At 34.9% G+C, this 114,890-nt stretch overlaps 1 protein-coding gene across 5 annotated transcripts; it reads right to left on the bottom strand.

The window, feature by feature from the left end:
* Positions 1-3,352: 3,352 nt before the first annotated feature.
* Rnf111 (ring finger protein 111) lies at positions 3,353-67,477 on the bottom strand. 5 transcript variants are annotated; one of them, XM_076850866.1, is made up of 14 exons: positions 67,121-67,477; positions 39,935-40,833; positions 36,704-36,830; positions 34,873-35,036; positions 33,008-33,202; positions 27,394-27,713; positions 22,688-22,946; positions 16,586-16,934; positions 14,542-14,667; positions 13,044-13,170; positions 9,071-9,163; positions 8,109-8,204; positions 6,763-6,890; positions 3,353-5,014 (listed from the first exon to the last, which is right to left on the bottom strand). In XM_076850866.1, exons 2-14 carry the CDS (start codon positions 40,812-40,814, stop codon positions 4,897-4,899), a joined length of 2,982 nt encoding a protein of 993 aa, XP_076706981.1. In that variant the 5' UTR covers positions 40,815-40,833; positions 67,121-67,477; the 3' UTR covers positions 3,353-4,896. The 5 variants fall into 5 exon arrangements, 4 of the variants coding, with proteins under 4 accessions (XP_076706981.1, XP_076706983.1, XP_076706982.1 ...); XM_076850868.1 differs by having other exon boundaries at positions 6,763-6,866; XM_076850867.1 differs by lacking the exon at positions 67,121-67,477 and adding an exon at positions 66,786-66,889.
* Between the last annotated feature and the right edge of the window lie 47,413 nt (positions 67,478-114,890).

Here is a 114,890-nt window from a genome sequence, read left to right as displayed (position 1 = left end):
TAGTATTTGAAATGTACAATCGTTTGTAAACTCTTGAATTCTCAATAATGCCATCCTAGTATATTTTGCATGGGAAAATTGAGCACATTCCATTTCCAGACATTTAGGCATTTGGTTATCTCCCAAGGGCACAAGAAACCATGTTTATCTGGTATGGAACTATAATTCATATGTAATTCAGAGCCTTGGGAAGCACTGAGGCCAGTCTGATAGAATTTTTGCCTACAGAAAACCAGTTGTCTGAAGCAGAGTCTTGACACAGGGGATTAAAAAAAGTTACTATTTTAAAAATACATACCCAAATCCTTGGCTGAGCCTTCCATCAAATGGTAAAACCTAGTTTTACTTCCTCAAGTATACACTGTAGTTAGTGACTTTCGCTTCTAATAGAATGGTGCAGAAGTGACCCAGAGTATAACTTCTGAGTCTGGTCATAAAAAGGCTTCCTCCTGGCAATCTTTCTGGAAACATTCACTGTAGGAAAACCAGCCATCCTGTCATGAAAACATTCAAGTAGCCCTAAGGAGGCCCACATAACAAGTAAATAAGGTCTCTTAGCCAAAAACCTGCAAGGGACAGAGGCCGACTGAACAACTTTGTGAGCAAGCCATCTTAAAAACAGCTTTACCAGACCAGTGCAATCCTTCAGACAGCTGCAGCTCCAACTATCACCTTAATTATAACTTCATGAGAGACTCTGAGCTATAGTTTAGTTCCTGTAGCTTGTTCCTGAGTGTCTGTTCCTGAATGCCTGATCCACAGAAACCGATGGTTCAATGTTTAAGCTGCTGGCCTTTGGGTCATCCCTGAACTGGCAGGCTAGAAATGTAAGTACCATGAGTTATGCTTTTTCAAGCCATGGCAGAAACCAAGTTCTTACTTTCTGAATCAGTAATAATCTCTAGAATTGTATACTCCCAAGAGTTCCCACCTCCCTGACTCCATATCAAGTATTACTACCTAAAGCAAAACTGATATAGCAGAGCCCACAATGAAAATCATTTAGTTAATCTAATCCATTCTCTGGTGATGACAGAGGATTCCAGCAATGTGTCTGGGCTAAACAAAACTGCTCCTGGAAGCCCACAGCTTCCATGTGCTCTTAGTGATGACTATCACCTAAGAGGGAGCTTACAAGCAGCTAAAATACAACATAAGCAGCTCAGTAATATGTATTTTTTTTAAACCTTAATAGACTGGGCACAGTGGCAAATGCCTGTAGTCCCAGCTACCTGAGAGGCTAAGGAAAAAAGATCACAAGTTTGAGGCCAGCTTGGGCAACTAAGTGAGAACCTGTCTCAAAAGAAAAAATAAAAAGGACTGGGAATGGATTTGTCGCTGTGGTAAAGCATCCCTCAGAGTTCAATCCCCAAACTAATGGTACCAGGTCCCCACATAACAGAGAATAGTGGAGTGAAAAACTAGAAAAGAACAGGAAATTCTAGATGTTAACTTCTCCATTTCAAAAATAATTTTAGGGAAGAGAGAGTAAATGGTTGCATATCCTATGCCAATTCTGATGCATTGGCAGTAGCTACCTAAATTACAGGAATGAACAATATTGATGGGCAACTGCATATCCTCTTACTGTGATTATGAGAGGAAGAGGAAGAAAAAGCACATAGCTGGAAATCTTTCATCCTAATAGAAAAGAAAGAGGATTATTTCTTCTTATTTGGTAATCAGACAGTTATACTCAATACAAGAAAAATGTTAGCACCAAAAATTTGTCTATTGTTCATCACTTTGCAAATGTTACCATCTGTTATCAAAGATGAAAGTATTTGTGTGATGAGGTGAGATAAAGCAAGTATAGGAAGAACTTACATGTATATATACTATGAGCAAACCCCTTCACACTCGTTATCTCATTTAATCCTAAGAGCAATTCTAAAAAGTAGTTCTTATTTCTATTTTGTGGATAAGAAACTTTAGGCTCAGAAAGCTTACATTGTTCAAAGCTGCACAATTCAAAACCCAAATCTGACTAACTCCAAAATCTATGTTTATTTCGACTGTTTATTCCAAAAAAAAATCATGTGGCTTATAAATTTATAAAGAATATAGGAGAGAGGAAAGATGGTTCTCAGTATGCCCAATGCCAAAATATAATAACATTTATTTTTCTTACTAAACAATGATTATTTTGAATCTAAATCTTAACTGAAGAAAATGCCTAAAACCTGAGAAAATACTTCAACCTTGAAATATCCAATATTAACATGAAATTTTCAATAAATGAAAATATACTGCATTCCCAGAACTTTTGGAAGTTAGAAATTTGATTGTGTTTTCTATAGATTTAAACTTTCCCAATCATGAACATTAATAATGAAATGTCCATGAGAATTTAAATAATTTCAGTGTTAGAAGTACTTACAAATAACATTAATTATAAAAACAAAACTAGTTTTCTCTGTCAGCTGTTATGGTTGGAATGCTAAAGGGCACTGGTAGCTAAGATAAAGTCATCAGAGTAAAAATAAAGTTTCAAATATTAGTTTATCACTTGCAATATTAACAATAATAAGAATAAGGATTTGCTGACAAAAGAATTTTAGTTTTAAAACAGTTGGACAGCTATCATTGAAATGTTTGTTTTGACAAGATGCAGCAAAATATGGAAGACACCAAAACAAAGTACAAAAGTAAAAAATGTTCATAATCATTTTCTTTCTTATTTATTTCACTAATCATGTTTTTCTATAATTAGCAGCAGTAGCTGAATGATCTCCTGTGTTAACAATTCAGGTTTATGCCACAATTACTTGCATTAAATAAATTAAGTATATATATGCTTTATCAGGATTTAAAAGATCAGTGACTATTATAAAATGGGTCAAACAGGCAGTTGTGCATCTAGATCTCAAGTAATATTTAAAAATAGAGAAATGTATTTCTGGCTTGTCTTGTGTTTGGGGGAATATTGAGAGGATTCCAAGGTATAAAATTCTTCCCATCTTTCTTATATGTCTTCAATCCCTTGGTACAGACCCAGCATTTGCCAGTGGATCACAGGCTACTTGAAGGATGACAGGAACAATGACAGGCAACTTGCTCCTTTCTTCAATAAGACATCAAACCTGCATCACTCTGTCTCTCACTCTTTCCTTTCTATAAATGTATCTTAATCATCAAGTATACTATAAAAGATAACATTTTTATTCCTATTTCCTAACAATAATCATCTGCTGAATCATATTGATACTGACAATTACTACTATGTAACATTTACTAATATAAAAGGCCATAATTGAATACAAACACCAAATTACACAAATATCAATGAGTGAGACCACTATTTTTGAATTCAAAGACATATATTGTTTAAAAACTAATTAGGAAACACAAAGACAATAGAAATATAAGTTATTTATTAATCAATCCACTTACAAAGCAGGTGGCTTAATGCAAGCTTATTGACATCTTCACATATGATCCATGGGAACATGTCTTCCACATACAGACAGTGATATTACTGACTGGATGCATTTGCAATCTGGGGCATATTAAGCATATTTAAACAAATAAAATTAGGCTATCCTGTATATGAAAAGTATCTCGATAATATGCATCTTGAAGTGGATTAAAATTCCTCCAAAGGAGAAATGTTAGTATGTTAACTTAACTTTATACTCTATATTATGCAGTAAATCTTAACTATAGAAATTAAAAATTTTAAATCAGTGATCGACTCTTGGTAATGTATGAAGTGGGAGTCTATAACCATAGCAACAGTAGGTTGACAGTATAATTTGTGCCTCACAGTATTTGCAGATTTATTGTTTTCAAGTTTAGAGAGAAATAAAACAAGAGACATGTAGATTCAGCTCACTTTATTTACCTTTAAACTAATAAAAATCCCTTAAAAGTGATCCTGGGACCTTTAGAAGTTCTATGAATGCATAGATACCTGCCATTGACTGAAATTCTAAATCTTGACTGAAATGTGTTTACAAAATTAATGTAAGCAGATATCTTAACTATTCGTGCTTAGTAGAAGACTGAACAAAATTCTACATGTCTTTTTCAATTTCCCTAAAATTTTGTTAAATCTGCAATTATGTACAATCCAGCTAATTGAAATTAATATTTAGTGTTCATCAAAGCTGTTTCACAGCAGCAAAAAATCAATCAGGGAAATAAAGTTCTAAACAATGTAGAAAAAGATAAATATAATCAGAACAGCAGTCTAAATGTATGATATCAATATTCAACTCTATCTGCACTGTGCTGGAAGGAAAAGATACACCAAGAAAATTTATATTGATCACTCTGGTGATGCGAATACCACCTGCATCTGATTCGAATATGGGTTGTATTCTGTTCCCCAGTATTAAGGATGGTATTTAATTCAGAACTCCATGTTGTAAATATACAGCAGCCATTTTGTCCTAATTAAGGAATGTCTTAATACACAATATTATCATTTTCTAGAGGATCTTTATACATTAAACTAAAGCACATGATTGATTAAATTAAAGGTTAGTAATGGATAAAAAAAAAGTCATAATTTTCAAGGCTTGGTACTACGTAAAAAACAAAAAGACCACAAAATTCTACTTACTAAAGCAGCTAATCTTGCCTGCAAGTTTAGGGTCACAAGCCCATAATATGTGCAAAGAAATGCAATACAAGGAACCATGCAAAAATACAGTAAAATGATACAGGAAAAATGTCAAATCTAGGAAAAAAAAAAAAAAGCTTTTATAAATACATCAAAATCAACTGTATACATAAATTGTAGGTCTAGCATTAGTTGTACCATATAGCAGAGCCAGCACTCTAAGTTCAATGCTTCCAAATCTGCGCAGGTAAGTCATGCCATCTTTGGTTGACTGCAGTACCAGGAAGGATGGGAATGAGAAGGAGGGCAAGAGTTTTTGAAACATGGTGTCAACTTTCACTTGGCAGCTGGGCCTCAATGTCCACTCGGCAAATTGGGCACTTCTTATTGGTAATCAACCATTGGTCAACACATACTTGGTGGAAAAGGTGCATACATGGAAGACGTCTAACATTGGCAAAAAAGAGAAAGCAAAAATTAATTTAATGATGACTATATGTGACATTTATTTTTTAAAAAATTATAAGTGCAATAATTCAGCATTTTGAAATTAGTGGGTCTCAAAACAAAAAAGGGCATAACCAGGCCTCCTTCTCTTTTGGAAAAACAAACAAACAAACACCCTAAGGAGTTACATGTAAATTAAATTAGTACTCTGTCAATATAATGCATAAGTGACCAAAAATAAGTATCACAGCTAAGGAAACAAATTATATAAGATCATAAAAACCATAAAACAAAACAAAAATTACATTGGCAATTATTACAGTTTTGGTTTTTTGTATGAGTGACCAACGTACTATATTATCTCATTTAACGGCCTTTCAAAAACATTAGATCTTATGCTATAAATATACAGTAGCTATTTTGTCCTCATTAAAGAATGTCTTAATATAAAATTATTTTCTGCCTAGAGGATCTTTATACCCCTTACTTAAATACATATTTGATTCACTGGAGTCAATAATATTGTTTTTATGGAATAACTTTATATCTACTTAATACTAAACTACTGTTTCATAGGTAGGTTAAAAAAAAAAGTTCACTTTTGGACATCATACCAAATTATTAATTACAAATTGGGAAAGAAAGCTTCCAGATGACATAGGACAACATTAAATCTAAGTGTAAGAATGGGATAAAGGTTACTAATTCAAATGTCCATTTCTACTTCTATTATCATTCATACCTTCAAATTTCCTTACATTTTGTAAAAATAGTAGGTTAAAAAGAGGTGCTCCATGGCTGGGCAAGGTGGTGTACACCTGTGAACCCAACAGCTTGGGAGGCTAAAGACAGGAGAAGCGCAAGTTCAAAGCTAGCCTCAGCGACACCAAGGTGCTAAGCAACTCAGTGAGACCCTGTCTCTAAATAAAATACAAAGTAGGGCTGGGGATGTGGCTCAGTGGTTGAGTGCCCCTGAGTTCAATCATGGTACCAAAAAAAAAAAAAAAAAAAAACAGGTGCTCCAATTGCTTCTTGAACAGTTACCAATACTATAAGCAATTAACTTTCATATCTATACACCTTCATTGGAAATAGTGTACAAAAAACCTTATTGTGTGATACAGTAGACAATAGTTCATTGTTTTTTTCTCTCAGTTGAAGAGGTATGATAAACAGACTTTATAAAAACTAGGGCAACAATACGATATATGATTCGGTTATACATGTTAAAGAACCTATTTTGTATGACATTATATTACAGGTAGATAAAACAGAATAAGAATAAAACAATTACTTCAGAGATTATACAATGAAGATATATATAAGTAATACTGGGTTAGCAAAAGTTGAGAAGGGTGTAATCCTTTGAGTTAAGAAGAAATTCTAGGGGGAAAAATCAATTTTTAAAAGATTATAAAGCAAGCAGCATAGAACTAATGTTAGCCCCTCTTTAAACTATAGAGAAAATATTACTAAGTCTCAAAACCTTCTCATTTCTTCAAGATTTTCAGAAAACAATTCTGACCATAAAATTTCTCCAGCCAAACTTTGGTGCATCCCTAAAATATATTTCCCACCCCCCACCCTTTTGTTGGTAATATAAAGCCTTTAATTTCTTTGATTCACTATAAGAAATCAGTCAGAAGTTAATAACAGAGTATGCCAGGAGTAACCTAAATTTAATTTTTTTTAAAATAAAATCCCTTGTACATTTTGATGTGGATTCTAGATAATTAATATCTAGTTACCTCACATCTTCACCTTCCTCTAAAATAGACAAACAGATAGTACACTTTTCCTCTGTGTCTTCCTCAGTCCCTTCTTCCCCATCTTGTTTGCAGTGCAGTTTCCTCTGTGAGAACCAATCAGTTGTTACCTTATTAGCAGAGATGACATTATTGAACAACTGAGTAAAGTCTGCATTTATTTAAAAACAAAACAAAACAATACCACATATTCACACACAACTTATTTCCCAGGTAAAATTGTCATAAATTAACAGATGCATTAAGTGACTATCAATTATTCTTTTAAGACCTTCTACATATAATCAGCATCAAAAGCAAAATCAAATTAACAGAAAATCGTTAAGTCTGAAATCTAACATTTTTAATCCACAATGAGAATGATACACCTCGTAAAATCTATTTCAATCCTACCATGAGCAGAGGTAAAGAAATTTTCATTTACTAACAAATGTTTCAAATAACATCCATATAAATTAAAGTTAATTATACAATTTAGCTTAGATGGCTGAAAGGACTTAAATTGAAGAGTAATACTTCATTGACACTCTTGGAAAACATGAAAAGGGAAAAAAAAACAGTAATTTTCACAATTTATTATTACTTTATAACATAAAGCATTGTTTGTTGTTTATTGTAAGAAACTTATTTGATATTTCTTCTCTGTAATTTACAGCTATAATACTACAAACAAAGGTTGGAGGGCAGAGTATAAGAAATACAGATAATTAAATGTCCATCAAAATGAATGACTAATTTAAAACATTAATATACCATATGATGAAATTTTATGTTAGTAAAAAGAATATGGGTTGGGGCTGAGGTTGTGGCTCAGTGGTAGAACACCTGTCTTGCATGTATGAGGCCCTGAGTTTGATCCTCAGCACCACATAAAAATATAAATAAATAAAATAAAGGTACTGTGTCCATCTACAACTAAAAAAAATTAAAAAAAAAAAAAAAGAAGAAGAATATGGTGGATCTGTGAGTGCTAACATTCAATGAATGGCAACATGCAAACCATGCCTATCATACCTCTTGGTTCTTTTTAAAAATGGAGGAAAAATACATACATATGTGTATTACTATGAAATGCACAAAAATATCTAGGAGAATATCTATGAAATCTTTACTTATGATTTCATTTCTGGGAAGAAAGACTAAGGTACACAAGGTAAGAAACTGCAGAGTGTATGTTTTCAGTTTACATTTTTTTTAACCATATGTATGTAATCGTTTTAATAATCAATAATGTAGCTATTTGACTCTACAAATTCAAAGAAGGTCTATAATACTAAATTTTATGTGATTCAATAACATTCTAGAAGTCTCACAGAATAAATCCTTACCTTTTTGTATTTATGTGGATATGTACACCTTTCAATTGTCCCCTGGGATGCTCCACGATTGACATTTCCTAATCTTTCTTCCAAATGAATCAGTTCCTAAAAATGAAGAAAACTAGTATTAAAAGCCAGGATGATTATTCTTTGAATAATATGTATTATCAATCTTACAAAAGTAATAAACTTCCATATTTATAAATCTATAATACAAATACGATTAAAAAATGACAAGACAAATAATTTATATATAAAATAGCTTTATATAATTCTTTTCTCATTCAACTGAGGTGTGTATACACACACATACACACACACACACACACATACCTCATATGTATATATATTATATCCTTGTATATAAGGATATATATTAGGACACCAATATTACCAGCTGCTACTATAAGTCTATGTATGTATACATGTAGAAAATGAAATCACTCTATTAAATTAAGAAAACATATAAATTGGTAATTCTAAATTATACCACTTTCAACCTTCCAAACTGAAACACCACAAACTTTTAAACAATATTTAAATGATTTGTTCTTCCTGAAAGTTCAAGTGAGAAGAAATTTAGCTACAAAGTAAATTACTTAGGTTTCTTTTTCTCGGCAACGTTTTTCTAAAAATTAAGCTCATTCAAAAGCATTAAGCACTTCCGTTTAATAGTACAGCTCTTTATTCTGATATTTATTATGAATTTAATGGATTTTTAAAAAGTCTTTCATATTAACTATTTTCATCAACTCTTTTTCTAAATACTTGGGAAACTTCTGAAACTAAGATTAACTTTGCTTATATATAGTTCTGCAACCCCAGAAGTAATATCAAAAAAATCAGACATTGTACTGCTGACTCCTGACCACTGCAGCAGTCCTATACAACTACGATTATTAACTGTGTATGTATGCTTTCTCTGCACTAAAGGTACTATATAAAATATCTTCATCTATTTTACTGCATACCTCAAAATTTCCCCTGAAAGGACCTCTGAATGAAGTTCCATCCAATCCTGATGAAATGTAACGGATATGAGGATAGCCTGCCATGTCAGGAACCTATTTAAATACAAGGGATAGGCTAAATCAATTAAGAATAGACTCGTGTTTCACTGTTAATACTGAATAATTCAAGACAAGTTCTGCATTTAACTCATAAAATTCAGCTTTAATAAGTATACATAACACCAGCTAAGCATTCTGTAATAAGGTTAGGATCCTCTAAAAATACAATCTCATAAAATAACTTATAGTCAGAAGAAATATAAGAAACATAGCTGTTTCAAGAGATTAACAAGTTTCTTCTACTTGATTACACTAAAAACTCTATATTAGAGCTGGGTGTGGTGGTTCAAGCCCACCTTCCCAGCTACTCAGAAGGCTGAGGCAGGGGGATTACTTGATCCCAGAAGTTCAAGCCAGCCAGGGCAACTCGGCAAGACACCGTCTCAAAATAAAGAAAAAAAAGTACTCTATGTAGAAAATATTCAAACTTAAGCTTAATGCTCTTAGTAGCATAAAATGGAATAAAATTTTCATAAGATCTTCCAACTTCAGAAAGCTTTGTTAAACAGTATTAAAAATACACAGAAATACTGGGCATGACTGACACGACCGTAAACCCCAGACACTCAGGAGGCCAAAGTAGGAGTATCGAAATTTCAAGGCCAGCCTTAGCAACTTACCAACTAGGCTCTAAGCAACTTAAGCAAGAGCCTGTCTCAAAGTAAAAAATAAAAAGCGTGGGGATGTAGCTCAATGGTTAAGTACCCCTAGGTTCAATCCCCCCATGCTCCCTCCCCCAAATGTATAATAGATATACAGAATATTCCCACAAAATTTAACTCCAAGATAAATTTTATTTCCCTCACTTCCTCTAAGTTCCTGACCAAAGGAATCATATCCCCTTCTCTCCACCTTTTTGTCTTGATTCTGTCCACGAAAGTATTAATTTTCTGTTAGAATCATTTGTAGATTTCATTATTTGTGAATTGGCCTTATGACCCCAAATCAACACTTGAGCTTCAGAGTCATTTGTAGACATGCTCTACCTTCCTATTGCAGTTCAATTACAAACAAGTATCTTTCTTGTAGTCTATTTAGTATCATGCTTTTCATATTTTTGTTCTTTTTGTTCATGATTTCATTGTTTAATGGCACCCAAGCATAGTGTTTCAGTGCTATCTATAGTGTTCCAAAACAAGGACCCTGTGATATGACTTATGGAGAAAACATGTATTAAGTAAGTTTTGCTCAGACATTATTAGTTTTAGTGTTATTGGCTAAGCAATTCAATGTTAATGAACCGACAATATTAAATAAATTGTCTTTAAACAAAAACACACATAAAACAAGGTTATACACAGATCAGCTGTCAACTGATCAGGCATGGTGGCACATGCCTATAATCCCTGTCACTAAGAAGATCACAAATATGAGGTCAGTCTCAGCAACTTCGCAAGATCCTGTCTCAAAATAAAAATAAAAAGAGCTAGAGATGTAGCTCAGTAGTCAGTACCCCCAGTTTCAATCTCTAGTACCAAAAAAAAAAAAAGGCTAACTATATTAGGAAAGGGAGATTATGGGATACACCACTACACTTCCATCTTCATGAACAAACCTCCAACATGGCTTCCATTCTCCCCAACCTGGATTATGCTTAACTAACTATTCCTCACTTCTCTCTTTGAAAGAACAAGCACCCTCTCTAATGAATTTGTTTCTCCAAACTTAAATTTTCTCCTTAATACTGGAATTATTATCAATCCTATTTCTCATTTTCCCTTCACAGGCAAGATATAAATCAAGTAGTCAATATTCACGGTCTTCAAATTTCCACCATTCTTAACAGTAATATATGAAATGCCCCAAGAGTTGGGAGTGTGTCTCAGTGGTAGAGCACTTGCCTAGCATGCAAGAGGCCCTGGGTTCAATCCCATATAGTAAGGAGAAAGAAAAGAAAGAAAGGGGGGCGGGGGGATGCCTCATCTCCATTTCTGACCATTATTTAAACCACTCTGACAAAAGCCACCAGTAAATACTCTAATAACAAATGTATTCAACACTTTCCAAACTTCTTTTAATAATGAGACACTAATGGTATATCTCATTATATATAAGACACTATTATTTTTTCCTTCTGTAATCTCTGGAAGAACAATACTTCTCTCTACTTCTGATTTAAACAGGTTTAGGTTTTGTTGATAAGTTGTGTGCTAAAAAAAGTTTAGCAAATATTTATTGAGTTTGCTCTTTGTAATACATACTAGTTATAGATGTGGTACAGAAAAGAGAGTGATTTTATCTTGGTGAAGGAATAGATTCTGTAGAGGTTTCAGAGAAGCTTATTGTACCTGAGACTGCTAACCAGGCTATGGACTTTGGCATGGTACTGTTGAAGAGGTTGCATCATGTAAAGAGTTATCAAACAGTATAAGCCCTAGGAACTCCAAGTAAATTGGTGTTTTTTGGGATCTCAGGGGTGAGGATCAGAAACCCTAAAAAATTAAACTGTAGGCTTCGGGGCTGAGGCCTTGGTTGCATCCCCAGTGCTAGAAAAGAAAAGAATAAAGAGAAACTAGAACTTAGGAATTGTTGAAGGGGGAGAGTCTTGTTAATCAAGTTTATGCTTTAGAGTGATTTAAGTAGATGGTAGTTAGAAAAACCACACCTCATGAGTTAAATGAAAAGTAGATTTTACAGGCAGGGAGAAGGAAACTAATGTGGACTTTTTGTAGAAGAGGTAAATGTTGATAAATGCGTGAACAAAAGCAATGGCAGTTATCATAAAAATAATAGGCCACATTTGAATGATTCTTAGGCTGATTACCAAATTTCTTTTTAAAAAATATTTATTTATTTATTTTTAGTTTTAGGTGAACACAATATCTTTATTTTGTTTCTATGTGGTTCTGAGAATCAAACCCAGTGCCTCACACATGCTAGGCGAGCACGCTACCACTTGAACCACATCCCCAACCCCTGATTACCAGATTTCTAGCTTGAGTAAAAAGGTATATAGTAATGTGCACTGTATTGGAAAAGAGTAGATGGTTTGGAGTAGTAGTTCAGTGAAATAGGTCTTGGACATATTGAATCTGAGATAACTGTTAAGGCTGAATGTCCAATGGAAAATTAAGTTTATGGTCTGGACCTCTACAAGTATCTGGGTTAAGGACATGTTTGTGATCTGGCAAATCTAGTGGTAGATTTTGAGGGAAAAGGTATAGTAAATGACAAAAGAGTGGAATGGAGAATACAATATGGATATTTAAATGAAAATATTATACTACAAATGATACTGAGAATTGGCTCAAAATGTTGAAAAAGTTAGAATAATGTCAGAAATTAATATTGACCATATATTATGGCATAATAGTGTCTTATATATAATGAGATATACCATTAGTGTCTCATTATTAAAAGAAGTTTGGAAAGTGTTGAATACATTTGTTATTAGAGTATTTACTGGTGGCTTTTGTCAGAGTGGTTTAAATAATGGTCAGAAATGGAGATGAGGCATCCCCCCCGCCCCCCTTTCTTTCTTTTCTTTCTCCTTACTATATGGGATAAACTAAAGCACACATCCTAGTGACAGTAGATCATGATTTTACTGATAGATAAAAGCAAACCCATTTTTTAGAATTTTTTATTTTTTGTGGTGCTGGGGATTGAACCCAGGGCCTTGTGCATGCAAGGGAAGCACTCTACCAACTGAACTACATTCCCAGCCCCAAAACCAATTTTTAAAAGTGTCATTTGTATATTAAGAGTACAACGCACATTATAAACACAAATTTTAGCATATCTAATAACTTTTTATAGCACATTTTCATCTAGAATTATTCTCAAATTCTACTAAATAACAATATATTAAAAAATTTTAAAAAATATTTAGTTTAGAAGGACATGTCAGAATTTTGAAAAATTTCCATTTTACCATTAAAGGAAGAGCTCCTAATTGTAAGTGATGAAGTCGAGGAGGTGCATGGTAATGGGCCAAATGAGGATGCAATGCACCAGGTGTATAAGTAGCTGCAGTCACTCCAGCTTCAATTCCCAATTCCCTGACAAAGGACACAAACAGTTAGTCTTTTTCTAATCAACAGAAATGAGTGGATACATTTATATTATAAAAATAATCTAAAGTTTCTTAACTAATAAAGGCCAGAAAAAGATAATTTAGCCCCAAAGATATTATCAATAATTTCAAATTCGTTACAGAAATGAAAGTTCAAAAACTCAATTTTGTGACCACCATGAGAAGCAAAGCATCTGTACTTGGTTTGACATCTTACAAAGTAAGATGGCTCCTGGGGTCCCTTCCAATCCAAAAACCTGATTCTGCTGAAGGAGCATACAAAACAGTTTACTTTTTTGGTTTATCTGAATGCTACAGATGCTCCTGGGGCTTTTGTTTGTTGGATTATCATCTCTGGGTTGTTGGCATCAAAGATAATTAGAATAGCAAACTCTTCTATACCTTATAAAACAAGAGTAAACAAATTTCAGAAAGGGTGAAAATTAACATATTCTAAATCTTCATTATTTAGTCTAATTTATGTTCTGCTTCTAAAAGTTTTTGTTATTAATCATGATCTCAATGACTGCCTATACTAAATGGATTCAGAAGAAAAATTTACTGCAAATCTACTTCCATTTCTTTAGGAAAGACCTTAAGCCTAGGGAAATGCAGGTTGGATTCTCCCTTGACAGAAGCTGGGGATATTAGAGCAAATCTGAGTACAAAGGTAAGGAATAAAGAAATTGGGGAAAGTAGGATGTAATTATGTAGTTAACCTTGGTGATAGGCACTCATGAAAAAACAAAGAAAGCTCTACTCCTTTCATTTACATGTGAGATCCAAAATAGTCAAACTATACAAAGAGAAAGCCAGAGGCTGCGGATGGAGAGAGGAAGGTAGATGGAGAAAATGGGTTTGTACCTTGGTCAACAGGTACAAACTCAGGACTAAGTGCTGGCATTCTATTGCGTAGCATGGCAACTACAGTTAAAAATAACATACTGTATATTTCAAAATTGCTAAAAGAGAGGGTCTGAAATGTTCTCACCACAAAAAATGGCATTTGAGGTAATGGATGGGCTAATTAATTAACCTGATCTGATCATTCTGCAATGCATACATTATTAAAACATTACACAGTCCATAAACATACACAATTATTTTGTCTATTAAGAATTAAATAAAACATTAAGCAAACAAAAAAACTTTACTCCTGCTTGTGGTAGTTCTTTGTCCCAGACCTCAAGCTCTTATTCTTTCCTCTTTAGGACTCCACTCACATAGGGGCAGTGCCTCACAACTAAACTTAAATCCTGTTTTCCCACACTAACATGGCATCCCTCTACAAAACATCTTTTCCCATAGCTTTACCACAAGCTGCCGGGCATATCTTTGAAATAAACAAGATACTAACCAGGCAGATCTCTCTGGAGCCTGACGAGGATGTGAGGACATAGTCTGAGGCACATGAATATGATGCCCATGACCATAATTTGGGTGCATCCTGTGTGGATGGGGTGGGGGGCGTTCATGTGCCCGCCTGGAAACACAGAACACAAAAAGACCACTGGAAATAATTGAATAATTGGTTACTTCTTAATATAGAAAAAAATTCTACTATTCATATTTGAACATTTACAGATCAGTCATAAAATTTATAGCAATAAATTATAAACATGATATAAAATTATTTAATAAGTCAAGAAACCATAATCACCTCCACAAATTCTACCTACTCATTTATTCCCATACCTCCAAATATTCCAGGAAAAGGGCAATTTTATTATCTTGTATAACCTTTTCCCAAATATTCCAGGAAAAGGGCAATTTTATTATCTTGTATAACCTATTTTACAGCATGTATTTTAACTGAGAGAACAATAGGAATTGAATGGAAACAAAATTTTTAAAAATTATCCCAGCAAATGTGGCATGCACAAACTATTTTATAATAAGCATAAAGCAAGAAAAAAGAAACTTATATTTTGTTTCACTTCTATTATAAAACATTCAACCACTTTAATGGATAAAATCTTAAGAAACAAGTTATTAACACATTGTATTTAAGAAACACATTTTCTAAAACATTTTCTAAAACACATTGAAATTTAGATCTCACTATATTATTCTGCATCTCAGTTACTGTATTTTCACTTCCTATCAAATTGACAAATACAAATGAACATAAATTCTTAAACAAAGGACACTCATTTAAAAAAAAAAGAGTTCATTCTCAGGATTCATTTTTATAGTGTATTGCAAAAACAATCTCTAACATACTTGCAAATTTTCAATGTTTACTCTTAATGCATTCAAATAATTCTCTAGGTCCTGGAGGATATAACTGTTAAGTGAGCAATTTTCTACATCAAGGGTTATATTACAATAACAGCAATACTGCTACTGTAATATAAATTCTGGATAACTGAACCAAAGGAATTACTGAACCAAAGGAAGAATTCACATGAATGCTAACCCACTAGTTAGATTAAGAGCTTTATAAATATTTTTTATATAAAGGAACGAACAAATGGTACTTTTTTTTTTTTTTTTTTTGGTTCTACAGGCCATATGGTCTCTGCTGCAACTACTCAACTAGGCCTTCATTGTGTGAAGGCTGCCATAGACAATATGTAAATGAACAAATGTAGCTATTTTTCAATAAAATCTTATTTATGAAAACAGGCAAGGGAGAAATAAATCAATAGTTTGCTGTCCTGAAATTAGAAACTCAGATTCAGAATTCTCAAAAGAAAAGCAGTTCATTGTACTCTTTTCATTAATTCTCAAAGTCTTAACTTTATATAAAAGATTTATAAATATAATTTCTATAAGAAATTTATAAAGATTTATAAAGAAGACTTTTCAATATAGATTTTTTAAATATTTTATTTTTTCTTCTCTTCCACATATAATAAGTCAAATTAAAATTTTGATATCTTTAGATCTTGTTCCTATGGATCAATTTTAACATCAGCCTTTACCATGATATATTACAGAAACAGACAAATTAGAGATTGGCCTGCTTAAAGAATGACAAGTCATACACTGAAAGTGGTCTGATTTCATTCAGCAAGACTGATATATAAAGTCATTTTGTCAATAAATAAAATTTGGGATAAAGCAGAGGAAGATTACTATTGGTAAAAAAATTAATTCCTGGGCTGGAGATGCAGCTCAGTGATATTGCACTTTGCAAGGTCCTGGGTTCAATCTCCAGAAACTAAAAAAAAAAAGACCAAAAAGAATTAATTTCCTAATGAAATGAGGATTTAACATAATTATATCATTTCTAAAGATTTCATAGTTTAGGAAGGAATGTAACTCAGTGATAGTTACTTGCCTAACAGATGCAAGACCCTGGTTTTGATTCTCAGCACCATGGGGGAAATTTTTCATAGTTTTAAAGACCAATGGAGGAAAAGCAAACATGATTTTTTTAAAAACATAGAACATACGTTGGATGCTGCATCATTCTCCTCCTTTGAACTTCCATCCTCTGCATCACTTCATGAGGATGCAATCTCTGTGCTGGAGGTGCTGTGGCTGGAATATGGTGTGAAATTGGTTGGTGTGTAGGAGGAAGATGCTGAGGGATCGGCGCAGCTGTACTGGCTAAATGAGTTGGGGGTGGGGGTGCCACAGGATGAGATGTTGCATGAGAAGATATTTGAGAATGGAAAGCATGTACAGGATGAGGAATAACATAATCCACTTGAGGTGGAGGCTGTGTCTGAGGAGGAGGGTTTCCATGAGAATGAGGGCAAGCAGAAGCTTGATGGTGAAGTGGTCTCGTCAAAGAAGCATCTGCAAGAAAAACATTCAGGTATGTTACAAAGGCACTATGCAGAAGAACATACATTGCTATTTTTGAACACATTAACACATAGCTAATTTTTCTGAATATTTTTATCAGAGGCCAAGTCTATTATTCATGCAACAGACTTTTATCTTCTTTTTTTTTTTTTTTTTTTTGTTAAAGAGAGAGAGAGAGAGAATTTTTAAATATTTATTTCTTAGTTTTCGGCGGACATATCTTTGTTTGTATGTGGTGCTGAGAATCGAACCCGGGCCGCACGCTTGCCAGGCGAGCATGCTACCACTTGAGCCACATCCCCAGCCCAGACTTTTATCTTCTTCATGAATACTTTATCGGTCACTTAAGTCTATTCACAAAATAGACTGTTTTCATCTTTGAATAATCTTGGATATCTTCTCATGTCAATACATACATAGATTTTTTCTTTCTTTTCTAGTAGTACTGGATATGAAACCCAATGCCCCGTACATGCTGAGCAAGTTGCTCTACCACTGAGCTACCTCCCCAGGTCTTTTACTTGGGTAGTGTCCCCATAAATTTGTGAGGCTCTCTTCAAACTTTCACTCTTCCTGCCTCAGCCTCCTGAGCAATTATGATTATAGGCATGCACCACTGTGCTTGGCCATATAATTTTACTTTCATTCACAGCTCTGATACACTAATCACAGAATATATATCAAAACTTTCTGAAGAAATCCCATTGATGAAAACTGGAAGGACCAGAATACTGCAGTAGGCCTCTATGTGTGTCATTCATCTTGTGCTCACTCTTTCATATACAGGCACATAAACATACAAATGCGCTCACAGACCATTTTTATAGCATAAAATACTGTAAGCAGTGATGGGTCTGAGAAAATATCAAGTTCAGATGCCTGCTGACAAAATATGACTCCTAAGGTCACGTAATTAGTATATTCATCAACCACAGGAATGTATTACTATCTCTGCACTATCATTAAATTTTTAAATAAATGTGAATCTGAAAAAATCTTTTATGGACCACTTACATTTCTTCTTCTCAACTTTATCTATACATATATTCTTAGTCTTTGGTGTTATTTACCCTTTCTTAGTCCATTTATTAGTATTCTCTGTATGTATGAAAGCTTTGTCAGAAAGAGTGCAAACATTTTTTACAAACTACCTTTTACTTTTTTTGCCACACACAAATTTTTTGGTTTTCCATAGTCAAATTGTGGGATTGGGAAATAGCTTAGTGATAGATCCACTTGCTTAACATGTACAAGTCCTGGGTTTGATTCCCAGAACCGAGAGAGAGAGAGAGAGAGAGAGAGAGAAAGAGAGAGAGAGAGACAGAGACATACACACACACACAGAGGGAGGGAGGGAGGGAGGGAAGGAGGAAACCATAAAACCCACAAATAAAAACAAATTTTAACAACTGTTATTTTATAAAAATACATGAGTTATTGGTTATAGGGTGATGCAGAGAAGAACCTAAAAACTCTTGGGTATATCTATAAAAAGAATTCTTTAATTGCTACTCCTATATTTCCCTTCCCATGCCACTCCATGTCATTTTTCCTGAGCTCTATATAAGATGGAGGAGGCATATTTGCCAGGGAACTGCTATGGAAGTTACATCTTAAATACAATGGTTCCTAAGGATGTTGGGGAAAAGCTAAATTCATGCATTGTGGCTGGGACTACAAATTAATACAACCACTTTAGAAACTAGTATGTACCCACACCATATGACCCAGCTATCCCACTCCTCATTATTTCTCCAAAAGAATTAAAATCAGCATATGATAGGGATACATGCATACCAATGTTTAAAGCAGTACAATTCCCAACAACCAATTTATGGAAGCAGCCTAGGAATCCCTCAATAAATGAACAGATTAAGAAAATGTGATATATATACACAATGGAGTTTTACTTGGCCATAAGAATGAAATGTCACTTGCTGGTAAATAAATGGAACTAAAGAACATCATGCTGAGTGACATAAGCCAGACTCAGAAAGTTAAGAGCAGAATGTTCTTTCTCTTTCATATGGAGAAGCTAGAGAGAAATAAAGAATTTAAAAATGGGGGTAGGGAGGCACAAGAAAGTTTCATGAAAAATAGAAGGAAGTACAGTGGAGTCCATAAAGGAAATTGATAGGGGAGGAGAGGAATGGGAAAGGGGAGAAACATATGAATGAAACTGACCAAACTATGTGATGTGCATATATAAATATATCACAATAATTCCACTTTTATGTATAACTATATTGCACTGATTAAAAACCTTTTTTAAAAAATAGATAGTTCCTCTCATGTCTTCATTTCAAATCTTTATATTTTCAGAGACTATTAAAAGATTTCTGAGAAATAGTCATCTCTTTTAACTTAAGAGATCTCCAACTATGTGACATGTTAAAAAAAAAATGTTTGTTGGATCTCACTGGGAAACATTCTTGATAGTCTGAAACAGAGGGATGGCAATTTTCTAATTTTATACAAAAGGGTTTTCTTAAATTTTTAATGCTTCTATTTCACTCAGCAGAGGCAAAAGTTAGGTAACCATAACTCAACCATATTTTCAAAGGAAGCCTTGTTAGCATGTATTTATAAAAGAAAACTTTCATTAATTTCAATCCAATTTGTAAGGCTAGTTTTTGAACCAATTTTCTAAAAATTATGTTTTCAAATCAATGCTTTTCTCTTCAGGAAGGCACAATGCTCAATAACTATAAGTCACTGTTTTATTAAATTCACAGCATTTTTTCCAACTTAACTTCAAATGAATTTTTCTATCTCTATAATCATAATAAACAAGACACAATATTCATAAATATTGCACAAACTTAATGTTTTGATTCAGATTGAATAGATTTATTTAACTCCAGTGAACATTTTAATTCACTTTTCATTTAAACAAAACAGACTGCTAACCAGTAGAGAATTGACATATTCTGTATTCTCACTGACCACTTTTCTTCCCTTTCAATTTTGTGAAGGCTCTTGCTAGTTTTTAAAAAACTGAATAGGGGCTGGGGATGTGGTTCAAGCGGTAGCGCACTCGCCTGGCATGCGTGCGGCCTGGGTTCAATCCTCAGCACCACATACAAACAAAGATGTTGTCTCTGCCGAAAACTAAAAAATAAATATTAAAAAATTCTCTCTCTCTCTCTCTTTAAAAAATAAAAATAAAAACTGAATAAAATATACAATTGTCAATTACACATAAATTTTTTTAAATGGTCTTGATATTGTTCATAAAAGTTCATCATGTCCCTTGCAGATGCATTATTATGATCTGTTCCAACATAATAGTCACTAAATTCTTACAACTTTACAGCACACACTAATCACTTAATGATGAATGATAAGTAGTCTTATTAATATATCTTCTCAGTTCACCTTAATAAGATTCAAAACTTTAAAAGATACCATATTTCAAGGACAGTAGCTTTATCACTTCATCAAGATCATACATTTTTCAAAAGCAAGAAAACATTTTCTTATGACTCTAGTACTACTGGCATGAATGTAAATGTACTTCTGAAATAGAGAACTTTTCACTTGGGTCAAAGCTTCACAAGTCATAGCCAAACAGAATGATTTCTGTTTTATCAATGTGAAGAAACAGAGGAGCTGCAAGGTCAGCTCAGATTTATTTAATTTTAAAGCTAGTTCTCTAAAACGTCACTGTCTACTCCAGTTTAATTTAAATGAACTATATGTTGTTTCACACAAGAATTAAAGCATATTGGAAAGGTTTAGGAAAGGAAATATGGGGAGAGGAATATATGTGTATATGTAAAAATAAACTTAGGAAAAGAACTCTAGAGGGTTATCAGTCAACTGTCCCTAACAAAAGGGAATACAATTCAAATTTCTACCTTCACCCTCATTCACAGATCCCCAATGAGGACTATAAACTGGTATGACCCCTTGAAGAGAAATTTAACAGTACTTATTTGAAAGTGTATTTCTTTGACTCATCAATCTCATTCCTAGAAGTTAATCCTATAGATGAACAACTACAAACAATTTAAATATCCATTAACAGAGGACTGATTTAATACATGGTGAAATATTATGAGGGTATTTAAAAAAAAAAAACAATAAGGGAAAGGAGATGAAAAAAGAACGAATACCAGTGAGCTCAATTATTATTTTGGGGATGGGGTACGGGGGATTGAACTGAGGAGCACTTAACACTGAGTCACACCCCTAGCCATTTTTATTTTTTTACTTTGAGACTAGGTCTCACTAAGTTGCTTAGGGCCTAGTTGCTAAGCTGCTGAGGCTGGCCTCAAATTTGTGATCCTCCTATCTCAGCCTCCCAAGTTGCTGGAATTATAAACATGTGCCACCCATGCTCAGCTAAGCCTGACTTTTAGGTGCTAATATGGAATATATCCAAGACATATTGTTAAATTTAAAAATAAAAAAAGCAGAATAATATGCTTGATATGGTTCTGTGAGGTTTTTGTTAGAAGAGACATGTATACTCATATTTACAAAGAAAAATTTCTGGAATTTTTGTAAGCTATAAAGGTTGCTACCTCTAAAAAACAAAAATTCGTGAGGTAGAGAGAAAGGTCATTTGTCATTTTACAACATTCTGCAATATTTGAACTTTTTAGGATGTATACAAGTTACTTTAAAAGTTAAAAAAAAAGCTTAAGTCTGAAATATTTATTTTTTATGGAGACATTTAAAAGGGAATGTATTTATATATTGCTTCAGTGTTATCATTTTTTAGAGGGAGAAAAACGAAATCACACATATACATTCTTAATAAAAGAGGATCCATCCAATTAAAGATGAATAATTATTACAAAACAGCACCTGTATTATCACACCAGTGTTCATACACAGAATTTGCCCATTGGTCAATGCTTTGCACTATTTCTAAACCTATTTTCCAACTTACACTTTATATTTTAAGAAGACGTAAATAAATATATCAACAGCTTCACTGTACAAATTCTGGGCTGATTCCAGCTGTGTCTACAGATCTTTAAAGTTATTGGAATGGAAGAAGAAATTCAAGAATATACATAATTGAAAAATTATTGCTGGCAATACAATTAGAACAAAAGACAAATTTTCTTGTCTACTTCTTGGTTCATTTATCAAAGTATTTATTAAGCTTACATTTGACTATTTAGCTTATAACAAAATATTAAATAGCCTAAGGTTATTTATAATTTCTTAAGATATCTAATAGACTTCAATTTCTATAGAAAAGCTGTGCCCAGTTCTGTTTTAATTGCCTACACCAAACAACCCTTTCTCAGGGGCAGGGGCTGGGACTGTAGCTCAGTGGCTGAGTGCTTGCCTAGTATGTGTGAGGCACTGGGTTCAAACAGGAAAATAAACAAATAAAATAAAGGCATATTGTCCATCTACAACTACATTTTTCTTTTTTTCCCAAAAAACCCTTTCCCAAATGGCAAAGCACTCTGTCAAGGAATTCTCTCATATGCCTTAGTTAACCATTGAGAATTTTTTTTTGTACTTTATAGTGCCTAGAAATACTACTAACTTTCACATTTCTTCGGTTGCTCCTATAGAATAAATCTAAGGTTGTCATTCAATGTACCTCCAGTTTCAGAATTATTAAAATGGGAAAAATAACACCCCACTCTTAAGTCAAATAAATATTTAAAATTATAAATTAGGATTTATGAAAGATAAAAGGTTATTTCACAGAGGAGTGTACAATGCTTCCTTTATATGCCTCTAGGTTCTTTGCCCACTAAATTTATACTTACAAGGAGGTGGCATATAATGTCGACATGATGAGAGAGAGGGTTGTGGAGGGGGCTGGGGCTGGGGCTGTGCAACCATGCTTGATCCATAACCATCTATTGATAATGGCTGACTTGGGGCAGCAGCAGCAGCCTGATGGCCAAAGATTGCAGCTCGGGAAGAAGAAACAGGGCAGCAGGGGTCAAATGCAGATGCTCCGTGAAAACCACCACTTCCATGACTTCTGATACCACTGTTGCTCAGGTCTACTGGCAATGCCTGCTATATAAAGAGGAACTACATTTTATCTTTCTAAAGTTTTGTTAAAACATTATTTCATGTTATATTATAAAAGTACTCCTAAAACAACCTAGAAAAATGAAATCTTTGAATTTATTTGAAAATGGTAATTCTAAGTTTAAGGACCAAGAAAAATACAGCACAACTCAGACTGTGCAAATAGTGGGTTTATACCCAAAATCTAAAATCAAGTTTTAAACATCAAGCATAAAATTACCACAAGGTGAACAAAAGTTTAGTATATTATTTTAAAATCTATTTCTCTTACATTATCCACATCTTAGGAAAAGAGAAACTTTAAAAATCTTATTTATATATTCTCCTTTACCTTCACATTCTGACCAGTAATTTAGAAAACATATCCTTTCATTAAAAACATTAAGGTACTAGATTAAAAACTCATATGTCCCAAGTTTATAAACTGTCTGAAAGCAAGCTTATTCAACTGAAACTATTAATAGTACAAACAAATCTACATTACCCCAAAGAAACAAAGGGCATAAGATTACCCAGGCTAAATCATGAATTAGCTTTGCCTCACCTGACAAACAATTATAAATTAGCTAGGTGTGATGGTGCACACCTGTAATCCCAGCTACTTGGGAGGCTGAGGCAGGAGGATCACAGGTTCAAAACCAGCCAGGGCAATTTAGCACTCCTCTCAAAATAAAAGGGCTGGGGATGTAGCTCAGTGGTAGAGTACCCCTGGGTTTCATCCCCAATACCACAAAAAATAACAATTAATTAATTAATTAATTAATGAAATTAAAATTAAACCAATGCTTCTTTTATCAGGAGTATAATTTTGTGGGAAAGTCTTGATTACTAAATTGGAAAATTAAACTAGAGTACAGAACCCATCTTCATTAATCACTATAAGTTTTTTCCCCAAAAAGCACTTGGAAATACACAAATAATTGTAGTCTATAACAATCTAAGTTATACTTCAAAATAAAAAGTAGAAGCATCTATAGATTCCCAACAAGTACAAATGAATGTTTCAGAAAATGGAAATGCTTATTATCTTGATTTGATCATTTCACACAGTATACATTTATCAAAATTATTGTAGTACATGCCATAAATATGTACAAATATGTATGCATTAAAATTTTTAATCCCGGGCTGGGGATGTGGCTCAAGCGGTAACGCGCTCCCCTGGCATGCATGCGACCCAGGTTCGATCCTCAGCACCACATACAAACAAAGATGTTGTGTCTGCCAAGAACTAAAAAATAAATATTAAAATTAAAAAAAAAAATTTAATCCCAATTATTACACTTTTAACCTCAGTCTAAAGAAGATTATAAAAAAAAATTGTTTCTTTGTATTTTTAAATATATGTCTACTCTTAGGTTTAGTATTGCTGTGGTTTTCAAAATGTGAGCAAAAGAAATAAAGATTCAGGACCGGATTTGTGGCTCAGTGGTAGAGTGCTCATCTTGCATGTGTGAGGCACTGGGTTCCATCCTCAGCACTACATAAAAATAAATAAATAAAATAAAGGTATTATGTCCATCTAGAACTAAAGACAATATTAAAATATTAAAATGAATAAATAAAGATTCAATGTTACATATGAATTATATATGAACTGTTCAATACTGGAAGCTGAGGTACTAGAGATAAAAGCTAGGGTAATGATCTGTCAGAGGCCGAGGTCACCCAACAGTCCTCAGAGGAATGATAAAGGTCTTTTCACTTTAAAAGGGCTCCAGAATCACGGACAACAAAAACAAAAATGCTAAAAGGGAAGGGGGGGTGAAAGCGCAAGCAGAAGCTGTATGAAGGAGAAAAGGAAAAGACTTTCTCCTCCATATTATGTGCACACAGTTTATTAAGTAAATGTCTGTCTCACTATATTTACCAATGAGTTGGCAAATGCAATTTATGTCCTCAATTCAGGTAAATAGGGTTTAAGAATAATATTGTGTGAGTGAATTTGTTTATGACTTACATCTTTTACCTACTGCCCTACTACTTAGATTAAAATTGGCAAATGAAATGGAATATTATCATCCTAAGAAAGTGAAGAATATTTTGTCACCAAGAGATTGTCTTAATCTCTATTCAAACATTAAGATAATCCCTCAAAAATAAAGTAGGGTGAAGGTCGTCCTCCAAGGGAACTTACGGTAAAGTTAAAAGTAAAGACTAAAAGAAGGGGGCTGGGGATGTGGCTCAAGCAGTAGCGCACTCGCCTAAAGATATTGTGTCCACCTAAAACTAAAAAAATAAATATTTAAAAAAAAAGACTAAAAGAAGGAAAAAAACAATAGTGAGAATCCTCTTCTTCACAATTCTTATGGTTCAGAGATGGGAAATATTACTTTACACTAATTATAAAGGATGTATCATACCAATTATTGCTCAAAAGAGAAAGCCATATGTAAGAGAGTAGTATATTCTCTATTAGTCACAGCCTAAATTTTCGTTGCCTGACCATAATCTGGCACTCAGTCATAAGACATCTACACAATCACAAATCCTCAGATTGCTTGTTAGCTTCTTCTATTTCTTAACTAAGCTTCAACTGGATACTATATGAAGTTATATCTCATGAGGACATGGCTAATTTCAGAAGCTTTCCTACATATATTTTGAGCTTTCAAACTGGTTATCTTCAAAATCTCACTCTGTTTACCATAATAACCATTATATCCACTGAATAACTGGGATCCTGCTAATTCTTCTCAAGCTTTATTTGCAGTCCATCTAACCTCTATTTAGAGATGGCCAGATAGGTTACATCTATTAAACAGAACTGAAAGAGATTCTACCCATAATAATTATCTCATGCTGAAAGAAAACATTCTGTATGCAACTGATCTCTCAAACCAACTCTATTATTTATTAATTGAATAACAGAAAATTCTGTGAGTGACAGACTCATCTTTTAAAAGTTCTTTAACAAATGCAGGAGAAACTAGTATACCCATGTTTGAATAATTTTTCTGCAATTCTTATAAAACCTTCTTTGAACCCAAATTTTCTAGTAAAAGTAAGCTTTACTTTTCAACAGACCCCTTCATTCAGTTCACTGAAGTTTTTCCTGATGCTACCAGTCACATATTCAAGAATAGAATAGTCCAGATTATTAGTTAATACTTAAACTGTAACCACAACCAAAAACATCTAACATAGGGGTTGGGGATGTGGCTCAACTGGTAACACGCTTGCCTGGCATGCGCGGGGTGCTGGGTTCGATCCTCAGCACCACATAAAATAAAAATGGAGATGTTAATAAATATTGAAAAATTCTCTCTCTCTCTCCTCTCTCTCCTGCTCTCTCTTTAAAAAAAAAAAATCTAACATCTCAATCATATTTTCTGCTAAACACTTCCAAATTTCCTCCTCATAACTGAAGGTAGCTTCATTTAAGGGAACAACCTCTTTCTTAATTATTTTTAATTGGTCAGAACCAAAACAGACAGCCATCAAAATTTAATGAATCAGGTATGGTAAGAAAGGTCAGTATACAGAAAAGCAATTGCTCTGAATTTTCTTTTTGACTTTTTTCCTACCATATTACATGTCGAAGTTACAACTATTCCCTAAAATTACATCTTTTGTTTTTTCACAGCATATAATACCCACAATTTATAAAACAATTATACAGAAATAACCCAGCAAAAGCTAAAGTAGCAATATAATACCTGGCTTCATTTACTCATGTGACCATCAATACTAATTTAATATAATTTGACATTTTAAGCACTCAACTAATAATATCAACCAATTGACTTAATTATAATTTTTTGCTGGGGACATAGTTTAGTTCTCTAAAACTAAGAACCTCATCTGCTTCTGAGAAACTTTGCTACATGTTTGCACCTGAGAAAGTTGTTTATTTCTAGTTGCTTGGAAGTTATAGTGAGCTCTAGAATAGGAGGTACAAAAAAAAACAAAAAAAAAAACTTAAGACTTTTCCAATTTCTCATTAATTAGGGACATTATATCACAACACTTTATTTGAAATAAAATGCCAAAGATGTTTTACCTATACTCTAAAAATATCAAAAAACATTTCAGGCAGGCTGGGGTTGTAGGTGAGTGGTACAGTGCTTGCCTAGGACATGTGAGGCACTGGGTTCAATTTTCAGCACCACATATAAATAAATAAATACAAATAAAGGTGCATTAGCAACTAAAAAAAAATATTTTTAAAACATTTCACAATTTAAAAGTGATTTTTACATTATCACTTCTAATTTTCCATTTTCTTATTCCCCTCAATTATGTTCAACGATTTAGATCACATTAAAAAAAATTAAACTTTAAAGTATTTCACAGACCACTAAATTAGGCCATTTCTGCATGCAAAAGTTATCATTAGGGGATTTTTCTACCTCCTGTTGAAGGCATCATGCTATATAAAAGAGAAGAAAGGAGGGAGAGGAAAGAAAGATTAATTCATCAGATTCCATACCTGGTCATGGTAGCTGGTACCAGAACTACTATTTGCTCCACAGGGTGCTTGTACTTGTGGAGGTCTTTCCACAGGGCAAGTAGGATCACTAAAAGAAGGAGAAACTGGGACAGCAGGATGGGGAGTGTGGTGGTGGTGGTGATGATGCTGAAAATGATGACCATGCTGCTGAAAACAACTTGTGTGCGGATGTCCTAATGCATGGTGATTCTGTGATGACCCTCCACATGGTGAATGCTGAGGACAGCAGGAAGGTAACCTTGGCATTGCAGGAGGGCCAGTTTCTGTTACAGCACTAGATGTAGTTCTCCTCGAGTCATCTTGAAACAGAAAATGCAAAGAATAATTGAATCACTAAATATCACTGTGTAAAAATAAGTACTATGTATACATAATTAACAAATATTTGGTAAATTAAATCTTTATAAATAAGAATGCTATTGTGCCACATTCTTAATATATACTTAATATAATTTTGAGCAATGGGATTCACTGGGATTTTCCTAAATGTCTATAAATTCTTGAGAAGATTCATATTTACAATTTACCATGATGTATAAATCTGGCAATAGATCATTTTTTTCTAGGTCATAGTGAATTATTAGTTACCAATAAAACTGCATTGTAAAAATTCCAAAATATCATGTGAATTCTTCCATTAAATGCTACAAAGCAAAGAATCTTCTGAATCCCAGGAATACCTAAAACTACATCATTCTCACATAATACATATTGCTATGTACTTAAAATGTCTCCAGACAGTAAACCAGAACCCAAAATCTGGCTGAGTCTTATTAAATGCCAACATTCTTTCCTTTCCTTTTGGCCTATAAAGTTAGAACCAATAGAAGACTAACAGTATAAAAAAAATGATATTAGTGTGTGTCTTATAATAATCTAGAAAACTAGTGTCAAATGGTGGAGGTAATTGCATGGAGTCAAGTGGACTTGGGTACTAATTCTGAGGCTAAACATGTATTTAAGGGGTAAAATGATTAACAGTATGGCTTCAAAATGAAGCTCTGCCCCCTAGGATTCAACTTTGGCAAGGAGAAAAAGACTTGCTCTTTGGCCTGTAAGGAGCTCATTATCAAACATGGAAAAAATTTAAAATATAAATCAACCAGTTGTAAAGATGTACTGGGTTCTAGCATAGCACAGAGGAATGTTGCAAAAAATATCATTCACTAGAATGTAAGCTCAAATAAGACAAAATTTATGCTTTATTCCCAATGCTTAGAGCAATGCCTGATAACATAATATGTAAATATTTGTTATACAAATGAAAATAAACCTACACATGCATAATTCAAAAAGTACATGCAGAGGTCAGAAAATGAGCAGTTTTGAGCCAGATGAGTCTGAGATGAGTGCACTATGGTCCAAGGTGATATTCAAGAGGTAGTTAGATATGAAAATTTAAAACACAGTGACAAATGGAGGATCATCATATCAGCATGTTGGTGATAGTTTGTAAAAACCCCTGCAGTTATGAGATGGGCCAATGAAAAAAAGGGATGAGAACACAACTGAGAAGAAAATGAATATGAAACAGAGATTATTACCAGAATTTAAAGACCATGTTTGTTCATTCAGAAAGGAGTCAGAAGCACAAAGCAAAGAGTTTTGGTAAAGAAAATCCACTTTAAATGTACGCAGACATAATACAAGTATACCTTTACATGCAATAAAAAGGGAACCAGTGAAGATGCTAAAGACACAGAGAATATAATTGTTAAAGCAATGACAAGAGAAGGGCTAAGAGAGCACAGCTAAAAGAAGGATCAAGAAAGGAGTTAGTAGACCAGGAGTTAGGAAAGAATAGGTCTAGATATACAAAAGTTATTATGGAGGAAATGGAAGTTGCATAATTCATGTTTGATAACCTTCATTTTTTATTTCTTTCTTCCTGGAGGATGAAAGCCTTCAGAAAAAGAAGAGAGTTTTGGAAAAGCCACTGAGGGGAAGGAAAGGGAACTGATCAAGAAATATTTACCACTGAAAGTCCCAAGACTAGATACTATAAATTGATAGAGGCACCTCTCTGCTTGAATGCTTTTATGGGAATCATTTAGGACTTTGGATATGGCAAAACTAAATGGCATAAGTGATTCAAAGTTGAAAATATGTAAAAAGTAGGAGAGGGCAAGTTTTAGGAGAAAATAGTTAAACTGATGCATATGGTTGGAAAAAAACGAAGAAAGCTGTATTGAGTATATTTAATGTAGTCTGACAACCTATATTGACTTGTACCAGGTTTATGCAGCCTACCAATCTGGCTTGGGACAATGCTGACCTGATGTAAAAATACAACATGAATAAGTCTATCTCAAAGAGTCATCAGCATGGAGCAATATCAAGAAAGGGTCATTCCAGGGCTGTAGTTCTGGCTCAGTGGCAGAGCACTTGCCTAGCATGTGTGAGGCAATGGGTTCAATTCTCAGCACCACATATAAACAAACATCAACAACTTAAAAAAAAAGTCCAATTAAAAAAAATTATTTTTTAAAAAAAGTCATTTATTTAGAACTTAGGTAGAGAAATTATTACCTAAAAAATTAAATGTGAGTTGTAAGTAAACAGAGATCTTGAAACAAATTAAGACATATGTAAATGAAAGCTTTGGGACTATTTTGAAATAAAGGTGGGTCTATGTGACATAAAAAGTAGATAAGAATAAAGTTACATAAAACTACCAGGAGTCAGAATGAATGAGAAAAGTTCAAATCCTTGTCTCGGAGATTATTGTCCTTCATCAAGGTATTCAAATTTCTAGATTTCTTCATTTGTAAAATGAGAAGAGTTATGCCAATACCAAGAAATTTTAAAGGATTAAATGATAACATGTAAAATAACATCAAAGTACTGAGGGAAAGAATATATACTCAATAAAAGAAATAAAAGCCCATTTTCATTTCTGCCTCCATTTTTCTTTTCAGAGAAGAGTATTTAAAAGATATCCCTAGGAAATCTAAATTCTGCTATTAGTTTTTCAGAGAAAGGAGTACTTCCTAATCCAGCCACAAGTTATTTTCCAACTTGCTGAATGCAAGTTATAAGAATAGCATAAAATTAAATGAGATACTATTAAAAGAAGAGAAATCATATAAATCATAAGGTAGTTTCATCAACAATGGTGATTCAGTCAATCTGAATTGCTACAGGGTCTATGTTGACCCTCTTTTTTTTAATATATACATGTAAATGGACACAATAACTTTATTTTGTTTATTTAGATTTTTTAAGTGGCGCTGGGGATCAAACTCAATGCCTCATGCATGCTAGGCAAGCGCTCTACCACTGAGCCACAACCCCAGCCCTATGTTGTCTCTCTTAATAAGCAGCTAACAAGTTCCTATCTCTATACTATTGTCCAAAAGAGAGAGTTACCTTGAGGTTCAGGTAAACAGCTGATAAAGAGGGTAGAAATATAACTCTAAGTGAAAATCAAGAAATAACTTGCAATAGACATAAAATTATATAACTCTTCAGGGGTAGTATAGCTCTCCTTATACTTAGCATGTAAAAGGCCCTGGGTTCAAAACCCAGCAGCAAAACAAAACAAAGGAATAAATCTTTGTGACCTTGGATTAGACAATCATTTCTCTTTTTTTATTTGTATTTAATTTTGTTTATTGCATTTACAGCTGTATCAAGTTTTTTGTTGTTGTTGTCTTTTTTTTTTAAGTTAAGGTATGGGGCTGGGGTTGTAGCTCAGTGGTAGAGCATTGGCCTAGCATGTGTGAGACACTGCATTCGATTCTCAGCACCAAATATAAATAAATAAAATAAAGGCCCATCAACAACTAAAAAAATATTAAAAAAAAAAAAAAAAAAAGTTAAGGTATGGGGGCTATGGTTGTGGCTCAGTGGTGGAGCACGTGCCTAGCATGTGTGAGGCCCTGAGTTCAATTCTTAGCACCTCTTATAAATAAAAATAAAGGTCCATTGACAACTAAAAAAGATATTTAAAAATAAAAAGAAAACTTTCTAAAAATAAATAAATAAATAAAGTTAAGGTAAGCATACATATGGATATATACACACACAGTAGGCACAAATATTAAGCACACAAATATTTAGATCAAAATATGAAATTTTTTTAGTACCTGGGAAGTTTCTCATATTCTCCTCTCAAGCCATATTTCTGTCTAAATAACCCGCACTCCAGTCTTTATTGCCATAGTTTTTTCTGTTGTTGTTTTTAACAAAGAACTCTTTTTTACACTGGTTGTGTATTCATACATGAACACAGGAAAGCTATGTCCAATTCATTCTACTTAGATAACAGATTCTTAGATACAATGCCAAAACAACAAGAGAGAGAAAATGGGCATCATCAAAATATTAAAACTTCCACCCTCATTTTCAATTATTTTGAGTGTACATCTTGGAGTGAAACTGATGAGTCATATGTTATCTCTATTTGTTTCTGGGGGTTGAACCAGGGGTGCTCTATATTCTTGAGCTATATCTGCAATTCATCTACCTATCTATGGAGAGAGGGTCTCAGTTGCCTGAGCTGACCTCCAACCTGTGATCTTCCTGCTTCAGCCTTCTTTATAGTTGGAATTACAAGCAAGTAGCATTACAAACATGAACCATTGCACCAGGCTATGTTGTTTTTTTTTTTGTTTACTTTTTGTTTTGTTTTGCTGTGTTTTGTTACCAGGGATTGAACCCAGGCGTTCTTAACTACTAGAGTCATCACCAGTCTGTTTTTTTTTATTTTGAGACAGGGTCTCGCTGATTTGCTGACACTGGTTTTACAGGCGTGCACCACCATGTCTGTCTGCTATGTTAAACTTTTTGAGGAACTGCCCAAGTGTTTTCTTCAGCAGCTATGCCATTTGTATTCTTTAAATGCATTTTGCAAGGGTTCCAATTTCTCTGCATCATACCAGCTCTGGTTATTCTAGTTTTTACATTACAGTCACCCTAGTAGGTGTTAAGTGATATCTCACTATAGTTTTGATTTGTATTTCACTAATAACTAGCGATGCTAAACACTTTTACATGTGATTCTTTGGAAAAAATATCTACTCAAGTCTTTTGCCCATTTTTAAACTAGATAGTTTTTGTTTAATTTTCACAGTTCTTTACATATTCTCGATATTAGAATCCTTATTCAGATATGATTTGCAAGTATTTTTCTTGCATTCAATACAATGTTTTTCACAAACTTGATAGTCCTTTGATGGATCAAAATTTTTAAATTCTGATGAAGTTCAATTTACCTAGTTTTCTTTGGTTGCTCATTCATGTGTTTGGGTGTCAGTCATTTACTTTTCCCTAAGCTCATTTAGTTATGCTATAATACTTTGGACACATACAGTACACAAATTCAAATATGAAATCATAGTTTAATTCTAATAAATACTATTTTGCTCACATAAGAAAGTTTATTAAAATATAAGAATATGCTAAAGATGTAGCTCAGTGATAAAGTGCTCCTAGGTTCAAATCCCAGTACTAAAAGAAAAGGATATATAACATGTACTTGCTAATATAGCTGAAAACTTAAATTTAAAACAATGTTTTCCCTAACAAAAATAAAACAACAAAAATCCTCCCCCACCATGCCATCACACGCTTTTTTTTTTTTTTTACATACCTACTATAGAAGTACCAGTTGCACTATTGCTTGTAAGAGTAGTTGAAGTCTCTGATACTGTGGAAGGCTGACTACTGGTGACAGCTGAAGTAGTATCAGAGGCCTGCTCAGAGGTAGATGGATTTGAATTGTTAATGGAAGCACTAGTAGTTTGTGACTCCATTCTTGCAGAAGTGGTTGGTACTACAGTAGGTTCTATAAAATAAAATTTTTTGTCTACTTAACATTTTGCAACAGATTAGTAATGGTTATATTTTAATCCATGCTAACATCTTTCTGTTAATTACTAAAGTAAAACAGATTAAAAACATAAACTCTCTTGGAATATATTTTTAAAAAAACATTTTATGTAGAAAAAGCTTTCATAAAGAAAACATTCATAGGGGCTGGGGTGGAGGCTCAGTGATAGACTAGCATTTGCAAGGCCCTGGGTTTGATTCTCAGCACCGCATAAAAATAAGTAAAATAAAAGTCTATTGACAACTAAAAAATATTTTAAAAAATTCATAAAGCTAAACCACAAGATCAAACTGAGTAAAATATTATTGCATTTAAAAACTGTAACACACATGCATTCAGATTATTGAAAAGGTTTTTAGATAACTACTAAGTTCTCTCATCTGTCACAAACAAGAAAAGAGTAAATGAAAAACAAAGAGTTCTTCTGCCATGCCTGTACACTTGATCATAGGCTGTCAAAACACAAATTGCACTTCCCCTGGCACAGTAAATTCTAAGGTCAGACAGTTTGGACAGCAATTCTGATTTCACCACCATAGTATGACTGTAGATAATTTATTTTTACTAGTCTCCACTTCCTCATCTGTAAAACTAGAAAAGTAATAGAATTTTCTTCCTTTTAAAAATGTTAGGATGACCTGAGATCACACATATAATACCCTTCATATAATGCTTTAACATACATAATCCCTTAATAAACATTAGCTATGGGTTTTAATATCTATTTTAATCTTATTTTCCATGCCTGTTTATATATTTTCAAGTTTTTATAAATGTAAAAAAAAAAACACAGATAAAAGGTAAATTAAAATCTTTACTAATATTAATATTCATGAAGACTTTTTAATAAAACTTAAAATATAAATGAGTTAAATTTCAAACATAAATATAAAATGGTTGCTTATTTCATTTTGAGCCAGGCACAGTGGCATGAACTTATAATCCTAGCATCTTGAAAGGCCAAGGCAGGAGGATCGCAAGTTCAAAGCCAGTCTTAGTAACTTAGTGAGGCCCTGAGCAACTTAGCAAGACCCTGTCTGAAAATAAAAAATTAAAAAGGGCTGGGGATGGGCCAGGGTTGTGGCTCAATGATAGAGTGCTTGCCTAGCATGTGTGAGGCAGTGGGTTCAATCCCTGGCACCACATTTAAAAAAAAAAAAAGTATTTAAAAAGAAGTGGGGGGCTGGAGATGTGGCTCAAGCGGTAGTGCGCTCGCCTGGCATGCATGCGGCCCGGGTTCGATCCTCAGCACCACATACAAACAAAGATGTTGTGTCCTCCAAAAACTAAAATATAAATATTAAAAAAAAAAAAAAGAAGAAGTGGGGGTGTTGCTGGGTGTGTCTCAGTGATAAAGCCAAAAAATTAAGATATTTCATTTTGCCAGGCATGGTGGTAATCCCATCAATTTGGGAGGCTAAGGCAGGAGGATCATAAATTCAAGGCCAGCTTCAGCAACTCAGCAAGACCTGCCTAAGCAGTAACTTAGAAAAACTCAAAAATAAAAGTAAAGAGCTGGGGACATAGCTGAAGAGGAAAGCCCCTGAGTTCAGTGCCCAATATTCCCACTCAAAAACAATTCATAATTCTTCATAATTAATTCTACAGTTACTATTCCAACTTACCATCTTCATCAACAGTAAGGTCCACAACTTCTGCAGCATTCTGCCTCAAGGGCTGTATAACAGTAGAAATCCTACTGCGGTTCCGTGGCTCCTGTGGTCGACCTGTATGAGAACTTGAACCTTGGCTCCAATGAGATCTGGAGTGTCCAAGGGTTGAACGAGACCTTAAATGACATCAATATTAAATAAATAAATAATTAATTAATTTAGTCACCCCAGAAATCACTTCTTTTGAAAAAACAAGTTCTTAATGCAAGAATTCTCAAAAGTAATAATGGAAATAGAACAAAAAATTATGACTAGGATAATGCCTGGCACTCTAATAAACTTTGCTGAATGAATACATCACCAATCGACCAAAAAAAATGCTATGTTAGAGCCAGGCACACACCTGTAATCACAGCTACTCAGGAGGCTGAGGCAGCCTCAGCAGTTTAGGCAGACCCTGTCTCAAAATTAAAAAATAATAATAATAACAACAAGGGCTAGGGATGAAGCATTGTAATTCAATCCTCAATACCAGGGTAGGGAAAAAAAGAAAAAGAAATACTATGTTGGACCAATAGTATAATATACAGGATTCTGTTTCAAGAACATTGCTCTCTTCAACTATTATTATAGATTATTCACCTTGATTATAATTAACTATTTACATTTTATGGTTAACTCAAAATTACTTACCATAAATAAAGAAATTTAATTTTAAAAAAATGCACACTTATGTCCACAATATCTTGTTTAGCCCAGGCTGGGTTTGTAAAACACAATTTTGGTAACCCTAAACGAAGCTGAGCTTCTGGTATTGTCCTAAGAGAATACAACCAACACCAGAGAGATATCCTGGGGTTAGCATAAGTAAAGACACTGTGTGGCTAGTTTATAGTTTGATGGCCATAAGAGCATCACTTGTCTGAGCTGCTTTATCCTTATAAAGCATCCGATCACAAACCCTAAACCTTTTTTGTTTTTCACCTTTTAATTATATGGTACAGTATTCTTCTTAATTACTTATAGGTACACTTATATTTTAAAGAATTGACTATGATTCTAGACTGAATGTATACATGTATAGTATGTACATGATGCAATTCTAAGGCCCAGAAGAAAAAATAAATTGCTTTTAGAAAGATGGGGCCAATAGAACACAAGTGCTTATGCAGTTTGTTTTTTGTCTCCTGCCCAAATTGAATGTAAAACTGATACAAGCATTTGATCAGCATGTATGGAAAAGTTGAACCAACTCCATTAACACACAATGTCATCAAGAGTGGTGAGTTTGCATACTCAGGAAACAACCCCAAACTTCAAACTGAGATGAAAAATGCCCTTAAAAATTATACAGCCCAGGAGTTAAAAATTTGAGTTCAAATTTTAAAATGAATCAATCCCCAATACTACAAAAGTTAAAAAAAAAAAAATTAGTCCATCTCCAATATTTGTGTATTATTCACACTTAAATTTCAAAGGAATTCACTACTTCTCTTTATCATAAAATAAATCAAATTTTATAAAGCATTAAGTAAAATTATTGGTTACCTACAGCAATGACTCTTAGGCTCTCTCTGCTTACTTTAAAAAATTCTGAGCACCAAATTCTAGCTCTGTTGGTCTAGGACAAGGTATAGGCAACAATATATCTTTATTTTATAATCTTCCCAGGTGAGTCAAACACATCCTGGTTTGAAAACGACTGATCTAGTATAAGCATGCTTAAATTAGGTCTCTAAGAAAAAAATTATCTGTAGCACAAGTTTAAATAGTAAGTTTAATAATCAAGTTTAAGTAATTATTTTGATAACTTCAAATATACAACTAGGAATTAAAATCTCACCTATAGCTTTCTCCAACTGTTACAATCTCCACTTCACTGTCAGTTGAGGTAACATTAATTTCTTCATTGGCAGTGACCTGGGGAGTGAAGGAAGCTTCTATCACCACAACATCTTCATCAATACTTCCTGAAAACAAACAAACAAACAAAATATTTAAAGAACATCCATTTGTTAACTAATTACAAGGCAGAAATTTTCATTTTTACCTGAAGACTATGAAATTCATGATGAAAGGAGAACTGTATAGTAATTTATTTTGGATAGATACTCAAAAGAAGAGACAATTTCTGCTATGACTTCAGAAATTTTAAGCATGACTACAAATGCAAGGAGCAGAAACAAAAGCAACTGGCTGCAAAAAGATAATTTTGATAGTTAACTAGCACCTACATGTTGAGTGGTTATAGTACTGTACTTAATATATGTAAAGAATATGAGCTCTGAATTGGAATTAGGTCTGAATTACAAATATTGCTTACTGTGTGCCTGAGCAAGTCTTTAGAATCATTGAAGAAGCTTCAGTTTCTTAATAGGGCTTAACATTCAGGATATTGTACATGACACAGAGTTTGTGCTTGCAAATCAGAAATATATACTTTAAAGTGGGTGAATTTGTTTTCTACTCTTAATATTCTTATTGTGGGAACATTCTTAACAAGACATTTGTATTATCAGGTAACAGAGGATGTTTTTTAAAAAAATCATCAGGTGATAATCCTTTCAGATTTATGAAAAATCCAGTAAGAAAAAACACAACTTTTATTTTTTAACAATTTTAACCATTTTTAAGTTTAGCAACATTAAGTATATTTGAAATGTTATGAAACATCTCTAGTACCTTTTCATCATGCCAATCTGAAGCTATACCCATTATGCCCACCCATCCCCCCATAGCACCATCATCATTCTACTTTTTCTAAGAATATGACTACATTAGATGCCACATAATAGAATTACATAGTATGTGTCATTTTGTGAACAGCTTTTAATGGTTGCATAGTCCCCTTTGTATGGATAATTCCACATGCTGAAAGACCTACAATATTCACTTATCCTTGCATATCTTTCCACGTTTTCTGAGGGAAATGAGAAACTGCCAACACGGATTATTTCTGGATAATAAAGACTGGACCCTTTGAAAAGGAGATAAGTTTTACATATTATTTTCTCAGTACTTTAAAATTCCACACCATGTGAATGCTATTATTAAATCTTTATTTAAAAAAAAAAAAAAGCTGATTCAAAACAAAATACTTGTCTAGAAATCAGAAAACATCAAGGGTACCTTCATTTAAACTTTTTAGATTTATGTTTCCAGAAACAAAGATTTAAGGGTAATGTCTAAAAAATAATGTAGTTGAGCCTGGCACAGTGGTGCACGCCTAGAAACCCAGCAGCTTGGAAGGCTGAGGCAGGAGCATCACAAGTTTAAGCCCAGCCTCAGTAACTTAGTAAGGCTCTCAGCAACTTAGTGAGACTCTTAAAATAAAAATAAAAAAAAGGGTTTGGTGGTGGTGGTGGGGCGGGAGGGGGGGTGGTGCTAAGGATATAGCTCAATTGGTAGAGTGCTTGCTTAGCAAGCACAAGGCTCTGGGTTCAATCCCCAGCACAACCAAAAAAAGGGGTGGGGGGGGTCCTGGATGTAGCTCAGTAGTTAAGTGCCTCCGAGTTCAATTCCCAAAAACCAAAACATAAATAAAAATAATGTAATTGAAATACATTAATTCTACCAAGAAACATGATTTTTAAAGTATTTTTAATACTTGTTTAATAAGTATTAAACAAGATTTTAAAATGCATTACATTTGCACTAAACTTGAATACTTAAGAATATAAAAACCCTTTCCTTCCCAGAAACAGACCTTCATTTACTATATTCTCACTCCTCTACAAATATCAGCTCCTTAGAAACTTCTATTCCAATTATCAACCACTCTGCTTCACTAATTTCAAGAAATTGGGCTCTAACGCTCCCTCCCCTAACACTAAAGTCTTCAGATCCTGACCATATGAAAAAATGAGACAACTAAGTCCTTTTTTTCACCTCCCTCTTTCTCAAGAGACCTCAAGAAGCAATTGCTATACATTTCTCCCAGTTACAAGTGATCTCAATGAAGTCCTCATAAAACAAATATTCAAATAGTTTTTATAAAAAAAAATGAACTAAATATGGCCAAATAAGAACAAGGTTACGGATTTTAGGGTTCTGGAAAAAAATAGAAAAACAAAAATGAAAAAGGAAGATACTCATAAGGAAGGAGAGAGAGACAAGAGAAGGAAAATGGCACATATGGATAGTAGACTAATAGGCTTTGACCCTGACAAACAGAACATCAGGCAAAAACTGGGACAGCTTTGCAGTCTTAGAAAACGTATTCCTAGTCCTTTGAAAAGCTCTCCCTATGACCCAATTCCCTTATTCCCTAAATTCAAAAGAAATTAATCTAGTTCCCTCAGTGAAGACTTAGCTCTTTAATATTCATTCCAATACAACTCTTTAAAATTACAAGTACAGAAATGATGCATTCTATTGGGATGATCTATATACATGAAAAATACTTATACTTCAGAATTATCTGCGCATTCTTAGTGCACTTAAATATAATATCTATTCTGTATGCAAGAATGCATGAAAGCACATATGCAAGTGCTATTCCTCCATCATCTGCTTTGCTGAGCACTGTCATAATCAAAAGTTTATAAGTCCTAATATTTAAATAAGCTACCAAAAACTTCAAAGTATTTTTCGGCTTGACATGACAAAGTGACAATGGATAATAAAAACAATGTACTTAAAAGAACTATTAAGCAGTGACTAAAGTTGTTGCATGATTAAATGAGAAAAAAAATCCATCATACAGTATCTGGAAAAATATTCACACAAGTTAAACATACTAAAGTACTACAGGGAAAAAATATTAGTACCATAAATCAACAACTCACCTAAAATATAATCTAATTCTATCCAAAATGGTATACGTAATTAATCTAAAAAGAAAAAAGCAACCAATTCTGATTTTACTTTTGTCATAGAAATATTTTTGATTTTTTTATTGGAATTAGATAATATTATAGTTGGTAATTTATGTGGTTTTAAAAATAAGTCAATAGAACTTTATATTCTCTTTAAAGATGATAAAAGCTGTAAGTCATAACCCTAAGTCATAAAACCAAGAAAATAAGTATAAATACAATGCAATACTTTTCATGTTTTACCAAAAGATTCTTACCTGAGGGAGCAGCTGGATTGTTTTGGTGGTTTTCACTAGCAGAAACAAACAAATCCTCCTCTCCTTCAGTTGAAGAGCTGGAAGAGGATTCACTGCTGAGGTCATTTTCACTGGAACTACTAGAACTGGGTAGTAATGCGTATTTTCTTCGGGCTAACACTTCTCGTTTTTTCCTCTGCATTAATATCCTCTCTTTTTGTTTCTGTGTCCTCTGTGAGGAATTATTTTTTACAAATCTCTTTCTGCATGGAAGTCTCCTTAATGAACTGCTATGAAAACAAGGTCTTTTCATTAACAATCCCGACACAGATTCTGTCTCAGTTCGAGGCCACTTTTGGGAACGTGCACTATGACTTCTACTTTTAGCACTCAAAATGGTCTGGGAATGTCTTACAGAGACTTCTTTATCCTCATCCGAAGTCACAGTATCAGAGTCTCCAAAATGCAGACTAGATGAAGGAGAAGAAAGACAATCACTGAAGGAGGAATCATTATCTTCATCACTTGGTGTTTCTAGGTGTTGCCTCAATCCTAATATTCCCTGATTCTCTTTCACACAATTCTGCATATATGAAGGGCCAGCCTGCTGGCTTTTGCGTTTTTTTCTCACAACAACACTTTTTTCTTGTTCTTGCTGGTTACCATTCCTGTCCTTCTCTTGTTTTTGCGAATCATCACACAAGTGAGAGAATTCATTCCCCACTTTACTATTAATCATCTCAACTTCTGCAGGAAAACTTTTGGCTGCCCCAATGGGCTCTGGATGTAGAAGGACCCCTTTCAGACTCTCCTGTGTCTTTGGTGCATCAGAAGGAATCTCACTCTTCATATCCACTTTTAAGGTATAAAGCTTGTTATATTCAGGAGTCCATTGAGACATGGGAAACTTTAAGGTAGGCCTAGAAGAAACAATAAGATATTTTAAAGACTTTTAACAGGTTTTATCACACTACTTATTTGAAGAGTTCTTGAATTCCATTAAGAACATCCCTTATAATACGGCAGAATTGTCTTTTCCTTATCGGATTCAGTAGGGCCATCACAAGTCATTTTACTGTTCCTATAAAACATTTTTCTGTGATACTTCTGCTTGTGGCCCCAATTTTTAGAAATGCAGAAGCTATCACAGAACACTGGCCTACTTGGAAAAGCTGTATTAACAAAAAACTAATCTTACTGTATGATTTGGTTATAATCAAATACTTTATTCAAAACTTATATAATAAAAGTAGAAAAAAAGGATTAGAATTCAAAACAGGACCATATGATTCAGCAATTCCACTACTGGGTATAAATCCAAAGGAAACAAAATTGGTTTGTCAAAGAGACATCTGTACTATTATGTTTACTGCAGCACTATTCATGATAACCAAGAAACAGAAACAACTTAGGTGTCCATCAACTAATGCATACTTAAAGAAAATGTATTATATTTGCACCATGGAATATTATCCAGCCATAAAAAATGAAATTCCATCACTTGTGACAACACAGATGAAACAGGAGATCATTATGATAAGTGGAATAAACCAGACAGAAAGACAAGTTCTTCATGATCTCACTCATATGTGGAATCCAAAAAAAGATTCTCTCACAGAAGTTGAGAGAAGAATATTGGTCACCAGAAGCTGGGGAAGGAAGAATAGGGAGAGATTAATCATCAATGGGTATAGTTATAGTTAGATAGGAATAAGGAGTTCTGGTTGTGCTAATGCACAAGGTAACTGTAGACAATGATAACGTAATGTATATTTCAAAAAGCTAGAGAAGATTTTGAAGACTTACACCATAAAAAAATGATGAATGTTTGAGGAGATACGTTTAACCTTATTTAATCATTATGTAATGTATACATGTATCAGAACATCACAATTTTTAAAAATTAAATTTTAAAAAAGCATAAAAAAGAATTCAGAAGACTGATTATGCCAAATGTGGTGGCGCACAACTATAATCCCAGGAGCTTGAGAGGCTGGAGGCAGGAGGGTTGAGAGTTTCAAAGCCAGCCTCAGCAACTTAGCAAGGCCCTAAGCAACTAAGTGAGACCCTGTCTCTAAATAAAATATAAAAAAGGGTTGGGGATGTGGCTCAGTGGTTAAGCTCCCTGGATTCAATCCCCAGTACCAAAAAAAAAAAAAAAAAATATATATATATATATATATATATATATATATATATAAAATACACACACACACCCTATATATATAAAGGGTTGGGGGTGTGGCTCAGTGGTTAAGCCCCCTGGATTCAATCCCCAGTACCAAAAAAAAAAAAAAAGACTGCTTACACAACATGTTTTTCTCTTGGTATGACTTTTTAAGGGGTGATTTTAAAAGTATTATATTTTTTAAAAGTATTAATTTTTGTACATCTGAATGTAACATTAGATGGATTGCTATAAATAATAAACTAATATTAATAACAGTTATCTTTTCTATAGTTCTTCTCTTCATGCTACTTTATTCTCTAATAAGAATCTTAATTCTGATAGACCATAGGGCACAACTATTGCATTTCAATTTTAGATAAGGACTAGAGCCTTATGTTGCTGAAGATCATTTAGTTAAGCAAATTACAGGAGGCAGACTGTAAGATAAGAATCATCAACACACTCAAAGGCAAGAAAACCCAAATCTCAATGACAAGGCACATGGCTACAATAAAAAAACATATTTATGTGGTAGAAAAAATGTAAAGGAACTGCAATCCTCATAAATTGCTGATGAGAATGGAAAATGGTGCAGACACTTTGGAAACCAGTTAGGCAGTACCTCAGAAGACTAAACTAACAGTTGGGGATGTAGTTCAGTGGTAGTACATTAGCTTAGCATGCACAAGGACCTGACTTCAATTTCCAGCACCAAAGGGGAGAAAAAAGATTAAAGAATTATCACAGGCCCCAGCAAATCTACTCCTAGACCTACAAACAAGAGAAATGAGAAGATACAGTACAAAATCATAACTGCCAAAAAGTGGCAACAACATGAATTCCATCAAATGATGAATGAACAAATCCATACAAAGAATTATAATTTAGTTTGCTGTGGGTGTACCTCTGTGGTTAAGTAGCCTTGGGTTCAATCCCTAGTACCAAAAAAGGGGGCAGAGGGGCTGGGGTTGTGGCTCAGTGGTAGAGTGCTCCCCTAGCATGCATGAGGCACTAGATTCGAACCTCAGCACCACATAAAAATAAAAAATAAATATATTGTGTCCATCTAAAACTAAAAAATATTTTTAAAAAGAATTATAATTTAGTAATCTAAAGAAATAAAATAATGATCCAAGTTACAACATGGATGAACATTTATACAGTTCATTTTAATGGGAGAACATTGTTAACTAATCATAAAAGACTATGCTGGATAAGATTCCTTTTATATGAAATGTCCAGAATAGGCAAATCTATAGAGCTATATAGAGAGCTATAAAGTAGATTAATGGTTGCTTAAAACTGAGGATGAAGGGAGATAGGGTGGGATAACCAAAAACTATAAGGATTCTTCTTGATGAACTGACAATGTACTAAAATTGTGGTAGTGACTATTCAATTCATGAATATACTGAAATAGAGTAATCTCAATAAGCTGTTGTCAAAAAGTCAAGAGGAATCCTTTCATATTCCATAATTATGGACCCCATCAGGAACAAAAGAGTCATGATCTTTTGGAAAGATCTAGGATTCATCCAGAAGTTCAGGTCTCCCAGGAGTTTTACTAGGTTAGATCTCTGAGGTGACAGTCTTTATTTGCTAAAGAAAAAAAATGGCCATTTTAGACTCTTCATCATTAATTACTGAGTCACTCTCGAGGTCTTGGAGTGGAGACCCTCAGAGGCAATGAAAATTTGCAAAAAAGGACAGATCACGGATCCATAAATGAATTTGCAAAGAGTTGATTCACAACATAATTTACTAAGCTCAATTTCCTTTCTATCACTTTATGCACAAAACAATGAACTCTTTGTGATTAATTCTGCTCTGGTCTTTGGTCAGTTTTGGTCTTTCCAACAAGGCAGGGTTGAGGGGTAGTTAAAAGGAGGGGTGGTTTGGTGTATGATGTGCTGTATGTCTGTAAACCAGTAATTTTTCTCTGAGTTACCAAGTCACTCAGTCATTAACAGCAAAATTAACATTCCCATTAACTAAGAGGTTCTCACTAAGGTCATACAAATTTATGCTCTATTTTGAACTGAGAAAATGTAAGTTAGTTCATGAAAATAAATACCAGTAATGCATTTGTAAACTCAAAAGCCATCAAAAATAACAAAGGAGCAATAGAAGATGTCCTGAGCTATTTGTTATTTAATAAAATCATAGCCTAGAGTCTTTAATTTCTATAAAAAATTACTGGCTGATTTAAGTTACGAATAAGGAGACAAATATTATGAAATATAGCAAATCGAATATTAGTTCTAATAATAAAACCATAAAATACCTGTTCCTCTTTTGTGTTGATTTGATCCCATCCACATATTATTTACTCCTGAATAACTAATTATTCCCTAGTAAATTTTGTTCTAAAAATACATGAAAGCTAAAAATTGCTAATTTTCAAGACTGAAAATTAGTTAGGATTTGCCAAATTTACAAATAAACTTATGTGGGCAAAAGGAAGGGATCCATTAAGAATACTCCTACAATTCTGAGGAATTCTACTTATAACTTGGCATACGCTATTACTAGTATGACCTTTCACCACCAACGATAAATGTAAAATTTTGTCACCCCCACTCCCTTTTATGGGGGAAGGGGAGACCTAAACTCCTAGGCTCAAATAATCCTAAATAAGTTTGGGATGACAGGTACATGCCACTTCACTCAGCTAAATACTTGTTTCAAGTTTAAATAAAAATTTGATTATTTATTTTACTTGACTATAAAAATAAGATTTTAAAAAAGGGATGGTTGATTTGACAATTTTTCCATAAAATTTTCAGAAATCACCAGAAAATTAACTAGCAATATGTTTAACCTTTATCTTTTTTCATATAATTAGGTGAAAACATTTTTAACCTAAGTATATTAAATCAATTGCCTGATGCCAATACTCCCTCTGCTACTACTTGAACGCTTTAAAACTACCAGCATTCATATCTAGATGAAGGAGACAAGATGCTTTGTTATACATTCTAAATAGTCAAAATTTCCTTATCAAGGATGGCATTTCCAGACTGGGGTTGTGGCTCAGTGGTAGGGTGCTTGCCTATCAAGCATGAGGCACTGGGTTCGATTCTCAGTACCACATACCAATAAGTAAAATAAAGGTCCATCAACAACTAAACAATATTTAAAAATAAAAGAATGGCATTTCCCCTTAAAAGTCATCACTAAGGACTCTTACCTACATTAGCAAAAATTAAATCAGACCTAAATCTAATTGTTCTCTATTTTGAAGAGGGAGAGAACCTTGCTAAGCTTATTAGCAAATAATTAACTTGCAGTCTAATACCAGGTTAAAAAAAGAAAAAAAAGGAAGTGATATTCAGAAACCTGTTTATTTATAGGTTACATCAAAAATTAAAACATAAAAACAGATCAATGATCTTGGCAACCTACCCTGAACAGACAATAAAATTCAGAAAACATACTGTTAGCTAGAATCAAGACTCATTTGGCCTGGCCACTTGAAGGCTGAGGTGAGGAGGATGGCAACTTAGCAAGATCCTGTCTCAAAAGAAAAAATTATAAAGGGGATGGCCAGGCGTGGTGGCACACTCTTGTTAATTCCAGTGGCTCAGGAGGCTAAAGTAGGAGGATTGCAAGTTCAAAGCCTTCCTTAGCAATTTAGTGAGAACGTGTCCCAAAATTTTAAAAAATTATATAAATACTAATAGGGCTGGGGGCATGGCTCAGTGATTAAAGCACCTCTGGGTTCAATCCCTGGTGCCCCAAAAATAAATAATAAATTTTTAAAAAAATTTTAAATAAAAAAAATAAAAAGAGGTTGGGGATGTAACTCTGTAGTAAAGTTCCCTGGGTTTTTTGGTACTGTGGAGTACCAAAAAATAAAGAAAAAAACATGCAGATCGTATTGGCCACAAAAGTCAAACTGAAATAAACAATTATAGATATTTTACTTATAATAATTTTTTTAAAGTTTAGATAAAATAGTTTCACAACACAGAAACAAACAGAACAAAGAGACTTCCAAGATAAATCACAAAACACACAAAAAAATTGCACTTGAAGCAAAAGTTCTAGCAGGGGTACTACAGTGCATACAAAGAACTATAAGAGACACTCATCACTTACCAACATTCTAATGCAAAAAACCCAAAAGAGCTCCACAGGACTAAACTTCAAAGAACAGCCTAAGGAGAGAAACAAATGCAGACTGCAAGGCACCAAAGGGAAGATACTGCAAGGATATAGGAGAGATGGCTACTGGGAAGGCCCTGAGAAGAAATCCATAGTTTGAAAGATACCTATAATTAAGAGTCAGGAAGAGGACAACAGTACAAGTAGGTGACAGATGAAGCAGAGAAGGCAAATAATTCTAGAATTTTTTTAAAATCTTAAACTGGAAAATTAAATCATTAATGAATAAATCATGTGATAATATAATATGAAAAAGGATCCAAAGTAGCTAAAACTGGAGGCATTAAAAAAAAGTTAAAAGGCTACTACTATATAAAGTGAGGAAATAAAATGATAGGCAATAAGAAACCAATTAGAAGAGAAAGCATAAAATCCAAAGATAATGAATACATCAACAGGATTTTGGTAACCTTTGGATAGCAAATATATGTTATCATCTTAGTTCAAATTATTATAATCTTTTGCCTGTACTACTGCAACAGACACCTATGTTAGTTTTCTTATTTCTTAATAATCCCTTTTTATATACTTGAGCTTACCCTAAAAATACAAATCAGATCATATCACATCTCTATTCAAAATCCTCCAGTGGTTTCCAAATGCTCCAAAAATAAAATCCCAACTCTTTGGCATACCTTATAGGATCCTTTCTGATGTCATGTCCCTATCTATATCTCTTACCATGAGACTACAGTCAAACTGACTTTCTGTTTTTTTACCATGGTTCAGAGGTCTGTTTTTTTACCATGGTTCAGAGGAAGATCTCAGGACCTCTGAACTTTGTGTTTACCATGACTACAACGATCTTCCCAAAGATTTCTGAAAGGCCACCTAGCTTCTCAAGATGCAGGTCTTGGCTTAAGTGTCATCTTTTAGAGAGGTCTTTCCTGACTCCTCAATGGCAGCTACAAGAATGTGCCTTATAGACTTCCAACCAAAGGGAGCTTAACTGATCAAGGGCTCCAAAGGGAGCTTAACTGATCAAGGTTCTGAAATCCATCACTGCCTTTACCCAAGGTCACACTTCCCCACTGGCTGTTCTGTCTAAAACTGACACAAGGATACTAAATTAGGCCTGTCCCTTGGAAACACAGGACTCCTTTGATGTAATACTGGCTCTAAAACTCTTGATGACCTTGCTGAAACTTACTTATTTGACTTCACCAACTCCACTTACCTCTTTTCCTTCACTCAGGATTGGACTTACAATATGATCTGAAAGCCTCTCAAGTCTTCTCTGGCTCCCTTCTCATTTTCTCTCCCAGACATTTCCCCTAATAAAATCCTTACACATTGAACATGAGAGAACACTATGAAGTGAAAAAGCACCTCAAGAAATGATAGAAAATATTTGCACATCATTTATCTGATAAAGGATTAATATCCAGGATATATAAAGAACTTCTAGAAATCAACAAGACAACCTGATCAAAAAATGGCAAAGGACTTAATTATCATTTCTCCAAAGATGATGCATAAATAACTAAAAAGTACAAGAAAAGATGCTCAATGGCATCACTTATCATTAAGAAATGCAAATAAAAAATATAATACGTTACTTCACACCCATTAGGATAGCCATTATCAAAAAATAAAACAAGTCAGGCATGATGGCACACACCTGTAACCACAGCAGCTCAGGAAGCTGAGGCAGGAAGATCACAAGTTCAAAGCCAGCCCTAGCAACTTAGAGAGGCCCCAAGCAACTCAGTGAGGCCATGTCTCAAAATAAAATACAAAAAAGGGTAGGGATATGGTTCAGCAGTTAAATGCTCCTGTATTCAATCCCCAGTAACCACTGCCTTACCCCCAAAGAAAATGTTGAAAAGATCATGGAGAAACTAGAAACTTTGTTCACTGCTGATGGGACTGTACAATGGTACATATGTGAAAGAACTAGCACATAATCCAGTGATTTCAATTTTGGACCTATATCTAAAATGAATGAAAGCAGGTCCATAGCAGATATTTGTACATTCATGACCACAGCAGAATTATTCACAATAGCCAAAAGGTGGAAGCAATCAAAATGTCCATCAACAGATAATGGACAAACAAACAAAATATGATATATACCTACAATGGAATACAATTCAGCCTTAAAGGGAAGTCCTGATACATGCTACAATATGGGTGAAATCTTGAAGGCATTATGTTAAGTGAAATAAAACAAACATACAAAAATAAATATTGTGTTTCCACCTACATGAAGTACTCAAGAGTGATCAAATTCATATACACAAAGTAGAATGGTGGCTGCAATGGGCTGGGGAAGAAAAGAATGGGAGTTAGTGTTTAATGAGAACAATTTCAGTAGAGGATAATGAAAAACTTCCAGAGATAAATGGTGGTGATGGCTGCACAACGATGCAAATGAACTTAAATGCCAAATTGTGCACTTAAAAATAGTTAAAATAAACCAGCTGCAGTGGTACATGCCAGTACTCCCCACTACTTAGGAAACTGAAACAGGAGTAAGCCCAAGAATTCAAGACCAGTTTGGGCAATACAGCAAAAACCTATCTCTTAAAAGAAAAAAATAAAAGGGCAGGGGTAGGGGGCTGTAGCTGTAGCTCAGTATCAGAGCGCATGCCTTGCACATGTGAGGCACTGTGTTCGATCCTCAGCACCATATAACATAAAATATACTGTCCATCTACAACTACAAAAAAAAATTTTTTAAAGGTTAAAATGATAAACTTTATGCTACACATGCTGTACTACGAAAAAAAAAAAGAAAAGAAAAGGAAAAGAAATCCTTGCACATTTAATCCCATTTGCATCTCGGAGGACTTGGACACACACTCCTGTTTAATCAGCTTCTCTTCCTAGACGCTCTCTGTCACAACCTGTTTTCTGTAAAATACTTGCCACTAACTGAAATAATTTTGTTGGCCTTTTTATTATAAGAGCCCCCTCACTAAAATGCAAGTCCCAAAAATGCAGAAACCTCATCTATCCTGTTCAGTGCCTGATCTCTAGCAACTAAAATAGCTGTCTTGCACATGGGTACTTAATATGTTTTCTTAAATTGTATAATGGGTAGAAGGAAAGGAGTAATAATGATACATTTTTGGCTGGAGTAACTAAGACTATAAAGAAAAAGAGAATATGCAGACTAAAAACAATAGTAATGGCAAAATTACATAATAAATCTAAGATTTCTTGAACATTTGCCATTGCCAACTTTTCAATTTCAGGAGCTCTGGCATCACAAAAGACATTTATCTTATGATTGGGGGTCAATCATGCCTTTAAAATAGAGAAAGCATGAAAAGACAAGAAGGGAAACAGATTTTTCTCTATAAAAGCATTAAGTTACTTTTTAAAAAATAATTTTTAGTTGTTGATGAACCTTTATTTATTCATATGTGGCGCTAAGAATCGAACCCAGTGCCTCACAAAATGCTAGGCAAGCGTGCTACCACTGAGCTACAACCCCTGCCCCAAGCTACATTTTTAATTACTATTTTCAGTTGTAGATGGACACACTATTTTTCTTTTTTTAAATGTGGTGCTGAGGATCAAGCCCAGTGCTTCACACATGCTAGGCAAGCACTCAACCACTGAGCTACAACCCCAGCCTCTACAAGCTACTTCTTTGATGCATAATAAATACCGAGCAGGAAAATAACTGCATCCTTCAGAAACCCTATAAAGATCTCTTTTCACATCCTTTAAATCTCAAAGGTTCAAAGTTACAAAGTTCTCTTCAAACCAGAAAACTAGCTGGATTCAGCTCACAGACATGGTTTGTCTGTCCTGCACAATTCAGAAGGGAAAACTGCTGATTGAATGGTGAAACATTGTAGGCATTCTCATTAAAATAAGAAAGGGGAAAAAAATGGTCTTCATGGTATATAATATTGTTCTTAAAATGCAAGTCAAGTCATTCAAACAAATGAATGGACATAAATATTAAAAAGCAGATAATTTTTTTCATTATTTACCAATGAGATCAACAGGAACACCACTGAAAATAGGCCAGTTAGGTTTGTTAATACTCCAAAATCAGTGACTTGACTTTATAAAAATAAAGAAGCTAATTACAAAATACAAAATAACAAACCACTCACAACAGACGTGAAAAGATTCAACAGCTACTATCAAATTCAATAAGAGAAATGCAGGACCTACATGAAAACAATTATAATGAGACTGATTATGCAAATTTATTGTTTGTTTTTTTGTTTTTTTAATTATTACTTTTTTTTTTTTTAGTTGTCAATGAACCCTTATTTTTTTTACACGTGGTGCCAAGAATCAAACCCAGTACCTCACACATGCTAGGCAAGTGCTCTACCAATAAGCTACAACCCCAGTTACTATTTTTTATTTTGAGACAGAGTCTCACCAAGTTGCTTGGGGCCTCTCTAAATTGCTAAGTCTGGCTTTAAACTCATGATCCTCCTACCTTGCCTCCTGAGCCACTGAGATTACAGTGCCACTGTACCCAACAAATTTCTTCAATTTTTAAAAAACAGAATTGGTCAGCAAGCTATTTATCCTCATCTTCCAAGATTCTGTCATCCATAACTCACCAGAATACTATATCTGTTTGTAGTTCAGTGTTAAATAGCTCAGAATTTCTTCTTTTCTCAGATCCGAAGTAAATCTAGATACCCTCTTAGTACAGAGGAAGAAGAACAGGAAGTTTCCTTATTGAATGGTTCTATGATGACATGATAAAGTATTTCCTACTATTTGCTAGAATCACTCTGGTTACTCCTTTGGTTGCATCTAAGTCTCTGGATTAAGAATGGTTTTATATGTAGTGTGAAGAGTATAAAACTCTTGAATGAATTTTAAATGTCCCCCAATGATTTATGTGTTGAAACACTTGGTCCCCAGCTAATGGTGCTATTAGGAGGTGGTGGAACCTTTAGAAGGAGGTGGAACCTTTAGGAGGTGAGGCCTAGTGAAAAGAAGAAAGATCACTGGAGGTGCAACTCAGAATGGGACATTGGGACCCCAGACCCTTTCCCCCCCACCCCTGTTTCCTGGCCCCCATGAAGTGAGCAACCTCCTCCTACACACATTCCTGCCACCATGGTACTGCCTTGCTGCTGGGAGCCACAGCCAATTAATATGATGCATGGCATTTTTGATTGAAAGGTGATGCCAGCTAGCCATTGAGATGATATGATTATGTTAAAAATTACATTCATATGGATACCGGACTCCTGCTGCGGGACTCCTGGAGAGTTCCCATTGGTTGGGAAAGTGCAGTAGGAGGGAATTCCGGGGAGGCGCTTGCGCTAGAGTGCCGGGAAGGAACCAGCAGAACGCCGCGTGGGTGGATCGGGAAGCTTCCCGGGCACGGGCGTGCTATTGGCGGTTTTTTCAAATAAAGTTTGTTCCTGTTTGAGTGGCTCGTGATCTTGTGCCCAGCCAGACAGCGGCACCTTGCCACAGGCCCAAAAGCAACTGGGTCAACCCCAGACTGAAACCTCTGAAATTGTGAGTCAAAATAAACCTTTCCTCCTTTATATTGATTTATCTCAAGTTTTGATACAGCAATGGAAAGCTGACAACAACACAGGAACCTAGATCCAAAGATGCTCTTTCTATTCCTTAAGCTAAACAGATATCCACAGAAACACTAACCTGTTGAGAGGAACTGGACAAAGACTATTCACACAAGGGGATTCAGAGTCATCCTTCAATTCATGTTGCTCTAGACATTATTTCTCATGTTATTAAGAGGAATGAAGATACAGAACAATGAAGTTTAGGACAGTCAGATTCAGAAAGTCAAATGTAAATCCCTTTATGAGAGAGGTCTGCCTAGGATACATGTCTCTTCTGAAAAGGTAAAAATGAACTGAGGTTCACAGATAGCACCATGATGGCACTTAGATAGACTTACACATGGGTTGACTTTTCTCCACTAAGGCTTAGTTTGAATAAAGCAAGTCTTCGTTCCTTCTGAATATAAATTTGACCTGAAAAGACTTAAAGAGTAGAGAAGTAACTGATGATCAAAACCACCAAGGAGAAAATTTCAAGACTAAGTAATATTTAAAATATTTTCAAAATATTCCAGGAAGTTAGAGAATATAAAGCCTTATAATAACCAAAAGCTAAAGCAATTCTCAGAACTATGGGAAAACATTATGGAAAACAAAACATATGATGGATACTCAGTGACAATGAAGACTAATTTCCATCTTTAAGTGAGATGACTGGTAAATAACAAAGGAAAGTGAAATTCACTTTGATACAAGAAAAATCTGAGTTCAAAGTCTTGACCCTGCCCCTGACTAGCTATATAATCTTTATCATACTACTTAAACTCTCTAAAATTGTTTACAGTCTATATACTGGGATAATAATAGTACCTATCCTATAAAATTATCATAAGGGTTATATAAGAGTACCTAGCAGAGTATGAGGCATAATGGTTGTTATTATTTTCTAAAGAAGTATGTATACATACAAGACAACATAAGGCTATACACCTTTTCTTATAACCTAAAAAGTAAATGAAATCATCGAGGACAAGAAAGGCATAAAATCAAGTGTCCCTTCAAAACTTTGAAGTAGAGAAATAAAGGACTAATTTTTTTAATATGAAATTTATGAAAGCCAAGAATTCTATATACTCCCCTCTATTATGAATGAATGAGGTTTGGGGAGCTAGAAGTTTCAGCTTTCTAAATTCTAATACCAGACATTCTGCTTTTGAAAAAAAATAAATCTCTAGGGGCTGGGGTTGCAGCTCAGTGGTAGAGGGCTCACCTGGCATGTGTGAGGCACTAGGTTAGGAAGGAAGGAAAGAAAGAAAGAAGGAAGGAAAGGAATGTGTCCATCTACAACCAAAAAAAAAAAAATGTTGATTTAAAAAAAAAAAAAGAAATCTCTGTCACACTATTGATTTCTATTTCCTCTATGAACTCAATGATTTTCTCATTTGTTTTAAGTTTTCTAAAATCCCTAAGTATTAGTCATCAAAAAATACACATATAACACCTCTTTAAGTCTCCTTATCAACACAAACTGGGTGGAGTTCAATATGCTATGAAGTGTCTACTGCTCTAGTCATGACTGTTGTAAGGCCAGTAGACAGAGGGCATTTGATTGCTGGCAAGTTTGAATACAGTTGTCAAACTTGAGGGCTGATTGTTTTTCATTATTAAAGTAGCCTATGGTTTCTGAATTTACCTTTGTTTATAGATTTTAATGCTTGGAAATTAATAATTTATCATCAAACTATTTCACAAAATCTGTCATCAGTAAAAGTATAATAATCAAGACAGATACAATGGTTCATGCCTGTGATGCCAGCTATTTAGGAAGCTGAAGTAGAAGGAATGCAAATTTGAGCCAGCTTGGCAATTCAGCAAGACCTTGTCTCAAAATAAGAAATAAAAAGGTCTGAGGAGGACTTGGGGATATGGCTCAGTGGTAGAGCACCCTGCCCCATCCCCACCTTCTCCCCACCCTCCCCACCCACCCATTCTCCACCCCCCCACCCACTCCCCACTCCCCCCCACCCACTCCCCACTCCCCCACACCAACTCCCCCCACACACACCCCCAGTTCAATCCCCAGTATGGGGAGGAGGGGAGTATAATTTACTGTTGAGTTAACTGAAAAGAATCAATGAGAATTCAAAAAATAAAAATGTGCAAGAAAAACAAACCTCCATATTCTTTCATTCTTTACACTTAAAATAATCAATCTGCCAACATTCAAAGCTTCAAACTTACAAATTACTCTTAGAGATTTCTGTTATTTAAATTTCTAGCTCCAAAATCTTTCTTCAGATTAGAATTCACTCAGAGAAGAGTTCTTTCTTTTTCAAAGTAGTAACCAACTTAAAGATGATCATTATTTTTATAATATATAGAAAGATACCTACAAGCCTATAACAGCGAACAATTTTTAAGAGGTAATGTGGAGGGCTGGGGATATGGCTCAAGTGGTAGCGCACTCGCCTACCATGCGTGAGGCACTGGGTTCAATTCTCAGCACCACATAAAAATAAAATAAAGATATTGTGTCCACCTAAAACTAAAAAATAAATATTTAAAAAAATAGGTAATGTGGAATTAAACCATATAGCTAATAAAATCTGTAGACTTCACAGCAGCACACTTAATCTGGATCTACTTTTTGATAATAATATAAATAGTTTCAGCCGGGCGCAATGACACACACTTGTAATCTTAGTGCCTCAAGAAGCTGAGACAGGAGGATCTCAAGTTCAAAGCCAGTCTCAGCAACTTAGTGAGGCCCTAAGCAACTCAGAAAGACTCTGTCTCTAAATAAAATGCAAAAAAAGGGCTGGGGATGTGGCTCAGCAGTTAAGCACCCCTAAAATCAATCACTGGTACAAAAAAAAAAGAAAGAAAGAAAGAAAGAAAGTTTGGTCTTTTTCTTATGAATAAGTATTGTCACATATGCTAAAAAAATGTTAAGGAAGGAAGAACTCAAAATTTAACACAGAAAAAGTATAATTATTGTGATATACACAAGACTCTAAGGTGCAATCTCACTAAAGCAGCAAGAAATAGAATATACAGTTTAAAATAGGTGGGAACCAAAGTATAGTGGGCTAAAAAAAAATCAAGATGAAAAATTTGACTGCATGTATGTTTAATTATTCAAATGACTAAAAAGTAACTATAGGCCAGGCATGGTAGTGCACGCCTGTAATCCCTGAGGCTCAGGAAGCTGAGACAGGAGGATCACAAGTTCAAAGTGAGCCTCAGCAATGGTGATGCGCTAAGCATATCAGTGAGACCCTGTCTCTAAATAAAATTCAAAACAGTACTAGGGATGTGGCCAAGTGCTTCTGGGTTCAATCTCTGGTACCAAAAAATAATACCAAAAAATAGGGCTGGGGGTGTGGCTCATGGTCGAGTGGTCCTGAGTTCAATCCCCAATACCAAAAACAAAAAAAGTAACTTAGCTGGGCACAGTGACACATACCCAGCAACTCTGGAGAAGCAGGAGGATCACAAGTTAGAGACCTGCCTTGGCAATTTAATGAGAGCTTCATCAACTTAGCAAGAACCTATCTCAAAAAAAAATATATATATATATAAAGAACTGGGGACATAGTTTAATGTTAAAGCACCCCTGCAAGCAATCTGCAGTACAAAAACTATATCCTTGATCTGTAAGCAGAAGGAAGTAAGACATAGGATCCTATCCTTCAATAAGCACACAATATAGTATCAAACAGAATTTAAGGAAATAAATAATTAACCAAGCAAAACAAATGATCAAACTACAGGTGCTATAAAATAAAATCACTCTCTGTAGGAACACAAAGGATGTAGCAATTTGTGCCTCTGGAAATTAGTTCATAGAGAAAGTGATATCCAAGTCAAACCATGAAAAATGTATGAGTGATGGAAGAAATATTCATTTCAAACAATGCTTAGTCAAGGCAAGAAATGGCAGCATCTAAAATACTATAATGTTTGAGACCTGGGTTTTCCTTGCCCACACCCCCACCACTGGGGAAGAATAAGATAGGGTCAAATTATTAAAGAATTAGGAACTACATGTTTCTGCTTCACATAGTTTAAGGAGATTTAACTGAGGAGCTAAAAGGAGTAGACTATAGGGAGAAAAAAAGATCTGCAAGATTGGGGAAAAGAGCAGTTTAAAGAGTTTCATCAGATTAATATGCCAATTGTGACTTATATCCCTCAATTTTTATTAAAAGTGTACAAGAAAACTTCAATAATACAAGAAAACTGTACATAAATTCACAAGAAGAGTAAAAATACATCAAATTTAATATGCAAAATATTTGCAAATACATGATGGATAATATCTCTATAAAAGGCTAATATGCAGTGAGATCTTTAAACTGATAAGGAAGAAAACAGGTGGACTGTTTTTTTAAAAAAAAAAAAAAAAATCAAGTTGGGTTTCTAAGTGCATGCCAATCCTAAAATCTAAGGCTATCAAAGACTTAGCTACAAATTGTTAAATGGCAATTATGAAGCTCAGAAAATCCTGTGAGTTCTTATTTTAATAAGGACAAACTGGTGTTCTGACCAAAACCTTTTGTTAAAACTTAGGTTGCTATTTCAAATAAGGTTTTGCAAAAGAGAATTCAGCAATAAATTTCCTAAAACAAGGCCCTCACTTTCTAAAATGTTTCAGAAAGTTACAAAGTAGAAACACATTTAAAGTTCTAATTTCCATTAAGTAGAACCAAACTCCAACTAAAAAAATTGGAAAGTAACTCCCAGCTCCCCTGACAATCTATTAAGAAAAAAAAAAGAGAGAAAAAGAAAAACATAACCAGGTATGGTGGCACACATCTGTAATCCTGGCTACTCCAGAGGTTGAGGCAGGAAGATTAAAGTTCCAAGTCAGCCATGGAAATTTACCAGGACCCTGTAGCAAAATAAAATTTTAAAAGGGCTGGAAGTACAGCTCAGTGGTAGAGCACTTGCCTAGCATGTGGGGGAGGCCCTGAGTTTAATTTCAGGTATAACACACACACCAAAAACCAAGCAGTACAGGAGAAGTAAAGCTGGGAATAACAGCAGTTATGACAAAATGCTACTACTATTGTATTATTACTAATAATGACAACAATGATGAAGAGGAATATGTGCTATAAAAAATGTGCTATAAAATCTGCAGCTCCTGTTAACAGAAGTTATCATATATACCTCCCTTTCCATATCATTTTCCTTGGTATCCTTTCTTTTTTCTTTTTTGAGAGAATTTTTTAATATTTGTTTTTTAGTTTTCGGCGGACACAACATCTTTGTTTGTATGTGGTGCTGAGGATCGAACCCGGGCCGCACGCATGCCAGGCGAGTGCACTACCCCTTGAGCCACATCCTCAGTCCCTCTAACAGTCTTTTAATGCTAAAAAGTACTTTTAAGAAGCTACTTCCTATGACTTAAATAACAGAAGATAGCCAAATGAATGGATAAAAAAAAAATGTGGCATATATACACAATGGAATATTACTCAGCAATAAAAGAGAATAAAATCATAGGATTTGAAGGTAAATGGATGGAGTTAGAGAAGATAATGCTAAGTGAAGTTAGCCAATCCCAAAAAAACAAATGCTGAATGCTGAATGTTTTTTTTGGTATGAGGAGGCTGATTCATGGTGGGATAGGAATGGGGAGCATGGAAGGAATAGACAAACTCCAGGACAGGGCAGAGGGGTTGGAGGGGAAGGGAGGGGGAATGAGGTAATTAATGATGGTGGAATGTGATGATCATTACTATCCAAAGTACATGTATGAAGACATGAATTGGGTGTGAATATACTATGTATACAACCAGAGATATGAAAAAAATGTGCTCTATATACATAATAAGAAATATAATATATTCTGCTGTCATATATAAATTTTAAAAATTTTATATAAAAAAAAACAGAAGATAGCCAACAAGCAGATACTACCAAGTACTATAAGTGTGTGATACTAAAATCCCTCCATCATTCATCCAAATACTCAGATTCAACTTTCCAGATATTCTGCATAAGAACAGAGAAGTTAACTTTTTTTTTAGTGCACCTAGGCCAGATTCTGATTTGTAATACCATTTTCCAATAAAAGGAACAAGAGCTCCTTGGAGAAATGACTGATTCTAGGGCTGGGCAGGGAAAATCCAAAATGAGCCTGAAGCATCTCTAAGTGCCAGAAAGTAAAAAAACACAAAAAACAAAAGGATGGTGCATGTCAAAGGGATGCTGGAGCCAAACTGAAGGAGCTCCCAATGGCCAAAACTGAAACAATTTAACAAAAAAAATAAATAATGTAGTATTGAATTCTAGCCCAAAGTAAAAAATAAAATATCCATGAGTCCATACTGATATAAATAAATCTGCTTACAGAAGAATTTCAACTATTTATGTTGATACTTGTCCTTCCAGAAGTTGGCACCACAACCACTTATTCACTAACCTCAACTCAAGTGGGCAAGAAGACACAGTAACTTTACAGAGGAGAAACCTGGCAAATACCACCTTGGCCAAAAACTGTAGTTAATATTATCAATGATAAGCCGTGTTGACACTGTGTTCCCCTGATATGATATGATATGAAGGGTACTTCATTTCTGAGGTATTTTTCTAAATGTGGTCAAATGGATGGGTTGCAATCCATAACCCCAGTCAAACCATAAGAAAAACATTAGACAAATCAATTTGAGGGGCCGTCTATAAAATCAGACAAGCATTCCTCAAAACTGTTAGTTATGAAAAGACAGAATTGTGAAACCGTTAAGAGACTACCTTCAAATAACATCTGGAATTTAATTAGTAGTGATATACCAATGTTAGTTTCTCAGTAGTGACAGACATGCAATGGGTAAGAGGTTATGAATAAGGGAAACCAGGTGAGGAATTCTGGTACTATCTTTGTGATATAAATACACATCAATTGCAAAGTAAAATTTTTACAAAGGGGAACAAAGAGCACTACAGTATTTACAAAGTTCCCCCAATCACTCTGAAAGGTAAGAGCCAAATGAACAACTATGGAGTTTATCCTGCTCTCCGATCTTATGCCCATTCCCCCTCACTACTGCCAATATTTCCAAAAGTCTTATTACACGGAAGGAAAGTGGAAATCTAAAGCCAGGGCTACCATGGGAAAAGATATCTGCTTACATCAAGAAATTATATATAATTCAGGGAAGTGCTATAGGAAAATTACTGAATTGTGTCACCTTTCTAATTACCACTGACAATTTTGCAAATCAACACATTTCTGGGGTTAAAATGTTTAGCGAACATGAATAAAAAGCCAGTATGTACAAAAAGTATACATATACCCTAATGTACATATGTATATGTGTTTTATCTATATTTTTGTGACATGAAGAGGAAAATAAAGCTTACTATAAAACAAGAACACCTAAGTAGTACTTCAAAGTACTAAAGGCAATATAGGGTCTTAATCATTAAGAACTATACTTACCTAAGTGGGAATTAAGACAAAACACTAGAAGTAAGCCACTTCTTATACCAGCAAAGACTCTTTGGTCCTAACTTTGACAACCTCAATTTGGTTTTGAACCATAAGAAATCAACCTCAGCTGGAACAAATACTAAATCTAAGTACTGATATGTTATGGACTAATTTGTGTCCCTCAGAATTCATATGTTGAAGTCCTAACCCCTAATACTTCAAAATGTGACTGTATTTGGATATAAAACCTTTCAAGAAGTAACCAATGCTAAATGTGGTCAAATGGATGGGTTGAACCCACTGAGACATGCACAAGGCCCTAGGTTCAAATGGGAGGTTCACTGTATTCTCAAATGATACAATGCTGAAAAAGGGGGCTGCATATAAGCTGAATGACAAAATGAGAACCTGAAAATATTCATAAAGGCTTAGAATAATCAATAACATTATTTTTAAATAAAAATGTTAATATAAAGCCCTACAACTAAGTTCTGCCCCCCCCCAACTCTGTGTCACAGATAGAAAAAAGTGCTTATAAGAAGAAATTTAGAAATACTAGCGAAACACCAGGGATACCTCCACACTGACAAGACTGAGTGAAGACAAGAAGATAGCCCATTTGTAACCGGTGAGAAAGGCTCAGGAGAAACTAAACTACTGACTGATACCTTGATCTTGGACTTATAGCCTTCAGAACTTATTTAGTCTGTGCTATTTTGTTACAGAACCCCAAACAAATTAATACTCTGTCCAATAAACACTTTCTGAATGCCTTAAATATTCTAGAATGTACCAGGTAATATAAACACAAAGATGAATAAGCTATAGACCTGTCTTAACTTTTTTTTTTTTTTTTTTTTTTGTGGGGCTGGGGATTGAACCGAGGGCATTATGCATGTGAGGCAAGCACTCTACCAAGTGAGCTATATCGCCAGCCCTATCTTAACTTCTTAAATAGTCTAGCAATTAGGGAAACATATCAGTAAGTAATTAAAATACACTAGATATTAAGTATTATGATATATATACTATAACAAAACAAACAGGAGTAGAACCTAATTGTATAATTTATTATACTAACCACCAGTCAAGCCAAAGTTCTAGAGACGGTTTTACTTACTGGAAGAAGAAAAAGTAAGGAAAGATCTATTACAGGTCTAACATAGATTGGGGGCGGGGGGGGGGGTAGTGGAAGAAAGAGAAATGGGCTCAGAAGTAGTCCAGGGCCTATAAAGAATTGTATGCCATGTTTTTATTTCATGTTATCCTTACTAAAAAACTATCCTCACCAGAAGCAGAGGAGAATGCCTGTAATCTCAGTAGCTCTGGAGGCTGAGGCAGAAGGATCAAGAGTCCAAAGCCAGCCTCAGCAACAAGGAGGCACTAAGCACCTCAGTGAGAACCTGTCTCTAAATAAAACACAAAAAAGAGTTGGGAATGGGGTGCAGTGGTTGAGTGCCCCTGAGTTCAATTCCTGGTACCCCAAAACAAAACAAAACACTATTCTCTCCAGGGAACTGAGGACTGCATAAGTTAAACAACTTGCCTGTGGCCTGACAACAAAAGACTGGATTTATAATTTACTAGCTTTGATGTATCTATCTCTCCCTATCTCTCTCTCTGTCTCTTAAAATTGAATGCATGGTTTCAAGAGTTTTGCTCATAATTCAGCCCCTATAACTTTATTTTTATACAAGATTATTATATTACTCAACCCGAATTTCTAGTATTTATCACAGACATTTCCAGAAACTTGGGACTCCACAGCAGGAGAATGTTAAAGGTCTAATAGAATGTAACTGCTACAAGATAAAGTACTAACTAAATACTATGTGAAGACAGAAGGGATAACTATTGATTCCAGAGGTGAAAACAAAGTTTAACAGATGAGTCCTTAAGTGAACAATAAAAATAAAATCATATCAGAGGAATGGCAAGAAGATGGGTTATAAAAATAAAATAGTGAATTCAAGCAATACTAAGGTATTCTGTATTAAAGAACATAGGTGTTCAAGTAGACTCTGGTCTTGCAAAATAAATCTATTCACCAAATATGTAAAAACTGTATTTGTTCACTTATTTAAATATGATTTTACCACCAAGAACTGGGAAGAGAGACCAGTTTCAAAACCTGACGAGAGGTTCATAAAGGTTAGTTGCCATGTATAATTCAAAACTATAATAATAAAACTTTTCACACCATTTCATTAAAAATCTATTGTTCTGTCTTATACTTTATATAAATCTTTCACCTATCCATAGTTTTGTAATATTATGCACTAGTCATTCAAAAATACTGAATTATGCACATCTTCTAAGAACACATTTTATTTAACAACAAAACACACAAACATATTTGTTATTATCACCTCGAATCTTATCAGAAAGTTCCAAGAAATTGCCAAGCTCATAGTGGTAGGTAAGTTTTCCAAAATGTAATATTTGCTTCAAAAAATAAATTTTGTCTAGGCAATAAATTGTGTCTGTTGTATTCCTTGAAGTGACAGGCTCACTTCATTTACTTTTGAGAAAATGAGCACATACCCAAGTTTACATAACTATAAATTTACCATTCTTTCAAATAAAAATGTTCCATGAAAAAAGTGACTATTTCGCTGTTAGAAAGGCAACTCCATCACACAAGTTCTTTTCCTCAAGACAAATATCATACTTTGAAATGCAGAAGTGTTTTATAGCATCCTTTCCATTTTGCCAAAGAAATATTAAAAAAGACTTGTGAACAAGGTTCAAGATTAACAAAATTAATATTCCTGCTTATAAAGATCATCTTTAATGAAACTGGCATTTTTAAGGCAAACATATAGTTTATGTTTATAACTGAAGAGTATAATAAAGAGTGCACTTTTGCCAGTATCTTGATTCATACCACAGCTGCTTTTGCACCATCAGTGCAAATGTCAACTAATGTTGACAACAGTTACACAGTAAATAAGAACTGAGTAGTATTATGAAATACTTTCAACCTGGAAAACTTCCTAAAACATTCCAAGATCTCCTCAAGAGTCCACAGACTATAATTTTAGAACTGCTGATCTGAATACACATACAAAATATTAAGAGAAAATATATCTCTAGGATAAAGAACTGGATAGTAGAAAGATAAAAATGGCAAGGAGCTTCATTTTTCCCTGTACATTCTTTCCATTTTGAAAATTTGGTACCTTCTTTTCTTTAAAAAAAATTTCTGGGGCTGGGGATGTGGCTCAAGTGGTAGCGCGCCCGCCTGGCATGCGTGCGGTCCGGGTTCGATCCTCAGCACCACGTACAAACAAAGATGTTGTGTCCGCCAAGTACTAAAAAATAAATATTAAAAAAAAATTCTCTCTCTCTCCCTCTCTCTCTCACTCTTTCTAAAAAAAAAAAAATATATATATATATATATATAAATTTCTTTAAAAAATTAGAAATGTAAACTGATATCAAAAGTAAATAGACAACAAAGCAAGATCCCAAGTGGGGGAAAAAAAAAAAAAGGAGGTGGAGGAGGAAGCATACTACTAAGAAATATGAAGGTAGCGGGGGTTAAGGGTGGAGAGCTCACTGGTAGAGTGCATCCCTAGCATGTGAGGCCCTTCTGTTCAATTCCCAGCACTTCTGCCTCCCAAATAGAAATACAGTATGAGGTGCTAGGGATCAAACCCAGGGCCTAGGGCTAAAGGCAAGTGCTGTACCACTGAGCTATATTCCCCGCCCCTAGAAAAATAGTTTTTAAAAGGCATGTTTCTACTCATGGAGAACTAGGGAATTAAAAGAATAATAGCATGGGGGGAACGATGTTTTTCATTTTAAGCCTTTTTTTTAAAATATCTTTTAATTGTTGATGTACCTTTATTATTTATTTATTTATATGTGGTGCTGAGGATCAAACTCAGTGCCTCACACATGACAGGCAAGTGCTCTGCCACTGAGCTACAGCCCCAGCCCCCATTTTAAGCCTTTTGATATGGACTTTTAAAACAATTTATAAATAGCAATTAATTCACTAATAAATTCAAAATATTACTTGGAATAAGCTGAAGGCAGTGGTGTATGCCTGTAATCCCAGCAACTCAGGAGTCTGACAGGAAGATCCAAGTTCAAGGCCAGCCTCAGCAACTTAGCAATGTCCTAAGCAACTCAGTGAGACCCTGTCTCTAAATAAAACATAAAAAAGGGCCGAGGATGTGGCCCAGTGGTAAAGCACAACTGGGTTAAATCCCCAGTTAAAAAAAAATATTGTCATTATTTGTTTCATCTAGCTCATCCCTAGTTTTTTTGCACAAAAGTATTTATTTTTAAACGAATACCAGACATTTACCATTTTTTTCCTTCATGCCTCCATTTCCATCTCTTAAAAAAAAAATGGGCATTTTTCTTACAAAATATGATGTCATTAACAGCCTTATCAAAAATACACAATAACACCTTGATATCATCTAATACCATTCACATATAGACTGCGCCAAGTGTTTCAAAAATGACTTTTTACAATTGGTTTGAGTCTGGATTTAAATAAGGCCAATTTATATCAGTTTGCTACACATAAAATAATTTTAATCTATTTATATCAATTACAAAAAGTCTAAAAGACAAACCAAGCAATTAATTTACACTTGAAAATTCTCCAGAATAATCCAATCTAATGTATCTGCTGTTTCTGTCATCTACAGCCCTCTTCCTCTAGACTGTTACTACAGCTGATTCTTTCCTGTCAAAAATCAAAATTATTACCCCTGAAAAATGGCCACCTTCACTACTCAATTCATAGTAGAACCTCACCTTCCATTCATTATTTATTTTGTGATCTTACTTTCTTCTTGGCACTTACCACCACCTGAAAAATTCTGTGTATTTTGTTTCTGCCCAAAAGAATGTCTACTCCATGAAAGCAGAGTGCCTTTCTACTGAAGACCAATGACAGTGCCTAGAATATAAGATAGTGAATAAATACTGAGACTTAAAAGCATAGTGTCTCAATTTAAAATGCAAATTCAGCAAAGCATTTGATTTTAAACATTTGTAGCTCTCTTCATCTAATGGTATAAATTGAGTACCTGTAGCAACCTGGGCAAGCTGTTACCAAAAATCTATGGGATTTAAGAAAGAACAGAGGTGTCAGACACTCTAATGTAATTCTAGACTTTAAAACAATAATTACAGGTTTCTGAAAGAAAAATTATTCACAATGATCTAAAAACAATTACTACTTAGAACAACAAACATAGCTTCATCATAGGTTTTATACATATGTAAAATACATACAGGCTGTCTCTCCCTCTAGAGATAGCCCACATTCTCCCTTGAAAGCATATTTCTTGCTTTACCCCAAAGGCCTTTCTCTCTTGAGATCTCCTCCATTCTCCCTTGAATATGTATCAACTTTCCTAAATCAACCTCTATGATTGGGAGGGGTTAGATGGGGAGATAGATATTATTTCTTTCCGGTAATTTGATCATGATTAAATAACCCAAACACCTAAAATACAAGCCATTAAATTTGGGATCTAGAATAAACCAGAATTACCTGTCCTATACTTTTCAACAACTGAGAAAGCTATGAAGACCAAGAAAGCTTTAACAATAAACTCAAAAGATCCAATGTATGGCAAGTAAACCTAAATCTAAACTCTAGATCTCAAAAATGAATAAAAAAATTCTGATTTCTGTCTCTAGTTCTATACTTTTTTTATTTTTTAGCTGTAGATGGGCACAATATCTTATTTTATTTATTATTTTTATGTGGTGCTGAGGATTGAACCCAGTGTTTCACACATACGAGGCAAGCACTCTACCACTGAGCTACCACCCCAGCCCTAGTTCTATACTTTCATAAGACAATGTCACTCCCAAAGTTAATGTCAATTTATAGCATATTTTAATTACTATCACTTTTTGTGCTGTCATTTTTCTACCTATTGAAGTCCTAGCATAAGGTTGGGGGGGGGGTCAAAAGAGGGGCACATATAAATATTTAAGTAAATCATGATACCAAAATCCGTCTAACAAAAATAAAAGGAATGTCTAGAAATCTAAAGGATTTATAATTTCCTGAGTTTTTTTACTTCAGTTTTTATTTGAAAATAAAAATAACTTCTTAGGAGTATCCAAAATGACTATTTCTTTGCTTTATACACTTAATCTGCTGTTTTCTTACTTTAAAGATCAATACATCTGTGTTTCAGTTATGTGTAGAAATAGAGTACCAAAGTGAAATTAACATTTTTCACTGAATTGAGATTATTTTTACTCTACCTTTCTTCAAACCAACTCTAAGCCAGGGTACAGTGGTGCACAACTGTAGTCGGGAAGTCTGAAGTAGAAGGATGGGTTGCACCCAGGAGTTCGAGACTAGCCTGGGCAATACAGCAAGACCCCCAAAGCAAAAAAAAAAAAAAAAAGAAAGAAAGAAAGAAAAGAAAAGAAAGAAGAAGAAGAAAAAGAAAATCAACTCTATTTCTAGTGAAACAACTAGAAACAAACAGGGACCAACACACAGCAACCAAAAGGGAAAGAGACAGAAAGATCCACACACATAAGCTAGTACTGCTGATAATCAAGGAGACTCTTCATAATTGTTTCTAAAATATTGTTCAGACCAATTCATGAACACCCTGGCTAATTCCTGACTAATACTGTAAATCATAAGTGTCAAACAAATGACCAATAGATGATAAACTCATTTGTTCAAGGTTAAATGGCAAGACTGATCAAAGTAAAATAATTCAAAACTTAAATAAATTTAAATTATTTTCAGAATAAAAGGGCTTCCTTCTCATTTCTTTTGCCTCACAGATGTAACCAAAAATTATTGTTTAACAGTTATTCAACTGACATGAACATTTTTACTAAAAAATACAAGGTAACAAACTATCAAACGGAGATCTTCACACACACAAAAAAAAGTAAGTAAAACCAGTATTACGGAAAGAATTTCTATATAATCTCAAAATCACATTCAAGCTTTTGCAAGCAATAACACACACACACACGTACACACACACACAATGGGAAAGGAAAAGGAACCTTAGCTTATCTTTTTCTCAGTCTGTTCTTTTTTGGTTGTAGAAATCCTTAGAGAAAAATAAAACCAAATGAAATAAAGTTTGGATTATCAGGTTCAACATCTGTAAGAACTCCTACAAGGAAGTCTATGTCCGCTTGCACATTACTACTCAGAGTACTAAATTCATACTGCATATAAATCAAGAAACAGGAAAGCTTACAACAATACAATGGAGTCACCCCCACACCACAAACATGAACAAATTAAATGAATACCTTACACTTCCTGGTATTTTTTTAAACGCTAAAACTTACACTTGCGTTAAGAAATATCTGTAAGGCGCTACTATAACCTATTTAAGAACTATGGGGGCAAACCTTTACAGCTGCAGTACAGAACAAACATTCCCACTACCGCACTGCTACTGACTGATAAATTATTTTAAACAATACTAGAAATATTTTTCTTTTTTTAATGACCAACAAACCAACTCCACACAAAATCTAACGCGTCTATCTCTCTGCTGTTCGGCTGACTACGTTTCCTTGATCATAGAAGAAGGCAACTCCCTAACCGTCAGGACTGACCTAGCGCCCTCCAAGTCCCCGGGTCCGGGTTACCTTCATCACTCCATTGTCAAATCGAACTCCCACGCCTCAGTCCTCAGCCCCCATCCCGAGACTAGGGAGAGGCGAACGGGGAAAGAAATCCCGTTGCCCCCAACCCAGCACTGTAGGCTGTGGGTGTGTCGGGAGGCAAAAGCTTTACCCAAACACAATTAAATCTTCTGCTGAGACGGGACCCTGAGTCACTACGGAGACAGCACGCAGCGGCCGGTCGCCGACCCCAGTCTTCCGCGGCCGCAGCCCTTCCTCTTTCTCCCCTCCGGGCCGGCCCCTCCCCCGTTGCGCGCACGCGCGGCCTCAGCCGCTCCCCTCCCCCCTGTTTCCCTCACCTTAATCATTAGCCACCCTCTTCCCAGGGTCCGGGAAGCACAGATCCAGGAAGGAAGACAGGAAAGGTAAGGAGGGGAAGAGGATGCGTCGAGAGCCAGCGATCTGCGCCTCAGAACTCAGCCTGAGAGGCCCTTGTAGTCAAGCGCAGCGTCTGTCACCGCCACCAGAACTGTACGTGCGGCACCGTCTGGACTCGGCCCAGGCTAACCCAGCTTGGGTTCCGAGTGCTTAATGTGATCCCACAGGAACTCTCTCTCCGAAACTACGGTTTCTATGCTGCGCACACAGAACACCTCACCACCATCACCGTCGCCGATGCCGCTCTCCTACCCTGCTGCCGCCGCCGCCGCCGCCTAACCAATCCCTCTCCTATAGGGCGAGCGCGACACTTGGGGGCCTTTACGACAGTTCGGAAAGCAACAGCGCACCAGCCTTCACGCCTCCATTAACAGCTGTTTCTTTCTGCGCTTGCTCAGATTGTTTCTGACGGCCACGCCCCCTTTCCCCGGCCCTGCCCCTTTGTAGTCGTTTTATCAATCTGTTGAAACCCACCGATGTTACAAAGCTCATTATTTTATTTTCTTAAACGATTATGCGTTCAGTATTTCAGCATAATTTTGACTGTATCTTGGTTAAGTTTTTCCTAACTAAAAATTACAACTACAAAATTAACTAACGTACACTTACAACAAAAACATGGTTTAATGTCTTTCACAATGAATGAAACCCAAATCATCATTACGCGCTAATGACATGAAGATCACATCTCAGTGTTGTGAATTTGCTTCCGAAATTGGGTTAAAGGTGTTAATAAATATCCTGGGAACTCTGGCTGTACAGTCGTAGGAGGCTTCTTAATTATATTATGAAAATCAGTTAAATAGCAAACGTTTCGTTATGTCCACCAGGACGTTGTAGGGACAGTACATATATTCTGACATAAGTCATTCTTCCCTTCAAAAACTCAGTGATATCTCTTAGCAGCTGTCTGATTGATTAAACTTTCATAAATCTCCAATAAATCGGGATAACATTATTTGCCTCAAAATGTTCTTATCTCATGTAACAATTTATATAATGCTCCAAACATTGCTTACCAATTTCACATTCCATAAACATTAATTCTCTCCTTTTGCATCAGCTTATCTTCCTCAGTACTCTTCTGTTCACTTATGTTCTCCATATTATTCAATGAAGAAAATATTTTAAATATATAAACAAGGGGAAACTGGAAGCACATTGGACCAGGATTTTCCTCAGTCCTCTTGTGGTCTCACTCTAAATATCATATTTCACCTGTATCATCTATTTTCATGATTTTAACTGCTAGAGCCTAATGACCTCTCAAGCCTTATTTCCAATTCTAGCCTTTTTTCATAAAGTTCTTGACTTGTGTCCTCAATAAGATAAAGACACTACCCACAAACTAAGAAGTGCCTTAAGTGAAAAGTATATTCAATTACAAAAGGTACACTACAAGAATTGTGAAATTTTTAATGCCATTTAATATTGATTACATCTTGAAATAATATTTGGAATGTATTGAGTTAAATTAGTTTTCTCAAGATGGGATTATTCCTCCCCACTCCCCAGGGAACGTTTAATAACATTTGGCCATATTTTTGATTGTCACAACTAAAGAATGATGGGGTAGCTACGAACATCAATTTGATAAAGGCCAGATATGCTGCAAAACATTCTACCCTTACATGATAAGCCTCCACAACAAAGAATTCCCTGGCCCAAAATGCTAATAGTAGAGTTGAAAGCCTGGATTAAATAAAAAAATATATTGTCAAAATTAATTTCACTTGTTTTTTTAAAACAATATGGCTACTAGAAGATTAATCATATTTGTAGCTCACCTTATATATCTATTGAGCTTAGCCATTTCTAATACTTCCTACCCATAAGTATATGGACCTGAATAAATATAGATTTATTGCATTTACATCCTATCCTATCTTAAACTTATTCTTTCCTGTCTCAGTCAATAGCACCAGGTTATCCAAACTAGAAATCCAAAAGTCATCTATGACTTTTCTTTCCTGCTTCCTACCTCTAATCAATCAATAAAACCCTTCCAATTTTGCCTCTGAAATACATCAAATCCCTCTATTCCTCCATATATTCTTCATCCATCCGGGCCTTTTAGTATCTTTAATGTTTATTTGTTCAGTAAACATTTATCAAGCACTTACTGTGTTAGACATTATGTGAGACCCAGAAAGTACTAAATATAGTATAGCCACCCTACTTCCAGTATTTTTACAAAATCCAGAAAGTAAATCCATTATTTACACTATAATGTGGAAGGGTTAAGATGATGTGGTAGTTCTTTCTCAGAGAACACAAAGATGGGACACTATAGACAAATCTACAGGAAGTGATGTTTGAACTAAATTTTCCATAATGAGAGAGGGCAGTTAAATAAAATCAAAAGAAAAATAATATTCTAGGCAGAAAGATCAATATATGCTAAGATATGATCTTCTGTATCTGAAAAAGCATGAGTGAAATTATCTATGAAAATCTACTGAATGTGTCATATGTGAAAAAATCAAGAAATGAGGGAAGAAAATCAGATATAAATGGATCAAGTAAGGCTTTCTTTGGCTTAGGGTAAGAAGTTAACTTTTTTTACTTAAAACTATGAAAAGTCATTAAAGAAATGAATCAGCAATAACAATCAAATATGACTATTACAGATGCCATTATATAAGCAGAATAGGAGGTGGGTCAGAGCCGGGCAAGAATAGTGGAGGGAGACCAAATGAATGATAGATAAAAATTATAAGGATTGTAGAAAGGAGAATGAGAAGAAACAGAAAGATACAAAAAAATAGGAATACTGGATGACTAATTGTATATACGGAGAAGGAGAAAGAATGTCAGAGGCTTCCAGATTTATGATGACAGGTAAATAGTGGAGAGGTGATGCCATTCAAGAAAAAGACTGTATGGCAAAACTCAACTTGTGGGATTCATGGGACTTTAGGTTGGAGATGGGACCTGTCTTTTTTGGACAAGTATAATTTGATTTTCCCAAAGTGGAGATTCCAGCAGGTTATTGGATATATGGGTCTGGAGGTCAAGAGGGAGCACTGGATTAAAGCTAGAGATTTAGACTCCTTTACCTTACATGTGATAATTGAAGCAATAATTTTTATGAGGTCACCCAAAGTATAGTAAAAGGAGACAGTTACCCAGAGAAGTCTTATATTTTATAGGTTTAGAATAAAAATAAGTTCCAGGAGGAGATGGATGATTGGCCAGAACAAGAGGAAAAAAAATAACAACAACAAAGATACAGAAAATAAGTCAAAGGGGGAAAGAGTTTCAACAGTGAATTGGGTAACCAAACACTCATGAAATAACTGTTAATTTATCAATAAGGATATGTGTAAACAAGAGCACATTCATTGTCTTAAATATTTTAAAACAGGGTTTCTCAACTAGGGGTGATTTTGATTCCCAGGGATTGTTTGACAAACTGGAGATATTTTTAGTTATCACAACCAAGGAAATGCTGCTGATATCTAAAGGAATGTGCTAAATATTCCACAATGCATATAACAGTGCCCCACAACAAAGAATCAGCTGGACCAAAATCTCAGTAATATCTCAGTTGAGAAGTCCTAGAATGAAATAAACAGTGTAGTCAGTCAAGGACTAGTACCATTCTGTGCAATTAGTAGTAAACGAAAAGGGGGGAAATACCTACGAGAACTTTGAGTCAAGAAGAGTGACACTTAAATCCTCTTGTCATGTTAAAGTGAAAGAATGAGTAGAAGAAGAGAGGTAAATATAGGGATGCTCACTGTAGAAAAATTCCTGTAAGAGAAGAGGAAATGTGCTTCAAAGATCATATGGAAGAATTTGCCTTGGGTAGTAGAAGAGCTAGTGAATATGAAGGAAGAAGTGATTGTACAAACAGAATTAGATTTGTTAGCTTCAGGTATGGTATCAGTGGGGAAAAAATCAAGAGTTTACTCCCTTAAAGATCTTGATTTCCTCTGAAACATGAGATAGGACCATCTACCTAGAGAGAAGTTTTGTTAATAACTCAGCAGAGAATGTTAAAAAATTACAGTAGTTATTGACATAATGGCAGGCAAAACAATAAATATAAGGCAGTAGGATCCAGAGCAGAAAAGGGGTGGATTGAGATTGCAAGGGGGTGGGAGATAGCAATCACATATAATTGTTTCCTGATTGCTGTGCTTCTTTTGGTCACACCACCATTAATTCAAACTTAAACCACTGTGAGGGTGTGGCAGAAACTGAGACACCAAATTGTTTATCATTCAATGACCCTCCATCACCTTCAGGTTAAAGTCCTAAATCCTGAGCTTAGCAAATAAAGTATTTCAAAATCCAGAATATTTCAGGGTCATTTCATACCACCTCTTCCCACTGCCCCTGCCCTGCTTAGACTTCAGTGGACTTCTCAAACTCTTACTTGTCTAATTTTTTAAAAGTATTATTCCAATACAATCCTTGGATTTGCCCTTGGAAGCTAACAAACCAAATTCTGTTTGTACAATCCCTTCTTACCTATTTCAGAAGAAGGGATATTTCTTCTATTCAAAGCTAATTTTTTCATCTGAACTTTCAAACTCAATGCTCACTCAGGTAAGCCTACTTTTATTTCCATTATCTTTTACCTTTCTTTTTCTTTTTTTTTTTCTTAAAGAGAGAGAGAGAGAATTTTTTAAAATATTTATCGTTTAGTTTTCGGCAGACACAACATGTTTGTTTGCATGTGGTGCTGAGGATCAAACCCAGGACGCATGCATGCCAAGCGAACGCGCTACCGCTTGAGCCACATCCCCAGCTCCTTACCTTTCTTTTTCTATTGGATATTTGCCTTCAACATACCAAGAGGATTCAAGTTTCACCCTCTCCTGCTAGATATGTGTCTCTTTTTTTTCCATTGCTCTGTCTTTGCACCTACTGTCCCTTTTGTCTCAAAATACCTTCCCCTTTCCTTCACATTCCACCCATGTATCATCTGCTTAAAAAGGTTTTTTTTGTTGTTGTTGTTGTTGTTTTTGTTTTTGGTACTAATGATTTGAACCCAAGCTCCCCTCCCCCAGGCAAGGAAAGTGCTCCAAGCTACAGCCTCAGCCCTGCTTAATAAACTTACCCATTCCTCTAAGTCTTCCCAGAGGCATTTCCTGTCTCTTTCCCCCACTTCCTGAAATAATTACTTCCATTTCTGTACACTTCTCTTCAATATATGTGTACACTTCTACTATAAGTATTATACTTATTTACATACACACCTGTCTCTTCCAAAGCATTAAAATCAAAGAAAATATCTTTATCTATTTGGTAGAAAAATAGCATTCAATAAATGTTTATTGAACCGTACTGAAGGAGATTGGGGTTCCATTCTCAATTTTGCCACTAAGAAACCACAAATTCGCCAGCCATGGTGGCTGTAATCCCAGCAGGTCAGGAGGTTAAGGCAGGAGAACTACAAGTTCAAAGCCAGCCTCAGCAACTTCGAAGTACAAAGCAACTTAATGAGGCCTTGTCTCTAAATAAAATACAAAATAGGGCTGGGGATGTGGCTCAGTGGTCAAGTGCCCTTGATTTCAATCCCTGGTACCCTCCCCCCACTCCCCCCAAAAAAAGAAACCACAATTTTTTTTTTTTTTTTTTTGGTACCTAGATATTTAGGACCTTGATTTTGCTGAGGCTGGCTTTGAATTTGTGATCCCCCTGCCTCAGCCTCCTGAACCACTGGGATTATAGGCAGTGCCACCACACCCATCAACAAATTCTTAATCTTAATACAATCACTTGAAATCTCTGAAAATTAACTTTAGTTACTTGTGGAAAGATCAGGATTATTCAAATATACTCAAGGCAAATTCTGCTTTCCTGAAACTGCAGTAAAATAATGATTACTAAATTGGCCTGCATACATGGGCCAGCAGTGTCTAACTATCTGCCAAGCAGGGATCTGAGAAGTTATATCTAAAAATGAAATACTGAACTGAATTAATGAATCATCTAAAATAAATAGGAAAAAAAGAAAACTTCTAAAAATTATCAAAGTCAGAAGGAAAGACTGGGATGCACACAATCCATTGCATATTTCACAACTGCATAAACTTTGCAATAGAGAGTAATTAATTGTGCAGTCAGCTTTGTGAAAAAAGGAAGCAAATTGAAGAAAACCAAGCAAAGTTTGAAGATTTGATGTAATGAGAGAGGGAAATATTCATTGAAAGTATTTACTAAACTATTTCCTCTGCTTTGGAAAGAATTAAAAGGATTCTCAGAGATGTACTAGTGAGAATAATTAGTAATTCACATTTTGCTTTCTTATTGATGTGCAAAGATTCACTGAAAATTGAAACTGAAATAATTCAATCAATTCCATAACTGTTCATTTGGTTAAAGTAGCTCAGCTCCTTGTTAAAATTTTGTTTATATATAAATGTGATTTCAGTTTACATTACTGTAAACAGAGATGATGTTTAGCTTATGAACTATGTATAGTACCGTATAATCTTTATTGTACAAAGAGGGAGAGACAGAGGGAAAAGGTAGTCATAGCCTTTATTTCTTTTAAACTGTTTCAAAGTCAGTGGAATCATAGATTTGAAAAATGTGAGGAGCTATTTGGTATGAGGATAATTTCAATATACAATTTTGATGAATATTTATCAAACTGTAAGATTCTCTAATTTATCTGGAATGCAACCTTCAAAATATATTTAAATTATCAATGTGCTATCTATGGGGCTCAGTTCCTGAATAACTGAGGTAACCAATTATGGTCTAATGAGGGGCACAGAATTCCTGGAATTTTGCAGATGACCATTTGAAATCTTAGGTATCCTAAAATGTTTCTGGTTATTAGGTCAAGTTATGGGCATGTTTGAGGCCATCTAATTCTATGAAAGTATATTTTAAAAATAAAACTAGGGGGCTGGGGTTGTGGTTCAGTGGCAGAGCGCTTGCCTTGCACGCATGAGGCACTGGGTTCGATCCTCAGCACCACATAAAACTAACAAATAAAAATAAAGGTATTATATGTCCATCTACAAGTTGTTTATTTAAAATAATAATAATAAAACTATAAAGATGAAAGAGAAAGCCATCATCAACCATTGGCGATATATGGCTAGAATCACAATTGAGGAGTACCAACTGAGAAATCACTGTCAGAAAATAACTTATTGTTAATCACAAGTATTTTTATAGTCTAAGTTAATCACAGACTTACCACTGAAATTTTACATTATTGCTTTAATTCTTCTGGAATGATTTCACAATACTATTTTTGAAATTCATAATTTCTGAAGTGTTCAACTTTGTTAGCAACAAGGAAAAAATCCACAAGTTTCTGATTGTTAAAAAGTTAAACTGGATAGCCTCTCCAAAGTCCTTTATAGTTCTAAAATTTTGTTTTGCTTGAGAATTAATTAAGTTACGTGGAAATTGGAAGTATTCTAATATCAAGTGTGATTTATATACTGCTTGACTTTTTGCAAATTCAAAATAGGAAGTAAATATGCTTCTGTGTATTTGCTTTTCATTATTTATAGGTCATGCAGAATTTTCCAGAAACATTAAGAGTTTCACTCAGCTGCCTTAGTATTAATTTAATTGCATAAAGTGTATCTTGTCTGTGATTTGGGGTTACAGGATTGCAGAGACTGTGCTTTGTTTAAAAATTATTAGTAGCTTTAAAAGACTAATATATTTGGAAAGTATTCAGAAATAACCACATAGAAGAAGAAAGAAGAGAATGAAATCAAACTGCCCCATGTACTAAAAGCAGATTTTTTACTTGACAACTTGGATCTGAATGCCATTAGTACTCTGGGATCCTGATAAGAGTTAAAATATTTTTAACTTTTGATAAGAGCATTAAGTCACTATTATGCTAATGTTTTAGAAATTTGGAAAGATAATTTGGAGATTGTAATTAGTTTTTAATCAATTTAAATTATTTGAGATTTTAGTTGATTTTTTTTTTTTTTTTTTTTTTTTTGTACTGGGGGCTGAACCTAGGGTGCTTTCACACTGAGCTACATCCCTAGCCCTTTTTATTTTTTTCTTTTGATACTGGGGATTGAATTGAGGGGCACTCAACCACTGAGCCACATCCCCAGCCCTATTTTGTATTTTATTTAGAGACAGGGTTCTCACTGAATTGCTTAGTGTCTTACTTTTGCTGAGGCTGGCTTTGAACTCTTGATCCTCCTGTCTCAGCCTCCCAAACCACTGGGATTACAGGCGTGCACCACCATGCCCGGCCCCAGCCCTTTTTAAATTTTATTTTGAGAATGGGTCTTACTAAATTGCTGAGGTTGATCTTGAACTTTCTATCTTTCTGCCTCAGTCTCCCAAAATGCTGGGATTATAGGTGTGTACCACCTCATTTGGCTTTCTTGACTTTTAATCAATTGATTAAAGTTAATGACCAAACTCTGAAAACTTATTTATATGAATCATACAGATAATAAAAGCTTTCCACTCTGAACCCTTCAAATGCTAATTTAGGATTGGGTTAAATTAGGAAAGAGTGCCACCTACTGAATCAAAATTTCTTAAACATCTCAACATTAAATTGATTTTGCAGAATATGTAAAAAGAGCTAAGATTTAGGGATTTTTTTCTTTAAAAAATGTACATTTAAGAGGATTTTCATACAGAAAATATTTTTACTAAATTTCCCCCTTCATTAAAAGATGAGGCTGACCACATGTGTTTATCATTACCAACATCACCTTGAAGATAATAAAGGGATTAAAAAGGTACAAACCCAAAACAACAAGAAAATGGGAGGTCATATTTGCAAGCAATTTATTCCATCAAATGTCTGAAAAATAGAAATCAGAGAACATGTGACTATTTAGCTGAGTGACAAAGAGCTATACCATAATCTATTGTCAGATTAGGCTGCATCAACAAGCAAGTGACTCGGCCTTTCAGAATCAAGAGAGGATAGGAACTCAGGCCAAAGGCAAGGGAGGCAAAAAAGTGAAATAAAAAGAGAGCAATTGTAAGTCTCTCTGGGACAGACCTCTCCACCTTCCTCTCTGCCTCTCTTTAGGCATCTAGAAGGTCTTTCAAGTCCTAGGATAAAAACAGGGGCAGGGAGTTTGTTCTGCAAAGAAACAGATTGAACTAGTTGAGAACTAGAGTAGCTGGTGTGACAAGCTGCAATGAATATTTCCCATTCTAACACTAATAGGCCCCACCTGCCCATACCTGCCTGGCAGGGGCAGCGCCCTTTTACTCAATTTAATGCTCAGTTTTTATATTACAGCGTTTGTAAATATTTATTGACAACCAAGAAATGCCAAATATTTGAGGAAAACCTGTAACATATGAAGGACCAAGATAAACATTTTTAAATTATTATAAAGAATGAAGATATCATCAAATAGGGGGAAAATATTTTTAACCTCATATATTCAGAAACTAAAAATGATACTGCATTCTTATATCAGGGAAATTATATTATAAAAAAGCAAGAAAGAGTGCTTAAAAATTTAAATTGTGTTTTATGAAATTAAAATTCAATAGAAAGGCTGAAAAAAATAAATCAAAATATAGTTAGCAAACTCTTGTCCAAGAAAAGGAATATGAAAATAAAGGAATATGAAAGATCTTATCTCAAATAAATGAGTTAGAAACATTTAACACATATACCTATACTCTCACCACTTATATTTTTGTCAAATATTGTGATTCTATAACATTTTTTAGACAGTCTCTGTATTTAATATTTAGTAGTCAACGGACGTTTATTTATTTGTATGCAGTGTTGAGAATCGAACCTAGTGCCTCATACATGCTAGGCAAACACTCTACCACTGAGCTACAACCCAGGCCTATAACATTTAAATTTCACAAAACATTATTACGTTGCACACCCTGCTATTTTCACAGACAATGTGATTTAGATTTGTTCTCATCATAATTATCACTTTCTTTGGTCTTCGTGACTTTCTGCACCTCTTATCTTTCTTGCAAGATTATTAATTTTTTAACATGAAAACAACTTTCAGAATATCATTTGGTGGTTACCTACTGTTGGAAATATCTCACTTTGATTTTTCTTGAAACTTAAGGATTGGCTCTCACTACTGAAGTATTTCTAGAGTGGTAGTATTTCCCTGTACTCCTTGAAGGTGTAAGTCACAGTCTGTTGAAGCCTCTGCCATCACTGAGAAGCCCATTTTAAGTTTAACTGTAGCTTCTTCAAAGTTAACCTTTTTTCTGGTTATCTTAGACTTTGCTCTTTGTCTTGATCTACTAAAGCTTTACTTTGATGTATTTATTTTATTTTTATTCTGCATGGGCTTTATAGCAGAATAAATACATTATTCTTTTTTAATATTTATTTTTTAGTTGTAGTTGGATGCAATACCTTTATTTGTTTTTATGTGGTGCTGAGGATCGAACCCAGGGCCTCATGCTTGCTAGGCGAGCGGGCTACCACTGAGCCACAATGCCAGCCCATAAATATATCATTCTTGAATCAATGGACTATCAGACATTATATCTTCAAAATATTATCTCAGATCCATTCTTTTTTCCATAACATTTCAATTAAACATGTTAGACCTTCTTATTGTATCTAGTATATCTCTTACCCTTATATACTATATAACGTTTTGGGGGGGTGGGAATTGAACCTGGGGCCTCATACATGCTAGCCAAGCACCCTGAGCTACCACTCTACCTAGTCTTTATATTATCTATTATTAAATAATTCTAAATTATCTATTATTAAACTATTCATTCTGGATAGTTTTTCCTGAATTTTATATTATTTTAGCCACCCAATTTTCTCTCAGTTGTGACTAATCTATTGATCCCATTTTTTTAAATCCAATGTTTTATCACTTTTGAACTTTCTTTTTTTCCCTCAAATCTACGGTGTTTTTTAATTTTTATAGTTCACAGTCCTCTGCTGCAATTTGCAAGCTTGATTCTGTCCCTTGAACACAGGTATCACAATTGTTTTATACAGTTTGTGTCTGACAATTCCAATTTCTTTTGAGTCTTTTATATGTTTTTGCTGCTAATTCTGACTCACGGGCTTCTTGTCTCCTTGTGAGCCTCTTTATCTTTGAGTTCAGGACATAGTGCTTGAAATTTCTTTATAGACATCATTCAAGAGCTGTCATGATGTTTACTTCCTCCAGAGAAGACTGATTTGTATCTGCTAGTGTAACAGTGATTCACTGATGCTTTGACTATACCCCTTGTACCTTTGAAACTTACATGGTTTTTTTTTTTTTCCCTTTTTCCCAATCTTCTTTTCCCTAAACTTCTCCTTCCTGATCTTTTCTCTAAACTTCTCCTTTCTGATCTCCTCCCTAATCTCGATTTCTCTAAATCACCTTTATAAAAGCCCCCTGTTTCTACAGACAGGCAGAATCACAACCTTTGGGACAGGAGTCCCTGTGTTTCTTCTTTGCTAGCAAAGCAATAAACCTTCTTTTTCCTTTTTCTCAAGATCTTGTCTTTGTTACTGGATTGGCGTTGAGGACGAGGGCAGGGCTTTTGGTTATACCAGGTGCTCAAATTGGTTAGCAGAGCAGGAGTGGACTCTAATTTTCTGCACCATCACCTGGTGTGAGAGAAGACTGCAATCCATATCCTTTCAGATGATAGAACTTCAAGGCATGTCCAAAGTTGGGAGGTAGGTGGCCATCCTTGGGGGCTAATCCTCATATTCCAAAATCCTAGTTCCTTCAGCCCAGCAAGACTTCTAAAAGTGCAGTTTAGTTTATCATTTGTCTCCCCAGGATTGGTACATGTTTCCTTTTTTTTTAATATTTGTTTTTTAGTTGTAGTTGGACACAATACCTTTATTTCACTTATTTATTTTTATGTGGTGCTGAGGATCGAACCCAGGGACTCGCACATGTGAAGCGAGCACTCTACCGCTGAGCCACAACCCCAGCCTGGTACATGTTTCTTAATGGCTCATCTCTGGGGCCCAGTCCTATACCATATATTGTCTTGACATTCTGCCTAAATTACAAGCTGTTTCATGATTTTTTGACTTATAGATAATTTTATCTATACAATATATACAATCTTCAATAAAAATGTAGCCATGAATTATTTAGTCCATCATGATTTAATTCTAGATGTCCTACCTTCAAGGTTTAGACTTAGGGTCCCCCTTTTAGTCCTCACTCCTTTAGTTGTCTCTCCCTAAATCATTTTATATGCTACTTCACAAATATGTTGATATCTCAAAGTTTTATATTTTTGCACAAATCTTTCTTTGCACCAGACATATATGTTCAATTGCCTAGTCTACATTTCCATTTAATGACTCATAAGAACCCTAAGCCCAAGGTGTACAGAATAATATTTTTACTTATGTGTCAATGATTTTACAGGTATTATTCATTCAATTACTATGATCATTAAGATCAATGTTATCTCCAAAGTTTTAGTTTGTATTTCTCTGATCCCTAATATATTTTGTCAAATATTGTGATTCTATAATATTTAAATCCTACAATTCATTATTATTATATTGCATACCTCCCTATTTTTACAGTCAATCTGATTTAGATTTGTTACCATAATAATCACTTTCTTTGGTCTTCATGACTTTCTGCACCTTCAAACTTTCTTGCAAGATGATTTCATTTTTACATAATGAACAATCTGTTGTTCATAATGCTACCTATCATGTTACATATCATTTGGTAGTGACCTGCTGTTGGCAATATCTCTCTTTGATTTTCCTTGAAAATGTATAGGTTTGCATAGCATCTCCAGAGCTCACACAATGCTGTATATATTTCTTTTTCCATCAGCTGGAATGGGAAAACATCAGAACATGTGAGTGCACAGAGTCAAGACCTTGAAGGAGTTCAGGATGAACATAATTAAAATGTTCTGCAAATTAAAGGATGATATAAGAGAGCAAATTTAGGTAGTAAAAGATCATTTCGATAAAGAGCTACGCAAATACAGGAAGCAAAGGATTACTTCAATAAGGAGATAGAGATTCTAAACAACAACAACAACAAAAAAACCCACGAAATCCTGAAATGAAAGAAACAATAAACAAAATGAAAAATTCAATAGAAAACATCACCAACAGATTAAATCACTTGGAAGACAGAACCTTAGACAATAAAGATAAAATATACAATCTTGAAAATAAAGTTGATCACACAGTGAAGATGGTAAGAAACCAGTAGCAGAACATTCAAGAATTATGGTTTAGGGCTGGGTTGTGTGGCTCAGCAGTAGAGCACTCATCATCTCACACGTATTAGACCCTAGGTTCAATCCTCAATACCACATAAAAATAAATAAGTGAAATAAAGATATTGTGTCCAACTACAACTAAAAAATAAATATTTTTTTAAAAAAGAATTATGGCTTAACATGAAAAGATTGAATTTAAGAATTATTGGGATAGAGGAAGGCAAAGAGTTATAAACCAAATTAATGAACAATCTATTCAATGAAATAATATCAGAAAATTTACCAAACATGAAGAATAAATTGTAAAATCAAATAAAAAAGGCTTACAGGACACCAAATGTACAAAACCACAACAGATCTATACCAAGGCACATTATAATGAAAATGCCTAGCATACAAAATAAGGACAGAATTTTAAAAGCCACCAAGGGAAAGGAATCAGATTATATACAAAGGGAAACCAATTATGATCTCTGTAGATTTCTCAACCTAGACCCCCAAAGCTCTGAAATAAAATGGATGCCAACCAAGAATCTTATATCCAGCAAAATTAAGCTTTAGATTTGATAACAAAAACCTTCCATGATAAACAAAAGTTAAAAGAATTTACAACTAGAAAGCCTGAACTATAGAACATCCTCAGCAAAATATTCCATGGGGAGGAAACCAAAAACAACAATGAAAATTAGCAAAGGAAGATATTACACTAAAGAAAAAAACAATCAAAGGAGAAACCAAGACAATTTAAAAACCAAAAATAAATGAAAATGACTGGGAATACAATAATGTCTCAATAATAACCCTAAATGTTAATGGCCTAAACTCATCAATCAAAAGACACAGATTGGCAGATTGGATTAAAAAAAAAAATAAGACCCAACAATATGCTGCCTTCAAGAGACTCATAGGAAATGACATCCATAGACTGAAGGTGAAAGATTGGGAAAAAAACATACCACTCATATGGACTGCGTAAGCAAGCAGGGGTTTCCATCCTCTTATCAAATAAAGTAGACTTCAAGTCAAAGTTAATCAAAAGGAATAAAGAAGGATATTTCATACTGCTTAAAGGAACCACACATCAACAAGACATAACAATTATAAATATATATGCCCCAAACAAAGGGGCATCTACATTCATCAAACTATTCTCAATTTCAAGAGTCAAACTGACGACAACAATAATACTAGGTAACTTTAACACACCTCTTTCACCACTGGATAATCTTTTAAACAAAAGCTAAATAAAGAAACTATAGAATTCAATAATACAATCAATAACTTAGACTTAACTGTATACATAAAATATTTCGTCCTTCAACAAACAAATACCCTTTCTTCTCAGAAGCACATGGATCCTTCTCTAAAACAGACCATATATATTCCATAAAGCAACTCTTAGCAAACACAAAAAAAGTAGAGATACTACCCTGCATTCTATCAGATCATAATGAAATGAAATTAAAAATCAATGATAAAATTAAAAATAGAAGCTACTCCAACACCTGGAGACTAAATAATATGCTATTAAATGAACAATGGGTTGCAAAAGACACCAAAGAGGATATTAAAAAATTCTTACAGATAAATAAGAATAATGATACAACATATCAAAACCTCTGGGCACTATGAAGACTGTACAAGAGGAAAGTTCATGGAGTTTATTCCTTCAAAGAAGAAAAAGTCAAATAAATGACCTAAAGCCCTAGAAAAAGGACAAATCAACAACAAAAGTAAAAGATAGGAAATAATTAAAATCAGAGTTGAAATCAGTGAAATTGAAACAAAAGAAACAATTGGAAAAATTGACAAAATGAAAAGTTGGTTCTTGAAAAATAAATAAAATTGATAAACCCTTATCCATGACAACAAAGAGAAGGAGAGAGAAAACTCCAATTACTAAAACCCATGATGAGAAAGAAAATATCATGACAGACACTACAGAAAAACAGAAGATAATTAGAAATTATTTTGAAAATCTGTACTCCAATAAAATAGAAAATATCAAAGGCATTGCCAAATCTCTAGAGTCATATGATTTACCCAGACTGAATCAGAACAGTACACACAAGTTAAACAGATCAATTTTAATAATGAAATAGAAGACATCGTCAAAAGCCTACCAAACAAGAAAAGCTCAGGACCAGATGGATTTACAGCTGAATTCTACAAGACCTTCAAAGAAGAAAATCAACACTCCTCAATTATTCCTTGAAATAAATAAAGAGGAAACACTTCCAAACTCATTCTATGAGGCCAATATCACCTGGTTCCCAAACCAGACAAAGACACATCAAAGAAAAAAAACTTCAGACCAATATCTCTAATGAACATAGATGCAAAACTTCTCAATAAAATTCTGGCAAATCAAATACAAAAAAAAACATATTAAAAATATAATACACCATGATCAAGTGGGGTTTAATCCCAGGGATGCAAGGTTGGTTAACATACAGAAATCAATAAATGTAATTCATCACATCAATAGACTTAAAGGTAAGAATCATATGATCATCTCAATAGATTCAGGAAAAAAGCATCTATGTCAATAGATGCCAAAAAAAAAAAAAAAATACAGCACCCCTTCACGTTTAAAACACTAGAAAAACTAGGTATAGCCAGGCATGGAAGTGCTTGCCTCTAATCCCAGTGGCTCAGGAAGCTGAGACAGGAGGACCATGAGTTCAAAGCCAGACTCAGCAATGGCAAGGCACTAAGCAACTCAGTGAGACCCTGTCTCTAAATAAAATACAAAATAGGGCTGGGATGTGGCTCAGTGGTTGAGTATTCCTGAGTTCAAATCCCAGTACCCCTGCCAAAAAAAATTAGGGATAATAGAAACATATCTCAACATTATAAAAGCTATATATATTAAGACCAAGGTCAATATCATTCTAAATGGGAGAAAAGTTGAAAGCATTCCCTCCTCTAAAAACTGGAACACAACAGGGATGCCCTCTTTCACCACTCTTATTTAACACAGTCTTTGAAAATCTGGCCAGAGCAATTAGACAGATAAAAGAAATTAAAGGGATATGGATAGGAAAAGAAGAACTCAAACTATCACTATTTGCCAACAACATGAATCTATACTTAGAGGATCTGAAAAATTCTATCAGAAAACTTCTAGAACTAATAAATGAATTCAGCAAGGTAGCAGGATATAAAACCAATACCCATAAATCAAATGCATTTCTGTATATCAGTAATAAATCCTCTGATAGAAAAACTAGGAAAACAACCCCATTTACAATAGCCTCAAAAAAAAAAATAAAGTACTTGGGAATCAACAAAAGAATCAACAAAAGAATCAACAAAAGAGGTGAAAGACCTCTTCAATGAAAACTACAGAACATTAAAAAAAGAAATTAAAGAAGACCTTAGAAGATGGAAAGATCCACCTTGTTCTTGGATAGGCAGAATTAATATTGTCAAGATAACCATTTAAATTCAATTTAAATGCAATTCCAATCAAAATCCCAACGATATTCCTTATTGAAATAGAAATAGCAATCATGAAATTCATCTGAAAACATTAGAGACTCAGCCAAAGCAATCCTTAGCAAGAAGAGTGAAGCAGGTGGCATCACAATACCAGACCTTAAACTATACTGCAGAACAACAGTAACAAAAATAGCATGGTATTGGCAGCAACATAGACTGGTAGACCAATGGTACAGAATAGAGGACACAGAGACAAACCCACATAAATACAGTTATCTCATACTAGACAAAGGTGCCAAAAACATACATTGGAGAAAAGATAGCCTCTTCAACAAATGGTGCTGGGAAAACTAGAAATCCATATGCAGCAAAATGAAATTAATCCCCTATCTCTCATCATGCACAAAACTCAACTCAAAGTGGATCAAGGACTAGGAATTAGACCAGAAACCCTGCACCTAATTGAAGAAAAAGTAGGCCTAAATCTTCATCATGTCAGACTAGGCCCCAACTTCCTTAACAAGACTCCTATAGTGAAAGAAATAAAATCAAGAATGAATAAATGGGATGGATTCAAACTGAAAAGCTTCTTCTCAGAAAAAAAAATCACTAAGGTGAATAGAGAGCCTACAGAAGGGAGCAAATTTTTACCACTTGCACATCAGATAGAGCACTAATCTCCAGGATATATAAGGTACTCAAAAAACTAAACACCAAAACAACAAATAACCCAGTCAATAAATGGGCTAAGGTACTGAATAGACATTTCTCAGAAGAAATAAAATTGATTGACAAATAAGTAAAAACCTGTTCAACATCTTTAGCAATTAGAGAAATCAAATCAAAACTACTCTTAAGATTTCATCTCACTCCAGTCAGAGTGGCAATTATTAAGAATATAAGCAACAATAAGTGTTGGCGAGGATGTGAGGAAAAAGGCACATTCTTACATTGCTGGTGGGACTGCAAACTGTTGCAAACAATTTGGAAAGAAATATGGGATTCTTTAGAAAACTTGGATGAAACCACCATTTGACCCAGGTATCCCACTCCTAGGTTTATACCCAAAGGACTTAAAAACAGCACACTACAGTGACACAGCCACATCAATGTTTATAGCTAAACTGTAGAACCAACCTAGATGCCCTTCAATACATGAATGGATAAAGAAACTGTGGTATATATATATACAGTGGAATATTACTCTGCATTAAAAGAAAATAAAATCATGGCATTTGCAGGTAAATGGATGGAGCTGGAGAATATCATGCTAAGTAAAGTAAACCAATCCCAAAAAACCAAAGGTGGGATGTTTTCTCTCATAAGTGGATGCTGATCCATAATGGGGGTGGGGTGGGGGAGCATCAGAGGAATGGAGAAACTTTAGATAAGCAAAGGGGAGAGAGGAGAGTGGAGGGGACATGGGGGCAGGAAAGATGGTGGAATGAGATGAACATCATAACCCTAGGTACATGTATAAAGACACAAATGGTGTGACTCTACTTTATGTTCAACCAGAGAAATGAAAAATTGTACTATGAACTGAAATGCATTCTGCTGTCTTGTATAACAAATTAGAAAAAATTTTTAAAAAGCTGGTATGAAGTTCAGTGGTAAAGCACACTAGATTCAGTAAAAAATAAATAAATAAATTTTCTCTTTAAAAAAATGCAAGCCAAGTAGTAGAAGGCATTGTATCTTTAAAGTACTGAAAGAAAAAATGCAATTTAAGAATTTCATACCCAGAAAAATCTCTCCCACAGAATTAAGGAAAAATAAAAACTTTTGCAGATATGTGAAAGATGAGAAAAGTCATCATCTTGTAAGACAGTGCTCTAAGAGACATTCATGTCATCCTTTAGGTGGAAGATAAATGATACCAGACAGAATCTTGAATATACATAAAGAAATGAAGAGCATGACATATGATAAATAGAAGGGCAAATATAAAATATTTAAAATTTTTCTTTAAAAAGATATTTGCTGTCTAAAGTACTAGTAGTGATGGGTGAAATGGCACATGCCTGTAGTCCCAGCTCCTTGGAAGGATAAGGCAGGAAGGTTGCTTGAGCCCAGGAGTTTGAGGCCAACCTATGAAACACAGGGAGACAGTAGCAACTTAGTGAGAAAATAAATAAATAAGGTTGGGAATATAGCTCAATGGTGGAGTGAGTGCTTAGCATGTACAGGTCCTATGTTGAATCCCTAGCACCAAAAAAACAAAAATCATATTACCAACATATCATATAGTTTATTATATATTCAAGTTAAACATATGGCAAAGGATAGGAATTAAAAAGAAGTTTGCTGGGCACAGTGTGCATGCCTATAATCCCAGCAACTTGGGAGGCTGAGGCAGGAGGACCACAAGTTCAAAACCAGCCTCTACAAAGTGAGGCACTAAGCAACTCAGTGAGACCCTGTCCCTAAATAAAATACAAAATAGAACTGGGGATGTGGCTCGATGGTTGAGTGTCCCTGAGTTCTATCCCCCATACCCCCCTGCAACAAAAAGTAAAAGTTTGCTTAATAGTTCTTATTCTGTTTATGTAGTGTTTTAATATTATTTGAAGGTAGACTGTGATTTTAAATATTCATACTGTAAACCCTACATCAACCAGTAAAAATACAAAAATAAAAGCAATAGCTGACAAGACAATAAAGGAGGTAAAATGGAATACTAAAAATCAAAAGACTTCAGGGAAAGAAGAACAAAGGACAGATAGGACAGATAGAAGACTATATGGGATAAAAAGAAAATGAAATAGGTGCTGGCACTGTAGCTCAATGGTAGAATATATGCCTTGCATGTAAGAGATCCTGAGCTCAATCTCCAGCACCAAACATAGATAAGCAAAATATGGTAGACTTAAGCCCAATCATATAGTACATTTGTTTTAAATGTCTATGTTCTAAATACTCTTTTTAAAAGAGATTGTCGGAATGGATAGAAAAGCAAGGCCCAATTATAGGCTGCATACAAAAAAAAATTCTATTCTAAACTTAAAGATGGTTAGGATAAAAGTGAAAGGATGAAAGCAGATATACTATACTTATACTAATGGAAAGAAACTTGAAATGGTTATATGTGATAATTAGAATTCAGAGAAGCAAATTATACTATTGAAGAAGAAATTCATTTCATAATGAGAAAGGGGACAAATTCAAAGACAATAGCAATTCTAGATGTGTATTCATTTCATAAGAGATTTAAAATGTTAATATAAAAGGAATTTAAATAAGAAATACATATATGATTAGTGTTAGAGGATTTTAACACTCTGCTATTTATAATTAACAGAACAAATATATTTTAAAAATCAGCAAGGATATGGAAACCCTGAAAAGTCAGTATTAATCAACTTGATCTATGTCCAATAACAACATAATACTATTTTCATCAATAAGGAATGTGGGACATTTACCAAATTATCCTGCATTCTGAGGCATAAAATGAATCTTAATAAATTTAGAATGATTGAATTCATATGAAGTATGAATTAAATTAGATAACTTAAAGATAATTGGAAAACCTTGCCCAAATAACTGGAAATTAAACGGCACTTATAAATAACTAATGGATCAAGGAAGATCAAAGAAATTTTAAATATTTTTAACGGAATTAACATAAAACCACATCTATTTAAAATTTGTGGGATGCTATTAAAGCATGTTCTCAGGAAAACTTATAGCATCAAATATTTATATTGGAAAAGAAGAAAGCTTTAACATCAGTGACCTAAGCTTCCACATTAAAAAATTACTAGAGCAAATTAAACCGAAAGCAAACAGAAGAAAGGAAACAATAAAACAAGGCATGTAGGCTGAATTAACAAAGCAAATGAAAAGGAGAAAGAAGAAAGCAAAACCCTTTATCAGTGACAACATTGCCCTAAAGAATTACCTGTTGGGAAGATTATGTGAAGTTGATCTGGATGATGATGTGTATTTTTAGAAACACATATTAGTATATTAATATGAACAACCAGAAAAAGAAAATTGGAGGCAGAGAGAGGAGGTGGCAAAAAAAAGTAATCAGCATGACTTATTACAGAAGTTTTGGAGAAAGTTGGTGAAGCACTTCTTAACTGATTAACTTGTTTTGAAGGGGTTCAATTGATATGGAGCAATAGCTCCCACAGAAGTCAGTACTGTATAATGTAAACTTTGTGTATACATTGTGTGATGTGTACTTTGTACAAACTGGGTGTAATTATGTACTTTGTATAATGTATATTCATAACATGAGCTCTTCCTTGGAAAACAAAAATAAAATTTTCATGTTTCAGATTAAAAAAAAAAAAAGTAGAAATGAATGACCCAGAAAACAAATACAACAGATGAACAGGGAGACCAAAGCTAACTGCACAAGAAGGTTGACAGCACAGATGAACCACCAGCCAGACTGTGTAAGGATGTTTAAAAAAGGACAAGACATGGACTGCCAGTGTTAGGAAAGACACAGAGGACAGCAATTTCCATAAAATAAATTCAGTTTTTTTTTTAAAAAAAATTGTGGCCCATATCATTTCCTGGTGAATTTTATAAAATATTTAAGGAAGAATGAACACAAATTCCACACTAACTCTTCTAGGAAATAGAATGAATGTATCTCAATTCCTGTGGACAACATATCCTAAAACCAAAGTCAGACAAAAATATAAAGCGGAAAAAAGATCTAGAGCAATACCACTCATGAGAATACAGGCAAGGGGCTGTGTTTGTGGCTCAGTTGGTAGAGCGCTTGCCTAGAATCTGTGAGACACTGGGTTTGATTCTTAGCACCACATAAAAAATAAATAAGTAAAATAAAGGTATTAAAAAAAAGAAGAAGAAAGAAAGAAAATACAGGCAAGATAGGCATGGTGATGCACGCCTGTAATCCCAGAGACTGAGCAGGAAGATCACAAGTTCAAAGCCAGCTTCAGCAATTTAGTGAGACTCTAAGCAACTTAGCAAGACTCTGCCTCAAAATAAAAAATAAAAGGGGCCAGGGACGTAGCACAATAGTTAAATGCCCTTGGATGCAATCACCAGTACTTAAATAAACAAACAAATATTAATAGTTACGGGCAAAACTCCTTAACAAATTTGTTAAGAGACCCTGTCTCTTAACAAATCCAGTGACATACAAGATATGGATAATACATGGTGACCAAGTTGGTTTTATCAAAAAACATGGTTGGTTTGAAGAACCAAAAATCAGTCATGTAAATCACCCTATTATCACTTAAGAAAAGTTTTGTAATTATTTCAATAGCTTCAGAAACAAGTCATTTGACAAAATTCAATAGCCACTCATGATAACTCACCACAAACCACAAATGGATTAAAAAGTCCTAGATCTAAAACTAAAAAGTCATCTACAAATAATCTACAGCTAACATGATACACTGATAGTGAAAATCAAAAGCCTTTTCCACTAAGACTACGAACAAAGAAAGTCAGTCACAGCTTCTGAGTCTTCCTCTAGCTTCTGCTATTAGAATCATGTTTCCCTCCTTAATAAAATTATGTTTATAACCCCTGTGAGAGCATTTATCACATTTTGTTCAATTACTCTATGTACCCCTTTCTTTCTCACTTTAATGTGACATTCTAAAGGATAAGTCCTTTGTTCACTCATCTTCATGTGTTGTTTATTGAATAACTTAAATTAAGAGTTGGAAAGTTGCATAGGCCTGTAATTCCAGCCACTCAGAAGGCTGGGACAGGAGGATCACAAACTTGAGGCCAGCCTGGGTAACTTAGCAAGACCCTGTGTTGAGAGCCACAGCCCAAGGGGCCCCAGCAAACTTTCAGCTGATTGGCTCACTGAGGCCCCAGCAAACTTCCAGCTGCCAGTTGATTGGCTCCTCTGCAGTGATGCTCATTGGGCTGTTTCCCCACCCTTTCAGACCACAGAGTTGCTCATTGGGGGATTCTTTTGGCTCCGCCCACACGACCCAGCCAATCGGCCTCAAGAGCAGGAGGACTGGGGGTTGAGAGGCTCGCCGGAAACCAGTAGTAGCAGTTGGGCTCTGAGGGAATTCCTGAAGAGCTCGTGTGGTGCGGCATGTGCGTTCTAAAAATAAAGTTCGTTCCAGCTTGATAAGTGTCTTGTGAATTGTGCCCAGCCAGACTGTGGCATTTGGTGGCCCGTACGGGGAACGAACCCGCGACCTTGGCGTTACATACAGACCTAGGTTAATGTTTTGCTGATCAGTTCTATTTACAAGGCCTTTACTATTATGTTATGTGTTGTATGTATTATATTATGTGTGCACACTTGTGTTTTGTGTTGTATGTTTAATGTGCATATGTCCATATATCATTTATGACGAGCGCTCATGAAAAAATGGATCCAAATATTTTTATTTACATGACTTAAATGGTTTAATCAGCAGTTGAGGATTGTTTTAATATGTGAACAAAAAAGGAGGTTAACAGATCTGTTTGTTTACTTTCACCTTTCCTTTTCATTATATTTAATAATTCTGTTCAGGATAATGTAAATTGTTCAGAAAATTGTTTTCTTTTAGTGCCTGCTGGAATGTTACATAACTTTTTCTTTAGCCATCATTGCCAGAATTCCTATCTTCATCCCAGTGCCAGTGAAGACAAAGATAAAACCAAACTACAGCTTCTGCAATAGCTATCACTGAACTGCTTGCAGAACTTGTCTGGACTATGTATCGCTTATCTGTTGGCGACTTGTGGTAGTGCCGGGGTAGTTTTGCTGATGGTGTCACCGGTGGTACAATTTTTCCAAAAGGAGCCGTCAATTGGCTTGGTGTATCCTCCTCCCTTCTGCTTTTGATGGTCATTCAGCTAAAATTTGGAGGCCAACAGAGGTGAGGCAATGAACCTCACCCCCCCACTGGTACAAAGGCCTATCCACAGGTGTGGCTCTATGCTGGACCAGTAGTCAATGACAGGTAAGATCCAATTGCAATGGTACCAACCTAACACAGGAGGCTGACGCCTTGAGGTCAGCTCATCTGATGACGGGTAAGAACCATATGTAGTATTGGACAACCTAAGGCAGGCACAGTCCCTAAGCCATATGCTTGTTGTTTAATTAAACAAGAGGGGGAGATGTTGAGAGCGACAGCCGAAGGGGCCCTAGCAAACTTCCAGCTGACTGGCTCACAGCGGCCCCTGCAAACTTCCAGCTGCCAGCTGATTGGCTCCTCTGCGGTGATGCCCATTGGGCTGTTTCCTCACCCTTTCAGACCACGGAGCTACTCATTGGGGGACTCATGTGAGCTAGCCAATCGGCTTCAAGAGCAGGAGGAGTGGGGGTTGAGAGACTCAACGGTGGCAATTGGGCTCTGAGGGAATTCCTGAAGAGCTCGCGTGGTGCGGCGTGTGTGTTCTAAAAATAAAGTTCATTCCTGCTTGATAAGTGGCTCATGAATTGTACCCAGCCAGACTGCGGCACCCTGTATCAAAATTTTAAAAAGGGATGTGGATGTAGCTTAGTGCTAAGGCATCCTAGCTAGGTTCAATCTTCCAGTACTGGGGAAAAAAAAGTTTTAATTATGTTAACAATCATCTAGTTCAATCATTCTACTTTCCACTAGAGGAAAACTATCCCCAAAGAAGTCTAGTAATTTGTCCAATGTATCACAGTAAGTTAACCATGTCTTTTCATTAGCAAGGTACTATCTTACTGTCATTTCTTCCTCTCCATTCCCCTACCCCACAGTACTGGGGATTGAAACCAGGACCTTGTTCATGCTGGTTAGGTGTTCTACTACTCAGTCACATCTCCAGCTCTAACAAGAAACTATCTCTGTGAACTAATCATTAAGTAAATTAGACTTCATTCCCATTATAAGTGAGAATAGCTGAGAAAGGTTAAAATATTTGCCTTGGGCCAATATTAAAATACTAGGCATATTAATACAATATTAAAATATAAGGAATAGAAAAAGACCAAAAGTTTCACATTAAAAACATTTTTATCTTTGGAGCAAGACTATTTCCCAAAAATTCACTTTTGGTTTGTGCAACAAAAACCCAAGTTTTTACAATGAGAAAATGAGCAGTCTGAAGCCAGTACAATGGTGCAAGCTTGTAATTTCAGCGGCTCAGGAGGCTAAGACAGAAGGATAAGGAGTTCAAAGCCAGCCTTAGCAATTTAGTGAGGCCCTAAACAACTCAGTGAGACCCTGTCTCTGAATGAAATACAAAAAAGGGCTGGGAATGTAGCTAAGTACCCCTGAGTTCAATCCCCGGTACAAAAAAAGAAAAAAAGAAAAAAAAAAAGCAATGCAATCTGAAGATCTGAAACTGTTTTTTTTTGCTTTGTTTTTGGTATTGGGGATTGAATCTAGGGACGCTTTACAACTAAGCCACTTCACCAGTCCTTTTTATTTTGTGTTTTGAGACAGGGTCTCACTAAGTTGCTGAGGCTGGCCTCAAATTTGTGATCCTCCTGCCTCAGTCTCCAGTCGCTAGATTGCAGGTGTGTACCACCATGCCCAGCTTATTCCTGTATCTTAAAATGTCAAATACTCACCAATTCCTTGCCACAAGTACCACTTTAAATGAATCACCTTTTATAATATTTGTTTATTTATGCAAATACTCCCAGCCCTGTTCTCTAAGCAAAAGGACAGCTTACTTGAGCACATGTAATCACTGGGGCAGAACTCTACATTTTAAAAGGGAAAAGATTTTAGAATGAAAAAAGGGAAAATAGGCTAAAATAGCAAAAACTTAGCCAGAGGTAATTATAATACAGTAATACATACCACAGAACTGCGGATAATTTCTAGATGGGAGTGACCATTTTAGTTTTGGATTCCTTTTAGCCAAAGCCAACAGTGAAATGCAGTCAGTTACAAGATTCATGTCAACGAGATAATATGTCTCAGAAGGACCATAAACTTTCCTTACATTGATATCTGAAAAAATATCAACATTAAAGGGACACTGTGTAATAGCAATCAACCTTTATAACATATCTCTATGATAATTATTTTGGTGGGTTTCACCAAAAGAAGGAACTAGGGAGACCTATACCATGGTAAGATCTGTCTATAATTCCTTAAGAAAGAAGATTAGTCCAACTAAATTTAAATCTATAAAAAAGAGAATGAATCTGGTAATAAATCCCTTTATAATTTTTTCCTATAAAAACCTTCTGGAAAGTATAAGACTATCTACTTTCTTACCTAGTCAAAACAGGAGTGTTGAAAGAAGAGTTCTTCTATAGGTATATCCTCCTGTATACCATTCCCTTCTGTGCTGCTGGTACAACTTGTCTCAATTCCAAAGGCTAGGTAAGACAAAGGCCACGGAGTTTAGAACACTTGACACCCAGTCATAATGAGACCATTTGTTCCATACCATAAACAAACACTACAATTCCAACAGTACTGTTTGAAAAAACTTGTGTGGAAAAGATTTCAATAGATATGTCTGGAGTAGCACAGGATAAGGATTTTTAGAGAATCAGCCTTAAGAAATGGGAAATATAATAAGCTGAGTGATGGGTTCACTAGGGTTTATTGTACTCTCTTTCTGCTTTTGTGCGTGTTTAAAATTTAAAATTTTCCATAATAAGAAACTAAGAAAAGAAAATACAATTAGGTTAAAGATCCTCAAAGAGACAAAGAAGTAATTATGAAAAGTAACTAGAAACTATAAAACAAGAGCAGACTGATATGAAAGGCACAAATTAGGAATTTCAGAAATAAAAAAATAGTAATAGAAATTTAAAGAAAACCCCAAAACAACCATCCAATTGAAAACAGCAAAAGAGGGGCTGGGGATGTGGCTCAAGTGGTAGCGCGCTCGCCTGGCATGTGTGCAGCCTGGGTTCGATCCTCAGCACCACATACAAACAAAGATGTTGTGTCCGCCAAAAAAAAAAACACTAAAAATAAATAAATAAATATTAAAAATTCTCTCTCTCTCTCTTTCTAGCTCGCTCTCTCTCTCTTCTAAAAAAAAAAAAGAAAGAAAGAAAGAAAACAGCAAAAGATTGGAATAGACATTTTGCCAAAGAAGATAAATGAATGGCTGGAATAAGCACATGGAAAGATGTTCAACATTATTAGTCATTAAGGATAAAACCACAGTGAGATATGATTTCACATCCATTGGTATGACTATAATGAAAAAGAAAGAAAATAACAAGTGTGGGAAAGGAGGTGGAGAAATAGAACTCTCATTCTTTCTAATGGGCATATCAAACGGTGCAGCTATTTTGGAAAACTATGCTAGTTTCTTAAACAATAATATAAATTTACAATATCATCAAGATGATTTTTGTAAATGTATGACTATTTACAAAAATATAAATATTTTTGTAAATATCTACCCAAGATATCTACCAAAGAAAATGAAAACATATCCAATGAAGATATGTACATGAATGTTACCAGCAACATTATTAATGACACCTAAAAAATGGAACCAATACAAAGATCCATCAAGTAGTGAAAGGATAAACACATGTGGTGTATCTGTACAATGAAATACTTTCATAACAACTTATACGGGCTATAAAATAGATGAACATCAAAGAAGCCAGGTATATAACAAACAAATATTATATAACAAACATTTAATTCCATTTATATGAAGTATACAGAGATGGCAAATGTATAGAAACAAAGTACATTAATGGTCACTTGGAGATAGAGGGAAAACAAAAGTAGACTACAGAAGGGCACAAGGGATCATTTTGGTGTGATAGAAATGTTCTGAAACTGGATTGTGATGACAACTGTACAACTTCACAAATTTAGCTGGGTACAGTGGAATGTGCCTGTAGACCCAGCTTCTGGGTAGGCTGAAGCAAGAAGATCACTTAAGCCCAGGACTTCTGTACCAGCATAGGCAACATAGTGAGACCTGTCTCAAACAAACCAGAAAATGTAAGCTTCATACATTTACAAAAATCATTAAATTGTACATTTTAAATGATATGTAAGGTTGTTTTGTTGTGTGTGTGTGTGTGTGTGTGTGTGTGTGTTGCTGAGGATTGAATCCAGGGCCTTGTGCATGCAAGGCAAGCACTCTACCAAACGAGCTATATCCCCAGTCCTAATAATATATAAGTTATACTCAGTGATACTATTTTTAAAAGAGGGTCTGGGAGTGTAGCTAAGTGGTAGAGTGCACAAGGCTCTGAGTTCAATTCCAAAGTACCACAAACACACACACACACACACACACACACACACACAAAATAAATAAATAAATAAACAAGATGGGTAAAATTAAGACTGGACAAAGTTGAGATAATTAGTCAATGAATAATACCAAGGAAGATAATGCCAAGGAATTCATTCAATACACATCTCAAAAATAGATTAAAATATGAGAAAAGGCAGAAAAAGTGATGTTCAATTAATAGGAGTTGCATGACTCCTCAAACACAGATAATAGAGGTTCCAGTAGAGAATACAAGAAATAGAAAAACAACATTCAAGGAGAAAACAGCTGAATAGTTTCAAGAATAGAAAGAACGTATGAATTTTCAAATTTAAAGGATATTTTCACAGAATAATGAAAAACCTACACTTTTATAAGCAAAACTGAAGAACATCAAAAACATACCATAAAAAGAAATTGTTAACTCCAAGAAATTATCTATAAAAGGTACATATATCTTTAAGATTATAAAAATCACCCGGCGTGGTGGCACGTGCCTGTAATCCCAGTGGCTTGGGAGGCTGAGGCAGAAAGATCCTGAGTTTAAAGCCAGCCTCAGCAATGGCAAGGTACTAAGCAACTCAGTGGAACCCTGTCTCTAAATAAAATTCAAAATAGGGCTGGGGGTGTGACTCAGTTGTCAGAGTGCCCCTGAGTTCATTTCCCAGTACCTCCCCACAAAAAAAGATTATAAAAAATCATTAGACTCATAGAATAACTTGCTTTAAATTGCTGAAAGAAAATAACAAGAAAATCTATATGTGGTCATGCTCTCATTTAAGATGAGAATCCCCACAAAATACAAAAAATAGATTATTCTCTTCTGACTCTCACTCACCTCACCCTTACTACAGCATATTAGTTAGAACAGCAACCATTAAAAGGAGTGGAATTCAAAATACATGAGAGAACAAAGAGTTTCACATGTTGATTGTTAAATATAAAAAAACATTCAAAGTTAAACTAACACCCTGGACAAAAATAACGAGAAGGTAGGCAGAAGTGTTCAATGAATGTTCAATGGATGACTGCTGCATGCAAAGGATAGAAACACCAAAGAGCTTTATATTTTGGAAAAATTTATAATTAAGCAATATAGTTGCCAGCCTCCAACGGTACCTCCTACTATCCTCACCTCCAGGAATTCATATGATTCAACCATGTCTGACCAGTGTTTCCAGTGAAAAATAACTGAACTGACAGAGTTTTGACTTCTGAGACTAGTTCAATAAAGATGAAGCAATTTCCATCCTGGTTGCCCTATTAAATCAGTGGCTCTGGGGCAGTGGCTCTCAGGGATGGTTTTGTCCCCATCTCCAATATGAGGACCATTTGCAGTATCTGAAGACAATTTTGATTGTCACAACTGGTAGTGCTACTGGTATCTGGTAGGTAGAGGTCAAGGATGCCGTTAAATATCCTAAATTGCATGGAACAGTATGCCCCTATTCCACAGAGAATTATGTAATACAAAAGGTACCAGTAGTACTGAGGTTGAGAAACCTTGCTATAGGGGAAGCTAGATGTCATGTGATGAGACCTCTTCAATAGTCCCATGAAAGTTTAAGGTGGTGAGGAGCTCAGTCTCCTGCTTCAATGACAACTTCCCATCTATGTGCATTCTCTCTCTCTTTTAAAAAAATTTTTTTAATTGTCAATGGACCTTTATTTTTTATTTATTTATATGTGGTGCTGAGACTTGAACTCAGTGCCTCACACATGCTAGGCAAGCACTCTGCCACTGAGCCACAACCCCAGCCCCTATGTGCATTCTTGAGAGTGAATTCTTCCAGCCCCAGTGAAGCCTCAAATGAATGTTGTCAAACCTCATGAAAGACCCATAGCCATTACCAGCCCACTATGTCACTCCTGAACTTACCACCCACAGAAATTGTGAGATAATAAATTCTTATTGTTGTCTTAGGCCTCTATGTTTTGGGGTATTTTTTTTAGACAATAGATAACTGATACAAACAGGTAAGTCAAATATTTAAGATAGGACTAAAAGAACAGAAATAAAGCTTATAGTTTCCATATTAGTACAGGAAAAACAAAGGGAAACTATAAAAAAAACTTTAGTAATCTAATATAAAACAGAGAAAGAGGAAAAAAAGAGTGCCAGAATCACGAAATATACACATATAAATCAAAAGTGTTAATGCATTGAACTTACCCATTAAGTAATAATTAAAATATCAAATTAAAAATATCCAACAACTCACCCCTACTTATAGGAGAAAATTCTAAAGCAAAATAACATAGAAATATTTAAAATATATTGATGGAATAATAAGTAACAGGAAATACATATTATAGAAAGCTAACAGTAAATAATACCAGACAAAATAGAATTTAAGGCAAAAATAGAAATAAGAGAGAGGCTACAGCCACATGTCTATAATCTATGTGACTCAGGAGGCTGAAGTAGGAAGATTACAAGTTTTAGGTCATCTTTATCCCTATCCGAAAATTTAAAAAAATAAAAAGGGCTGGGGATGTAGCTCTGTGGTTAAGATCCTCTAGGTTCAATCTCCAGAAGTGAAAAAAGTAAATTTTGTCTCTACTGGTATCAATTTGGCTAAATTTCCTAAAAATCCGTTTAAGTTTATTTCTCTTCATATTTCTTGATGAATTTTCTTTAAGAATGTTGACATTATGTTATTTTGTACATAAAATGTTCAAAAAATGGAGTTTGAGGGCTGGGGTTGTAGCTCAGTGGTAGCACACTTGCCTAGCACATGTGAGGCACTGGATTTGAACCTCAGCACCACATAATAAATAAATAAAATAAAGGTACTGTGTCCACCTATAATTAAAAATAATTTTTAAAATGGAGTTTGATTATGATTTGTTCCTTTTTTGACAACTATAAATGCTCTTATTTTTGTCTATTTTATTTCTTATTAAATTTCATTGGGTATTAAGTTCACAGACCCTGTGAACTACTTAAGTTTGTTCATTTACATTTGCCTTAAATACTTTTGTTCTTTCTTTCAGTTAACTATTATAACAAGCTCAGTATCCCTCCCAAACTTAGTGGCTTAAAATAAAACTTAGTTATTCCTCATCTTTTTGTGCATTGCCTGGACTCAGCCAGGTGGGGCTGACCTTCGGGGTCTCTTATGTGGTTATAATCAGAGATAAGTTAAGGTGAGAGTCATCTAAAGACTTGAATGGGCTGGATCTTCCAATCCACATGTATGGTGGCAGAATTGAATGGTTAAATATACGTAGGTGTAGATGAACCTTTAAAAAATTATTCTAAGAAGCCAAATACAAAAGATCACATACCCTTTGAGTCTATTTATAGGAAATAGAATAGAATAGGTAAGTTCAATGTTAAGAAATGTGAAGTGTCCCCCAAAAAACTCATGTCAACAATGAAGTAATGTTCAGAAGTAAATGATTAATCGCCCAATGGATTGATTATTTAAATGGAATACTGGGTGGTAACTATAGGCAGGTGAGGCATGGCTGAAGGAAGCGGGTCACTGAGGGCACCTTTGGGGATTATATATGTTGTCCCTGGCTCCTCGTGCTATGTCTTTGCTTCCTGGCTGCCCTGCACTGAGCAGCTTTCTTCCATTATACCATTCTGCCATGATGTTCTTCCTCACCTCATACTCAAAGCAATGGAATAGTCTGATCATGAACTAAACCTCTGAAACCTTGAGCCCAAAATAAATTTTCCTTCTCTTAAGTTGTTCCTGTCAGGTATTTTGATTACAGTGACAAAAAACTGACTAACATTCATAGAGACAGAAAGACATGTTAGGGGCTAGAGATGGAAGGACATGGGGAATGAGAATTACTGAGTAATGGTTATAGAGTTTCTTTTTTGGGACACGGGAAATTTCTTTTGACTAGAAAGAAGTGATGATTGTACAACTTTGAGAATGTACTAAGTGTCACTAAATTGCACAATTTAAAAATTATTAGTGGCTAATGCATTTTAATTATACTTCAGTTTTTAAAAATCGGGGGGGGGGGCGGGTAACCAAGAATCTTTCTTTCTATGTAAACAATCTATGTGTTTAGTTTGGATTTTTCCATGACATGGCATTCTCAGGGTAGTCAGACTTCTTACCTGGTGACTGTCTTTTCTTAGAGCAAGTGTTCCAAGAAAAGAGGTAAAAATTTACAGTCCTCTTAAAACCTAGGCTGAGAATAGACACATTATCATTTCTGTCATAGTCTCTTCATCAAATAGTAACAGCCAGCTCAGATTTAAGAAAGTGGAGAAATAAATGCCATATCTTTTTTTAATATTTATTTTTTGGTGTAGATGGACACAACACAATGCCTTTATTTTTATGTGGTGCTGAGGATCGAACCCAGGTCCCGCCTGTGCTAGGCGAGCGCTCTACCACTGAGCCACAATCCAAGCCCGATGCCATATCATAATGGGAGAGAGTGAGGTGTGTCTATAAAAAGAAAAGAAATTGATGATGGTCATGTTTGAGACACACTCTCTTCCTTTTATTTGCAATATTTCTAGTAATTCATTTTAAGTATGCCCTTATAAACAGATTAAAGAAGGGTTTTGAACTTGTGTTCTAATTTCAGAGATTTTTTTTCAGTTGTCAATAAAAATTTATTTTATTTATTTATTTATATGTGGTGCTGAAACTCAAACCCAGTGCGCCTCACACATGCTAGGCAAGTGCTCTACCACTGAGCCACAACCTCAGCCCCATAAAGGGACTTTCTTATTCTAAGAAAAAATATACTTATATACTTTTCTCAGGATGTTGAAAAGAAGACACCAATATCCACTGCCATTGGATATATAACTCAAAATAGAGTACTTGCCTAGAATGCAACACCCCTGGGTTCAATCTTCAGGGGGAAAAATGGTTATTCTGTCAAAAATAAGATACTATTTCCATTGCCATTAATTCTATCCAACATTATGCTGATGGTCTAGTCAGTAAAATAAGGCAAGCAAAAGAAATAAAGGTAAGACAGGAAGATCATGAGTTCAAAGCCAGACTCAGCAAAAGCAAGGCACTAAACAACTCAAGAGACCCTGTCTCTAAATAAAATACAAAATAGGGCTGGGAGGCTCAGTGGTTGTCTAAGTTCAATCCCCATACCAAAAAGAAAAAGATAATAATAAATAAAGGGTATAAAGATTGAAAGAGAACAAAAATGGATTTTACTAATAGATGACATGATTATAAAAGTAGAAAATTCAAAATTAATCTAAATTAAGAATTAATAATTAATAGCCAAATACAGTCCTGCATATCCGTAATCCCAGCAACTCTGGAGGCTAAAGCAGGAGAATGGCAAGTTAAAGGCCAGGCTCAGCAATTTAGCAAGACCCTGTCTAAAAATAAAAAGTAAAAAATAAAGGGCTGAGGATGTAGCTCAAAGGTAAAGCGCCCCACATTCAATCCCCAGTACTGGAAAAATAATTAATTTATTTAGCAAAGCTGCTGAATAAGAGATTAACAAACAAAAATCCAATATATTTCTAGAAACTATCAACAATTTGTTATTAATACTTTAAAATAATACCATATACAACAGCATTTAAAAATGTCATAGCAGGGACCAACACAGTGGCACATACCTGAAATCCTAGTGACTCTGGATGTATAGATCAAAGACACTCAAAATCCCAGCAAGTTGTTAGGGATGAACAGAGGGGATAAGAAATGCCAAGAATTTAGATTAGCTGAGGCCTATACTAGCAAATAACAAGACTTAGTATCAAATTATAGAAATTAAGATAGTGTGATATTGATAGAAAGACAAAAAAGAGTGGTAGAATAGAACATACTCCAGAAATACACCCACATTGCTATGGTTTGAATGTTTGTTGTTCTCCAAAATTCACATTCACACTTAATCCCAGATGTAACAATATTAGGAAATGGGGCTTTTAGGGGTTGATTGGCCCATGAAGGAAGAGCTCTCCTGGATGGGATGAGTGCCTTATGAAAGGGGCTGGAGGGAACTAGCAAGATCCTTTTGTTGCCTTCTATCCTTTACTCCATGTGAAGACAGTGTTTGTTTCCTCTGAAGGGCATAGCAACCAGGAGCTGTCTTTTTTTTTTTTTTTTTCTTAAACAGAGAAAAGTTTATTTTTTTTTTTAAATCATCATCATCATTATTATTATTATTTTGGTACCAGGAATTGAACCCAGGGGTGCTTAATCAGTGAGCTGCATCCCCAATCCACTTTATTTTCTTTTTTTTTTTTTTACAGAATGCCTTTATTTTAATTTTTAAATTTTTATTCTAATTTGTTACATATGACAGCAGAATGCATTATAATTCATATTATACATGTAGAGCACAGTTTTTCAAATCTCTGATTGTATACAAAGTGTATTCACACCATTCGAGTCTTCATACATGTACTTAAGGTAATGATGTCCATCTCATTCCACCATCGTTTTTATACCCCTTGCCCCCTTCCTTCCCCTCCCTCCCCTTTGCCCTATCTAGACTATCTAGAGTTCGTCTAATCTTCCTGTGCTCCCCTCCCAACCCAACTATGAATCAGCCTCCTTATATCAGAGAAAACATTTGGCATTTGGTTTTTTAGGATAGGCGAACTTCACTTAGCATTATATTCTTCAGCTCCATCCCTTTACCTGCAAATGCCATGATTTTATTCTCTGTATATCAGTAACAAATATTCTGACAGGGAAACTAGGAAAACTACCCCATTTACTATAGCCTCAAAAAAAAAAAAAAAAAAACACTTGGGACTCACTAACAAAAGAGTTGAAAGACCTCTACAACAAAAACTACAGAACAATTTTTTAAAAAATCTTAGAAGGTGGAAAGATCTCCCTTATTCTTGAATAGGCAGAATTAATATTGTCAAGATGACCATACTAACAAAAGTATCATACAAACTTAATGCAATTTCAATCAAAATCCCAATGACATTCCTCATAGAAATAGAAAAGGCAATCATGAAATTCCTCTTGAAAAACAAGAGACCCCAAATAGCCAAAGCTATCCTTATTAAGAAGAGTGAAGCTGGTGGCATTACTATACCAGACCTTAAACTATATTACAGAGCAATAGTAACAACAATAGCATAGTATTGGCACCAAAACAGACTGGTAGACCAATGGTACAGAATAGAGGACACAGAGACTAACCCACATAAGTACAGTTATCTTATATTAGACAAAGGCACCAAAAACATACATTGGAGAAAAGATAGTCTCTTCAACAAATGGTGCTGGGAAAACTAGAAATCCATATGCAACAAAATTAAATTAAGCCCCTATCTCTCACCATACACAAAACTCAACTCAAAGTGGATCAAGGACCTAGGAATTAAACCAGAGACCCTGCATCTAATAAAAGAAAAAGTAGGCCTAAATCTCCATCATTTCAGATTAGGCCCCTACTTCCTTAATAAGACTCCTATAGTGCAATAATTAATATCAAGAATGAATAAATAGGATGGATTCAAACTAAAAAGTTTCTTCTCAGCAAAAGAAACTATCAGTGAGATGAATAGAGAACCTACAGCTTGGGAGCAAATCTTTACCATGTGCACTTCAGATAGAGCACTAATCTCTGGGGTGTATAAAGAACTCAAAAAGCTAAACACCAAAAAACCAAATAACCCAATCAATAAATGGGCCAACAAACTGAATAGACACTTCTCAGAAGTGATATACAACCAATCAACAAATATATGGAAAAATGTTCCAACATCTCTAGCTATTAGAGAAATGCAAATCAAAACTACTCTATGATTTCATCTCATTCCAGTCACAATGGCAGGTTTTAAGAATACAAACAACAGCGTGCTGGGGATGTGGCTCAAGTGGTAGCGCGCTTGCCTGGAATGCATACGGCCCAGGTTTGATCCTCAGCACTACATACAAACAAAGATGTTGTGTCTGCCAAGAACTAAAAAATAAATACTAAGAAAAATTCTCTCTCTCTCTTTTTTTTTTTAATATCTTTTTTTTAAAAAAAATATTTTATTTCTTAGTTTTTGGCAGACACAACATCTTTGTTTGTATGTGATGCTGAGGATCGAACCCGGGCTGCACGCATGCCAGACGGGCGCGCTACCACTTGAGCCACATCCTCAGCCCCTCTCTTTTTTTTTAAAAAAAGAATACAAACAACAGTAAGTGTTGGTGAGGATGTGGGGGAAAAGGCACACTATTGGTAGGAATGCAAAATGGTGCAGCCAATATGGAAAACAGTATGGAGAATCCTTGGAAAACTTGAAATGGAATCACCATTTGACCCAGCTATTCCACTCCTTGTTTCATACTCAAAGGACTTAAAAGTAGCATACTACAGGGACAAAGCCACATCAATGTTTATTGCAGCACAATTCATAATTGCTAAACTGCGGAACCAACCTAGATGCCCATCAGTAGATGAATGGATAAAGAAAATGTGGTATATATACACAATAGAATATTACTCAGCAATAAAAGAGAATGATATCATGGCATTTGCAGGAGCTGTCTTAGAAGTATGGGCTGGCACTTTTTAGACACAGCCTGTTGGCACTTTGATTTGGACTCAGCCTCTAGAGATGTGACAAATAAAATTCTCTTCCTTATAAATTACCTACTCTTAAGTATTTACTATAGCAAATCAAGTGATTGTGTATGTGTGGCATGCATGCACAGCTATAGCAAATACCTAAGACTGGGTAATCTCTGCCATGAATCACATATATACAATCACTTGATTTATGATAGAGATGCCACTACAATTCAATGAAGAAAGAATAATCTTTTTGACAAATGGGACTGAATCAATTTGTATATTCAAATGGATTAAAAAATAATGATCCCCACTCCATTCCATATAAGAAATTAATTCATAGATTATGATTGGATAATCTATAAATGTAAAAATCCAAAACAAGATAGGAAAAAACAAAAGAAGATAGGAAAAAAATTTCCATGTTGTTGTGGTAGAAAAATTTCCTAAGTAGTTCACAGAAAACATTAACCATACAGAAAATAATGTTAAATTGGATTTCCTTAAAATTAAGAACTTCTGTTCATCAAAATATATCTTTAAGAGAGTAAACAAGCACTGAATGTGTAGCTCAGTATTAGAGCATATGCTTAGCATAAGCAAGGCACTGGGTTCAATCCCTAGCACGAAAGAAAGAAAGAAAGGAAGAAAGGAAGGAAGGAAGGAAGGAAGGAAGGAAGGAAGGAAGGAAGGAAGGAAGGAAGGAAGGGAGGGAGGGAGGGAGGGAGGAAGGGAGATTAAACAGGGAAATCACAAATCATTTTGGAAAACTGTTTAGTAAAGCTAAACATGTGCCTATTTGAAGCACAGTAATTTTACTTCTAGAAAAACAGTATTTTTGAAAACTGAGTACATACATCTGCAAAAGATATATACAAGAATTTTCATAGTTTTATTTTATTTTATTATCATTATTTTGACATCGGAGATTGAACTCAGGGGCACTCAACCACTGAGACACATCCACAGCCCTATTTTGTATTTTATTTAGAGACAAGGTCTCACTGAGTTGCTTAGTGCCTCACTTTTGCTGAGGCTGCCTTTGAACTCTTGATCCTCCTGCCTCAGTCTCCCAAGCCGCTGGGATTATCGCTTTATTTCTTAGCTTTATTTATAACAGCTCCAAACTGGAAATTGCTCAAATGTCTATTAAGAGGAAAATGAATAAACAAATGTGGTAAAATCAGACAATGTAATATTACACAGTAAGATAAAAAGAACTCCCCAGCACCACAAAAAATTTTAATTAAAAATAAAGTTGCATAAAAAGAACTATTGATACATGCAACAAAATAGATTAATTTCACAGATGTTGTATAAAAGGATACCAAAAAGAAAGAGTAAATATTACATGAATCCACTTATATGAAAGAGGAATGAGTAAATTAATGGATCATGTGATGTCAGAATCGTGGTTATCTTGAAAAGGGTAGATATTGATTGGAAAGAAGAGTAAGAGTCTTTTTAGATGCTAAAAATGTTTTGTGTCTTGCTGGGCATGGAGTTCAATCCCTGGTACCACCCCCCTTAAAATGTTTTGTGTCTTGATCCACGTATATTTACACAGGGATACAGTCATGTTCTGCGTAACAACATTTTGGTCTATAATGAACACCATATGTGATGGTGGTCCCATAAAACTATTTTGCCTAGTGACTTTGTAGTCATTTATTTTGTCTAAGCACATACTATGATGGTCACACAATGATGAAATAACACATTTCTCAAAACATATCTCCATCATTAAGCAAAATATGACCATATATATATTTTTGTTGCAAAAGGGTGTGTCATGAAAGTTTTTCATTCCACAATTGTCCTGCAATCATCCAGTTGTGCTCTATGGGCAACCCATCTTATCAATTTCATGTATTATGTGAGCTGTTGTATTAAATACAGGAATCAACACTATCTGCCACAACAGACAAACCCCCAAATTGTAGTGACTTAATATGACAAAGTTTATTTCTCAATTCTGTGCCAGTTCTTGTGGTTCAAGTGAACCTATGCATCTTGTAGGTATATTACCTAGATCATGAGGCCTTCAAGGTAACAGAGGTGAAGATAAGACTGGAAAATTGCCCAAGTTATTTTGAAAGGCAAGACATAAAAATGACTTACATCAGTTCCACCCAATTTCCACTGGCTATATAGGTTGTAACCTATAGAGGTTACAACATAACTACCTGGGCATCTAGGAAGATGAAAGTAAATACAGCATTACCTTTGCATGGGGATCCAATTAAAGTTATTGATGAAGAATCTATTATAACAACTGAGGAACTTGCCTTGAAGGATATGGCAACTACAGAAAGTAATTAAAGAAAATATGGACAAATGAAGAGATCCTCCTAAACTCCAACATAGAACAAATCCAAATTGTCTACATATTTATATTGAATAAAAATGTTCTTGACTGGCCTTCTCTTACCCAACTCATCATCCTAATCTATATTCACTATAATCCATATTCACTATTCCCTTTGTGAAATACGCTGATACCCAGGGCATATCAAACTCTTAAAGCTAATTGGCTACTCTCTACAATGATCATGCATGTCTGATGTCAAAAAATTAGGCTGTCTGCTTACCATGAGTCAGACACATTTGTTCCAAAACCTGTTTTTCCAGTTTCATGTGTTATTCTAATTATGTAACTTAATTAAATATTACTCAAGTCCAAGAAACATGAGTTATAAAATTCAAAGAAATTTCTTTATCCTTTTGAAAAGCCACAGTAAGACTGGGGATGTAGCTTAGTGCTAGAGCACCTGCCTAGCAAGCTCAGTGCCCTGGGTTTGATCTTTAGTACCACAGTGGGGAGGGGAAAAGAAAAAGGAAAGAAAAGCCATAGCAAGACCTGATGCACTGAAACTTCAAGTACGCCATTGAACTGGAAACCGAAGAGTAATAAATTATGGCACAGGAAGGATTTCCCCATATGACAATAGGGTGCATTAGAGCACAGCTGTGTTTACCTCACCTCACTTCACTGCAGCTTTAAAATAACACAAAAGGCAGCTAGTTCTTCGACCTGGCACTTCTGGCCTGGAAGACTTCTTTCATTTCCATCACCATTCTGGACTGTTGACCATCATGAAGAATAAAGGTAGGCTTTGAGGAACCACATTTACTCATATCATTGATCTTTTATGTATTTGTTCATGGCTTTTTTTATAGGTTTAATAGTGAATCATTTATTCGACCCCCTCAGTAATCTTTGAACCTAGACAATCCTTTCAGTCCAGACTAGTTCAACCATACATCAGAAAACTGGTGAAAAGTTTTATGTTTTGGGGCTGGGGATGTGGCTCAAGCGGTAGCGCGCTCGCCTGGCATGAGTGCGGCCAGGGTTTGATCCTCAGCACCACATACAAACAAAGATGTTGTGTCCGCCAATAACTAAAATAAAATAAATATTTAAAAATTCTCTCTCTCTCTCTCTTTCTCTCACTCTCACTCTCTTTAAAAAAAGTTTTATGTTTTAAATTAAAATATTAAAAAATGTACTATTAGTAAAATAGCAATAGAGTTGTAGCAGAGCCATACCTCTATCCCAAAATGGTAGATGATAAAAATCTTAACTGAAATGTGTTGACTCAAGGCTCCTTACTCCGATAGCAATAATAAGAAAGGACAGTCTACCCTCTGGGAGTCTGGTAGAATCATTCATTCCAGAATGTAGTCCTTAGATCTCATGTTCCAATCTGAACTTTCGGCTGTAACTACCCCACAGTCATATATTCTCCAACCCAGAAATTTCTGCTTCCTTAAGATGGCAAATCTCCACCATCATTGTTGAGTGAGTGACTATAATCATGGGAAGACTTAGAATAAATTTGGAGACAAGTAAAAATTGGATCTAGAATATCATTTTAGTGTTTTGTCTAGCAATAACCTCTGTATGTTTATTCTTTAAGGTGTTTGTTATGCTTAAGAAAATATCTGTTCTTTTAAGGTGAAAGTCATAAGAAAATGTGAATGTATTGAATTTCACTGAGGTGGAAATCTAAGTGTAAATATCCAATAGGCAAGTGGATATTTTCATCTGACACGCAGAGATATGGATTTTTATAAGTCAAGTCTGTATGGATGATAACTGAAGTCAAGGTGGTAGACAAGATTTCCTTGAAGAGTAATGGAAAGGATACAAAATGCCCAGAACACAAACTTTTATCAGGGTTTTAACTTGACCATGAGTAATTTAAACACATGAAGTTTACTTATGTAATAAAAAGACCGGAGGCAGGCAGTTCATTGTCCATATGGCTTAAAGATACCAGCAAGTAAACATAATTTTTCTCTTAAACCATCTTTGTCATGTAGCTTTTATTCTCATGATCCAAAGATCACAAGTTTAAATACGTGTTCTAGGCAAGAGAAAGGCAAAAGGATGAAAAAACTCTTCTTTCAGATTGTCTTTTTAAAATTAATTTCTTTTTCAGTGCTGCAGATTGAACCTAAGGCTTTGCACATTCTATGAAAGCACTCTATCACTGAGCCACATTCCCACTTCTACCAGATTGTTTTTTTAAAGGGAAGGGGAAACTCTCCTGAGATTTCTCTCTGTAGCTCATGGTCCTAAACTATGTCACATGGACATCCCTAACTTCAAGGAAAGATAAAGAATTGAGTATTTCATCTTTCCAAACTTTATAGCAGAACAAAGCCAGGAAAAGGGGGACTGAAAGGGGTGTTAATTGAGTCAACCTCTAGTATCTATCATATGAACCTGAGAATTGGGACATTTGGATGCTGTCTTAGAAATAAAGAGAATTCTTCTCCCATTCTTCTGATCTTTCAAAACTCAACTCAGATATCACCTTCATTAGAAAGTGTACCAAATTTATTTTAGGACCCATAGATCATTCTTTTTTTTTTTTTTTTTTTTTTTTTACTGGTACTGGGGATTTAATTGAACCACATTCCTAGTCTTTTCTTTTTCTTTCTTTCTTTCTTTTTTTTTTTTTTTAACAAAGGAAACAGTATATTTACAAAGGTAGGAAGAAAGTGGAACAGCAGGAAAGGAGTTTTTTTATTATTTTTTTTTTATAAGAGAGAGTGAGAGAGGGAGAGAGAGAATTTTCATATTTATTTTTTAGTTATCGGCGGACACAACATCTTTGTTTGTATGTGGTGCTGAGGATCGAACCCGGGCCACATGCATGCCAGGCGAGCGAGCTACAGCTTGAGCCACATCCCCAGCCCAGGAAAGGAGTTTTAAACAGAAGTGCTGTCTACATGAAATGATGAGAGGTGGTAGGTAGAAACATAGGACATAAACTTTAAAATATACTTAAATAGAGCAGTTAATAGGTTGCTGACAAATCTAAGAAGAGCAAATTCATTGCAATAGTAGAGACAGTGGTCATGCCAAAGTGGGTTAAGAGGAAATGTGAGTTGAGGAAGGAAGAAATGGCAAAAGTAGGCACATCTTCTGGAAAATTTAACTGTAAAAGAAAAGACCAGATTGAAATTTCAGAATTTCCTTTTCAGTCCTTTCCTCTTCATCACTCACTTTTTTTTTTTTTTTTTTCCCTCTTCAGTGCTAGGGATCAAACCCAGGGCCTCTCCCATACTGTGCAAGAATTCTACCACTAAGCCACATACCCAGCTTGTGCCTTAAGATTCCTAACTTTAATGTTCCTAGCTTTAAACTCAACTCTAATCCCTTTCTCATTATGAATGTGTTTCTCTAATATCTCAGTGAATATCATTATGTCATATCTATCTGATGACTAAGACCTATAGATTCTGCTTTTGTAATTCATTCCTTCCCACTCCACCTTAATACATCAACGGCTCCCTAACTGGTCTTTCTGCCTTCTTTCTTACTACAGTACATGTGGGAAACTCCAGGCTGCCTCTCCAGGCTCATTCCTCACCACCAGTCTCCCCTTGCAGCATACCTGCAATTTCTTGACTGCAACAGGCTCTCTCAAGTCTCCTGTTGTCCTATATGCGGCCTCCTCCATTACCACTTCTCCCATTCTTCTGATCTTTCAAAACTCAACTCAGATATCACCTTCATTAGAAAGTGTACCAAATTTATTTTAGGACCCATAGATCATCCTTTTTTTTTTTTTACTGGTACTGGGGATTTAATTGAACCACATTCCTAGTCTTTTCTTTTTCTTTCTTTTTTTAAATTTTTTTTATTTTTAGACATCATCTCACTAAGTTTCTTAGGATCTTGCTAAGTTGCCAAGGCTGGCCTCAAACTTGTTATCTTCCAGCTTCAGCTTCCTAAGTCACTGGGATTATAGGCATGCGTCACTGTTCCTGGTTCCCATAGCACTCTCTATCTCCATCATTTTAAAGTAGTTCAGTATTTATATTGAATAGTAAATGTTAATTTGCTTGTCTCTCCACTAGACTGTATATCCTTTAGGGTCTCCTGTGTCTTTTTCTCTCTATCTATTGACTCATGCAGAGCATGGAATTGACATTCGAATAACAGATCTTGAAAACAAATGCTGCTTTATTTGTTGAGTAAAGACTTTTACCTCAATACACAGCCCTTTCCTTGCCCATCCTAGCTCTATGCACTCTCCTTTTCCTTCTTTTTTTCCTTCTTAGTCCATCTCTTAGAAATCATCTCTCCTGAAGACAAATTTCAGAATAAATCAAATTCCTGTTTGTTACATTATTGCTCCTTTGTATTGTATTATAATAATTACTTTTTTTGAGAGAATTTTTTAATATTTATTTTTTAGTTATCAGTGGACACAACGTCTTTGTTTTGTATGTGGTGCTGAGGATCGAACCCGGGCCGCACGCATGCCAGGCGAGTGCGCTACCGCTTGAGCCACATCCCCAGCCCTATAATAATTACTTCATAATTCATTTTACTTCATAAAAATCATGTAAGAGTATAACATAAAAATTTTAAAAATGTCTTACACAGTAATTGTGTGTCAGGGAAAGTTTGGAGTGGCTTGAATGGGGAGATCCTGACTCAGAATCTCTTATAAACTTTCAGCCAAGATATCAGCTATGGCTGCATTATTTAAGACTTGACTGAGGCTGGAGGATTCCATTCCAAGACAGCTAACTCAAAAGGATGGTGAGTTGATACAGGTTGTTATCAAGAGATCTCAGTTTCTTGCCACAAGGACTTCTCCTTAGACTAATAAAGTATCCTTACAACACAGCAATGAATTTCTCAAGAGCAAATGATCCAAGGGATGGGAAGATGGAAGCCACAACCTTTTTATGGCCTAGTCTTAGAATTCAACTCATATTTCTTCAGTATCCTTTTAGTTGCACAGTTCAGCCCTATTCAATATGGAAGAAGACTGCTTGATGGTGTGAATAGCAGAAGCTACTTAGAGGCTGACTACCATAATAACCTCTTTGGAGATTATCATACAGGCATTTATTATTTGGTGGGTTTAAAAGATATAAGAAGGAAATTAGAAGTAACAAGACTAAGTCCTCATTACATGGCACTTTTTTTTTTTTTTTTTTTTTTGGTGCCAGGGATTGAACCCAAGGGCACTTAACCACTGAGCCATATCCCCAGCATCCCCCCTTTTTTAGTTGTAGGTGGAAATAATAACTTTATTTTAGCTATTTGTTTTTTAGGTGATGCTGAGGATTGAACCCAGTGCCTAATATGTGCCAGGCAAGTAAGTGCTTTACCACTGAGCCAAATCCTCTCCCCGACCACCCCCAACCCCCGCAACACACACACCTTTTATTCAAATTTTTAAATTTTGAGACTGGGCCTCACTAGGTTTCTTACAGCCTCAATGAGTTGCTGACTTTGAACCTGTGATTCTCCTACCTTGGCTTTCTGAGTTTTGTTTTTGTTTTTGTGGTACTGGGGATTTAACTCAGGGGTGTTCTACAAATGAGCTATACCCTTAGCCCTTTTCATTTTTTATTTTGAAACAGGGTCTCACTAAGTGCCCAGACTAGCCTTGAATGTTTGATCCTTCTACCTCAGCCTCTTGTCTGTGAGATTACAAGCATGCAGCACCATGCCTAGCAAGATGAGTTTTTAAGATAAAAGTATATCACCATCTGTTAACTTCAAAAGTAAAATTTAAATCCATGTTTATATGGTCCAAAAATCCATGTTTTCAATTTTTAACCTTTGTAAATTACAAATGTAATATACATACAGAAATTTTAGAAAACAAACATATTGATAAATTAGTATTGGGGTGACAACCATGTAACCAACATCTGTATCAAGAAGTGCAATAATAGCCCTTCAAGGTTGCACACACCTGTAACCTGTAATCCCAGCAGCTCGGGAGGCTGATGGATATAATAACTTTATCACAAGTTCAAAGCCAGCCTCAGCAACAGTGAGGTGCTAAGCAACTCAGTGAAACCCTGTCCATAAATAAAATAAAAAATAGGGCTAGGGATGTGGCTCAGTAGTCAAGTGCCCCTGAGTTCAATCCCCAGTACCAAAAAAAGTACAATAGGGCTGGGGGTAGTAGCACCTATAATCCCAGCTTCTCAAGAGGCTGAGGTAGGAGGATCACAAGTCCAAAGCCAGCTTTAGAAACTTAGTGAGACCCTAAGCAACTTAACAAGACCCTGTCTCAAAAATAAAAAATGAAAAAATGATAGGGATCTGGCACAGTGGTTAAGTACTCCTGGGTTCAATCCCCAGTACCAAAAAAAAAAGGGGGGAGCAGGAGAAATAGAATCCTATTATCATTTCAGAAGCCCTGCACAAGACTGCCCAATTCCAACAAAGATTAAACATTATCCGGACTTTTATGGCACATTCTTTTTTTTAAGATAATTTTCGGTACATTAAAATTATACATAATAATGAGCTTCATTGATCACTTTCATTTTCTAATAGAATAATTTTCTTCTTTTTTTCTCTTCATTCATTCATGTTTTTTCTTCTTTCTTTTTTTTTTCTCCTTTCTTTGGTGCTAGGGTATTGAATCCATAGCCTTGTATATGCTAAGAATGCACTCTACCACTTGAGCTATACCCGCAGTCTAGCAATCACTAGCTGCTTTCCTTTATAGATTTACCACTTTGATATGTATCTCTAAATATTATATTTATTTCAATCAGATAAATGGGCCAACTATATTCTTTTATATTTGGTTTCTTCCAACATCACTTTTTGTTAGATTTATCCACATTGCAACATGAAATTACAATTGCTTCAGATTATTGTAGAGTATTGCATTGTATAACTATATCACAATTTGTTTACCCGTTTTACTGTTAATTGATATTGGAGTGCTTCTAGGTTGTGGCTATTATAAATATTGCTGCTCACTGCAAAAACCATGTACTGCTTAATGATGTAGATATGTTCTGAGAATTGCATCATTTGGTGATTCTGTCATTGTGTGAACATCATAGAAAGTACTTATACAAACTAAGATGACTACAATGTCATGAGGTGATATAATCTAATGGGACCACCATCTATATGCAGTTTAGTGATAACTGAAATGTTATATGGCACATGACTATATTTGTTTTTTCTATAGAGCCTACATTAGAAGTAAATTTATGGGCCAAATAATATGAAGTGATGTAATTTTCTTGGATAGTTATAAGTAGTTTGCTATAGTAGTTGTACCTATTTTTTTCTCTGTTAAAAGAGTTTCAGTTACTACGTATCCTTGTCTAACGTGTATATTATTAAGCTCTCTGCTTTAGGCATTATGCTGGGGTGTGTGGATTTAGTATTGCAGCTTTTTTGCGTGTATGTGTGTTTGGTTTGGTTTGGTTTGGCTTGGTACCAGGGATTAAACAGAGGGCCTCAACACTGAGTCATATCCCCAGCCTGTTTCATTTATTTATTTATTGAGATAGGGTCTCACTAAGTTGCTTAGGGCCTCATATGTTGATAAGGCTAGTTTTGAACTTATTATCCTCCTGCCTCAGATTCCAGAATTGCAGGAATTATAGGCCTGTACCACTGTGCCTGGCTGCAGTATTCTTTCTTTAATGCTATTGTTTCATAAGCAGAAATTCTTAATTTTTTAAAAAAAAATTTTAGTTATAGATGAACACGATGCCTTTATTTATATATTTTTATGTGATGCTGAGAATCAAACCCAGTGCCTCACATGTGCTAGGTAAGCACTCTACCACTGAGCCACAACCCCAACCCAGAAATTCTTAATTTTAATGTAGTCATTTATATCAGTCTTTTCCTTTGGCTGGGCGCCATTATGCATGCCTTACTCCCAGTGACTCAAGTGGCTGAGGCAGGAGGATCACAAATCCAAGGCCAGTCTCAGCAATTTAGTGGGAACCTGCCTCAAAAAATAAAAAGGGCTGGGGATAAAGTTCAGTGGTAAAGCACCCCTGGGTTCAATCCCCAATATCAAAAACTGAAAAATAAATAAAAACATATTTTCATTTGTAATTGGTGCTTTTTGTGTACTTACAAGTAAATTTTTTCCAAATCCAAGATCCTGACAATATTCTCTTAATTGATCTTTGAAGAAACAAATCTAAGGACTGATGTGTTATATTTCTCCCTCAAATAACTTAACACAATGGAAAATCTAGCTGATATTAGAGACTGAACTCCAAAGGATTCTCCATTGCAAAAAAGGAAAATCAAAATAAGACAAACAACAATAACAACAACAACCTATTTCCTGGGTCAGGAAACTACACAGAACCCTCATTATTGTCTGCATTTGTTCTAGAAAAATACAAAGCTTTAACATGGTGATGTCCTTGCCTATTATTTTTCTTTGTTCATGGTTCATTGTGTGTAGTCTTCTTACATCTTACCTTGAATATTTCACCACTTTTATTTTTCATTTTATATTTATACACTGTGACATTGTGTTCTCAGCATGATAATCTTCTAAAAACATTATTTCCCCTCATATTCAGATCTACAATCCACAGGGAATTGATTTCTAGTGTTTGATGTAAAGGAGCAATTCCAGTGTAATTTATCAAAACAAAAAACAAAACCAAAACAAAAAACTGTCCTCACACCACTGCTCTGGGGTACTAGATTGGGGGAAAAAACAAGTTCATGAATCTATTTTATTTTTAATATTTATTTTTTAGTTGTAGTTGAACAACAATACCTTTATTTTTTATTTATTTTTATGTGGTTCTGAGGATTGAACCCAGGGCCTGGCACGTGCCAGGGGAGCGCTCCACCACTGAGCGCCACAACTCCAGCCCCATGAATCTATTTTTGATCTCTCTATTCTATCCCACTGGTCTGTCAATCTCTTTGCTAACTCCACACTTTAAAATAATGCTTGACCTACCACAGAACAAGTGCTGATGCCTGGTTTTCATTCTTCAGAGGTTTTTGGTAGCCTATGTGAGGCTCTTTGTTAGATCCCAGCACTCAATAAATAAGTAAACAAAAGGTTTTTGTTATTCTTTTTTAAAAATATTTGTTTATTTATACATAGGCACAATATCTTTGTTTATTTATTTTTATGTGGTACTGAGGATCGAACCCAGGGTCTCACA

This window comes from Callospermophilus lateralis, chromosome 3 (genome assembly GCF_048772815.1).
Source record: "Callospermophilus lateralis isolate mCalLat2 chromosome 3, mCalLat2.hap1, whole genome shotgun sequence".
NCBI lineage: Eukaryota > Metazoa > Chordata > Mammalia > Rodentia > Sciuridae > Callospermophilus > Callospermophilus lateralis.
The sequence above is the reverse complement of the archived record's forward strand: the minus strand, read 5'-3'. Positions and strand labels throughout refer to the sequence as shown.

Coding starts and splice junctions, on each gene's coding strand:
- Rnf111 (XM_076850866.1), bottom strand. CDS start 40,814: ATGTCTCAATGGACTCCTGAATATAACAAGCTTTATACCTTAAAAGTG. Junction 14,668..16,585: donor AGAATGATGCAGCATCCAAC/GTATGTTCTATG, acceptor CTGTGTTTCCAG/GCGGGCACATGAACGCCCCC. Junction 8,205..9,070: donor CTTTCAGGGGAAATTTTGAG/GTATGCAGTAAA, acceptor CTTCATTTTTAG/GAACTGATTCATTTGGAAGA.